The sequence below is a fragment of the Oryza glaberrima genome, chromosome 6, assembly GCF_000147395.1.
Source record: "Oryza glaberrima chromosome 6, OglaRS2, whole genome shotgun sequence".
In the NCBI taxonomy this organism is placed as follows: domain Eukaryota; kingdom Viridiplantae; phylum Streptophyta; class Magnoliopsida; order Poales; family Poaceae; genus Oryza; species Oryza glaberrima.
In genome coordinates, this window is record NC_068331.1 from 26913223 (window position 1) to 27048197 (window position 134975).

General features: G+C 43.8%; 21 protein-coding genes and 5 non-coding genes across 38 annotated transcripts; 15 read left to right on the plus strand and 11 right to left on the minus strand.

Moving 5' to 3' along the window:
- Positions 1–5604: 5604 nt before the first annotated feature.
- Positions 5605–11116, plus strand: LOC127777097 (glutamate receptor 3.4-like). Its single transcript, XM_052303605.1, has 6 exons — positions 5605–6320; positions 7793–9138; positions 9216–9493; positions 9762–9793; positions 9886–10292; positions 10429–11116. Exons 1-6 carry the CDS (start codon positions 6065–6067, stop codon positions 10912–10914), a joined length of 2805 nt encoding a protein of 934 aa, XP_052159565.1. The 5' UTR covers positions 5605–6064; the 3' UTR covers positions 10915–11116.
- A 4250-nt stretch (positions 11117–15366) lies between these two features.
- Positions 15367–18861, plus strand: LOC127777804 (cytochrome P450 77A3). The gene is made up of 2 exons (XM_052304425.1): positions 15367–16809; positions 18097–18861. Exons 1-2 carry the CDS (start codon positions 15508–15510, stop codon positions 18592–18594), a joined length of 1800 nt encoding a protein of 599 aa, XP_052160385.1. The 5' UTR covers positions 15367–15507; the 3' UTR covers positions 18595–18861.
- Positions 18862–24341: 5480 nt separating this feature from the next.
- Positions 24342–30791, minus strand: LOC127777867 (probable glycosyltransferase At5g20260). The gene is made up of 6 exons (XM_052304485.1): positions 30622–30791; positions 28908–29697; positions 28288–28701; positions 27915–28060; positions 26096–26462; positions 24342–25308 (listed from the first exon to the last, which is right to left on the minus strand). The coding sequence occupies exons 3-6, from the start codon at positions 28513–28515 to the stop codon at positions 24613–24615; spliced, it is 1437 nt and encodes a 478-aa protein (XP_052160445.1). The 5' UTR covers positions 28516–28701; positions 28908–29697; positions 30622–30791; the 3' UTR covers positions 24342–24612.
- Positions 30792–33747: 2956 nt separating this feature from the next.
- Positions 33748–40683, minus strand: LOC127777055 (uncharacterized). Its single transcript, XM_052303563.1, has 9 exons — positions 40518–40683; positions 40205–40302; positions 39987–40129; positions 36145–36215; positions 35619–35893; positions 35406–35535; positions 34962–35095; positions 33926–34006; positions 33748–33834 (listed from the first exon to the last, which is right to left on the minus strand). Exons 1-9 carry the CDS (start codon positions 40681–40683, stop codon positions 33748–33750), a joined length of 1185 nt encoding a protein of 394 aa, XP_052159523.1.
- A 2421-nt stretch (positions 40684–43104) lies between these two features.
- On the minus strand, positions 43105–46390 carry LOC127777498 (uncharacterized). Of its 2 annotated transcripts, none has more exons than XM_052304100.1 (5): positions 44605–46390; positions 44408–44515; positions 44146–44317; positions 43786–43813; positions 43105–43639 (listed from the first exon to the last, which is right to left on the minus strand). In XM_052304100.1, the coding sequence occupies exons 1-4, from the start codon at positions 46177–46179 to the stop codon at positions 43803–43805; spliced, it is 1866 nt and encodes a 621-aa protein (XP_052160060.1). In that variant the 5' UTR covers positions 46180–46390; the 3' UTR covers positions 43105–43639; positions 43786–43802. The 2 variants fall into 2 exon arrangements, with proteins under 2 accessions (XP_052160060.1, XP_052160059.1); XM_052304099.1 differs by having other exon boundaries at positions 43105–43692.
- A 1924-nt stretch (positions 46391–48314) lies between these two features.
- LOC127777431 (early nodulin-like protein 1) lies at positions 48315–49771 on the minus strand. The gene is made up of 2 exons (XM_052304023.1): positions 49489–49771; positions 48315–49402 (listed from the first exon to the last, which is right to left on the minus strand). The coding sequence occupies exons 1-2, from the start codon at positions 49667–49669 to the stop codon at positions 48741–48743; spliced, it is 843 nt and encodes a 280-aa protein (XP_052159983.1). The 5' UTR covers positions 49670–49771; the 3' UTR covers positions 48315–48740.
- A 739-nt stretch (positions 49772–50510) lies between these two features.
- Positions 50511–53535, minus strand: LOC127775646 (CRIB domain-containing protein RIC10-like). Its single transcript, XM_052301926.1, has 4 exons — positions 52331–53535; positions 52089–52186; positions 51891–51978; positions 50511–51035 (listed from the first exon to the last, which is right to left on the minus strand). Exons 1-4 carry the CDS (start codon positions 52386–52388, stop codon positions 50803–50805), a joined length of 477 nt encoding a protein of 158 aa, XP_052157886.1. The 5' UTR covers positions 52389–53535; the 3' UTR covers positions 50511–50802.
- An 8134-nt stretch (positions 53536–61669) lies between these two features.
- On the plus strand, positions 61670–64121 carry LOC127776416 (polyubiquitin). 2 transcript variants are annotated; one of them, XM_052302775.1, is made up of 3 exons: positions 61670–61750; positions 62528–63259; positions 63488–64121. In XM_052302775.1, the coding sequence occupies exons 2-3, from the start codon at positions 62528–62530 to the stop codon at positions 63899–63901; spliced, it is 1146 nt and encodes a 381-aa protein (XP_052158735.1). In that variant the 5' UTR covers positions 61670–61750; the 3' UTR covers positions 63902–64121. The 2 variants fall into 2 exon arrangements, with proteins under 2 accessions (XP_052158735.1, XP_052158734.1); XM_052302774.1 differs by having other exon boundaries at positions 62528–64121.
- Positions 64122–65736: 1615 nt separating this feature from the next.
- LOC127776419 (vegetative cell wall protein gp1-like) lies at positions 65737–67200 on the plus strand. The gene is made up of 3 exons (XM_052302777.1): positions 65737–66736; positions 66863–66935; positions 67036–67200. Exons 1-2 carry the CDS (start codon positions 65998–66000, stop codon positions 66925–66927), a joined length of 804 nt encoding a protein of 267 aa, XP_052158737.1. The 5' UTR covers positions 65737–65997; the 3' UTR covers positions 66928–66935; positions 67036–67200.
- A 6523-nt stretch (positions 67201–73723) lies between these two features.
- Positions 73724–78801, plus strand: LOC127776418 (peroxidase 3-like). The gene is made up of 4 exons (XM_052302776.1): positions 73724–74029; positions 74126–74317; positions 74399–74561; positions 78144–78801. The coding sequence occupies exons 1-4, from the start codon at positions 73805–73807 to the stop codon at positions 78575–78577; spliced, it is 1014 nt and encodes a 337-aa protein (XP_052158736.1). The 5' UTR covers positions 73724–73804; the 3' UTR covers positions 78578–78801.
- A 1492-nt stretch (positions 78802–80293) lies between these two features.
- On the plus strand, positions 80294–83699 carry LOC127778041 (uncharacterized vacuolar membrane protein YML018C). Its single transcript, XM_052304687.1, has 4 exons — positions 80294–80627; positions 81770–82347; positions 82438–82858; positions 83048–83699. Exons 2-4 carry the CDS (start codon positions 81775–81777, stop codon positions 83404–83406), a joined length of 1353 nt encoding a protein of 450 aa, XP_052160647.1. The 5' UTR covers positions 80294–80627; positions 81770–81774; the 3' UTR covers positions 83407–83699.
- Positions 83700–87212: 3513 nt separating this feature from the next.
- On the plus strand, positions 87213–87752 carry LOC127777056 (pentatricopeptide repeat-containing protein At5g48910-like). Its single transcript, XM_052303564.1, has one exon. The coding sequence runs from the start codon at positions 87213–87215 to the stop codon at positions 87750–87752; it is 540 nt and encodes a 179-aa protein (XP_052159524.1).
- An 11139-nt stretch (positions 87753–98891) lies between these two features.
- LOC127778189 (small nucleolar RNA Z157/R69/R10) lies at positions 98892–98985 on the plus strand. Its single transcript, XR_008018455.1, has one exon. It is a non-coding gene; the product is annotated as a small nucleolar RNA Z157/R69/R10 (small nucleolar RNA).
- A 78-nt stretch (positions 98986–99063) lies between these two features.
- On the plus strand, positions 99064–99162 carry LOC127778188 (small nucleolar RNA Z157/R69/R10). Its single transcript, XR_008018454.1, has one exon. It is a non-coding gene; the product is annotated as a small nucleolar RNA Z157/R69/R10 (small nucleolar RNA).
- A 90-nt stretch (positions 99163–99252) lies between these two features.
- On the plus strand, positions 99253–99388 carry LOC127778141 (small nucleolar RNA snoR80). The gene has a single exon (XR_008018414.1). It is a non-coding gene; the product is annotated as a small nucleolar RNA snoR80 (small nucleolar RNA).
- A 215-nt stretch (positions 99389–99603) lies between these two features.
- Positions 99604–99695, plus strand: LOC127778181 (small nucleolar RNA R38). Its single transcript, XR_008018448.1, has one exon. It is a non-coding gene; the product is annotated as a small nucleolar RNA R38 (small nucleolar RNA).
- Positions 99696–99787: 92 nt separating this feature from the next.
- LOC127778198 (small nucleolar RNA snoR20a) lies at positions 99788–99878 on the plus strand. Its single transcript, XR_008018464.1, has one exon. It is a non-coding gene; the product is annotated as a small nucleolar RNA snoR20a (small nucleolar RNA).
- Positions 99879–99952: 74 nt separating this feature from the next.
- Positions 99953–102365, minus strand: LOC127775497 (vegetative cell wall protein gp1-like). The gene is made up of 3 exons (XM_052301747.1): positions 101332–102365; positions 101001–101085; positions 99953–100900 (listed from the first exon to the last, which is right to left on the minus strand). Exons 1-2 carry the CDS (start codon positions 102068–102070, stop codon positions 101009–101011), a joined length of 816 nt encoding a protein of 271 aa, XP_052157707.1. The 5' UTR covers positions 102071–102365; the 3' UTR covers positions 99953–100900; positions 101001–101008.
- Positions 102366–103295: 930 nt separating this feature from the next.
- Positions 103296–106854, minus strand: LOC127775422 (uncharacterized). The gene is made up of 3 exons (XM_052301666.1): positions 105820–106854; positions 104763–105028; positions 103296–104189 (listed from the first exon to the last, which is right to left on the minus strand). Exons 1-3 carry the CDS (start codon positions 106740–106742, stop codon positions 103459–103461), a joined length of 1920 nt encoding a protein of 639 aa, XP_052157626.1. The 5' UTR covers positions 106743–106854; the 3' UTR covers positions 103296–103458.
- Positions 106855–108165: 1311 nt separating this feature from the next.
- Positions 108166–113656, minus strand: LOC127776822 (zinc finger CCCH domain-containing protein 13-like). 5 transcript variants are annotated; one of them, XM_052303374.1, is made up of 11 exons: positions 113349–113457; positions 111875–112423; positions 111636–111761; positions 111501–111534; positions 110748–110874; positions 110594–110650; positions 109986–110083; positions 109783–109854; positions 109472–109671; positions 109114–109310; positions 108166–108561 (listed from the first exon to the last, which is right to left on the minus strand). In XM_052303374.1, exons 2-11 carry the CDS (start codon positions 111888–111890, stop codon positions 108523–108525), a joined length of 966 nt encoding a protein of 321 aa, XP_052159334.1. In that variant the 5' UTR covers positions 111891–112423; positions 113349–113457; the 3' UTR covers positions 108166–108522. The 5 variants fall into 5 exon arrangements, with proteins under 5 accessions (XP_052159334.1, XP_052159333.1, XP_052159336.1 ...); XM_052303373.1 differs by having other exon boundaries at positions 111875–112500; positions 113349–113411; XM_052303376.1 differs by lacking the exon at positions 111875–112423 and having other exon boundaries at positions 113349–113656.
- A 258-nt stretch (positions 113657–113914) lies between these two features.
- LOC127775645 (protein HEAT-STRESS-ASSOCIATED 32) lies at positions 113915–116404 on the minus strand. The gene is made up of 5 exons (XM_052301925.1): positions 116152–116404; positions 115335–115526; positions 115012–115222; positions 114525–114748; positions 113915–114367 (listed from the first exon to the last, which is right to left on the minus strand). The coding sequence occupies exons 1-5, from the start codon at positions 116311–116313 to the stop codon at positions 114248–114250; spliced, it is 909 nt and encodes a 302-aa protein (XP_052157885.1). The 5' UTR covers positions 116314–116404; the 3' UTR covers positions 113915–114247.
- A 1662-nt stretch (positions 116405–118066) lies between these two features.
- LOC127775480 (uncharacterized) lies at positions 118067–120343 on the plus strand. Its single transcript, XM_052301729.1, has 3 exons — positions 118067–118396; positions 118549–119238; positions 119330–120343. Exons 1-3 carry the CDS (start codon positions 118336–118338, stop codon positions 119974–119976), a joined length of 1398 nt encoding a protein of 465 aa, XP_052157689.1. The 5' UTR covers positions 118067–118335; the 3' UTR covers positions 119977–120343.
- A 121-nt stretch (positions 120344–120464) lies between these two features.
- Positions 120465–122326, minus strand: LOC127775481 (putative anthocyanidin reductase). Of its 5 annotated transcripts, none has more exons than XM_052301730.1 (6): positions 122046–122320; positions 121765–121947; positions 121416–121642; positions 121131–121314; positions 120828–121041; positions 120465–120694 (listed from the first exon to the last, which is right to left on the minus strand). In XM_052301730.1, the coding sequence occupies exons 1-6, from the start codon at positions 122197–122199 to the stop codon at positions 120523–120525; spliced, it is 1134 nt and encodes a 377-aa protein (XP_052157690.1). In that variant the 5' UTR covers positions 122200–122320; the 3' UTR covers positions 120465–120522. The 5 variants fall into 5 exon arrangements, with proteins under 5 accessions (XP_052157690.1, XP_052157691.1, XP_052157692.1 ...); XM_052301731.1 differs by having other exon boundaries at positions 120465–120688; positions 122046–122315; XM_052301732.1 differs by having other exon boundaries at positions 121155–121314; positions 122046–122314.
- A 507-nt stretch (positions 122327–122833) lies between these two features.
- Positions 122834–125004, minus strand: LOC127775671 (50S ribosomal protein L24, chloroplastic). The gene is made up of 4 exons (XM_052301951.1): positions 124788–125004; positions 123640–123678; positions 123337–123564; positions 122834–123223 (listed from the first exon to the last, which is right to left on the minus strand). Exons 1-4 carry the CDS (start codon positions 124908–124910, stop codon positions 123041–123043), a joined length of 573 nt encoding a protein of 190 aa, XP_052157911.1. The 5' UTR covers positions 124911–125004; the 3' UTR covers positions 122834–123040.
- Positions 125005–125784: 780 nt separating this feature from the next.
- On the plus strand, positions 125785–131256 carry LOC127776809 (beta-glucosidase 25). 3 transcript variants are annotated; one of them, XM_052303359.1, is made up of 14 exons: positions 125785–127360; positions 127482–127563; positions 127650–127716; positions 127804–127862; positions 128556–128631; positions 128714–128785; positions 128889–128976; positions 129096–129351; positions 129449–129564; positions 129657–129880; positions 129962–129993; positions 130118–130220; positions 130312–130420; positions 130914–131256. In XM_052303359.1, exons 5-14 carry the CDS (start codon positions 128571–128573, stop codon positions 131098–131100), a joined length of 1248 nt encoding a protein of 415 aa, XP_052159319.1. In that variant the 5' UTR covers positions 125785–127360; positions 127482–127563; positions 127650–127716; positions 127804–127862; positions 128556–128570; the 3' UTR covers positions 131101–131256. The 3 variants fall into 3 exon arrangements, with proteins under 3 accessions (XP_052159319.1, XP_052159320.1, XP_052159318.1); XM_052303360.1 differs by having other exon boundaries at positions 128560–128631; XM_052303358.1 differs by lacking the exon at positions 125785–127360 and having other exon boundaries at positions 127398–127563.
- Positions 131257–133970: 2714 nt separating this feature from the next.
- Positions 133971–134675, plus strand: LOC127775927 (calcium-binding protein KRP1-like). The gene has a single exon (XM_052302238.1). The coding sequence runs from the start codon at positions 134084–134086 to the stop codon at positions 134459–134461; it is 378 nt and encodes a 125-aa protein (XP_052158198.1). The 5' UTR covers positions 133971–134083; the 3' UTR covers positions 134462–134675.
- The last annotated feature ends 300 nt before the right edge of the window (positions 134676–134975 follow it).

The window sequence follows — 134975 nt, forward strand, 5'->3', positions numbered from 1 at the left end:
TTTAATATGTAGTTTATAATCCTTATCCCTTATCCTCTCCTACACTTCACAGATCCGTTCCCCTTCCTCTTCACAGATCTAATTCCTCCTCCCCTCCTCACTTCCCATCCCATCCGGTGGCCGGCGGCCGTGGCGGGCAGCGGCGGTGCCGCGCGGGGCGGCGGCCGTGGTGGGCAACGGCGGGCTGGCGGGTGGCGGTGCCGCGCGGGGCGGTGGCCATGGCTGGTGGTGGCGGTGCCGCGCGGGGCGGCGGCCTCGGCGGGCGGCGGCGGGCCGGCGGGTGGCGGTGCCGCACGGGGCAGCGGCCATGGCGGGCGGTGGCGATGCCGTGCGGGGCGGCGGCCCGCCAGGCGGCGGTGAGCTGGCAGATGGCAGTGCCGCGCGCGGCGGCGGCTCGCGGGGCCACGCGGGGCGGCGGCCATGGCGGGCGGCGCCAGGCGGGCGGGCGGTTGGAGGTGCCGTGCGCGGCGGCGGCCGTGCCCTCCCGACTGCCAGCCGGCCGGCCTCTTTTTTTTTCTTTTTTTTATAATTTGTGATTGATTAAGATGTGTAATTTTGTGATTCATGCAAATTTCATGGTTATGAGATGTATAATCTGTGATGTATTTGATTTGTGTGTATTTTTTAGGATTTGTGATGTATTTGATTTGAGTGTTTTTTTTTAGGATTTGTGATGTATTTGATTTATGTTTATAAGTAACTTAAGCTTTGGGATGTTACTTTGAATTGGGGATTTGGGAATTGATTTAGGGATATACATGGCACTAGATTCGGGAGAAAATACAGAGATTAAATCTGGGCAAGAGAAAAAAAAAGCGCTACTCTCTCTTTAGTCCCGGTTGGTGTTATCAACCGGGACTAGAGATTCCTCTCTTTTTTCCCGGTTGGTAACATCAACCGGGACTAAAGATCGATCTTTAGTCCTGGATATTTGAACCGGGACTAAAGATCGCTATCTTTAGTCCCGGATTCGTACTCCCGGTTGGAAAACCGGAACTATAGGGGGTAACCAACCGGGAGTAAAAAGGCTTTCTCCACCAGTGTAAACTACTGTAACCCACCGATATTTGGGCCATTAAAAAATATTTAAAAAAACATAGTTACAAAAAAAAATCTTTGAGTGCGGGTTAAGGACCTAAGTACCAAGATGTCAAAATACCTTCCCTTTATCCCAAAAACCTCCGACCAAAATTTCGTCTGAGATTCGAATTTTGAAATTCAAATATCTCTCAAACCCTTCCTCTAAAGTCCTCGGCTCAAATTTCCTCCAGCCAACCCTAGCTAGAATCCTCATAAAAAATTGCCCAAATTTCCCTGAGTTCAAACATAAAGTTTGAATTCAAATCCAATTTCAAATCACCAATTTTCTCCTTTCAAGCTTGAAAATTGCCAAACTTCACTGCTCCAATGGGATGTCCCGCTTCCAGTTCGTTCATCTTTTGGAATCGTTGGAGCTCTCAGCAATTGTAATACTACCTTGAGCCAATCTGCCCGTGATGAAATCAAATATGCAAGGGCCAGGATCACTATGCCGTTGTCTCATCTAGCTGATACTTGTGCCTTCATATCTCCTAATGCGTCCCATGCCAAGCTAAAAGTTTATAGATTCGATTGGACTGGAGAACGAGAAGGATGATGAGAAGAAGAAGAACGAGTAATGAATCTTCCCGGCAACGAAAGGAAATGATCTCTTCTAACTTTAAAGCTTTAAGTTAAAGAGACATGGATCCCTCACAGATGGAACCCATCCTCATAGGTTTACATGTCAGCGGACACATGTTCCTCTAACTTAGAGGAGCCTCCCCCTAATGAAAGTGTAATATAGGATCAGAAGCAAGACTTGTGGATGAAATGTCGTGTAAATATAAGACGACTGCTAGTGACTGCCGAGCAGGGTTAACAAAACCAATCGATTTTCATGAAACTGACAGTGATCGGTTTTGTGGATGAAATGTTCACCAAAAGTCGTTGATTTTTACTGTTTTTTATCAGTTCCGGCCAGGAGCGGCTTTTTATTTAAAACGAAAAGGTGAACCCTGTTACCGAGTACTGAGTGACTGATTATAGCTAGGTAGGTAAATGGTTGGGGGTAAAGATGATCATGAGCACACAGGGGAGTGAAGAGAGCTGGATAATATTAGGTGTACAAAGTTAGGTGCAGAATATCATAGATGCATGAAGACAGAGAAGAGATTAAAATAGGAGAATCAGAGTTGTCTGAACTAATTATCTAAAAAGGGGCTAGGTAGTAACAATGTATACAAGAGGAGAGAGCAGAAGACCGGGAGTAAATTCAGTAAAAGGAAAAAGGAGATTGATAATAAAGAGACAAGTTTAGCTAGCTAGCAACACTGGACTGAATGCTGAAAACCGACATGTGCAGCTGACCATATTAATCTTTTATGAACACACAAATAGACAGTTTTTCACCTATAGAAGCAAATGTGCAACAAGTGCTTCAGAAGCCAACATTGAAAGAAACTAGATAGCTCACATCATATATCCAAATGGTAAACCAGGGTTTTCACTTTCATTTCAACCAAAATTTCTGAATTTCGGTGTCACCAGAATTTTCAGAAATTTCGGAATTTTTTTTCACAAAATTATTTCATAATTTAATCAATTTTAACTTACTTTGAATGAATTTTGACCAGAATAAAAAAATGACGGGCGAGATATTTACTTGCTACCAGTGAGGAGGGTTTTTTTCTTTTTCAAAATTATCGAAATTGCACCCCCTGCGGTAAGTGGGCTCTCATCAGCCATCTCTTCTCAATATGTAGTAAAACGTGCAAACTTGTACACCAACCAATAAACTTGCTTTGTAGAAAAAGATTTGCTCCGGTCCAAGAAAAAGTACCTTAAGACTAGGACCTCACAATATTAAATCGTTTCTAATCATTGAATCTAGCTGGGCAGGATGGGTATTGTTAGACCCAACGATCAGAAATGATTTGGTACCGTGAGGTACCGATACCTCGAGATACTTTTTGTTGGACCGGAGAAAATCATGCGGCTTTTGGAGAACTCACTGGCATCTATACTGCTTTGTCCAGAATGCCTCCATGCCATCGTCGCAGTTCCATCTCCGCACATCCCGATACTTCCCATGCCGAACCAGTTGTGACCAAGGCAAGAACAAGAACAAGGAGGTCATCAAACTTGATCAAATAAAGAAAACACACGCAAATCCTCAGGCAGCTCTTGGTGGGTTGGCTCACGAACATGGCAGTCTGTCCTAGTTGAGACGATGGCACCGCTATTCCCGTGCCAGCGACGCCACTGCCAACATCGTCGGTGGATGAAAAAGAGAGGAGAGAGGAAGACAGCGAGGGGAAGAGTGGAGAGTCGCTGACATGTAGGTCCCACATTTCACGTCAGCAAAAATCGCTTACCAAATCACTCAAGAAGTCTATTCACACTGGTTTTTGAAGATGGGGAACCCTTATACCCAGTTTTGCGGTTGAGGGAATTGAATCGACCAAAGGCAATAGTTGAGGGAGCTAAATAGACTTATTCCTAAAGTTGAGGGACGACACACGAACTTACTCGCAACCAAATAGCTAATGAAACCCACTAGCTGTGCAGCTGAGCTTTCTTGATGGGCCCTATGGGCCGTTCCATTTCGGGCCCATGAGCTGGATTAATGAAAAGGACACTGAATAAGAAGTATGTAAAGGGTGTTCAAGTGTGAACCATTAGGAATTTTTCATGGCCGAACTGTCCTCAACGGGGTTCACGTGTGAATGTGTGATTATACTAATCAAATTATTGAATTTTCATTACGTACATTTTCCAACGTAATCACATAAATCGAGGATATTGAGTGACAGTGCTAGCTGGGTTTAATTATAGTACTATCTCCACGAATACTACTCCATTCGTTTTTATTTTAAAATATAAGAATTCCTGCATACCTTGTTCAAAATGAGCAATTTTATGGTATTTGAGGAGTACCACTTTTTTTATTATAAATTTAGTATCTCTTGATATCTAGGTACTACTACTAAATTTTACACTAAATTTTTGCTATCTCATGGTACGTTGTCAAGAATTGTAAAATTGCTCTTTCAAAATACAATATGTAAAATTTCTACTATAGAAATCATCCTTATAATATTTTAGTACGAAGGAAGAACTTTGCAATCGAATAATTGATGTTGTTGCTGTATGACGACTTGCAAGGACGGACAAGGAGATGAAACCAAAGATGGCTTCCTGACAAGGAGCTCTCCTGGAAAGAGATGGCTGTTTTCTCCATGGTGCTGTTGCAATTAAGGTATAATTCTCTCTCGTAAATGCCAAAAGCATGGTCCAAAATTAGGTTATCCCGAGTAGTATGCAACAAGCTAACCTATCTTTCCTGCATCTCTGTTTTCAGAGAATGAGCAGCGTGAAGGACACAATAGAAAAAAAAAAGGTCTGCACTGATGCAATCCAATCCTATCTATGTCCAGCTCTCTTTATATTGGGGCCACGATGCTCTGCCGGTATTAGGCCTTTTCTTGTAGCAGACAAATGTGAACAGTAGCAGCTAAATGGAATAAAGGAAGAGATCGAATAAAGGGGTATTTCAATTTGGCACGTGATACCCTATTCTTTCTTTTATGCTTAACATGACACACTACTTTGTACTGCTCCTTATTGCTATATCCGTCTCAAAATATTAACTTTCGAGGTTAGACTAGGATATAAAAAAATTATGTGAAATTAAATAGACGAATGTTGTAATTGGCTGAAAAGACAATATATGTGATGAAATTGTTATATTTGAAGACGCATTTTAAATATTCAAAATTACTTATATTTTAAAACGGATGAAGTATTAAAGTTTGATAAATTTGTTTAGCATTCAAGAACTAAAAAAAAACTATCGTGTTATTTTGACATACCCACTGTAGGTTATTGTGTGAGTTCTTTTGGGCTGTGTTCTTGGGTGAGAACTAGGAACCTCAACTCCCACATGAAAAACATGGCGATGGATTAGTGCACGATAAATTAAGTATCAGCTAAAAATACTTAAAAAATAGGTTAGTATGATTTTTTAAAGCAGCTGTCCTATAGAATTTTTTTTTACAAAAATTACACCATTTAGCATTTTGAAAAGCGTGCACGCGGAAAACGAGAGAGTAGAGGATGGGAACAAGCAATGCCGAACACAGCCTTAAGATCCTAAATGGTACAGTTTCTCCGAAAAATTTTCTTCATCAGCATTTGTTAGAAAAGTTTTTAATATTTTTTCGTGAACACGTAAAAGGATTGCACGTTAATATATTATATGAAATAGAGTTTTAAAAGTTTCTAATATTTATAATGTATTCGTTTGTGTCATCGATGTCGCAAACTCAGTTGCATTGCATCCCTTATATCCATCAGCTCTTTACAACACCTTAATCCTACAAGTGTCAGGTTGGACGGCCAAGATGAGCCGTAGTGATCATCCGACGGTCGAGATCCTTTCCCTGCAACGGCTACGGCTCGGATCACCCCATCCACGAAAAATATCTCCCTTTTTTTTTTTTTGCGGTTTCGCCATGGCTCTCTCTCTCTCTCACCACGAACGCCATGGCCACGCAAAAAAATTCCTCCCTTGCTCCCGTCTCCATCGCACACTGCCCTGTCCCTCTCTCCTCCTCTCTCTCTCTCCATCGCTCTCACTTTCTCTCTCCTCATGTGTGTGACAATGGCGATGCACACATGCACACACGCGCGCGCTGCTGCTGCTGCTGCTGTCGCAGTACACTCCCTTGTCCTGGTTGCAGCTGAGAGACTTGCTGTAGCAGTAGGTGTACTTGTCAATTCGCCCCCAAGCATTCTGCTCCATCAGTGAGCGCGAGAGCTCGGCCTCCTCTTCCTCCTCCTCGCATGCCCACCTCAGAATCATCTCTGGTTGTGGTGAAACCGATGGTGATGATGATGGTACGAGCACTGTAGCTTCGATCCAGGTCTAGAATCGCATGTTCTTCCCCCACGCTTTCTTGGATTGCGGCCAAGAATCGATGCGAGCGGCGCCAAGATTTCGTTCTTGGAGCGGGTCACTCTAGTGCGGCGACGACCAGGGGCAATGGGCGGCGCGGCGGCGGTGTTGGTGGTGCTGTGGCTGGCGGTGGCGGCGGCGGGGGCTGGGGCGGGGGAGCGGCCGAGCGAGGTGTCAATCGGCGCGCTCTACACCTACGACTCGGTGATTGGGCGCGCGGCGGGGCTCGCCATCGAGCTCGCCGTCGGCGACGTCAACGCCGACCGGACCGTTCTGGCCGGGACCACGCTCAGCCTCATCTCCCAGGACACCAACTGCAGCGGGTTTCTTGGAACAATCGAAGGTCAGTTCATTGCTTCTTGATTATGCTAGCTGTGATGTGGAATTCTTTGAAAAAGTAATGGTTTTGATTGGACCCTTTTGATTTTCCATGGACTCGAATTTTGAGTGAGCTGATGAGTTCTCCTCCACTGACAGAGTGACAGTATTCTAATCTGATTGGATTGGTATTGGGCTTTATCCCAATTACCAACCAGCTAGGTACAGTTAGAAATTTGATGAAGAAAATAGTGTTAAGCTTAATTTAGTAGCTGAATTTGCAAAATGAGTGAAATGATGATGAGTGAGTGAGTTGCTGTGACCCAAGAAAACTAATTTGGGAAGAAGTTTCAATCTTGTTTCTGGACTGGTTCATCTATTTAGTCCCCTTTGCCCTTTAGCAACTTTAGCATAAGACTCACTGATAGTGGTGGAGATGAGGGAAGCACAATCTGACCACCATAGTCCATACTGTTCCTGGTATGGTGGTGGATGTAAATTATTGCAACTGCAATCAGCAAGCCCTTTTATAAAATCAAAAGTTAGTTGCTACTTGCTACTAAACGTCAGAACTTACACGTTGGAGTTGATTATTGGCATTGCCTAGTTGCTTTCGATAACATATTGTGCAGTACTTGGCCTTTGGTCACATGTATGAAGAAACTTGTTCCATTCGATTCGTTTTAAAGTAATCATATTGGTTATTTCATTTCACTTGTAGTAGATAATTTAGTTATGTTGTCAGTGTCTTTCCTTTTTATATATTCACTTCTGTTGTTGGGCACAACAAATTCAGAGGAACTAAATGTTGACTAGTGACTATGACAAAAAGAATTCAGCTGTGAAGCATTATTTGCACTTTGATGTCTTAGTATATAACTTGGTCAAGCTTCGTTTAACCTCTAATTTAATACAATAACTTGCTTGCACGCGTTTTGCATGATTCCTCAATAATGCTTTAGTTGGAAATATTTGAAACAACTGTTTTGTTGAACTTTTGATGGCGTTGTCCTTTCTTGAGAATTGCGCTAACCTGATTGTCCTGGCAATGAAAGGAGAACAGACAAAAAGCATACTGGTACAATGACATCTCAAGTGCCATAACTCATGAGATTGCTTATGTTCCTTATGATGCAAGAAACACATTAAAGAGCACCCAATTCTTTACTTTATTCTCATGCCACATTCTTTTTTCTTTTTGTGGCATGTGTCGGCAACAGCATAACTAAATTATTTGTGTGAGCATCATCAAAAACAGATATTCAAGACACCAATAGCCATATTTTGAACCATAACTGCTTTGCCTATTGCTTTTAGACAAAAAAAAAATATTTGCATAATACAAATCAATAGTAGTATCTTATACTATGTGAGCAGAATGAAACTGTTGCCGGTTCTTTCTTTACATACAAATTCAGCTTCAATTTGTCAATTATTATAGCCGGTAATCACTTGAATTGTCCATGAACTGATTCATAAAGCATTATTTTGTTACAGCATTGCAGTTAATGGAGAAAAACGTGGTTGCTGTCATTGGTCCACAATCCTCTGGAATAGGCCATGTTATTTCACATGTTGTTAATGAGCTACATGTTCCTCTTTTATCGTTCGCAGCAACTGATCCAACACTTTCTGCATCAGAGTATCCGTACTTTTTAAGGAGTACCATGAGTGACTACTTCCAAATGCATGCCGTTGCTAGCATCGTTGACTACTATCAATGGAAAGAGGTCACTGCTATTTTTGTTGATGATGATTATGGGAGAGGTGCGGTGGCAGCCCTTAGTGATGCGCTTGCATTAAGTCGGGCAAGAATTTCATACAAAGCAGCGATTCCTCCAAATTCAAATGCAGCTACAATCAATGATGTACTGTTTAGAGCAAACATGATGGAATCAAGAGTGTTTGTTGTGCACGTCAATCCTGACGCAGGGATGAGAATATTTTCTATAGCTAACAAGCTCCGGATGATGGACAGTGGCTATGTCTGGATAGTAACCGATTGGCTAGCTGCTGTCCTGGACTCCTCCATGTCTGGAGATCTTAAAACCATGAGCTATATGCAAGGATTAATTGTTCTTCGTCAGCACTTCCCTGATTCTGAAACCAAGAGGGAGTTCATATCTAAATGGAACAATGTAGCTCGTAATAGGAGCATTGCTTCTGGCTTGAACTCATATGGTTTTTATGCTTATGACTCGGTTTGGATTGTTGCCCGTGCTATCGATCAACTTCTCGATAATGGGGAGGAGATAAATTTCTCTGCAGATCCAAGGTTGCATGATTCAATGAACAGCACACTGCGTCTCTCAGCCCTCAAGTTATTTGATAGTGGTGAGCAGTTGCTACAGCAACTTCTCCTCACAAACTTTACAGGCCTAACAGGCCAGCTCCAGTTTGATTCAGACCGCAATTTGGTACGCCCAGCATATGATATCCTTAATATCGGTGGTTCTGTGCCCCATTTGATTGGCTATTGGTCTAATTATTCTGGACTTTCTGTTGCTGCTCCTGAAATTCTATATGAGAAGCAACCAAATACATCTACGAGTGCGCAGCGGCTTAAAAATGTGGTATGGCCGGGTCACTCTGCTTCTAAGCCTAAGGGCTGGGTTTTTCCAAACAATGGGCAGCCTCTGAGAGTTGGTGTTCCAAATAAACCAAGCTTTAAGGAGTTAGTGTCACGTGATACTGGCCCTGATAATGTGACTGGGTACTGCATTGAGATATTCAACGCAGCAATTAAACTTCTCCCGTATCCAGTTCCTTGCCAATTCATAGTAATTGGGGATGGTTTAAAGAATCCTATCTATGATGACATTATTAACATGGTTGCTGCCAATGTATGTCCTTGGTCTTTGTTCTTTCTTCTTCGAAAAGTTTGATTTTATTCCTCTGATTTGTATTTATTTTCTTGTAGTCCCTTGATGCTGCTGTAGGAGACTTTGCTATTGTGAGAAACAGGACAAAGATTGCAGAATTCTCACAGCCTTATATTGAGTCAGGGCTTGTGATAGTAGTGCCGGTGAAAGAAGCAAGTTCAAGTGCCTGGGCTTTCCTTAAACCCTTCACATTAGAAATGTGGTGTGTAACAGGTGTTCTTTTTATTTTTGTTGGAATAGTTGTTTGGATTCTTGAACATCGGACCAATGAGGAGTTTCGAGGCTCTCCAAGACGGCAGATGATAACAATATTTTGGTATGTTTCTGTTGCTCCTCTTAAGGATATGTCTATTTTTTGTTAAAAAGAAAAGAATGTGGTTATATCATAGGTCAGCATATCTTTCTGGAACCAGAACTCAGACTGGGAGCATTTGTGAAACCTTATTCAATGGAGGCAAAAAAAAACACCTTTATTACTTTTTTTTTATCCGTGAGCAACAAATAGTTTAATATTTTTATCTTGTTAATTTGTGTAAATATTAATAGTAAGAAAGTAACAGATTATTTTTTTTCTTCCTTTTCAGGTTTAGTTTCTCAACAATGTTTTTTGCACACAGTAAGTCCATTAGATGCATTTTATGACATCGTGTTAAACTATTCCATGTTTTCCCATTTCAATGGACTTATATATCATCCAACTCACTTCAGGACAGAACACTGTAAGTGCGCTTGGGCGGTTTGTGCTGATCATATGGCTGTTTGTCGTGCTGATCATCAATTCAAGTTATACTGCTAGTCTGACGTCGATTCTCACAGTCCAACAGCTTGCAACTGGAATAACTGGGCTTGACAGTTTGCTTTCAAGTGCTTTACCTATTGGATACCAGGCTGGAAAGTTTACTAGAAATTACCTGATTGAAGAGCTCAATGTTCCTGAATCTCACTTGGTACCGCTAAACACAATCGACGAGTACGCTGATGCCCTTAATCGTGGACCCAAAGATGGTGGTGTTGCTGCAATTGTTGATGAGATGCCATATATCGAGATCTTCCTGTCATACCATTGTAACTTCAGAATTGTAGGACAGGAATTCACAAAGGAAGGATGGGGATTCGTATGTTCACTATCCTTCATCCTTCACCTTTCCTGGGCACTCCTGCCCTTGCATCTAAATTCTGAACTAAGCATAATCCCCATGTCTTGTACTGTGGACGGAACAATTTAATCTGCTTTGATGTTTTCCTTTGCAGGCATTCCAGAGAGATTCTCCTCTTGCTGCAGACATGTCAACTGCAATCCTTCAACTTTCAGAGAGTGGCCAGCTACAAAGAATACATGACGAGTGGTTCTCGCGGTCGAGCTGCAGCTCTGATGACAGTGAAATGGGAGCAACCAGGCTCGGCCTCGGAAGTTTTTGGGGCCTCTTTCTTATGTGCGCTCTGATATGCGTATTCGCTCTCGTGATGTTCTTTGCAAGAGTCTGCTGGCAATATTCCAAGTACTCAGGTTCTGAAGAACCTGATGAGCCCAAAGACGATAGTGCTGGCACCGCCGAGATTGCAGCTGAAGCCGTTGCTGAAATGCAGCGGAGGAGGCCAAAGCGTCTTGGTAGCTTCAAAGAACTCATGCAGTTTGTTGATAAAAAGGAAGAAGAAGTCAGGAAATCGATGAAGCGGAGACCAAGTGAGAAAGATAATCAGGGTGTTGGTTCTTCAGATGCGCAGTCAGTGGCTTAACCGTAGAAGATTCTTTCAGGTTCAGTCCTTCCTTCGTTCTACACATCACAAAAATGAAAAACATACTAAAGTAGATAACAGCAGTATACTTGTAGAATCTAGAAATCCATTTTTTCTCAGGATTACTCGAATTATGTCTCATATATACTCTTAATATGTTCAGCAATTTTCCCATTTTTTTCCCATTTGGGAATGCCATGAACTGTGAAAAGTGTATCTGTTTAGGTGCTTCTCTGAAGCACATGTATGACTTCTCATTTGCTTTATTTTTTTTATCTTTGACACCATGAATTTGTGAATTACTGAATTGCCTCGCTGGCATTGGATATTTGTGATCAAAAGTAAGAACTACAAGCTCCATACTATCATGTGAAACATTACTTAGAAGACGAAAAGAAATAGACATCCAACTGTATTTTTTCTTCTGAATCTTTATTACCTGCAAAATAACCTGAATTATGAACTGAGTTTTCAGGAAGGGAAACAGGCTAGCTGAGTAGTCATCACTTAACCCAGATCTGGCCAGTCTTGCGTGGGCACAAGAACCATAATGATTCTCACTACCTTTCTGGTCCTGAATCAGATAACACGGCATACTAGTAGTCTAGTACTACTAGTACTTGTTAGCATAACTAACACCCCTACTCCTAAACAAACAAGTACTACCCTTTGTTTCATATTGCAAGTCATTTTAATTTTATCCTAAGTCAAACTTCTCTAACTTTAACCAATTTTATAAAGAGCAAATACACTAATATCTACAATAACATATAAATGTACCATCAAGACATATATTATGGTGAATTTAACAAAATTAGTTTGATGTTTAAACATTGGTGAATTTTTCCATATACTCGGTAAAAAACTTACTGAAGTTTAACTTAGAACTAAAAATGACTTTAATACAAAGAGAATAGAACCCTATAGAAGCGCTTCCTGGGATCAATGTTGGATTGGAGACAAAAACTTCATCTCTCCCAACCATGGTTTATAAAACTGCACGGTTACCACGTGCGGTAACCTTCTCAGTTTTTAAACCACGATATACCTCGCGATAAAACCACGATATACCTCGCGATAACCGTGCAGTTTTTAAACCACGATATACCTCGCGATAAAACCACGATATACCTCGCGATAACCGTGCAGTTTTCACGGTAACCACCAAATCATGGTGTGGCGGTAACCCCATAAAAACGGGTTGATAAATCCTACTCCCAACTGATTGAATTAAGTAATGCACTAGTCACACCAGCTACCAGTGATCATGAACAAGGCAAGGATCACCACTAGCACTTTGTGCATTTCTGCAGCTCGGTCGTCAAGCCTGCTGGATCCAAGGACAGGCAAGTTACTCCGGTTCCCCTTGCACTCAAGTGACTCAACTACCAGCAGCCGGACAGTTACAGTGGCAACCTGCTAGTACTCGTACCGTGCCTTGTCTACTAAAGCTGTTTCATATTCTGATATCTCCATTGCTGTTATTACCACTAACGAAACGAATTAGAGTTCTTTCCTGAATTGTCTTTGGAATTCAAGAACCCACATCTCCATCAAATCGCAACAGAAGGCTCTTGATTCATTCAGCCGATGGATCAGTCGATCGCCTTTATCGCCATGGACAGCGACGGCGAGAAGACGGCGTGTATGTGTGTATGTGTTCAGTAACCGATTTCGGCGCGCTCGCTGCCTCTAACGCCGAAATGTTGGGAAGTGGTTCCGCCTTTGTGTCAACTTTTAAAGAGACAGTGAGTGATAAAACACAGTGATCCGAACACACTAGCAATACCCTCACGATGCCTTTTTTTTAATATATAATTGATTTCACTATGCCTTTTTTTTATATATATGATTGATTTCTAAAACCCAGCATCTGCATCCAACCAGACATACACCGTCAAAACGATACAGAGTACTTAGACTCACATCAACACAAAAATCGTTCACCACAAAGCGCTTAGACTCGAGAAACATTAAAAAGGGTATCTTACAACCATAAGATAGCACACATTTAAGACACCAAGCTAAAGCTTCCAGTTATCTTCTCATGTTCCACCTATATTTTGGAACTCTTTGCTTCCAAGATCCTGCATCCATTTTGGAACGCATGAAAATTTCTCGATTTCAAATGTCATCGAAATAAAACATTGTCGTGTGAAATTTTTGCGTTCCAGCTGACGAGCCCGAAACAACTTAATTTGGGATCACTTTAATTTATAGGAAAAACAAAGGATAATTTTGAAAGATTTCAATACTATAGAAAAATTCCTATGAAAACCTTTACAATAAAGCATTGGACCATATCCTATCCTTTGGAATTCCTATGAAATGAATGATCCTATAGAGATTTTAGAGAAAATTTAGCAAGAGTTTTAACTTATTGAAAATCTTCCTTTGAGTCTATCACTCTCATTTGATTCATGCGTTTCTCCTGCGGTCTAATGAAAAGGACATTTATGTGTTTTACAATTATCTTTTTTTGCACTTGAATTCTTGTTAGAACATGTGTTTTTTCTATTCCTATGGTTTTCAGTTTCTACTATTCAAATGACTCTTAGGCTGTGTTTAGTTCACACCAAAATTGGAAGTTTGGTTGAAATTGGAATAATGTGATGGAAAAGTTGGAAGATTATGTGTGTAGGAAAGTTTTGATGTGATAGAAAAGTTGGAAGTTTGAAGAAAAACTTTGGAACTAAACAAGCGGGTCAAATGAGTAAAATGTATTGGCGGTTCTTAAACTTATAGGGTTGTGTCATATAAATCCCTAAACTCTCAAAATGCATATCCAAATCCCAGAACTTGTCAAAGTGTATCATCTAGGTCCCAAATTGACACATCCCCTCTAAGATCCTATGTGACACTGATGTGGCATGCCACATCGACGTGACGTGTCTTTTTATTTTTTTTTTCTTATTTTCTTTTTCGTTTTCTTCTCATTCTTCTTTTTTTTCCTTTCTTCTTCTCGGGTTACATAGAAAGGAGAAGAAAGGGAAAAAAGAGAAGGAAAAAAAAGAAAATATTTTAAATGGGTCGCATTTGTCAGTTAAAATGATGCCACGTCATGTCCGTGTGGCATGCCACATCAATACCACGTAGGATTCTAAAGGGGTTGTGGCGATTTGGGACCTAGATGACACACTATGACAAGTTCTGGGATTTGGATATGCATTTTGCGAGTTTAGAGACCAAGATGACACACTTCTACAAGTTTAAGGACCGCTCATACACTTTACTCAAATGAGTAAAATACATTAGAGCATCTCCAAGAGCCTAGCCAAATGGCTCTCCAAGTTAAAATTTGGCTAACTTGCACAAAAAATCTACTCCAACAGACTAGCTAAATACCTCTCCAAGCCATCTGGCTGGCTAAATTCCCCACCAGACTAGCCAAAGTTGGCCAGCCAAAACCGCCTAACCATATGTGGGACCCACGCCTGTTTCCCCCTCTCTCTCCACGCGGCACGCACCAGTGATGAGGGCGCCACCGCCCCGTCGTCGCGCAGCCAGCCCCCGCCGCCCCGTCGTCATGCGGCCGGCCACCGCCACCGCCGAGCTCCGCCTCGAGCTCCGCCGCCGCCCCCCTCTAGATCCGCCGTCGAGGTCGTCGCGAGCCGCCGCCGCCGAGCTCCGCCCCGAGCGGCGTCAAGGTCGTCGTCGCGAGTCGCCGGCGTCTCGCCTCCCGCCTCCCCACGTCGCCGCACCACTGCGCGCGGTCGCCCGCCTCCTCGCGTCGCCACACCACCGCCGGCGAAGAGAGCTCCCTCCCTGCCTGCCGCACGAATTTGCCGTCAGAGCGGCACCGGCGGTGCATAGGGACACAGCTCGAGCGGCGGTGGGGATGGGGATGGGGCGGCGGTGACGGATGGGAGTGGGAAGGGGGGTTTGGAGAGAAGGGGAGAAAGATGAGGGACAAGAAGGAGGTGTAGAGACTGACGTGTGGGCCCAATTGTCATATAGACTCAGAATAAAGAGGACGAATGGAGAGGCTGTTGGAGTAAAAGAGAGTTTAACTCGCTAAATTAAATGGAGAGTTGACCAAATAGATGGGCCTGTTCACATTGATGAAAAAAAAAAACCTTACCAAATTTTGGTATAGTTGCCAAAATTTTGGCAAGTTTTTTTATATAGTTATCAAAATTTGGTAGCAAACTAAATGTAGCTTTTTTTTGGCAACTTACCAAAATTTGATAAGGTTGAAAATGACATTAAAGTGAACAGGCTCAATATTTGGAGAGTCGAATTTGAAGAGATTGTTGGAGATGCTTTTACTGTGCATAAACGAAAAACCGTGTGCAGCCGCCAGTTTGCTACTTTGCAAACGCGTCAGTAGAGTACTACTCCGAGTGATGAGTGTGTGGGTCGTCTTCCCAACCGAACGCGGGAATTAAAGCGCGGGAAGCAAATGGCTAACGGCTGAAGAAAAAAAAAAAAACAGCAGCGGCCATGGCCATGGTGGACAGCCAGGCTAGCTCATCACGGGCCAAGCCGCTGGTTTTTCTTCCCATTTTCCACTACCACGGCTAGGGTTAGGGTTAGGGCAGAGAGCTGAGCTTTCACGAGCTCGCCATTAATGTCACACTGGAGCGAGCATTCATGTCTCCCTTTCAGATGGTAGATGGCTCCGCATTTACTCCCCCCACCCCACTGTGTAGATGCCTCCGCCGCTATATATCTCTCCCACCCACCCACTCTTCCTCCACTCCGGCGAGCTATACCAAGCTACGAGGTGAAGAAGCTGAGAGTGATCGATCGATCGAGTGTTCGACGGCGGCGGCGAGGTCGAAGATGGTGGACATGAACGACGTGCTGCTGGTGGTGTCGGCGGCGGTGCTGGCGGCGATGTGGTGGCGGCGGTGTTCCAGGACCGGCGGCGCCGACGGCCTCCCGCCGGGGCCGCCGGGGTGGCCGGTGGTCGGCAACCTGTTCCAGGTGATCCTCCAGCGGCGGCCCTTCATGTACGTGGTGCGCGACCTCCGCGAGAAGTACGGGCCCATCTTCACCATGCGGATGGGGCAGCGCACGCTCATCGTCGTCACCGACGCCGACCTCATCCACGACGCGCTCGTCAAGCAGGGCGCGGCGTTCGCCAGCCGCCCCGAGGACAGCCCGACGCGGCTGCTCTTCAGCGTCGGCAAGTGCACCGTCAACTCGGCGCCGTACGGCCCGCTCTGGCGCGCGCTCCGCCGCAACTTCGTCGCCGAGATCGTGTCGCCGCCGCGGGTGAAGGGGTTCTCGTGGATCCGCGAGTGGGCCGTCGGGAGCCACCTCCGGCGGCTCCGCGCCGAGTTCGCCGCCACCGGCGCCGTCAGGATGATGGCCAACTGCCGCCTCTCCATCTGCAGCATCCTCATCTGCATCTGCTTCGGCGCCAAGATCCCCGACGAGCTCATCCGCGAGATCGAGGAGGTGCTCAAGGACGTGATGATGATGACCATGCCCAAGCTCCCGGACTTCCTCCCGCTCCTCACGCCGCTCTTCACCAAGCAGCTCGCCGCGGCGCGCGAACTCCGGCGGCGCCAGCTCGGCTGCCTGGCGCCGCTGGTGCGCGCGCGCCGGGAGTTCATCAGGGGCGGCGGCGAGAGGAACGCCGACGGGAACACGGTGGTCGGCGGCGTGGAGATGGTGAGCGCGCCCGGCGAGGCGTACGTGGACTCGCTGTTCGACCTGGAGCCGCCGGGGCGGGGGAAGAGGCTCGGCGAGGACGAGCTGGTGACGCTCTGCTCCGAGGTGATGAGCGCCGGCACGGACACCAGCGCCACCGCGCTGGAGTGGGCCATGATGCACCTCGTCCTCGACGCCGGCGTCCAGGACAAGCTCTACGGCGAGGTCGTCTCCAAGGTCGGCACCACCGCGCGCATCACCGAGGCCGACGTCGAGGCCATGCCCTACTTGCAGGTAATATTTATTTATTTATTAACCAACCAAATTATTATTACTTCTACTCTTCTGGTTTAATTACTACTTAATCCACTACCTAATTGTAGCTGCATATATTAGTATCAAACTTGATCTGACAATTTTGACTGTTTTTTTCCTAAAAAAACTCAAATTTTGTGGCCATGTATTAGAATGCACTGTTCAAGGACAAAATGAAACATGTTTTCTTAAAAATTTGAATGAGTTGAGGTTTATAGAAATTTTATGGTAAAAAGGTTAGTGGGACTCACACTAGGAGTCAAATGGACAATTGTTCTTGTTGTCAATCATTGGCAGACCAATCAGCTACCAACCAAACTTTTGTCACAACTAAAAGGAGTGTCACTGTCAATCGATCAGTAGTAATTAAGTACCATGTTTAATTTCTTTTGTTCTTGAGCTGGATCCCGAGCTGCAAACCAAGATTGCGGCTACTAATTAAGTTCACCACAGAAATTAAGGCACTGATCTGGCACTAACAAAGCCGGCGCAGTCCAAATGGCATTTTCTACAAGCAAATGTCATGAAAAGGACATGTTACTTGTGTTCTGAGAAAACGAGCTTTCATTTGCTCCTCTGTTTAGCTGAAAATGATAAGCACTGCACTGTATTAATTTCATCAGCTATTGAGGTTGCCCTTTTAATTTACACCATGAATTTTTGCAAAAAACCCTGATAAGTCCCCATCATATTGTTCGTGCAAACAAGCATCCCCATGAGTTAAACAACATAAAAAATTCCCCATCTACCATTAAAATGTACTGGTATTAATTGTTATAGTAATTAACATTTCATAGTATAATCCGAAGAATAAAAAACATTTTTTTAAAAAAAATGACATGGGTGATGCGGATTGAGGAGCTCACCGAGATTGGATTGAGACAGTAAAAAAAACTCCCTATCCACCAATAACGTGTAGTATTAATTGTTGAGAACTAATCTCTTGGTATCTATATAAGTATTAACTATAATGTATCACATCATATATTAGTTTTGTTTTTTCATGAAGCAACGGGAGTAAAACCATTCTTAAAAAAAAAGTTGTATCGTAGTTTTGAATCTGGTTATACGCCTGTCCAAACTCATACCTATAATTTGTTTTTCTTGTGAGACAGAGAAACAGTTCGCTTCATTTCATTGTATAATAAAATGAAAAAAAAATGAAAAAAAAAGAAGATACGGGTGATGGGGAATTGGGGATATGCTGAATTGCTAACCGAAATGGATGGATTCGCGGCGCTCGATCGCCGGCGTGCGCATGTGCAGGCGGTGGTGAAGGAGACATTCCGGCGACACCCGCCGAGCCACTTCGTGCTGTCGCACGCGGCGACGAGGGACACGGAGCTCGGCGGGTACCGCGTGCCGGCGGACGCCAGCGTGGAGTTCTACACGGCGTGGGTGACGGAGAACCCGGCGACGTGGCCGGACCCGGAGGCGTGGCGCCCCGAGCGGTTCCTCGAGGGCGGCGAGGGCTTCGACACCGACATCACCGCCACCCGCGCCCTCCGCATGATGCCGTTCGGCGCCGGCCGCCGCATCTGCCCCGCCGCCACCCTCGGCGTCCTCCACATCCAGCTCATGCTCGCCAACATGGTCCGCGAGTTCCGCTGGGTCCCGCCCGCCGGCGAGGGCCCCCCCGACCCCACCGAGACCTTCGCCTTCACCGTCGTCATGAAGAACCCGCTCCGCGCCGCCCTCGTCGAGCGCCGCGTCGGCGGCGAGCTCGCCACCGGCGGCGGAGGCGGCGCCGCCGCGTCCGCCTAATTAAGTACTACGATATAAATACTTCGGTAGCTGCTGTCCGTTGGATGGCGGATGGACGGACGGATGGATGGATATGCAGATGATGTCTTAAATTTTTACTTAAATAGAGTGTTCTCTTGATATCTTCTTCTTCTTTGATTTTTTTTTGTTTTATTAGTGGATCTCTTTTTTCTTTTCTCTCTTGTTTTTATCCAGGATTAAGTGTACCTACTGCTGCTTGATCTGCTCATATATATATTGGTTTCCAAGTCGAGAAATACCTATGTTAATTAGTTTTTTTGCAAAACACGGCGCAAACACAAATACTCGTAAACATGTGTTCATTCATATGAACGCCCATAGCCTTTGTTGAGTTGTGATCCAAATTCATTTGCACTTAATAAAGGCCAGTTTCTGCCGTAGTGGAGCGAAGGCTGAAGCTGGCCCATTGGGCTGTGCGCCTGGGGACGCCCGGGGGTGCGGGGGCGGAGCCCCCGCGGTACGGATCATCATCCCTTTTTATGGTTCCACTATATATATATACCTCTTGTAAGCCGCCGTGCGGCGATGTAACCTCACCTCAGATATAGTGAAGATATTTTGCTGGCTGGCGCCCGTGGTTTTTTCTCTCCTATTGTTCTTTATCGTTTGTTCGCCTATCGTTTCCTAACAGCCTTTACCCTGCCTTATATGATTAATTTGCATCTTTGTTTTGGAAGGAATATACAGTTTAATTAAAGGATGATGTGGGATAGCCAAGGTTTATAAAACTGAACTATCAAAAGAACCGCTCCCGAATAGTTTCGAAACCATTCACTACTGGTGAAATTGGACCAAATTTTATTAAAAAAAAACTTAATTTAATTTTGGCAGATGTATCGAGTAGTATGCGATGATCTCCAGCTAGCACAAAACCTTCTATTTTTTTTTAAAAAAAAGCGATGATCTCCAGCTAGCATAAAACCTTCTATTTTTTTAAAAAATCAAACAGTTTCCAATAGTTTTTTATGACCCTTGGTGCTAGCCAAGTATGAGATCGCTTCCATTGTTTTCCCCCCTCAAAATGATGAATTATCCATGGTTGGTGTGATTTCTGATTTCCATCTGTGATTTTCTTTTTCTCATTTGAAAACCCTTCCATCTGCGATTGAAAAGAACACTAAATTTCAGCATAAAACCAACAATTTTAATACTATATTGAAGCACGACCCTTTTGCATGGTTGAGAGAGAGAGAAAAAAAAAGACCTTAAACTATTCCAATTGTTTTTCTTTCTTAAACAACATGCAAGGATTCATCAATGCGTCCTTGTAATCCCTCCGTCCCATAATAATATAAGAAGTTTTAGGGTTGGACACGATAATTAAGAAAGTATGTAAAAGTGAATGGTGAGGATTGTAATTGGATGAGTAGTGGAGATAGGTGAGAAAAGTGAATGGAAGAAGTTGTTATATTTTGGAACAAATTCTGAGGCTAAAAATTGTTACTACGTCAAAAAAAAAAATTTAAAGACGCACCACACGTTCTAGAAGCTCGACTTCCCTAAACGATTGGGAAGCAGCAACAGTGATAAAAAAAAAGTACGACTTAAATAATGGGTTTAGCAATTAAGGTTTTGGATTCCAATTGATTAGAGCTTTGACGGAGCCACAACGTTTGAATCGGTTGGTATGGAAATTAAAGCCCATATAATTTAAATTAAAAATATAAATATTTTTTTCATTCAAAATACCAGATCATGGTAATCATCCCGCTATTCTGCAATTCCAACGTTACCAATAGTTAACTATTAGATGTAAAAATTAAAACATCATTTATAATCAACCTAATATATAAATTCACTCACATATTAGTTAGCTATAAATATATATTTCATTATACCTAATTCTCCTGTCTATTTTGTATAGTTCATTAGTAGAGATTATTTTGCAGTTGGCTATAAATCTATAATTTTTTTTCTTTCTTCTCTTCTCTTTCATTCACGTAAGTATAAATGTGATGTATTAACTTGTATAATTCTCTTACATCATTTTATTGCACTCGCTCTAATGGATTGAGCTATGATTGAAAGACAAAAAATAACAAACAAACCAAGATTTTAGGATAAGATCTTTACATCTCTCTACTTAATTTTAGCATTTTGAAAGTATGTACGGAAACAGAAAACGATGAAAAAAAGAATTTAGATTTAACCTAAACTTAAGTTCCAAAATTTACATTCCTGTTGTAGCTTCTAAGCTGAAGGTCGCAGCCAAAAAGAAATGTTGCTATTCTCTCTTCTAGGTTTTACGACGCCGCTAGCTGCATGCGTCACTGTTTGTAAACTCATGTACCTAAACTCGAGAACGATCAAAACTTTAATTAATTTCACAAGCGCAGAAGCGAGTACCAATTTTTGTTTGATATAATTACTTTTGATCAACTTGGCACATATGGATAATTAGTGTAGTGTACTAAGAACGTACAGAGTTGGATGAACGTACATGGGCGACCGTGTTGATAGCTCGAGCACACTCATGTCGCGCCATATACAGAGCAACATGACATATATGATGATTGTACCATTTCATGTTACCATGTACTCGATCTAATTAAAAACATTAAAGTCGAGATTAATGGCATGATAGTTGAGGGGGGAGAGAAATAGATCGACTTATCCCAACCGAAAATGATTTTAGAATAAGATCTTTACATTATATACTCTTAGCAGTTTAAAAGGTAAAATAGAAAATACGATGAAGAAACATTTAAACTAATTTAAACTTATGTTTCAAAAATTACATTCTAGCTACAGCTAAGGACATGTATAATGGTTGTTAATACTGATCTCTTAGCATTGCTAATTATTAAGAATATTTGTTGACATGTAAGAGAGAGACGTCATTGCTATTAGTAAAGACAGCTCAGCAATAACTCTAGTATTTATAATATGGAAACATGTTTTGCATGAGAGACAATAATAAAAGTAATATTTTTTAAGCTAATGGTTAGAGCCTTTATCGTCTCAACTTTTATAAAAATATGTTCTTTAAATAATCTTAAGTCGTCTAGGAGATCGTATTTATCTCTACCATTGAATATGCCATTAACCGAAAATCATCACAGCAGCCAATAAGAAATGGTATCCATCTTGTGGGCCTTACTACGCCGCTGATACGTCGGTGTCTATAACCTGACGAAGAGGGTCAAAACTTTAACACAAAGCTTATATTAGTAGCAAGTACCATCTCCTGCTTGACATTATTACTTTTAAATCAACATGTACATACGGATCATTAGTGTAGCGTACTAGCTAGGAATGTACTCGAGCGCACCCATATCATGCCACACATAAAGCAGCATATGATATCATGCTACAAAGTAAATTTTACTCTAACAGTACAAATGCCGTGCTATACGGATCATCAAACCCTTAACTCATTAATTATTAAACAAAAAACTATTAAGATTTATTTGTGAAATAACATTAATAAATTTTTTAGTGACAGATAATTTTCCCGCAAAAAAGATAATATCCTATAGTAGTACGTAACTGTATCCATCTTCTTCTTTTTTTTAGAGAATGGTATTTTTTTTCTCTACATTCAATCAGTTGTATGCAACCTTTTAAATTAGGAACTTATCTTATCAAACAACCTAATCTGAAATTTTAAATTGGGAACTTAGTCCATCAAACAACCCAATCTAAAATTCGCTTGTACGAATATTTGAACTCAAAATCTTTAGAAGTTACTCAGGGTGTGTTTAGGTCACACCAAAATTAAAAGTTTAATTGAAATTGGTACGATGTGATGGAAACGTTAGAAGTTTATGTGTATGAAAGTTTTAATGTGATAGAAAAGTTAGAGGTTTAAAGAAAAAGTTGGGAACTAAACCAGGCCTCAGGTCACTGTAACCAACAGACTAAGGCCCTATTTAGTTCCCAGAAACTTTTTTCCAAAAACATCACATCGAATCTTTGGACATATGCATGGAGTATTAAATATAGATAAATTAAAAAACTAATTGCACAGTTAGGAGGGAAATCGTGATACGAATCTTTTGAGCCTAATTAGTCCATGATTAGCCATAAATGCTACAGTAGCGTACATTTGCTAATGACGGATTAATTAGGCTCAAAAGATTCGTCTCGCGGTTTCCAGGCAAGTTATGAAATTAGTTTTTTCATTCGTGTCCGAAAACCCCTTCCGATGTCTGATATGACACCTAAAAATTTTATTTTCTCGAACTAAACATCCCTAAAAATCAATCCATGTTTGACATTATTACTTTTTGAATCGACCTGTACACACGAAATTATTAGTGTAGCGTACACAGAGCTGGACGGGCAGGCACGTACATGGGCGATCGACTGTGTTGACAGCTCGAGTGCACCCATATTATCGTGCCACGCACAGAGCAGCATACAAAAGTGTACTCTACAGTCTACAGTTCAGACACCGTGCCATACGGATCATCAGCTAGCTGGACCACAATCGCACTGAGGTGTAATAAAACAAAAGAACATCTAGCTACTACTACCTCAGCTAATAATCAGGTTGCATTTCGCTGGACGGCTAGTCATGGCAACTATAACCAACCATATTAATTTTTACTGCAGAAGTGCAGAGATGAGGACAAGCTGAGTACTACTGCCTCCATTCAGAATATAAGTATTTTTAAAGCTGGATATAATTATTAAAAAATAGATAGAATTAAATAATAAAGCTTTTCTAAAAAATAATAATGAAGCTAGGGTTATGATTGGATGAGAAGTAGAGGTAGGTGGAAAATTTGAATGGTGGTGAGTTATGATTGGTTGAGCAGATAATGTTGGTGTAGAAGGTATTATATTTTAAGATAAATTCTAGAGACTAAAAACTCTTATATATTTTAGAACAGAGGGAGGATTAGTGTTGAAGAAGGATCGGTTTGGATGCCGGCCGGCCAAGCTGGCGCCGGCGAGGCTTGCCGGTGAGTTCACATGCCCACATTCAATAACCCTTGGTGCAGAAATAACTGCCATGAAACCACCAATAAATTCAGTCCATCCATCGACCCATCGATCTGGTCTGATCGATCTGATCTGATTTTGATCTCTGTGCGTGTATCTTTTCAGTTTCAAGATAGAGGCAGCATTCAATTGAAATCGCTCCCCTTTTCTTTCTTCTACTGCCATTGCCATTGCTGCTTGTTTGTTTGCATGTAGCAGTAGAACACGGAAGAAAAAATGGGGCAGATGGAGTATTGAAACTCGGCCTGGACCACCGGAGTTAAACTCCGGTGCTCCACCCCGCCGGCCGGCCGTGATCTATAGATCTGCAAAAGTACGTACGTCTGCAGCTAATCTTGACCACGTCTCATCTAACCTTACTGCACATTGCATTGCATTGGTACATTTATGTTACTGTGGAGGTAGCCAGGTAGGATTTCTTTACCTCGAGGGAATCACCTCATTTTATGCATGCCGCCATTATTCGTAATCAGTTCCTTTTATTTACGTATATATTTATATAGGATGAATTTAAATTTATATGTTTACAGAGTAATCTTAAATTTAAATTTATATGTTTGCAGACTTTATAATATTTTAAATGACGTGAGAACGAGAAACATTCCCTTGAATTAATTAGACTCTCTGCATTCCATACGTTACATGTATTATAGAAACTTCATCCTGCGCATTTGGAACGATTTATTAATACATGATTAATTAAATATTAACTAAAAATTTTAAAAAATAAATCAATATGATTTATAAATCACTTTGTATAGAAAAAAAGTGCAACATTTTAGCAAGTCTGCGTGTAGAAAACGAGGGGCGAGAAATTAGGAACTAACTCATTCGAACACAACCTATTGTCTATAAATGCAGAAATGCAATGTACAGTGTTCTACTGCACACTTTGGTTAGCTTAGCTAGCTTGGTCAGATCCATCACACACTGGCCGGTCTCGTTTCGAACATAGAACAGTTCAAATTTTGTAGGAACGTGAAATTTTCTCGCGTTCCAAACTGCAGGGACCTAATTAACTTTCTTTTTTGTTGTTCATTCTGTAATTCAGTAGGGGAGGCTGAGGTTGAGGCGGCGGAGCCAGATGGAGTGGATGACCATGTTGACCACGTCGAACCGCTTGGCCGGCGGCCGGTTCAGCCGGAAGTGGCGCCGGACGCGCAGCACGCGGCGGCGGAGCACGCCGTAGCGGCGGTCCGAGACGCCGCCGAGGATGTCCTTGATCTCGCCGACGCGTTCCGCGGGGACGGCGACGGAGAACCGTGCCCAGTCCAGCACGTCGCTGAACGGCGGCGAGTAGCTGCCGTCGTCGCCGGCAGCGGCGGCGACGAGCACCGGCACGCACCCGGCGGTGATCGCCTCCACGACGCGGCGGCTCGCCGCGGCCGCGCCCTCGCCGCCGCCGCACGGGCACAGGCAGAACCGCGCCCTGCGCATGAGCTCGCCGTGGTCCACCCCCGCCGGGAGGCGACCGTACACCACCACCCGGTCATCCCGCCCCTCCCACCGCGCCAGCAGCGCCTCCCTCACGGCCCCGCCGCCGCCACCGCCGGCTGCGAAGAACGCGAGCACCGTGCGTTCCGAAGCCACGCGGCCCTGCGGCGGCGTCGCGCGGGCGCCGGCGACCACCGGCGGCAGCGCGACGTCCGTGGCGGGGTCGAAGCCGTCCGACATGTCGGCGTCGCACATGACGCGGATGGCGTTGCCGCGTAGCTCCGCCTTGGCAGCGGACAGGATCGGGGCCTACACGCACGCACACATGTCGCAGCGATCGAGTCAATTAAGTTTGAATTTCTTTTGTTCCCTTACAAAAAAAAGATGCAATAATCAATTAAGCAGCATATATTTGATTCGTGTCACGATCAAATGGATACATGATGCTGTTCATGTGTCATCATGTCTCCCTATAACTATGGTCTCTCTGCATAGCTAAACATGATACGTTTCGTTACCTATTGTGGCATCACAGCTAGTACTAAAATGTTGCCGGTTTATTAATTATTATGCATTTAAACTCGTGAAAGCAACTGATCACCAAACTGCCTGGTTAACGAACTAACAAGCTAGACTGCTAGAGTGCTAGACTGTTTGTATTTGAATGCAAAGCTTGACTGGTACAATACAAGTGACCCCATTTGAGACGCGGAATTAATTCATTCATTCATTAACTTATCCATAATTTCGTAGAATTAATTAATTTCAACGCGTTTACTGAAATTACATATACTCTCTCTCCTAAAATATAAGTATTTTTAAACTTCGATACAGTTTTCGAGATATTACTTTGACTAATAATATCTATAAAAGTAATATGTTTTAAAAAATTTGTATTTTATGATAGTTTGTTTAATGATAAATCTAGTAATATCAATTTTACATAATTAAGTTTTTTTATTTTTTTACTATTAATAGTCAAAATTAAAAATGTTTGACTTTGACACCATGCTAAAAATATTTATATTTTTGACCAGAGGGAGTATTTCTCAATTCCCGCGAAAAATAGCGCAGGAGAGTGTGGAGTGTAATTTACCCATTGGTGGCAGGAGACGAGGAAGTGATCGGCGCCGCGGCTGCGATTCCAGAAGGGGTACATGGCGGCGAGGCCGTCGACGTAGCCGGCGACGAGCCGGAGCTGGGGGTCCCAGAAGTCGATCATGTCGCGGCGGTAGACGTAGCCGGCGATGCTGGCGACGCTGATGGGGAGGAAGAAGGCGTGCGCCTCGCCGGGGTGGCGCGCCCGGTGCCGGCCGCCGCCGCCGCTGCTGTCCAGCTCGGCGATGAGGTGGCCCTCTATGCCGTCGTTGCCGGCGAAGGCGGCGCCGCCCTTTTGCACGACCGGCGGCTCGCCCTCTCTGTACGTCCACACCTTGAACCTCTTCTCCATCTCAATGTAACTCCTGATGATAGTATTATCAATGATCAAATGATGTAGTAACAGTTAATTATTGGCTGTTAATTAATCATGGCCACAATTAAAATTAACCTCCCCTTGTTTTACGATAGTATTGCTTCCTCCGTACGGCGTCCTTTGATGTTGATAATTCATTTTATTTAAAAACTTTGATGAATATCAAAATTTTTATGATCAAATAACTCATAATAAAATAAATGATAATTACATATTTTTTTAAATAAAACAAATGATCAAATATGTATTAAAAAATCAGCAGCATCGTTTATTAAAAATAAATGTAGTACAGTACAATGCTCTAGTAGCAAAATTTTACTGTACTGGGTACGTAAGTAGAGTGAAATTCAATTGCATGCAATTTATAAAAATCGTCTACCATTACATGACAACTTACATATACTCCGTATATAGTACCTCTAGTATACTACAGGTGCATTTTGTCAAAGTAGTGAAGTACTACGTGTACTACGTAGGTTATAATTAGGTAGGTCCACACGTTATATCTATAAATTGAGCACAAATAATTAAGAGTACTCTAATTACAAAATCATCTAGAAGCCGGCTGATGATGATGATGAATTGTGATGACCTCTAATAATGGAGCAGTGTGGCCTCTGCCTGTAAGATTAGCTAGGCGTTGCCGTCACAAAGCATGCATGTCTCACCAAACAAAGAGCAGAGCCAAAGCGATGCACCCATCAACCAACAACCGATCGATCATCGAGTCATCGCACGAGCCCGTACGAAGAATTCATATATCCGTGTAGTGTAGAGTTTAGTGATGGCTGCATTTGGTCAGGCCGTTTGCTGTCCAAATCGGCGAGGAAGGCGTGTTAATGCCCTCGATCGGGTGTCGACGAATCACGAATGCTTATCCTAGCTTAGCCGGCAGCAGCTAGCCGCGGCCAACTTAATTACACATATATAGCTCTTGGTTACTAGCCCCTTTGTTTTATAATATACTATAATTCGTTTGATTTTTTTTTCAATTTTTTTAGGTTTAACTAAATTCATAAAAAAAATTGCCTACATCTACAACATCAAATTAGTTTAATTAGATGTAACATTAATATATTTTAATAACATGTTTGTTATGCGTTGAAAATGTTACTATATTTTCCTATAAACTTTATCAAACTTTAAAAAAATTAATTAAAAAATTAAAGCATCTAATAATATAAAACATAAAACGGAGTGAGTAATTGGGTATGCATGGCCAGATGTGGAATGGCAAAGGAGACAACTGTATAAATGTGACATTTTCAATAAGAATTTAGTGAGGTTACGGATTGGCAAAGGAGACAACTGTGTGAATGTGATGTTTTTCAATAAGAATTTAGTGAGGTTACCGATTTATCGTTTTGCCTCCGTCTCTTGAGCCCTTATGTGTATTTGTGTGTTTTTGGGAACGAAAATACGGAGTGGTGAATTTACTAACTGGTGGAAGGCGTAGGCGTCGCGGTACACGGCGCCCCTGGGGATGAACCCGCCGCCGTCGTCCGGCGTGCAGTTGCGCGTGCGGCTGGCTCGCCGGATGGACGCCCGCGCCTGGACCAGCCCGGCCTCCATCCTCCCGACCTGAACCTGACACACGCATGCACAAACAAGAATATTTGTCAAATATACGTGTCAAAAATATTTATCAAAAACATGTCACAGCAACATCGCTGACTTTTTTTTTTTTGTGCATTGACACTTCCTGCATCTGAAACTGCACTGCTGCAATTCTGCATCCATTGCCCATTACGGATCACATCATCACTGCACAAACACCGTTGAGTCTGAGTGTGGCATGAGCATGGCGTACGTACTCGGCGGTTCACGAGTTCCCTGGCATGATGAGCATGGCGTGATGACGGTGATGGCACCCAAGCCGGTGAGAGTGAATGGTGATGGCCGGCGCCGGCGCCGGCAGGAGACCAGACGCGGCCGACGGCGACGTACGCGGCGAGGACGGAGACGGCGGCGGCGACGAGGAGGAGGCACGAGGCCAGGGTGACGACGACGCCGTGGCAGGCGCAGCTGTTCTTGGACGCCATTGATGGTCAGGTGATCAGGTCAGTTCAGTTTCAGGCTTTCAGGTGAGCTGATCCACTCATGCATTGGTGCATTCCGGGCTATATGTAGCAGAAGATGGTGTAGTCTCTACGTTACAAGAATCAAGATCACCATGGTAAGCTTAGCTCAGTAGCTCAGTCCCAGGTCGATCGATGCGTGATTGGGATCTGCAACACAAACGGTTTTCGAGTTCAGGATCATATCTGCATCCGTGTCAGATAATTGCAGCTTTGGATCTGCAACCAACCTAGGAGTTGGATCAGTCACTTGCAACAGTTGCAAAATTTTGCAATGCAGAGGTTGGGTGCATATGAAGGCACTGGTGTTATTGTGCATTGAGGCGATAGAATAATAACAGAGAAGACTGACTCACCGTGGACGGCACGGTCTCTCGCTTTGATGCCTCCCTGGCCCATCACCATGTGCAGCAGTAGTAGCAGTAGCAGTAACAATATCTGTAGATCAACCAAGTGCTGGCTCTTGAAGAATATCTGTAGAGCAACCAACATGTACAGTACAGCCTTGTGTAAATACTCATGCAAGCAAGAAAGAACAAAAGGAAATAATCAGAGGCTGATTAGGGAGTGTCAGATTTAGATTATCATTATGGACCTGTACCAAAGTACCGTCTCATTCATTAAGACTCATGCACTGACAAATACAGTAAACAATCCCACAACTGATCTACACACAGTAGCGCATTCATAATGCTACATTGCTACTCTTATACGTACAGTACAGAGCTCAGACACCATAATAAGTGAACCTGTTTCAGAAGCCATTTCACTCTTTTTCGTGGGGTCAAAAAAATAGTAAGATGAGCAGGGCCTTTTACTCTTTTGGCCCTGAGTAACTCATCTTGAAAGTGCAGGTATCATTCTATCGGGAGGGAATTCTTACATCAGCAACAGCAATTTCAAACATGCAAACATAAGGCATTACTCTGGATCAGGATTGTCAAATTTTTATTCTTGAATATGCAAACATAAGGCATTGTGCACAACATGGTCCCTAGGAGATAAAGGCGTTGTTTTGAAGGCAAACCACTATGAAATAAACTAAACACTCTTGTGGACGACTTAGGTGCTGTTTACTCTAGCTTGACTTCCGCTCTCTTGGGAGGATCCAGCTGCAGGTAAGTATACGGCTCCGTTGGCTCCTCCCTGTAAATAACAGGTTGTTACATGAAAACTTCAGATACAAACGTAAGAGAAATATTCAGGGTTACGATGCTCATTACAATCTAACTACTACTAGTCACACACAAGTACATTTGTCATAACAACATTTCTCACAGCTTCACATTTTAGTGGACTCAAGTAAATAGCGTTTTGTCTACAACAGTTTTCTGAAGTACAGAAGCTTCTTGGGGAAAGAATGTCGATCGAAAGGGTTGCCTCGATTTCTACCCAAGGTATGGTAGCAACTAGCAACAATACTTCTTTTTCTCACTTGAGTGGCTATTGGTCAGTTCAGTGGTTCTAGCATTAGCCTGTTTGAAGCAGTTGCTCCCAGCCAGACAGTGTCAGTGCTCCTAACTTGACCAAACTGAACCAGCCAAATTGAGATAGACCATATTTTCCCTTCCCTTTCCCAGGTTTGACAACAACAAATTTCATTTGAAAAGAAACCCTACCCGCCATTGGAAGTGAAGAAAGCAACCAAACCACCATCCTAGAAGGTGATACATGACACATGTAACCAAGCAACGTATAACTACATGGCAAAACAGGCCAAGAAGCATACATAAAATTTTATTGGATTTGTATTTAATTGAGAATAGCCCTATATAACTTCTCAAATACAAAGTTGCCTTACAATCTAATTCACACAACTCTCAGAGATTACAAGTTCAGTTGGTCAGAAAACAAAGCTCATGCTAATCCATGTGGTGAAAGGAATCACAACACTAGAGCCTTTTACACTGCAAAGATTAGTCATCATGAGCATTTTCTGCAGCCACTAGGTATATTCACATGGCACATATTTCTTTAGGCTGCTGAAGGACCTATGGTGGAAGAGCAACCGGCAAGAAGGAGCATAAAGAGAAGAACATATCAAACAATAGGCACAATATAATGGTCCACCTTATCATGAGCATCCTGTGACCACTCCTTAAAACCCCTCAATCAGATGATTCCGATGTCCTTTATCAATCATGTTAGTTCTTAATGTGCTAGACCTATTGAAATGTATGTTGCCTCATATTACTGGGAATATATGTGTGAACAAAAGCATGAAACATACAAATTGTAAGAAGTTGTACATACCCAGGTTTCGAACGCATGCATTGCCAAAAGAGCTTGAATGGACCTGGAACTGTCTTGAAAGGATTCCCCTCAAAGCAAGCCTGCAACAGAAATTAGAAAACCAGTTCAACATAGAAATGGACAAAATTTTCAGAATTAACAATTGCATCATTTTCCCTAATATGATCAACATAATGAGGCATAGAGCAAAATTCTTCAGCATTCTTGGGAAACATTCATTACGTAGCAGACGCTGATAACCAATGAAAACTCTTTACTGAATATCCTAGACAGGATGAGTTCAACATAAAGATGGCCAAGAATTTCAGAATTAACAATATCATCATTTGCTATAATATAATCAACACATTGAGGCACAGAGCAAAATTCTTCAGCATTCTTGGGAAACATTCATTACATAGCAGACGCTGATAACTGATGAAAACTCTTTACTGAAAATCCCAGACAGGATGAAGATTTTGGACCCTGGCAGGTTCAGTGTGAGTGGAACCAGCATGCTAGTTGAAATTAGGGGCAATTCCATACTGAAAATTCGTCCATTTCTACTTGTGATTAAATGGGTTCATGGCCTCCCCGAGGTTTCTTATTCACCTAGTAGTGTATGTTGTTATAATTTTCCTATTAGTTCCCACTTTTCTTATTCACCTAGTAGTGTATGTTGTTATAATTTGCCTATTAGTTCCCACTTTTCTTATTCACCTAGGAGTATAGACCAGTAATATGGCCAATAAGTGCAAATGAACCAATTTGAGTTTATTTCTGTACTTGATCAATACTGAGGATCTAATGTTCAGACATTTGGCCCCCTCACTATTTCGATGAAGCTCCGCCATTGGTTTTTGGGTTAATTACTGAGGCTTATTTCATCCTGGGTAAGCATAAGAATCTGATTGCCATCTAGGCCGTTCCTAAACATGGTTTTGGGATCAAACATGGAAATACCACCTGCAGCCTGAAAGCAACAACAATCGCAGCAATGGCGCAATGCACATGCAGGATCATGGTGGCTGGTGGGCAGAGAACATCATGCAATCTTGTTATGTAACACGAAGAGAAGACATTCAGTTAGGTAAACACTGAAATAATTGTAAGTAAGAAAGGCTAGTAATGCCAAAACAACTATGTTTAACGATGCAATTACAGCCAATTTCACTATCAAGCGCCTTCAAGATCCAAATTTAGTACTAGCAATCAGGCATAGCGACAGGAGGTTCTCCACAAAACTATCATCCGGGTAGCTCTGAGCTCCGCAATTTCCATTACACATTCATCACCACTCATTCATCGGTAGGAAGATAATAAGAGATCAATCAGGTCGTGAGCTGTGGTTGGATTAGGGTTGAGAGGGGGTGGAACCTGGACGACGTCCTCGGCGCGGTCGTTGCAGCGGTGCGCCTTGGGCTCCCGCTTGTCCCCCTCCGGCAAGCCCCATGGGCTCTCCCTCCTCGGCACCGGCCTCCCCTCGCTCATCCTCCTCCAACCACCTCCCTCCTCACTGCAAAGAAGATCGAAATGGCTCAAATTCGCAAAGCAAGAGGCATTCCCATGAAACCCCAGATCATCGCGACGCGTCCGAGGGAGAGATCGGAGGAGGCTGACTCACCTAGCAACCACCCTACCTCTTCCGCGCCGCGTGCGATCCCAAGACGAGACGGCGGCCGGCGGCGGCGGCTGGTTGCCCTCCACTGGTCGGAGTCCAAGCGGAAGCGACGGGTAGACGAAGAGGCCGAGGGGAGAAAATCCGGCCCAACTTTTTTTGTTCGGTGCCGCCTCAGATGCCCAATAAGGCCCAAAATTTTCGGCCCATAACGAGTTGGGCTTGGAATTACCAGTCCAACCTTACAATGACTGGGGCCCACCTGCAGCGAAGAGCGAGCGTTTAAGCATGCGCCAAACAGAGCTAAATCGAGCATCTCCCAAGACTCTGTCAAACAACATGAAAGAACTGCTACTAGTCTACTCCCTCCGTCAACCAAAAAAAAAAAACAAACTCTGATTTTCGTGTCTAACGTTTGACTGTCCGTCTTATATGAAAATTTTTAATAATTAGTATTTTTATTGTTGTTAGATGATAAAACATGATTAATACTTTATGCGTGACTTGTCTTTTTAATTTTTTTCATAATTTTTTTAAATAAGACGAACGGTCAAACGTTGAATACGGAAACCCAGAGTTTGTCTTTTTCTGGGACGGAGGGAGTACTAGTTATATAAGCAATCCTTAATGAAGAAAACTTCATTTACTAAATATTGTCTGGGTATCTAGCATTGTGTACACTGATTAGACGTGCAAACAAAAATACGGAGTACAAAACTAGTTGTAGTTAGACATGAACTGATCCTCTGCATTTGGCAAATCTGAAATAGCACAGTTAATTGTGTCATAGTCTATTGGTGAAAAAAACAAGTGGTTGTAATCTGTTAATTGTGTCATCAGTATTAACTCGAGCCGGAACAGTCATAATCTGGCACCAGAAAGAAACAAGTCGTACTCTTAAATGTCCTTTTTGTGAATGTTTTCTGACTGAAATTTGAGTTCATTAAGTTCCATAATCAAGAACCCCTCAATGTTGACAGATTATAAACATGCATGCACACAGCTACTGCAGCTGGAACAAATTGACAAGTTTGTTTTTGCTCGTTATTTGCAGCCTTGCTGCTTAACCAAAAAGAGTATATTTTTCCTCTTTATTTTTTCAATCACAAAGAGGTAACTTTCCTTGACACCACTGGAAACTGGAAAGAGAAGGAATGGAACAAATACAGGCTGTTCAATGATCAAGAACATTCCAAAACTGGAAAGAAATGGTAGTTTTACAAGGAGATATATCAAAACTGTTAGCATCAAGATAATGACAAGCAAGTTGCTTGCAAAAATGTCAAAATTAACTTGAAGCTATGAATACAATATTATGACAGGGTTCTTCCAGGCAATCCATCTATCTAATTGATGATCTCGAAGAAAAGAACTTCAGGTTGGAGCCTGCAGTCTCTGAAGCGTTCAAGCAACTGCTCCCATGAATCTTCTGCCTGTACACAATTAACAGCTCAGAATCAGAGAGCAGATCAGAATCAAGAAGCCTACATGGCTGCTGCAGAGGCCATGAGCAATGTTATCTACCTCAATAGTCTCAGCATCAGAGATGAGCCACTTATCCTGGTCGCGAGCAAAGCAGAAGTACCGCCCATTGGCATAGGAGATCTGCAGAGTTTTGGATAATATGGAATAAATAACCTCGGCGTATGAAAAGGTAATATATTTGCTAGGCACGGTTATGTTGAAGTTAGCAGGCAGGTTAAGGAGCATCGAACAAACCATGCGAAAAAAAAAACTGAAGTAAAACTCAATAGAGCAAGGGAATAAACTTTAAGGGTAGTCTGATGTAAGTTTTGCACCACTGCATAAGATTTCTAGTGGTGATATTTTAGAATAAAGCAAATGAAAAATATATCAAGACAACTGGAGAGTAACAGAGATCAAAAGAAGTCCAATAAAGATTACCCGGCCATGGTGCTTCATTTTAATGCTCAATCGATGAAACATGGTGATAAAAAGTTCACAGAGATACTCAGGATCCTCTCTATTATTCACCAGTATTGCTTACACAGACTAGGTACTCAAATTATTGCTCCAATACTTGTCTTGAAACTTTCAATCTTCGAGATCAGTATGGTTTGAGGACAAATAATTTCACTGACAGGACCATTGGTAACTTGCAAATATTCCCCAAAATACTATACGACCAACTCAGATATGAATATTATGAATCATAGCTTGAACCCATTATCCACTGTAGCCTAACCGATTTCAATCTGGTAAAGGCCAATATAAGCTTGGTCCTTTTAATTCTAGTAAAACCTCTTGTCATGCTAACACCATCTCTTTCTTAAGACAAGTAGTACATGTAATGTCCCTGTGACCTCTTTCACCTCATGAGTATAATCCATATATTTTGTGATATTAAGACACAATACCAATCCAGGAACACAATGACACATAGAACTCTCAGGACAATGCATATCAACCAACACCGTATCGCTCATTGTTTTCCCCTCCTTTTCGGATTTCCTTATCATGGCAATCAAGGATAACATTACTTTTCTGTTATATCAACAATTTAATTCATGAAAAAGTCAAAGGTTTTCTTTGCACATACCATTGAGGCCAGAGAATATTTTGCCGAGGAGTGAACACCCTTGCAGAGAAGTTTGATATCAATGGGATGTGCAATGCCAACTAGAACTTCAGATAGCTGAACCTGGTTTTCACAATCACCAAACCAGTATAAACCTGCAGCATAATGGCAAAAAGGGAACACCAAACAAACATTTTGATGTTAACTTTAGGAAACCAAAAGGATAAAAGAACATAGCAAAAAGCCTCCTTCCTAACCAGCATAATAACAAACCGTATCAAACTTAATAGAAGTCAACCTTAAAGTTTCAGGATATGTTTGAGTTACAACAAGTGGTTGTCATGTATATCTCCAATAACATGTTTTTTTAGGAACAACCAATATCATGTTCTGTAATTCTGTTTAGGCAGGAAAAAGAGAGCAAATATTAAATTGCAGTTTACTATTGTAGACAAGGACCTTTACCTATTGTAAAGATATGTGGTGTGTTTGAAGGAGAAACATCAACGTTCTTCGGACTTCCACAATGCTTGCAATTGTCCCCAAAGCACAACTGTTCATCATAGAGAACCGGAAGCTCTGCAGAGGATTCGATCTGCAAAAAGTTATCAATAACTATTTGCTACTCTTGCATATAATATAAAATTTTAGCTACACAGGAAATCTGATGTGACACACCTTTGTTGTTTGAGGTGAACTGGCATCAAGTCTACAGAAAATCGTAGTATGTTCTTTCTCACCAAAACACTTCCCACACCTGCAGCTCATTTGCACATGGAACTTAATCCTGAACAGATCGTGTGTTCGGCATATGCAATCTCCGTAGCTGACAGGACTTACTTCACGTTCCTCAATCTCACTGTTGAAATCAAAATGCAGAGGAGTTTCTGACATATGCAGTGCTTGAAGAATCGTTGCCACAACCTCAGAAGCAATTCTTTTCCAGCCTGCAACTGAAATTGATTCACCAGGTTTAACCTTGTGAAGGCAGAAAAATATACATGAAGGATAAAGTTCTGAAGCAGAATAAAGATCATGGTAGCCTCCGACCGATTAGTTCGGCACTTTACATGTTAATCAGGAAAAACAGCAAAGAATTGATTAACAGAGCTTGCCAACTAAAGAACATTGCACTCGTATATCTAAGTTTGTTCATTCCAGTGCATATGGAAGTGTGGAACAATGACAATGCAAAGAAACCCACATACCTTCTGAAACATGTTATCATTTGCAATTTTACAGAGATTAACCTTCAGAGAGGTCAGTTGTAGCGCCCGTTCCGTCGTGGCGCCTAGCGGGAAAACTAGCTCTTTAAAATCCTAATTGCGAAATCCGTTTCTTTTCTTGTTGTCTAGTGTCCGTGCCATCTCAGATCTCAAATCCCCGATCTATCACCAGTTCAATCCCAAAACCAAAATCCTTCCCAAATCAAATCCCTCCGCAAAAGTCTAATTCGCCTCCCTAGGGTTCGATGGGCCGAATCCCTCTCGGCCCATCTTCCCCCTCCCTCCCCGGCTCTCTCTCTCTCTCTCTCTCTCTCTCTCTCTCTCTCTCCCTCTCCCCCGCTCTGCCCGAGCGCTGCACGCGCGTGCACGCGAGCCGCGCCGAGCCGAGCCCTCCCTCCCGCTTCCCGCTGCCGTTCCCGCCGACGCCGCCAAATCATCGCCGCGCGCCGTTGCTTCCCGCGCGCGCGTGCCATGGTGGCCGACCGACCAGTCGCCGCCGCCATCAGCCTCTGCCGCGCCTGCCGCCCGTGTCGCCGCTCCGCTCCAAGCCGCCTCCGCCGTCATCGCCGTCATCATCGACTCGGCCCCGCCACTCCCCGCGCGTGCCTCCAAGGGACGGAGGCAGAGCCCTCCCCCCCCCCTCTGCCGCGTTGCCTTCTCTCCCTCCTCCTTTTCCCGAAGCGGCAAGGAGGCAAGCCCCCTTTTCCCTCCTCCTTTTTCCCCTTTTCTCTTCACCGCCGGCGTCATCCTCCTCTGTCGCCGTTTTGGCCGCGAGCGCCGAGCGCCAGCTCGCGCCTTGACCGCCCAAGGTCGGTTTCCAAACCGACATCGCCGCCCTATAAACCCAGGCGCCCTCCCTTCCTTTTTCCTCTCCCAAATCTTCCCCGTTTTCGCCCGCGCTATTGCCGTCCCTCCATCTCTCTCGCCGACCACCGCCGTCGCGTGTGCTGGAGGAGCCGATGCGCGCTAGGACGCGGAAGGGGACTCCGGGCGCTCGTCTTCTTCCTCTTCCCCGGCCCGAGGCCGGAGAGATCGCTCCCGCGCCGTCGGTTCTCGTCACTGCGCCCCCTTCCCCGCACGGTAGTGTCTTCCTTCGTTCTCCCTTCTCATTCCATCTCCTCCTCTTAGACTCGGATAGTAGCACGAGTAGCCTCCCCGTAGCTAGCTGGCGCCGCCCCGACCGTTGCCGCCGCCCGCTGTGTGCTCACCGCCGTCGCCGCCCGTGCTCCGTAGCACCCGCTCGTCGCCGGCCTCGCTCGGCGTAGCTCCGCCCAATCCGACGCTAGCAACGGATTCCCGTAGCCGCGTAGATGCTCTCACCACCGGGAATCGACCCCTCGTGACTTCGTCGCCGTTTCCCCCTTCCCTCGCCGCCGGTTGCCGCCGCCGCAATCCGCCGCCGTCGAGCATTCCCCGGCGAATCCGAGCCGTTGGCTCGTCTCCTCTCGTCCCGTGCAACCTCCCGGAGTGCTCGCTTTCGCCTGTATCGCCGTGGTTCGCTCCGCCGCTCGCCGCCGTCGTCCGCCGTCCGTTTCGGCCGACGTCGTCGTCTACCTCCCGCCGGCCCACGTGGCAGCCACGTAGGCGCCACGTCGGCACTAGCTCGGCCAAGACCGGGTCAAGCCGACCCCGGTCAGCCGCTCCCTCCGGCCCCGCTCGCGCGCGCGGTCCACCGTGAGCCGTGAGGCTGCGCGTGGGCCCGCCGCATCCGCGTCCGCCGCGAACCACGCGCGTGCACCGCGTCTCTCTCCCCGACCCCTAGCACGCGCCGCGTGCACCTCGCTCACGGTGAGCCGAGTCGCTGACAAGCGGGCCCCACTCGGGACCACGCGGAATGGACCCGGCCCACCGGCTCTCTCTCTCCCTTCCCCGCCCGCGCGCGCCATGGGCCGCCTTCTTGGGCCGGCCGGCCCATTAAGCTTGGCCGAGCCGCCCCTTTCTCTCGGGCCGCGCCCTAGCCGCCCGAGGAAAGTCTAATTCCCCCCCCCCTCCTTTTCTTTTCTTTTCTTTTCTTTTTCAAAAAAAGGGTTTAAATAAATCCTTTTCCTTTAGATCAAAAATCCAATAATCTTAGAAATTCAATATCTTCCCAACCGTAAGTCCGATTGACTCCGTTCAACTTCCAAAATTCCTCAAATCTCGAGATCTATCTAATGGCACGCTTAGAGGTCAATAATAGGGCTTTATTTTCGCCGTTTGTTGAGTTGTCCCGTTTCGCGTGTAGTTTCGGAGCCCGAAGACCCGCATTGCGAGGATTTCGAGGATCAGGCTCAAGATCTCGAGCAAGGCAAGTCACCTTTGATCATCTTGCACCTATAATTTAAATCTAAGTATTTCTTTCCGCAAATTTTGCATGAATAGGATTTACACAAGTAATTCGGCCGCGGCTCGCGAGATAGCCTGCCGGCCCCCCCCCTAACCCTAATTGCTGCAATTACCCTCCTTGAATTATTGAACACTTAAACCTCCTTTGTCAACTGTTGTGCTTCGATGCATGGGCCTTCGGGCACGGGCATCGGAACACCTCCCCTCAAATTTAAAATATCCAATGATGGGTAAAACTTGGGTTTTACAAAAGACTTGAAAAACCCGACACCTGGGTCGGTGCTTGCGAACTAAATGAATTTCCAAAATCGCGGACCGGGGAACGTATCGGGTGTACGGTTTCCCGCTCTTGCACTTAAGGACCGTTTCCTTGGAATTTCATCCGAACATAAGACAAGTACGACCACATGGGTGGAATGGGACACCCCTGGCTGAGTAATTAGCTAATCAGGGGAGCCTTGATGCCAAGAGACATGTGGATTCGCCGGGGTGGTGTCGGGGAGGACCCCTGGGCTTCCTGGCACAGTATGGTCTGGGACCTAATCTGGTGTTGGTCTGGGACCCCTCTCGTTGGCATATGGTGAACCTGTGTCGGCTTTCGAAATGCCTTGTCATGAAAGCCTTAAGGTCTCTAGTCATGGCCGTTCTGCACGGGCTGGACGATCCGGGTTAGTAATGTCGTGTGGGTAAAGTGTACCCCCTCTGCAGAGGTTATTAAACTGTTCGAACAGCCGTGCCCACGGTCATGGGCGGATGAGAGGTGATTCCTAGCGTAGTTTTGTTTGACTACTGCCTTGTGAAATTTGCTGTTGAGGAATGGGTTTGATGTTTGGAAAATCTGCGGCTGATGGGATCAGCCAGGCCCGGGTGGCCGTTTGAAAGCTGTTGGCCGGGTGCCAAACTTGATCAATTCTAAAGACTGATATATTGCACATACTCCGACCGGACGAGACGCACTGTCTCATCCGTGTCGTTAGAGAAGCACTCACTTAGTTGTTTCAGAAAAGAGTTCAAATAAAATCAATTGCAAAAAAAAAAAAACAACAGCCTCTCCTTGAAGCCTGCATTAAACACTTATTTCCCATGGCTTGCTGAGTACTCCCGTACTCACCCTTGCCTTATATAAATAATCCCCCCCCCAGTTGCTGAAGAAGATGAAGCGGATTCCGCTGATAAGGAGTTCTTCCAGGAGCAAGCCGGATACGATGAGTTTTAGGGTTTCGGCCTAGTTCCCAAGTCGCGCCTATGATGTTTGGTCCAATTCTTGGCTTCCGCTTCCCTTTTGAAATGCAGTTGTGAGCTCGGGATCTGTCCGCAGCCCAACATGGCTGTACTCCTACTCTATAATAAAGAGACCTCTGTTGCTGTGATATTCTGTCTTCCTGTGATACCAGCACTGTTTCCTGGGACTGGTATCGATTAACAGGTTAATTTGGAGCGTCACGGGCTAGTTCCGCTCGAGATTAGTTCGGGGCGTGACATCAGTAAAACATCCACTCCGTTGTGTTCATTATTCTCCCAAGCAAAGAAGATTCCATAGAATAGGTCAGCGATGCAGAAGTTTTCTTTGATATGTAGGATTGTTGCAGGTGGTGCCCTTAAAATCTCATCTCTGAAGCACCTCAAATTCCACAGTGACTGCGCATGTTCATAGTTAATCAGAACTCAGAAGTTAGCACATGACAAAACATACTGCATGCAACTTTGTACTACCTGTATGATCACATGCAAGATAAACATGTCTTTGTCCTTGTTTTCTTTGTTGGGAACATCAATACTTGGCATTTCCTCAGCAGATTGGCCAGGAGTTACTGGATGATAAGAACACACAATCACCATGGATAGATCGGTTGGAGCTCTGCTTTCGTTGGTTTCCTTGTTCCCAGCGGGAGGCCTAGGTAGACGATGGGGAAGTCTTCAACTCGGCAAGAGAGGTTGGATTCAACCAGAACTCGTTGTTCATTGCTGCACTGAATCGGTGTAATAGCGCTCTTGCAGAAGTTGGTTTTGAGTCCCGTTGCCTCACCAAAAAGAGTCAGCAATCTCTTGATAGTGTTGGCTTCAGTGGTTGTTGGCTTGAAGAACAGCACCACGTCATCGGCATACACCGAGAGCAAATCTCTTCTTGCATTTAGAGGCGAAAGCAAACCAGCCAGCTTTGCCCGAGAAACCAAAGCTTGCAGAGCATCCATGACTAAGATAAAAAGCAACGGCGATAGAGGGTCGCCTTGTCTCAGTCCTCGAGCCGGTTTAATTGGATCTGACAGCACCCCGTTAATCAAAATGCTTGTTTCTTCAGTTAGGAGAACAGCCGAGATCCATCTTCGCCAATTCGGGCCAAATCCCCTAAACTCCATCATTGACAGCAGAAAACCCCAAGAGACAGTGTCAAACGCTTTGGAAATGTCAAGCTTCAACATCATCGTTGCCTTCTTCTGCCGGTGGAATTGTTGCACCAGGCCCTTGACAAAAACAAAATTCTCGTGAATGCAGCGGCCCTTAATGAAGGCAGTTTGCGAGCAAGGGATTAGTGCTTCTAGCTTCGGCGCCAGTCGTTGTGCCATAATCTTTGCAGCCAACTTAGAGAAACTGTGCACCAAACTAATCGGCCTGTAATCCTTGAGCAGGATAGGCGATTCTTTCTTGGGTAAGAGCGTAACTATTGCTGAATTCAACATTTCCAAATTTTGGCTATTGCCGGTACAGAATTTAGCAAGCGCGTTGAGGAGTTCTGGCTTGATAATCTCCCAACATCTCTGGTAGAACAGACCAGTATACCCATCAGGACCGGGGGATTTTTCATTCGGCATGCAACGGATGGCTGCCCACACTTCATCTTCCGTGAAAGGGGCATCAAGATCAGTTAGGTCAGCTGTGGCCATTCCAATCTGATCGAAAAGCAGATTTCTTGTGTCACTTTCCTCCGCACTCAAAACTGATTCAAAGTATTCTCTTGCTAAGTTCTGCATGTCCTGCTGTGTCGAGGCTAGTCTACCATCGTGTTCCAGCCGTGGGATAAGTAACTTCCTTCTCCTCGCTTTTATCTTCATGTGGAAAAAAGCTGTGCCGGCATCCCCTTCCCGCAAATTTCTGATTTTGGCTCTCTGTCTCAATCTGATTCTCTCCAGCGATGCCAAATTCTCTAAAAAAGTAGCAGGATGGAAACCGAAGATGTTATCCATTGATGGCAGACTTTGCTTGATCAAGTCGGTGCTCATGGCCCTCCCGGTTCACTACTTGTCGGTTTTACAATTGCCAAAGTGGGCGATCAAGGATATTGAAAGAAAATGTCGGGGCTTCCTTTGGAAGGGTCAGGAGGAGGTAAGTGGAGGACATTGTCTGGTCTCGTGGCGAAAGGTGTGCTCCCCGGTTGAAAAAGGCGGCCTAGGTGTGAAGGATCTGAATTTCTTTGGTCAGGCTCTCCGGTTGCAATGGCCTGCGAGGTCGCTGGAGCAGAGGGAGAGGCCCTGGACCTTGGCTGCCTTTAAGCCAGGGAACGATGTGAATCTCATGTTCAGATCAGTGGCGAAGTACATTGTCGGAAATGGCAAAAACACTGATTTTTGGACAGCAAACTGGACTGGGCACGGCTGCTTTGCTTGGCGATGGCCAACGCTGTTTTCTTATGTGGGGCGTGCTAGACTTTCAGTTGCTAAAGCCTTGTGCAACAACAAATGGGTCCGTGGTCTGCAGGGTGCACTGTCCAATGAAGCAATGGGCGAATTTTTTCAGTTATGGGATGAGGTCCACGATTTCTCCCTGCTCCCATCGCCTGACGAGATCAGATGGAAGCTGACGGGCTACGGGAAATTCTCGGCGGCGTCGGCTTATGATGTTTTCTTCATAGCTGCTGAGGACTGCCCCTATGGCGAGCTACTGTGGCGATCCAGGGCCCCCTCGCGTGTGCGTTTCTTCATGTGGCTTGCGTTGAAGGATCGATGTCTCACCGCCGACAATCTTGCGAAGCGAAATTGGCCGCACGACCCCTCTGCTCGCTGTGTCAGAGAGAAGACGAGGATTGCCACCACTTGTTTGTAACCTGTCCTTTTACGGCGGAGGTATGGCGAAAGATCAGAAGATGGTGCAATGCAAACTTTGCAATCCCGGCAGACGGTGACAGCAGACTTGCTGACTGGTGGCTTGCAACGCGACGCCGTTTTCGGACGAGCTACAAAGTGGACTTCGACAACGCCTTCATGTTAATTTGCTGGCTTATTTGGAAGGAACGAAATGCTAGAATTTTTCAGCATGTGTCGATGACCACAGAGCAAGTAGCCGAGAATATAAAAGAAGAAATCGCGGTGTGGAGGGTAGCTGGGATCTTCTCCCAATTCGGCGAGTAATCGTTGTTGTATTGTCTCTTTCTCTTTCGCTTGTTCACGCTGTGTCTGGGATCTCTCCCGGACTAGCGCGACATTGTAATGTCGCTGTAACATTCCTTTGTTTTTCTCCCCAATCTTAAGAAATTGGTCGGCCAACCTTTGGCCGACCCGGCAAAAAAAACCATGGATAGATCATGTAATTACAAAGAGATTACTATGTTCACATTAACAAAGAAATCACAGATACAACTGATAATTGTGAAATTTATATTTTTGACAGAAACGACGGTGGGCTTACGCCAGCCTGAACCTTTATATTAATATATTCGTAAGCAATATTACAATGTGATTGAAAAAGAGTTACAGGGGGACAGGAGGAGGAAACGGAATTAGGAACTGGAAAAAGCTAAGAACCTACGGCCCTATTCAACCAAGGCTTGATGGACCATCGTTTTGCAGCTCCAGTCCAGTGCAGCACATCATCCACGCAGCACCAGGCGGTTTGACTGGTTTGTTCGTCGACATTGTTTAAGACCTTGTTGTTGCGACATTTCCAAATGTTCCAAGGGATGCACACCAAAATCGTTCAAGGGATCGAAGGAGGGCTGGCAGGGAGTGCAGGAAGGATTGTCGTTCAGAGATGCTCCAAGGCAGGGAGGTAGGCAAGAGACACATCAAAGCCAAGAAAGGACCATAGCGCTCTGACTTTAGAGCATCGAAGAAACAGGTGTTCTACACTTCCACGCTCTCCGGTACAGGGCAGAAAAGGGTATCGAGGATAGGCGACGGTCCCTCTTTTGTGTCATCATTCATTGGTGTAGTGCCGCTGACGTTTGGTAGGAGCAGAATTCACCCAGACAGCAGGCGCCAAATAAATTACTATGTTCACATTGACAAATAAATCAGAGGTACAACTAGTAATTGAAAGAGGTTTAACCGTTTTCAGGGATGATTAGACCATCTGATAATTACCTTTTGGATAGGGAATGTTAAAGTTGTCCTGAAACAAAGCAACTATGTAATGTTAATACTACCAAATAACTGGAATGGTTTTCTTAATAAAAATTTTAATGTGATGATTCGTTGCAGGTTATTAGAAAGAGTTAAAATGTGACATTCGCACAAACGTAGATACTGCATTTCTCACATTATGAAATTAAACTGAAGTAACTATTGGGTTTCTTTATTTGAATAAAAGTCATGTGGGTTGCTTTTTGGGGGGTAGCTATAAGGTTTCTGCCAATATATAATTTGAGAGATGCATGAACATAACAAGATATGTATCAAAGCAAGACAGGTTGCATTGAAAAAGGATCCGAAATTCTGAATAACCTGATGTTGATGTATCAGCATCATTGCCGTCAGGGGCATCATCAACGTTAGGAAATATTGCATCAATATCAGGACAGACATCAACAAAAGGAAATACTGCATTAATAGCAGCAACATCAATACTATTACTGGCAGCCTCTTTATCTTCAGTCATGCATGTTAGTAACTGGTCCTGTTAAGATTATAGTATAGACTCAGTACTCAGTAAAGGGAGATCAGATGTATAACTATACATAAACAAGAATCTCTAGACTTAACATACCGATATGAAACACATTGCGAGCGGTGAGATGGCTACACGATAATCCATAAGAGAGATTTCAAGAAAATAACGCCACAGGTCTCGGATTTCAGCACAAGCCTCATTGAACTGCAACATAACAAAGATGGCTGTCAGTATGAGTGAATTTAACAAAACAATGTTGAAACAAGGCCATGCAAAACAGAAGATTCTCAAACCTCAGAGCTTGAAATATCTGTGGGGACATTATTCAGCTTTAGCTTAATCTTCTCAAGGATAAAAACTCCTTTTCTGCATTTTTCCTCTCGTATTTGAGAAAATGGCTTTTCTTCAATATTATCAACTGCTCGAAGAAACAAGTACTTGAAAATATCATCCATCCTTTTGAAATGTAAGACATAATTCTCCTCTGAATCTTGACAGATTGTTGCATTGTCCGAGAAATGATCACCCTGATATGTATCAGAGATCGATTCTGGATCAAAAACTTGCGGCAGGTTCGTCCAGAAACTCCCTTCGGGATGCTTGCTGCGCATGTGTTGCAAGAGCGAATCAATGTCTGGGATCTTCTTGCCAACACAATAGGGACAAATCCAGAACCTCCATGACTTGTTTTTCTTGACAAAGTTGAGTGCATCAGATATGGTCTTTGCAGCTTCATGGTCATCTTGATAGAAAGTAACAAAGTGTAGGTGCAAATACTTGAGTCCCACCAATCGAAAGCTGTCCTGCTTCTCGCTTGCCAGTGAGCACCAGTAATCTCTACACACCAAGACAAGCTTCTGAAGCAAACGTTTGAGCTCTGTGCGGATATAAGATTTCCTATCCTCAGGCTTCTCTCCGGGGATAGATCCAGGAGGCACGTCCTCCTCCCTGGGATCAGTAGGCTCCTCCATACGGATTGCCCGGTCACACTCCACTTCCACAGAACAATACTTCCCCATGACAAACCAGAGCTTCGCGCGGAACATGGCAATCTCAAGCGAATTGCTGAACTCTTCAACCAAATTGTTCAATGCGTCGAGGATGCTATTCAGAAACGGCTTCTTGTCAATGTTTGGGTCGAGGCCGCGCGCGAAATCCAAGCTGATCTTTGCGTGGGTCAAGTGCGCGCGCGCCGAGTAGCCGAATCGCTCGACGAGCGCCTTCTTCGCTTGCTTCTTCGCCGTGGCCGCGCCCTCGCGCTTGGAGATGTCGAGCATGTCGACGACGACCGCGGGAATGATCTTGGCGGACATGTGGGACATGATATGGTGAGAGTGGAAGAGCGCGGCCTCCCTCGCTTTCGCCAACCTGTACATGGTGGTGCTCAGGGTGCGGTCGAGGTCGAACGCGACGTTGTTCTCCGCCGGGTCGGTGGGGGAGGAGATGGCTAGGGCACGCATGATCTCGCGATCCGGCTCGTAGTCCTTGGCGCTGGCGACCTTCGCCATGGCGAAGCCGGTGGCGATCTGGACGCAGTTGGGGGCGAGACGCTTGGCCTGCACGTAGAGGTCGCGCGCGTAGACGAGGTGCATCACCGAAGCCTGGCCGTCGGAGCCGTCGCGGGCGGAGCGGGTGGAGGCGTTCTGGTGGAGGCCGGCGGCGAGGTGGAGCACGACGGCGGACTCCGGGTGCTTGGCCGCGAGCTCGTCCGCGCGCGCGATCGCCTCGTCGTGGCGGCCCTCACGATCCAGCCGCATCGCCTCCACGGCCTCCTTGCGCAGGGGGCTCGCCTCGAGGAGGCGCCGCCGCTCCTCCTCCTCGCGCGCCGCCTCGGCCTCCTTCCGCTGTTTCCCTCTGCCCCTGCCCATCTCCCCCCCGGTGCGAGATCAAGCGACGCGACGCGAGCGAGCGAGGTGTTGGTGTGAGACGCCGCGGCGACGCAGGAGATGGAGGCGGCGACGCGCGCGCGCGCGAGGTGTTCGTCGGAATGCCGCAACTGCGACGGGGACTCGAAGGGTTTGGTGGTGGAAAAGGCGGCGCGGGTGAAAGCTGAGGGGTGAGGGGCTCTTCCGATTTAAAGAGTTCGAATGCTGCGGGAGCGAATAGCTAGGGCCAGTTTGTTGAGGTTTCTATCTGGACTGGACGAGGTGATAAGCACGGAGAAGTTGTTATACAGTAGCCTCTTTCATCTTTATCTCTGCTACTTAAATTCCATCGTCCATAAAAAAAACGGATGAAAAAAACTAAATTTATCCAATAAAAATACCGGGCGAAAAAAAGTACGAAAAAACCAAATTTGTCCGATCCAGAAAAAAGAGGCGAAAAAAAAACGAAAATTATCCGATCCAAAAAAAAAATAGGGCGTTGCTTCCCTCAAAATGCTTCCTTGCTCTGTGTACTTTGTTCAACAGGATCAAGGGAAACAACTCTCCACTTATTTTTCCAGTGTCCTTTTAGCACTCAATGTTGGGCGTAATTTGGTGTGGTTTGGAATCTTTCTTTAAGCTTTGGTGAAATGTTGGTCATGGCCAGAAATTCATATAACTCTACCCATTTTGTTGAGAAGGTGCTTTATGCTGCTTGGAACATTTGGAAGCAGAGGAATAGTTTAATTTTTGAAAACATTGTTCCCTCTTGGAGAGTTCTCTTTAGGAATAATCTCTCCCTTTTAGTTCATAGAGTCAAAAATTCTGAGAGAAATACATTGTTACAGTGGTTAAATTTGTTGTAATTTTTTCCCCTTTATTAATATAAAATCTTAACGGTGGGGGCTTCCCCTACCGTGGTTCTTTCAAAAAAAAAACAGGGCGAAAGAGAACGTGCGAAAAAAAAGAAAAACCAAATCTGCAAATCTGTCCTATCTAGAAAAAAGGGGCGAAAAAAGACCGGGCCAAAAAACCAAAATAGTCCGATCCAAAAAAAACGGGCAAAAGAAAACGTGCGAAAAAAGAAAAGAAAAACCAAATCTGATGCGGTAAAAGAAAAATCAGGGGAAAAATGAATTTGTCTGATTCCCCAAAAATAATTGTCCGGTCAAAAAAACCGGGCGAAAGAAAAAAAAAAGCGAAAAAAATTTAAAAAAAGTCCGACTCCTATCCGATTCCCTCTCATAAACGAAAAAAAAAGTTCAACTATAGATCTGATTCCCCCTTAAAAAGAAAAATAAAAGGCACCACTCCTTTTGAGTCCGATATACCAGCCACCACTCCTCTCAGTTTTAATCTATACCATGATATCTCACACATCTTAGTGAAACAAAATGATGTGCTGGATTGAAGATCTGTTTAAAAACCACTTCAATTGAAGACATGGGGGGTAATTTGAATGGTTTTGAAAGTTAAGGGGGTTAGATATCTGGTTTTGAAGTTAAGGGGTGTATTTTAGACGAACGCAATAGTTCAGGGGGTCAAATGGACTTATCCCTTTAGAATTTATATATATGAGTTAAAAAAAACAAATCTTCATTATTAGAAAACACGAAGGAGAAATACAAGGTGTAATGAGGGCCCCGAATTTAATCCTTATCATTTTATTATTTTCATATCGACATTTTAGTGATAGATCACACTTCAGCTCCAAGCGAACTACAGTTCTTATAATTCAACGACAGGAACTTTGCTTTCTTTTTGTTTCTTTTTTCTTCTCTTTTCTTTTTGCCGGATTAGCCAAAGAAAGATTGACCAAATTTTATTAAGAGTGGAGGTATGTACAAAACTTTGCTTTCTTATAACTTACCAAGAATATATGAGGACAACTTATAAAGTAAGGATCAATAACCAATCAAGCAAATAGTCAAAGAAGCAATAGCATTTTATTATAATTCTTCAACAATCCAAAAAGTTAGTAAAATAATACTTCAAAGCAATAGTTGGCTAGTTGCAAGAATTCTAACCTATTTACATTTCATTACGTTGGTAGCTAAACTCTTCTATGCTTTAAAAATGTGGGATGATAAAAAAGAACTTAGCACCTGTTATTAATAGAGAGGGAAAATGGTGAGAGAACCCACGCAAAGACATGACTTGAACAAAGACTGGTCTAAACCCTGATAGCGTTCTTACCACTAAGCTACCGGTTTGGACTGGCCTACGTTCGAGTCATGTCTCATACGTGAGTTTTTTTTAGACTTACACCGTGAGTTTTTTTTAGACTTACACCATTTTCCTATGCTAAGTTCCTTTGTATCATCCCACATTTTTTCATTTGAAAGAAAAAAAATTCTTCAATGCTTCCAACGCAAACATGCAGACTCAATGACTCAAGTACTCAACCACATTTTTATTTCACTATCATTATTCCACCAATGCAAAAACAAATCCAGAGATAATCCTCTCTAGTCTATACGGTATCTGTAACAATATACCACTCGATTTCATTTAACTTTACACTGCACAAATAAAAGAACACGTCACTGCAGAAGCAGAAAGCTTCAGATAGCTAGCATGGCGTAGCCGATGTATGCTCCCAGCGACGTGACGACGACGCCGGCCACCACCGGAGCAGCGGCGGCGGCGCCACTCCGGTCGTTGGCTGCGGGCGCCGCCGGCGTCGTCGCGTTCGCCCCATCGGTCCCCGGCGGCGGCGGCGGCTGGGCCACGCCTCCAGGGGTAGTTGACGGCGACGGTGCCATGGCCGCTGGCGCCGGTGGCGAGCTCGGTGTTGACGTCGTCGGAGCAGGCGCCGGCGCCATAGGTGAAACCGACGGCGATGGGCTCGGCGTCGTAGCTACCGGAGACGGCGCCAAGCTCGGGGTGGCGGCGGCTGGCGCAGGCGACGGTGGCGACGACGCCGGGCTCGGCATCGGCACCGGCGCGACGGGAGGAGGCACAGCCGGCGGCGACGGCGGAGGCGCGTGGCGGCCGCCGCGGTCTGCCATGACGACGACGACGAGCTTCTCGCCGGCGCGGCAGTTGGCCTCGTTGCCGCTGATGAAGAAGAAGGGCCCCGACCTGTCGAACGTGAACACCGTGTTGCCGTCGTCGAACCTTCCGCCGCCACCGCCGCCGGCCACCGGCGACGACGTGTTGCACGCGTCGTACGCCCCCTGATCCACCACCACCACCGCGTCCGTCTCCTTCGGGTACACGAACACTACAAAAAAAAAAAGCCGTGAGATCATCATCACGCGTGCACGGCCGGCGAAATCCTCGCCGGCGATCATCTCGGCGGCGACTTACGCAGCTGGTCGCCGATCTGGAACCTCATCCTGCCGGCCCACGAGTTGTACGGCTCGGCGTTGGCGTCGGGGACGCTCCAGCCTCTGCCTCCTCCGACTCTGAACTGCGTCGCGCTCGCCGCTGCGGCCATGAGACCCAACCACGCGAGCCCCACACTGACAGTTGCCACTGCTCCCGCCATTTTTTCTTGCACACTTGATAGTTGATACCACCACGACTAGTGATCGATTTCACTGCAGTGCTGTGCCTGATCTGATCGATCAGACAAAGCTGGGTTGCTGGGTATTTGTAGTGGTGATACAGAAATTCAGAATTAATGAATTGGAGACTTGGTAATAATAAGCCTAGTCAGAGGCTTTGTCTGAATGCAATGGACGTGTCACTTTACAAGGAGTTAGCACTTGCCACAGGTTGTCACTTTGATTATTACTAATTGGGTATTTCATTGGCATAATATGTGTTGTACAGGTGATGGTCTGACAGAGTGACAAGTGCTCATGAAAATTCAGAGTTTAATGCTTCGATTTGGATACGTATCCAACGTCATTTTCAGATGAGTGATGACTCGAGAAGTCGAGATGTTAACCCACACACATGGCGAGGCTTGAGGCGACGACACCATGCGTTGGTCGGCAGTAGTAGAAGGATTCAGAAAAGAATTCTCTGCATAGGCGGCGAGCAGCTAATCTTATCTATGCACAGAGAGAGATTCAGAGAAGAATTTGAGTTCGTCTTGTAGTTCAGAAAGGACAATCATTCATGTCATAGAAAAATTTCAGAAGCCTCCTGGATCGAATATAGTAGGTGTGTTGGAACATTGTGAGAGGAATCTCTGAACAAACAGCAGTAGTAACATTCAGTAAAAAAAAAAAAATCTGAGAATTTGATTTGGTAGGGGCTCTTGCGTCCTCCTAGAATGCTCAAAGATGCTGTAAAAAGTTTCAGGATTGGTCAAGAAGGCAGGGAGCATGGAGCCACCAAATATGACAATTTTTTTCAGGAATAGACAAAAGACTTGCGCATCCACAAAATCTGACAATGTCTTCAGAGAATAATTGTTCAGACTAGGTGGAACATTTTTGTTTATTCACCATTTTCAGGTCCGGTCAACTTTTCAAACTTCAGAAATAGCCAAAACTCAAACAAAGCAGTACAATGCATAGTTTGTTCAGTCATGGACACATTACACATGTCCCTAATCTAGACGCTTAGCATCCATCACAACGCTCATACGATTATTTCAGGCGATTTTATTCTCCTGATCGAACAGCACGAAGAAAACACACCAGAAAACTATATGAACTGTCATTCAAACTAGGCGACTCGGAGGCCGCCACGCAACTCGCTGAAATCACCGCACGCTGTCACAAACGAGGAGGACCTTGACCTCGACAAGAAGGAGCTCGCGGATGATGCTCTTGCTGCCTTCTTCCTCCTCGGGTTCTTGGGGCCTCTCGGGATGTCATGGCAGCAGGCGGCGGCCTCCTGGCCGGATTTGTCTGTGCAGATTTCTGTTGGGAGCGTGGCTCTTGGTGGTTTGTCAAAATCTGCAGCAATTCAAAGACAAAACATAATGAAATGAGAGGAGGTAAGGTGACATGATTTGTTAAAGAATGGTATGATTCACCAGAAAGACTGTTAGGCCTTCTCGGGGATATGGGAATTCTACATGAATTTTATGAAAATCAGTTCAATTCTGTCGAGAATCGCAAAGAGAACTCCTGAGGACTTAACCTTTCTCATGACTTCTGAAATTCTGTTTGCTAAACGGGTTGGGCAAAAGCAGATTGTGCAGGGTTTACATCATAACCCACTAAAATCATGATGAGAACTCTTTCAAGAGAAAAAAAAAGCATGAATTCAGTCATCCAACTCAGTCAAGAGATCGGAGCTGCATCAGTGGACGAACTGTAGAGAGGCACGCCACCTCACTCACCGACGTTTGGTCCCCTGACAACACAAGATTTCCCACGAAAGATCCGACATATCACTCCTCCAGAGTTAGTCAGCAAGGGGCGACGCTGCAAGTCTGAACATCGCATTCCACCAGGATGGGGACAGACAATGGCAAAAAAGGGTGCAAGTGCTGATATGACAATCAAGTCTACCTTGACACCAAACTAGGCTGAAGTTTCCAAAACCAGAATTAATGGAGAAGAGCAGACGGAGCAAATGGTATGGTATGCCACTACTGTAGAACAGAAGGTTCAAGCTTGTACTGGAGTATGTAGATTCTGAATCAACTAGCTAGACACAAGTACGTGACTAGTTATGCTTTCTTGCATGAGCAAAGGTTTCAGACATCATTAGCGTCCCGTCCCGACTGAAAACTTCATGAAGAGCAAACACTGAAAAAGGAGCGCATAAGTGGACAGAAGGAAGAGATCGAGGGAGATACTTGCCTTGAGATGCCCAGGATGTCTTCCTTGACTGCGCAAAGGAGCCCATGGAGCCTGCTGACAACTCTTCCAATCCACTGAATTCACTCATCTAGTAAAATTGCCATAAAAAATCACAACCAGAGAGTAGGAAAATGTATAGATCATTGCAAAGAAGATTACTTGGAGAAACCTTCCAGCTATGAGATATGAGATCCTTACCCAGCTTGGGCATGAATCACTAGTGCCCACGCCTATGTGAGACACATGCCTGACGTCTGTAGGGCACCCGATTTCCATCTCATGTTGCTTCTGCAGTGCTGGATAACCGAAAGGGAGCAATGGTCATACTGGTATATAACCAATGGTATAGAAACTGTGCATTGCTATTGTGGTTCAGCTAATTCATCAAAAACTGAAAATAGAGGTAGATGCAGCAAAGATAAACAATCTGCTTCGCTTACCGAATATTTGAGAGATTATCTTCAAACCTTTGAATATCCCCTTCATCTTTATCTCCATTGGTGAGGTGCCTCAGTACTCCAAACAAAGAAAGAACAGAAGTGTCCTGAAGGAAATACTCACGAACTAGTGTATTACTTTGCCATGCACATATCTAAGCATCAGTTAATCTTCAGAATGTGGGGTAGCAGAGTTCATGCATGGAGACCAAGATCATACACTGCATGAATTTGTGTATGACTGCTGATCAGAATAGGGAGTCACTTCCAAGGTGAATGGCTTTATTGACTGTGAACTAGAACTTGTCAGCAGGCAGCCATTTTTGCCCCTACACTGGTCTGCAGTTTTCTCCTATCGCAGAAGCAACCAGCCCTGCTTCCTAATTATTGGACACACTACACACCAGAAAGAGGGATGAGAAGGAACAGAATGGGCTGAGAGAGTGTGAGAATAAGAGTAAGCTCAAGACTACTTAAATAAAGGTGACAACTAACAAGTTAGCTGGCTTTTCCTATTCCAAAAGTCTGCTGTCATCTCATTTGGGCCATTTCATAAGACAGGTGTATATTTGATAACATGTGATGTTTTAGCTGTTCTTGATCTTAATGTTCAAGGATTACTTTATCGTGAGCTTAAATATGCCATTTCTCCCTAAACATTTTCTTGCTAGCGCTTAATTTCTGCATGATCTGCTCCAGATAGTTGCATATTACCAATGCAAAAGATTTGTTGCATAGTCACTCTCACATGCTGCTGTCTTTGACAAGTTACCATAAGTATTCTGGGCCAGTCTCCACCAAATAGAATGGAACGAAATGTTGGATCTATGTGATACACATTTTACATGCACAATAGCTTGATCTACCTGAATTCCTTTGTGCCCTCCAGTAACATCCTAAATTTACTCAAAATCATCCAAGCAAGCTACTTACATGAGTATGGACTGAAGAAGAAAATGAAGTGCCGGAGCAAGTGCACCTGCCTAGTTTTCACTTGGCATGAAAAGAGAAATACAGCCTTGCTTGAGGTAGATTAGATCCTTAAAAGCTGAGTTTTGCTCAAATCTGTCCTCTATTAATGCATGGGGTCTGATGGTCCTATTTCCTTTTAATCATCAAACAACCAAATGTTTGGTTATAAAGTATGGTCTTGACCTTGAACTGTAAAAATTAAGGTAATAACCTCTATGTACTTGGCCGTGCCTAATTATTTTGGGTAGAATACATTGGAATAGAGAATGTTATAGACTCATAATATTGAAGATAAAGCTTGTAGAAAAATGAATGGCAATCATTAACAGTTAGATGAAAAATACCACTACCTCGTCCCAAAACGGACCACATTAAATTTGGACCAAAGATATTATCTGAAGCGTACACTTAGATATAGGAAAACCATATAAGCATTTTTCTTAACTAAAAATATTTCCATGCTGCTATCATACTTTATCTTTTTATCAACTTAAATTAAATTCAGTGGTCCCGTAGCAACCTATGTTTGATACCTAAGTGTAGTTGTGAGCAGACTTAATTCTTATTTCTGTGGATCATAGGTTTTGCTTACCTAGTCTGGTTCTTACTTTCAGTTCAACATCAGCAACAAATTTTTTGGGTGCTAGTACTTCTCTGGGCTTTGCCTATTAAATCTGTACTCTTTGAGATATTAAAGGCGTAACAGATAGGAAACCTGCAAACACTAAGAGTTAAGCTGGAATCGTCCCCAGTGACACCATGCCTGTACTCTTGTTGCTTACTAAAAAAGCAGGGTGTAAAGCCTTTTCTCTAAACAAGATACTAACTAAGAAAATAGAACATAAAACAATATAGAACTTCACTGTTGTTATATAAGGACTTCATGGAACTGCTTGTCTTCATTAGTACCTTGCCAGGATTTCAGGCTTCATAAGCTGCAGGTACCTTGCAAATATAGAAGTTGCATATCCAAAACAGATTTCAGAACATCATTGTTCCTCATTTGCATAGTGATTTGGTCTACGTCCCTTAATATAATTTCAAATCGACCAAAAGGGACACCTGTTATCATAAAACAAAATGGTCCGTTTTATCATGAATATGGAATAGTCAGTATATAACATATTGTATTGATGAAAGATACTTTTTTTTTCTCAAAAACGCAAGAGCCATGCGTTTCATTTCATTAAGGAGAAGAAAAGGTATGTACAGCAGAGCGCTTCACAAAGGAACACTCTGAAAAAAGAAGAGAAAAACACAAAAACATCGCCGAGGCGATGCGCAACAACTCCCGCAGGAGCTAAGCTCCTAGGTGGAGAGCGACCGGGCCAAGAGTTCATGAAGAGCTCTTGCCCCAGCAGTACACAATAATAAACTCTCCCTTGCCAAAGCATCCAATACGGCAGCAGTACTAGGTGTGGCATTGTTGAAGATGCAGTCATTCCGGTGTTTCCAAATTTCCCAGGCCACTAAGATAATCACAGAGTTCAGCTCTTTCTTAGCTTCCTTAGAGACACCTCTGACCACATGGGACCACCAACTAGAGAAGATTAGTCATCACAGCAAAGCTCTTATTCTGCAATATATTTTTATATTTTCAAAGTTTCAGAAGAGATATGCAGTCTCTTGCAGGCTACATCAGAGTCGTTGGGATATGGAAGATGCTCCATTTTTATTTGTGCTGAAAGATACACATTGTTAATACAGGATATTAACTTGTAGGCTAGTCAACAGCTATGCTCTTTTTGTGGAACTTTATGCAAACAATTGAAAGATGCAGTTTCTTGCAGGCTACAAACAAACAAACATAGCTACCAAGTTGAAGATGATGGCATCCAAAAGCAAAACAAACATCTCATCTTTTGTTTTCTTTTTTTTTCCTGAAGACGAGATCTAATCTGAACGATCATGCCTTGCACCTACTATACCCAACCACTGGCATTGTTTGCAATTTAGGATGTGGGCAACATACTTAGACCTATGATGGATTCCTGGACCAAATCCTTGCAGATATGGTCCATGACAGTCACACCACATCTAGCTATCTACATACATAGTAACAACCACTTTACTGATGTAGAAACTAGAAAGTTAAAATACTTGTCATTAATCACCACACTGTGATTGACAACTTGTCAAGTGTACTCGTAGTGGTTGGTATATTAAGATGCTGCTTAGGTGAGCACTATAATGAAGGCTGAAGCAACAGAGTAAATGAGTAATCTCGCATTAGAATATGATACTCTTCACCAACTTCTCTTCGCTGTCTTTCTGATACCGTATAACTGAATATTGGTAAGAAAACCGAAGTGTGGTAAGCTTGGAGGATTCAGAATGTACCTGAAGCTCGGCTGTCTCCTCTCAATTCCTCGCATAGTATCTGAACTCTGAAGAGGGGAAATAAATTGTAAATTAACCAAAAAAAACTGCAATTCAAGACAATAGAATAGGTGAATTGTGATTAATATGACATAGTTAGTAGTACTCCTACTAACTAATAGAGTATCGCTGACACTGGGTTAAATCGGTTGCCAAGGGCATGTTCAGACTTCAGAGAATTAGCGCACACTTGGAGCACTGTATCACTATCTGCAGGTGGTGGGATAAGGGATATCGAGGCCTCTTCGGCTGATTACAGCTTGAGCCCGCCGCACCGCCGCGCCCCGGAGGTGGCCGGCAGCACGCGGGGGCACGGCGGCGACCGTGGGGGCGGGACGGCTAGCCGGAGCACGGAGGCCATGCATGGAAGGAATACCTAGGTAGACGTAGGCCATACGCCGGCGATCCGATACGGCGAGGCCGCGGGAGGGGAAACCCCGACGTGCTCCAGGCTCGCCGGAGCTCCGCCGCCTCGCCGCCGAGGGGAGGGATAGGAGGGGGAGGAAGGCAACAAGGGTAATAATAAAATTAGAAATAGTGCGAGGGTTTTCGCAGAAAATGCAGATCTCTTCCGCGACTCAATCCGGACCGTGCATGATTAATCCAACGTCCGGATCTATTGTACTCCGTATTTAATGTTGATAATGTTTTGCACGTAGGTCCCTTTTAGGTGGCGATGAAGCGATCCTAAAGTTTTACAAATAAGTGGTCTTATCTTCTCACCTATACTTATGCTTATCAGCCAAAATTTAAATTTTTGAGTTGATTTTGAAGTTTTCTCATCGAAGTTTATTTTTCAGCCTTTGCTTTTAGATCGTTAAGAACACGTATATAAAAGTTTTATTCACAAATTATTTTTCGTTTGCAAATATGCTGTGAACTCGGGACCACATATTTGGATCTAAAATTTCCTAAAATTTTAGGATTCTTTTACATAATTGATAGAAATCCCGTCTTTATATTTACAGTTGGATATTAATAGCCAAATGTTACAAAAGCTTCGAAACAGCTAAATAAATAAGAGAACTAGAAGATTATAAAAAGAAAAGTTTATAGATACTAAGCTTCAAACTTCTTTGAAGTCCTATAGCTTTATACTCCTACATGCTCTTTCTTATGTAGCAACAACCCTTTATATCACAATTTACACAAGAACTTTTGATATTGAAATCAAACTATGGTCAATAGTCATATGCTGCTTGTTCACTCCTATCGCACTAAATCGGTAGCGAAAATTGTGGCGCTACTATTCCTAGTGACCTTATGATTTTGCAGGAAAGTTTTGATTTGTCTCGCTACCATTGGCGGTAATCATAATTATTTTTAGAAAAAATTCAGTCGCTACTAATTATATCGATCATAATAATAATGTACAAATTGATCCATTTTTAATTGCTTCACAACCATCTACATCGGTGTCCAACAAATTCGTAGAACCACCCTCATATGCATCTGGCTCTCTCCTCCCTCGCCATGGCTACTTTAGTTTCCTATCTGTCGAGGTCTAATATTGTTGCCGACGAGTGACGACAAGCTTATCATTACTACGGCCCTCTCACCTTGAGACAACGATCCAAGGGTAACCTCAAGAAACCAGCTATCTATAGGTGGCAAAACGGATGACCCCGCCCGAGCATGACGCGTGCCCCGATGGCGGCATGGTTAATAGGCCGTGTCGTACTGGGCCACGTGGCCTTGGTCGAGAAGGCTACGGGTCATTATGTGCAAACCGCTAGAGGTGCATGGGCCGTTGCCAGCCCATCCATATATTTAACCATATAATTTGAAATATTAGGCTAGGAAAAAAGATAAAAGCAGGAAAAAGTTAGGAAAAATATAGCGAAATTAGGAGAAATGAGGGGAAATAGGAGAAAATATGGACGAGATTCGCTAAAAACGAAAAAGAAAGGGGCCATGCCATGCCGGCCCAAGCACGGCACGGCTAGATGGGCCGCTCCGTACCTGGGCCTGCACGGGAAGGCCCGGCCCATATGGCCATCTATACAGCGGTCCAAAGTGTCTTCATCCGATCGGCCTCTCTTCCCTCGCTGTGCCTGCTTCGGTGCTTCCTCTCCCCGTCCACCGGCTGCCGGAGCCAATGCAGACGGCCGGCTCGCCGTCGCCATGGCCCTCACACCTGACATAGCTGCTAGGAGGCAAACCAAGAGGATTAATTTTCTTACCAATGGACCAGCGCAACTGAGAGTCTGAAACAAAAACAAGATGCCTGTCCAATCTCTTGTTTTTGAGCAATTTTTCTATGCAAAAGTAAATGATTTGAGAATGAGTTTATGTAAATATCGCACTTATCTGAATGATCTACAATAGTAGAGTACAGGGTCAGGAAGCAGTACACTTCCAAAGAATTAAGAGATGTTGAACTAGATTTCAATAGCTATCTTCCAAAGCAATAGCACGAGACATCCTGTATTCAGATGTAGCACGACAATCAGACAAGCAGCTGTGTTCGAGAAACCAAATTCAGAAAATTACTGAAGCATTGTTCTTCCTTTTCCTCTGAGTCACTTGCTCGCTACCTGAAGACTGAAGAGGAGGCAAAAGAAGTGAAGTGGGATAAGCGCATAACTCTGATGAAACAAAAAGACCTGTGACTTTGTGACATTGTTAGTAGGACATTATGTCATTACCTTACTGAAGTTACAGGGAAGCTTGTTGCAGTATAGTAAGACTGGAGAGTTCATTGCGTTATATATATATATATATATCCTTGAATTCATTATGCTTTTTGTCTGAACAAGAGAAATGGCCGTGAATAAGAGCAAATATGAATGGGATTGTTAGTTTTCGGCTGAAAGCTCAGAGTGTGTAATTCGTTCAAAACAAAAAAAAAAGAAGCTCAGAGTGTGTCTCTAGACTGTAGTTCTCTACTTATTTCCACAACCAAAAGAGCTGGCTACAAGAAGCAATATTGTCGAAGAAATTTTTCATGTCATGTATAAACATTGTGTCAAAGAATCTGAATGGACAGACTTCTAAATATATACTCTCTGATCATGACTACTAGATCTTGGTATTGAAACAAAATAGGTCTACTAGATCAAGATATTGTTTCCGACAATAATGATTTGTGGCAAAGATCAAAAGAATTTTGTCCAAAAAAATATGTCAAAAGAAGAACGATTTGTGCGGTGTGCCATTTCAATACTCACAGTAATTCCAATCGCTGGAGAGTCTTGCCATTGTCTCTGAACCCAAATAAGTTATGAGAGTAACATATTCTCAAAATACAAATAATTTGCGCAATGAGCTTAAGAAAAAATAAAAGACATTGGAGGAACTCGATGGATACGCATAGGTACGGGAACTGAATTCAATGTTAGGAAGGAACTAATTCTAGAATTTTCATGGAACGCTCGTTCTAGTCTTCTAGATTATCCTAGAACATTCAATTCATAAGAAAGACTTCTGAAATCGAAAGCAGAAACATCCACATAATTCCAGCTTGGAGGCTCATAATAGTCTTGTTCAATATGTATGCACCCCGCAACTAATGGTTCAATTCAACCGAGCCTAACGAATGCTGCCACCTGCCTAGTCATCCAATGCACATATTGTTCTTATCTTGCTCATCGTTAAGCATAGTTTTAATCGCCATTTGGCCAAACATTAACTACTATTAGTCCTGGAATTAGCTTCAACTTGCAGTACAAAGAAGAGATTAGTTCCAACTAAAACACGTCACGAGTGGTTTGGCATTAGTTGCAGGGTCGTTTTCAATTGTATGGCCCTATTAAATTACGACGGAGTCGTCGGTTGATCCTACAAGTCAATGATGAATTGCGTGTTTGTTTACCTGCAAGTGTCATTTAAGCAATTGGTTGCTGACTTAAGAGCCACCGTAAAACATGCTGTCCTGATCAGCTTGGGAAACAAAAAAATAATTCTCAGCAAACAGCTCCTTTCACCTTACGCACGTAGCACAATTTTACTAACAAAATCTAGTAGCATTAGCAGGATTAGATGACAAACGACAGCAACCTGCATCCTCATCAGTTACCCACATTCCCTAATAAACCATAATACTCCGTAGAATACAAATTGATTTACAGGTAAAACTTTTGTATATGTGTTTTTAATGAGCTATTACTCCGTCCCAAGAAAAAAAACAAACCCTAGCTATGAACCTATGTCCAGATTTGTAGCTGGGATTAGGTTTTTTTTTGGGACGGAGGAGGTAAAAGACAATGTTTAAAAAAACTACATTGAAAATATTTTAAAATTAACTTCAAAATTAAATTTAAAAATTCAAATTTTAGCTTTGACTTTGGTTTATTAAATCAACCGATGGAGCCCTTGAGCAAATCCAGGTTGTCAGGTTGACATTCTGATTAAAATCATGTATTGTTTCTCCATTTTCGTTCATGCCATTGATTAAAATCATGTAGTGTTCAGTTACTAGTTTTTTGTTCATGCTATTCATCTGATTATCTGAAGATACCTTGCCTAGACACTACTGAACTGAACTGAACACGGCACGCCAAGTTTCAGACTTTCAGTACCAGTACATGAGTACAGAACTAGAAATCCTTTACTTGCAACGAGAAAAACTAACACTACAAGAAACCATCTGATTAAAAATTTTGATGCAGTTCAGCTGCAAATACTGCAAAGAATCTCTACAAACAAACAGTCATCTGAAGATGAGAGATAGGAATCTCTCTCTTCTCTGCAATGCCTGTCTATTGCAAAGTCACTGTGATTCTCAAACGAGGAAGACGACGACGAGGGAAAACCAAAAACCAGCGGATAAGAAGGAAAACCGCCTTTGCGAAAACCACAGCCTCTCTCCCTCAGGCTCAGCCTCAGCCTCTCGATTTTTCTTTGATTTTTTTATTAAAGCAAGAATGGTCCTTGGCTCTTGCTGGTACTACCAGCGTGTGGCCAAATCATGCAGCTTTGATGATGGAAAAAAGGAAAGAAAATTCAGGAGAGAGAGAAAGAGACGTGGGGTGTGGTTGGACCGCAAGGCACGGCGCCGTAGCCGTTGGCAGATGCGCGTCTCCCTCCGTCTCCGTTATCACGTCGGCACGCCGACGTCGCTGCGCCTGCGCGTGGGAGGCCAGGGCAGATGCTTACGTGCCATCAGGAATGTCGACCTGATGATTATTTTGTTGATCATGATTTTGTTTTGGCTATTTGATTTTTTTAAAGATATTTTTTTCCCTGGGAAGACACCTATGGGACGAAGATATTATGTTTCTTTTATCTTAACTGGGAAGCCTTTATATATATATATATATATATATATATATATATATATATATATATATATATATATATATATATATCACATCAGTCTCTGCACAAAGTGCATCCTGGGCTGCTTCAATTATAAAGCCCCATTCACCACATTTGCTAGATAGTCGAAAAGCACCATCAATATTGAGCTTCAGGTATTTTTGGTTGTGTTGTGGTTGGATTGATTCTAATATATACCAAATCAATATAATTCACTACCAAAATATACCATAGCCATCACAACTTTATTAATTTTGGTAGCTTAAGATGGTATGTATAATAACCAATTAACAACTGATTCTAATTTTACTACGGCCCAGTATCTACCAATACAAAACAACGAGTATGTTTTCTTCCATCGTAATCGTACACAGTACAAAAAAACCTGGCCAGCCTTTCTTGGGCTGGGGCTCTCTTTCGAAAGGTCACAAAACGTACACGGCAGTAACGCCGCTTCGCTGCGTGTTAACGGCCACCAACCCCGCCGTGAGCAAACGGCATCAGCTTTCCACCTCCTCGATATCTCCGCGGCGCCGTCTGGACCCGCCCCCTTTCCGTTCCTTTCTTTCCTTCTCGCGTTTGCGTGGTGGGGACGGACTCCCCAAACCGCCTCTCCCTCTCTCCTTTCTTTATTTGTCTATATTCTCACTGGGCCCCACCCACCGCACCCCTGGGCCCACTCACGAGTCCCCCCCTCCCCACCTATAAATACCCCACCCCCTCCTCGCCTCTTCCTCCATCAATCGAATCCCCAAAATCGCAGAGAAAAAAAAAATCTCCCCTCGAAGCGAAGCGTCGAATCGCCTTCTCAAGGTATGCGATTTTCTGATCCTCTCCGTTCCTCGCGTTTGATTTGATTTCCCGGCCTGTTCGTGATTGTGAGATGTTGTGGTTAGTCTCCGTTTTGCGATCTGTGGTAGATTTGAACAGGTTTAGATGGGGTTCGCGTGGTATGCTGGATCTGTGATTATGAGCGATGCTGTTCGTGGTCCAAGTATTGATTGGTTCGGATCTAGAAGTAGAACTGTGCTAGGGTTGTGATTTGTTCCGATCTGTTCAATCAGTAGGATTTAGTCTCTGTTTTTCTCGTTGATCCAAGTAGCAGCTTCAGGTATATTTTGCTTAGGTTGTTTTTGATTCAGTCCCTCTAGTTGCATAGATTCTACTCTGTTCATGTTTAATCTAAGGGCTGCGTCTTGTTGATTAGTGATTACATAGCATAGCTTTCAGGATATTTTACTTGCTTATGCCTATCTTATCAACTGTTGCACCTGTAAATTCTAGCCTATGTTAATTAACCTGCCTTATGTGCTCTCGGGATAGTGCTAGTAGTTATTGAATCAGTTTGCCGATGGAATTCTAGTAGTTCATAGACCTGCAGATTATTTTTGTGAACTCGAGCACGGTGCGTCTCTCTATTTTGTTAGGTCACTGTTGGTGTTGATAGGTACACTGATGTTATTGTGGTTTAGGTCAGTGTATCTAACATATTAGAATAATTTGATTGACTGATTTCTGCTGTACTTGCTTGGTATTGTTATAATTTCATGTTCATAGTTGCTGACCATGCTTCGGTAATTGTGTGTGCAGATGCAGATCTTTGTGAAGACCCTCACCGGCAAGACCATCACCCTCGAGGTTGAGTCCTCGGACACCATTGACAATGTCAAGGCCAAGATCCAGGACAAGGAGGGCATCCCCCCGGACCAGCAGCGTCTCATCTTCGCTGGCAAGCAGCTTGAGGATGGCCGCACCCTGGCCGACTACAACATCCAGAAGGAGTCCACCCTCCACCTTGTGCTCAGGCTCAGGGGAGGCATGCAGATCTTCGTCAAGACCTTGACAGGCAAGACCATCACCCTTGAGGTCGAGTCGTCTGACACCATTGACAATGTCAAGGCCAAGATCCAGGACAAGGAGGGCATCCCCCCAGACCAGCAGCGTCTCATCTTCGCCGGCAAGCAGCTGGAGGATGGCCGCACCCTTGCTGACTACAACATCCAGAAGGAGTCCACCCTCCACCTTGTGCTCAGGCTCAGGGGAGGTATGCAGATCTTCGTCAAGACCCTGACCGGCAAGACCATCACCCTCGAGGTTGAGTCCTCGGACACGATCGACAACGTGAAGGCCAAGATCCAGGACAAGGAGGGCATCCCCCCGGACCAGCAGCGTCTCATCTTCGCCGGCAAGCAGCTGGAGGACGGCCGCACCCTTGCCGACTACAACATCCAGAAGGAATCCACCCTCCACCTTGTGCTTAGGCTCAGGGGAGGTATGCAGATCTTCGTCAAGACCCTGACTGGCAAGACCATCACACTTGAGGTCGAGTCCTCGGACACGATCGACAATGTGAAGGCCAAGATCCAGGACAAGGAGGGCATCCCCCCGGACCAGCAGCGTCTCATCTTCGCTGGCAAGCAGCTGGAGGACGGCCGCACCCTTGCCGACTACAACATCCAGAAGGAGTCCACCCTCCACCTTGTGCTCAGGCTCAGGGGTGGTATGCAGATCTTCGTCAAGACCCTGACCGGCAAGACCATCACGCTTGAGGTCGAGTCCTCGGACACGATCGACAACGTGAAGGCCAAGATCCAGGACAAGGAGGGTATCCCCCCGGACCAGCAGCGTCTCATCTTCGCCGGCAAGCAGCTGGAGGATGGCCGCACCTTGGCTGACTACAACATCCAGAAGGAGTCCACCCTTCACCTGGTTCTCAGGCTCAGGGGTGGGATGCAGATCTTCGTGAAGACCCTGACTGGCAAGACCATTACCCTTGAGGTTGAGTCGTCCGACACTATTGACAACGTGAAGGCGAAGATCCAGGACAAGGAGGGCATCCCCCCGGACCAGCAGCGTCTGATCTTTGCTGGTAAGCAGCTTGAGGATGGCCGCACCCTTGCGGATTACAACATCCAGAAGGAGTCCACACTCCACCTGGTGCTCCGCCTCCGTGGTGGCCAGTAAGTCCTCAGCCATGGAGCTGCTGCTGTTCTAGGGTTCACAAGTCTGCCTATTGTCTTCCCCAATGGAGCTATGGTTGTCTGGTCTGGTCCTTAGTCGTGTCCCGTTTCATTGTGTACTATTTACCTGTAATGCGTATCCGTAAGTCTGGTTTGATGGTGTCTGAAACGTTTTGCTGTGGTAGAGCAGCATGGAAGAACTATAATGAATAAGTGATCCCTAATCATTGTATCCAAATTTTGCTTCTGCTATACCCTTTTGTGCTGTTTCTTATGTTTTGCTTAAAAATTTGATCTGACAAACAAATTTGTCTAAATTATGCTCTTGTTCTGACTGTGTACTGTACACATTTGTATTGCTACCGGTTTGGCACATAGTTTTCTCTTTGATTGCAGATCAAACCCTTCTGATTGCAGATTGCTTGGCTATGGCTGATGTGCTCACTGTTCTTCTTTAGCTTGCATATTGCTGATGGTGGCTTGGCTACGGCTGAAAAAGTTGCTGCTGCGCCGACTTGGCAACTGTTGCTCCAGTAATGCTTTGTTCTCTCTTCCTAGCCGCCGACTTGGCACTTGGCAGCTGTTGCTCCTGTAATGCGTTGTTATCTCTTATCTCTTGAGATGTACTATGATTTTGAGGCTGTTTGACTTGTGCCAGATTGCCAGTGCTGATGCTATATTATCTCAGGTTTTTATGCTAGTATATGTTTTACTGTGTGCTGCCTGTGTCGAGTTACGTAATCTATTGAACCGCTATGCGTGTTGATGCCCTGTTGTTGCTTGCCAGATTGATGCCCCTGTTGCTTGCAGCTTGCAAGCTGTAGTGAAATCCTAAAATTCGAAGCCAAATCTATTCTGAACTTTTGAAGATCTGTGATGTCCGGAAGAAAAGATTCAAACAGATAAACGGGACTCTCCAGAATCTATAAAATAAATGATCGACAAACGCTTTGCTTTGGTAGGCTTCTCATTAACCCAAACATTCTGGAAGACCAATGCTGGAGGAAAACATAGAAAAAAAACTCTGTTCCCATAAAAGAAATAGTACTCCGGTTTATCTAAAAATATGAAGAATTCTGTGTTTTCAATATCAATCTAAATTCAGAATAGCTAGAAGCTGTGTGATCTGGAAGACAAGCGAACCCAGAGATAGAACTTCACACTGATTGGACTCATCAAAATTCTTGTGTTTGGTTTAAATCTCTGGTTTATTACAAACAGAAGTATCAGCTCCAGACTTCATCACGCAATTGCCGTAACTATGCATATATGATATATCCAAATGACGAGACGGCATTTATTTGTTCAGGACTGCAGAGTCCCGTATCTTCAGTATAGTTCTGATAATTACAAATTGAAGTTTTAACTCTGGACAACGACATACTTTTCTTTTTTGAGGTAAAACAAAGGAATACTCTGCGGTTTATCTGAAAAAAAAGAGTTATATGTCCTCAATATCACCAGAAATTAAGAATTATTACTACTACGAGCTTATATTATCTCTTCGAGGCAATCATAACAAAAGACACAGCTTCACACTGGTTGGACTCGCAAAAATTGTTCAGCCAGCGTAATCCAGAATTCAGATAAGTATCAGGACGAAGTATTAGCTTCAGACTCCATGTGCCCTAACAATGGCGTTCTCCTCTCCTCCTGTGTGTATGAAAACAACTGCAAACTTACAAATTCTGTCAACTTATATCTGAAAATTTGAAAAATTTCACCCATGTAGTTTGAGATCGTCAGGATTGCAGGCTGTATCATGATGTTCTCTATTGCATCCTTAACGTTAAACGAAAGCACAGATGAGAAAACATCATACACTTTGCACCCGTAATAAGTTCATTAGATATCTCTTAATCACGTACGAAAATCAGTCGAGAGTTCAATCTCGTTACATGAACGTTCAAACTAAAATCTGCTTTTACGTACAAGAAATTAATCCAGAGTCCAATCTTATTACACGAACATTCAAACTCCAAATCTCTACATTTTAACGCTATAAATTGCGAGCGATCCCACTTTGCTCTGCACAACAATCAGCCAAAGCCGCAACACCAATCTCACCACCCACCACCGATCTCTCGCCGACGAGACAGAATGGCGCCGTCGTCCAAGCTCGCCGCCCTCTTCTTCGCCTTCGCCGTCGTGGCGGCGGCGGCGCTGGCGCCGGCCGCAGAAGCGAGGGTCCAAGGGTTCAACCATGAAGCGGCGTCCGAGCCTGCCATTGCCGCCGCCGGGGAGTCCAAAGCTGCCACCGGAGGAGGAGCGCCGACATTGCTGGGATTACCCGGCTTGCCGTTCCCGCTCTTCCCGTTCCTCACGCTCCCGTTCCCGCTGATCCCCATCGGCGGCTCGCCGGGCGGCGGCGGCGCTCCGCCGTCGGCTGGCTCTGGCTTCCGGTTCCCGTTCCCGCTCCCGCTGCCGTTCCCTGCGCCCGCCTCGCCGGGCGGCGCTCCGCCGTCGTCTGGGCCCGGCTTCCCGGCGTTCCCGTTCCCGTTCCCCAGCTCGCCGGTCTCGCCACCGTCTCAAGCATCACCCGCCTCGCCGGCGGCACCGGCGCCGCCATCGCCGCCGCAGCCAAAGGAGTGCTTGACGCCGCTGTTGTCGATGATGTCGTGCGCGGACTACCTGACGAACAGCAGCGCGCAGACGCCGCCGGCGACCTGCTGCGAGGGGTTCAAGTCGCTGGTGAGCACGGCGCCCATCTGCCTGTGCCACGGCATCAATGGCGACCTGAGCAAGTTCCTCCCGCTCCCCGTCGACATGATGAAGATGATGACGCTCCCCAACACCTGCGGCGCCACGGTCCCACTTCAGACGTTCTCCATGTGCAACAGTAAGTTCTTGCTAATCAAATTACACCCTAATTAAACCCTATCGTAAAGCATGTTTATTATTTCTAATGCATTGTTTGTTTGAAGAGATTAATCTGATTAATCTGGTGACGTGTTTGATTTGACAGCGCCATCAGTGCCGCCATTGATGCCTTCCGCTGCTCCAGCGCCTGCTAGTCCCCCATCTTCATAGATCTTCAGGTAAATTCATATTTGAATTTGAAACTCTCTGAATTTTGTGCGATCTGTTAAAAAATTGAGATGTTATACTAAAATGTCCTTTTGATTTTATTCTTGGCAGGTGTGTCACCTTAGTCCGTCACCACTCACCGCATGTGCCGGTTGTCGTCGTCTTAAGTTTAGTCTAAGGAGTTTTCGATAAATATAGTACTCAGAGTTTAGGGTTTTGAGATGTGATTAAGTCATGATAGATATTTGTGCAGAGTCTATGTAATTTTTTGTCCATGGAATAAATAATAATTTAGTGAATTTTGTCCTTGTGATTAGTTGATTTGACAATATTACTGCACTGCAATGGTCTCATCTAGTCAGTTATTCTACCTCGAAAATAATTCATTGGGCTATATTTGGGCCTACAGGCTACAAGCTGGAATGCAAACTGAACTGAGAGCCAAGACTAAGTTGGCCTTTTTTCATGCTTGGCCCATATCCTCCTCGTGGCTCTCAAATACTCCCTCCGTTTCTAAATATTTAACACCGTAGATTTTTTTAGCACATGTTTGACCGTTCGTCTTATTCAAAAACTTTTGTGAAATATATAAAACTATATGTATACATATAAGTATATTTAACAATGAATCAAATAATAGAAAAAAATAATAATTACTTAAATTTTTTAATAAGACAAATGATCAAACATATTTAAAATAGTCAACGGCGTTAAATATTTAAAACGGAGGGAGTATAATACAGAAAATACGGGAAAAGGTCTACAACTGAGTATAATATCATGTACCACTCCACCAAATTTTAAATTAAATCCACATATTCACTATAAAGGGAGTTAAAGTAAAAATTGCATGCCATCTCGTAGAAAAAGAAATTACGCGTGTCGAATGCATGAAAAAGGTAGACTTCACCTCTAAACAATTCACGCTAAAATTGATTATAGAAAACGATCTCCTCGGACGGCAACGTCGCAACCAATAATAAAACCAAATTAACCTTCTAGAACAAATTCCAAATGGTCTCTTCTTTCTCCTACACCTACTTATGTGTACTACGTCTAGTGCATAACCAAATCCACTTACATTGGTACTCTCCTGTATACTCCCTCCGTATAAAAAAAAACTCAATATAGAAGAAGATATGATCCCTCCTAATATAATCTAGATAAAGAGTAGTCCAAATTTATTGTTTTAAGAGGGTCACATCATTTTTTAAATTGAGTTTTTTCTTAAACGTTGGGAGTATATTTGTACTAGTACTGTCACAGTTCAACAAACAGCATCATTCAGCCCAACATATATATACTCTACTCCTAGCTGTCAGCCACACACTCACGGGTGTATACCAACTACTAAGCTCATCAGCTCGTGAGATGGTATCATTGACACCTTGAACAATTAATGGATTATCACTTGTTTTTTTTTATTTATACATCTCCCTTTTTGTTCGTTTCTTGATCAGAAAAGTGTGTCTTTGTTAGTGCTGTTCTTTTAACTGTTGGGTGGATCATGCTTGGATGGGGTCTCTTCAGCATTCATCTTAACCCTTTTGAACGTCTTTTCCACTTTGTTGTGCTCTCCTACTCGTAAGCGTGACCTTGCATTCTTGAGATTCCCCCCCCCCCCCCCCCCCCCCCTTTACAGTTGTATCCATCAAAAAAAACAAATGGTAAAAGATTGGAATGGCTATAAGTGGTGTAAAGAATCGTTAGGTTCACTACTTAAATTACAGCTACTAAATGATTAGCACAAATCTCTGACAGTGGAATATATTTTTGTTAACTGTTATCATCTATCAAACTATATTTTAGGGGATCCAATATAAAGCTGAAAGTGAGAGGTGTAATTGACAACCAACCTCTGAAAGAGATGTAGTAAAGATGAAGGTCGTTTCCAAGGATTCCCCCATGCACACAAAAGGGCTTGCCGTTGCCATGCAAAGTAACACAAATTGCTGATTTTTTTGCAGGAAATGTCAATCTGAAGCTGTGCTTGTCCCTGCATCTTTTCTCTTGCTTGCTTGCCCGGCCTTGCAAGTGATCCCCGCAGGTATCTTGTACTAGTCAGAAAAGGGACATGGTCTACACTCTACTGAATATGATATCTGAATATGATATGGAGTGATATTGTTCCAAAAATCTACCTAAGTGAGCCTTCAATGATGGGAGCAGATAAGCAGAAGGACCAGGTTCAGAAATTAGCCTGTCTACAACTTGTTAATTGTTAATTGGATCTTGTTAATTACTCAAGTATACATCCTCCGTTCAGACTCATAGTTAATTTAGTTCTGAGCACAGCTGCAATTTGCAATGATCTTTACCTCTAAGCAAAATATTTGACCCGGGCAGGTTATAGGCCATCTCAGTCCATCAGTTGTCACGTCTATGAGCTGGGAAGTTGTGATGAACACGAGCTGAATTAGAGCAGGTATAATAGCAGGCTATTAGCCAGCTATAAATATATTTTAATAAGATAAAAGATGAGAGAGAAGATGAGCGGGCTATAGATATGTAGCCAGCTGTAGCACGGACTCCAAGACGCAGTGTGTGTATGACAGGTGGGACTATATATTAATAGTATGGTAAACAACTATTGTATGAATTGTCTATTAGATTGGCTATAGATAAATTGGAGCTAATAGTGGGCTATACTATTATACTTGGTCTTAGGTGAATAAGACACATTTACATTTCCTATTCGCCAGGCCGTATCCATAATTTCATACGTGAAGACGAGTGAACTTGTACAGTGTACAATCTGTACAATGTGTGGTTTCCGAGGCAGACTGGTTTCCAGTTTTTTGATGGCTGGTCTTGAAAAGCAATACCTCCGCATTTGGTGGTTACTGGTTCGCCGTTCAAGAGCTGTTGTCCTCCACAGCCAACAAGACCTTCCTCAGTTCCTCTCCATTGTGATCTTCGTGTTACGATCCATTTGGTGTTTGTGAAATGGTGAATTTTCAGAAATAAAACAACTGTGCTGAAGCTACTGGTGTGAACAAGATCAAAGCATAGGTGCAGTTTTGGTGGGAGTTTGTTTAGGGCTTAGTTACTCTATGAGCCAAAAATTCCGAGAAGCAGCTGATGAGTAATCATTTTGTTAGATTTTTTTTAAAAAAAAACTGGTTTACTCATCTTCTGACTTCTAGTTTATTTTCTAGATTTTGTAACTAATTAGTCTTAGAATCTTTGTACTAATCTGAACTGTTTAGACTTTGGAAGTGTTGGAAATTCTGAGAGAAGCTAGGCTTAATAGAAGCTCTCCAACAAGGTCTTATCCAGTGTTCGGCAACTTCTCCTCTCAAATTTTACTCCATCGTTTTCCGTGTACACGTATCCTGAACAACAAAACAATGTGTTTTTTTAAATAATTGTAAAAGAGTTGCTTTAAAAATTATATTAATCTGTTTTTAAATTTTGTTAAAGTAATAATTAATTAACCGTATGCTAGTAAGTCTAGTTACCCTCCTTTTCCGTGCATGAGACATGAGTTACCCTCCTTTTATGTTTCATTCCATTATCTTAAAAAAAAAAAAGACACGAGTTAGGAACATACAGATTCAAACGCAGCCAGTGCCATTCCCTTCTTGAGTTTAGTGGTTGGAAGATGGTGTTTTCTTTTTATGATTTGATGTAATTCAGTCCTTTTCTTTTTCCTCTCTTCCAATGGAGAAATATGCATTTTTCCTGTGTATTTTCAAAATACAATGCCATAAAACTAATATTCTTTTACATTTAAAATGCTGTGTCAAGCAGATCCAAACTAAACTTCCACTTGACCTCCCTGATTGAATTCTGCATCTGGACCAGAGGGATATGATTGAACTCTTGGTGTGCACCCCACCAAATACACTGTACTATGAGTGTAGACTATGCAAGGAGGATGTACTGAATGTATTAAATGAAGTATGATGTCTTCATGTGAGTTAGGAAATGATCTTCATGTGAGTAAGGAAGCCAGTCTACTGTTCTTCACCCAACATTTCAAATTATCTCATTTCATATAGCACCAACACGAGTACAAGAGGGCAGGATTGAATTGTACCCCAAGAATTGACAGAAGAAAAGAAAAGCCTAATTATTGGAGGTTTCTTAGCCATGAGTTCATAATTTAAAGGAAAAATTGGTTATATAGGATCGAAAGTTCACGTTTTTGGTTTTATAGTACCGAAAGATACCGGTTCACTTTAATATCGCTCAAAGTTTACCCTGTTCCCATTTTTAGCACTTCCGTCAATTCTCGATCATTTTCCGTCCGTCTTGATCCAGCCATACACACGATATGACGTTTCTACCCCTCACAAGTACAAGTAGAATGCATGTCAATGAGGGTAGAAACGTCATATCATGTGCGTAGCTGGGTCAATAACGATCAAGACGGACGGAAAAATTGATGGAAGTGCTAAAAATAGGAACAGGGTAAACTTTGGGTGCTATTAAAGTGAACCGGTATCTTTAGGTGCTATAAAACCAAAAACGTGAACTTTCGATGCTATATAACCAATTTTGCCTAATTTAAATATATCTAAATAATTGTTCCTTCACAACAGTAGGCTGCCAACTTGTATCAAGATTGATAACAATGAGAGACTTGGAGCAAAATATTTCTTGGCCTGAATTATGCCTTCCTTAATGACAAGCCAGCCGGTATTATGGCTGTATCATCATTCATCAATGTAATCAGCTTAAAGCTTTCACTACATTGAGCATGCACATTGCTTTATCATGGTCCATATGGAGTAATATACTGATAAGATATCTTGCTGATTCTGTTCTCTCTTGAGAAGAAAGATGAACATGTAGATTCTAGAGTGGTCCTGAACTGGATCGAAATAACTGAAACTAACTGAACCTACTAGTTTGTTCATCAGAGAAAAGTAGGAGCACACCATACATGTTGGCATTGCGTGTAATACATAGTTATCTCGGCACTGTAATTTTTGCTGGTGACAAGTTATTCCAAAAGTTGTTTCAATTCTCTGAACTTGGAAGAGATTCGTAGCTAGGCTGCAGTATAGGTAGCCAACAAAAGATGTGAAGGCTATAGGAAGTTGCTTTTGATGTGTTCACTTTCTTTTCCCTCTGTAAAGCCTTGTTTACCAACCTTATCTCTCACAGGAGATAGATATCATGCCCGTGAAGACAATAATGTGATGCCAAAATGTCGGCTAAAAAAAGCGAAATCTCGGTTGCTTTTAATCTTAGCATTTATTCATTCAATTATCAGCAATAACATACATGAAAACTTTAAAAATGTGATGCTAACCCAACCCCTCTGGTTACAGTAGGAATCTGAATTGTCAGGACTCAGGACAACCGGTAGCAATCAGACTTGGCTGTCGGTGCTCGACAAGAATCATCAACCAAGAGCCCAAGAACATAGCAATGTGGTAAGCAATGACATGGCCTTTAACCTAACCTGAATTTTTTCATGGGCACACTGATAGATTAGGTACAGACACTGCCATTGTAACAGAAGAGACCGGAGCAGGAAACTTCTTGAGCTGGGACAGTTTCACCAATTAGAGCTGGAGTTGAGTTTCGTCCATCCTTGCAACCCAATCAGATAGATAGATATTCAGATTCCAACTAGGCCTCGCATGCATGCCCTACCCATTATGAATTGTGATAGATACAATGTGAGCCATGCATCGTCTACTGTTATACTAGCTTTGTGTCCTTGTTGCTACTGCTATTCAGTTTTAAATTGTAACAGGTAGAATATCCTACTGATCACCAAATCTGCTGCGATTTGCTGCTTCCTCTCCAATACTGAATGTTTGGAGTGGTATACTGAATGTGAGACAATTTGTTCAGTACAAAATGTACAGCTGTACATGATGCTGCAATCTGAACTTCTGAAGTACTGGAGGGTGTAGCAACTACTAAGTACTAGTACTAGCAAGTGCCAAAGGAAAGTGCAGAGATGGACATGTTCATCACAGTTGTTCATGCATTGCACATTGGGTGGCCATTTAATGTGCGTTCATGTGGACCATCCATTCTTCTCCCCTTTTCTTCACATTGGAGTACTGAATACGGATTATGGATGGAGCTGGATCATATGCTAGATACAGACAGAGAGGAGAGCTAGGAAGTGTTGTAAAGAAGCTTGCAGGTTGTGATAAGGCCTATCTTGGCATGTATTGCCATCTTGACCAATGTTACAGGCTTACAGCACCAGATTGTTGTGAATATGAAATTCTGAATGTACTGTCATTTTTTCAGATAATATCTGAAACTGAGTACCCCATCGTTTAGCCTCGAGCTTATAAGTATAAGCGCAAATTTGAATTTTAAAACTTAATTTTAGAGTAGTTTATTTTCCATCATTCGTATTTTAATCGCTAAGAACATACATGATGCATATAAAAGTTTTATTCATAAATTATTTTTTAATCATTAATAAGACGTTTCGCTTATAATTAATAATATGTATAAGAGGGACGATGGATACACAATACATTCATCGTTTCGCTTATAAAAGTTAGAACATACTAGTTCAGAGTGTAATTTTTTTTCAGATGAATCAGTACATGGTCTATTTTTCAGAGTGTAATTCTTTGATTGGCAGTATCGTCTCAGATGCCATTGGTGACTTGATCACCTACTAGATGCTAACGAAGCTGTCCATTACCAAACTTGTGTGTGTATATAGTATTAGTACGTTCTCCTCTACCTACCAAACTCGTCTGATTATTTTCAGTTGCGTAACTCCCCTAATTATAATGGCGCCTAAACCAAACCCCAAGTAAATACAAATACAAACACCAAAACTGAACAACACACTGAACATCACTGTATTTCTCACTGTCTCTCTCTATATATAGCCGAGTGCACTGCCACTCAGAGATTGTCAGAGAAAGCAGCTTTGAGCTTAGCTATGGCAATGGCCGCGCCGCTGACGTTGGTGGTGGTGGCGGCGGCGGTGGCCGTCGTCTTCGTCGGCGGCGGCGTGGAGGGGTGGGTGCTCAAGGAGGGGTTCTACGAGCAGAGCTGCCCGCGCGCGGAGGCGCTGGTGAAGCACTACGTGGAGCAGCACGTCCCCCTCGCCCCCTCCGTCGCCGCCACCCTCATCCGCACCCACTTCCACGACTGCTTCGTCAGGGTAAGCGCGTATAGCTCGTCGATCGATCGGCGTGGCGCGGCGGCGGAATTCTGACGGCGGCGACGGCGGCCATGGCGTGGTGGTTTTGAATTGTAGGGGTGCGACGCGTCGGTGTTGCTGAACGGGACGGACGGGGCGGAGGCGGAGAAGGACGCGGCGCCGAACCTGACGCTGCGGGGGTTCGCCTTCATCGACCGCATCAAGAGCGTGGTCGAGCGCGAGTGCCCCGGCGTCGTCTCCTGCGCCGACATCCTCGCGCTCGCCACCCGCGACGCCATCTCCGTCATCGTAAGCTAGCACCTCGCTCCTCCTCCTCCTCCTCTCCCGCATTTGCGATGGCCGGCGAGCTGGCTGACGGCGAGCGAGCAGGGCGGGCCGTTCTGGCGGGTGGCGACGGGGCGGCGCGACGGGAGGGTGTCGATCAAGCAGGAGGCGCTGGACCAGATCCCGGCGCCGACCATGAACTTCACCGACCTCCTCTCCTCCTTCCAGAGCAAGGGCCTCGACCTCGCCGACCTCATCTGGTTGTCAGGTAAACTAACTATTCACTCTTCCGTATATTAATTTCAGTATTAATTTCACCATCCATTTCAGAGTTCAGACTTCACCATCAATAGTAGGAGTATTTCCTTCGTTCTTCGAGATGGTATTTTGATCAACAATATCTATAAAAGTGAGATGTTTTAAATAAAAAAAAGTTACATATTATGATAGTTTGTTAATGATAAATCTAGTAACATCAATTTTACATGATTGATTTTTTTTATTTTTTTTACTATTAATAGTTAAAATTAAAAATGTTTGACTTGACACTATTCTAAAATTGCTTATATTTTGAAACAGAAGAGTAATTAGTTGCGGTCGATCAAAAGCCCAGTTTCAGCTTATGACAGCATCGTTTCTGAAAAGAAAAGTAAAACCATTCACCTAAGCTAATGATTGGTTAACTTGACACAAACGGCAGCCAAAGATCGATTTTCACGTTATATCCTAATTAAGTCGATTGACTACTAGTCTTCAGGATACACAACTCGATCAGGTTTGGTGTTTTATCTAGCTTGATGTAGCTAGCTACGTGGTGTTTGCAAATGCGTAGTACAAGCCACCGACAAATAGTGAATTGGTGATGTGAGATCGTGCTGCAAAATCTGCAATATGCAGAGAACGATAGTTAACTTTTGCAAATTCTTTATGTGTTGAGTCGGCAACTAGGACACGCTCTCACTCTCACTCACATCACACCAGTAATGCTGTCCCCAAAGATTCAGAAGATGAAAGATATATAGCCTCAATCACACCGATTTCCATGTAGTAACAATACTAACAAACAACGATCCTAATAGGAACACTACAGATGCCGAATTTCTATCCATTATCTAAAAAACTCTCGTGCCACGACAATCCAGAATTGAACAGACAGCTACGTCCAACAGGGAGGGTTGGATCTACTTAATTCATAGAAGGCCAAAGCTTAGCTGAATCTTGTTCACGGGTATCGCATCAAATCAAAGTTAAAAACAGTTTAGTAGGTATAGCGATCTAACCAACAGATAACGAGGCTTTTAGTTGACGGCTGGCAAGTCTGTTCCGTGCAATAAAATGCAATTCATAACACTGCACTACAACAAATATATCTTATAGAGACATTTTTCTAATACTATAGAGGCATTTTTAAAATGCCTTTACAATGTTATAGAGACATTTTGAAGAGTGTCTCATAAGTGCCTTTTGGTGAATTGTCTCTGCGAACTAAGAGGACATTTTGAAGAGTGTCTCATAAGTGCCTTTTGGTGAATTGTCTCTACGAACTAAGAGGACATTTTGAAGAGTGTCTCATAAGTGAGAGACATTTTGAAGAGTGTCTCATAAGTGCCTTTTGATGAATTGTCTCTACGAACTAAGAGGACATTTTGAAGAGTGTCTCATAAGTGCCTTTTGGTGAATTGTCTCTACGAACTAAGAGGACATTTTGAAGAGTGTCTCATAAGTGCCTTTTGGTGAATTGTCTCTACGAACTAAGAGGACATTTTAAAGAGTGTCTCATAAGTGCCTTTTGGTGAATTGTCTCTATGAACTAAGAGGCATTTTATAAGATGTCTCTATGCAAATAGAGGCACTTTGTAGAGGCATTAATATGTTACGGCAACTATAGCAAATCAACATGAAAAAAAAGAAATATTATCCCTTACTAATCCTTGAACTCATGACCTCTTGAGTTGAGTTGACCATTTTTATCTTCAACGCACTAACCATTTCAACCTCATATAATTATATGTAAGTATGTGATTTGTGTTACTTATATCTAGTTACTTGATATATATTAATATTTGGAAAAATGCCTTTACATCGTTTTAAATGCCTTAAGAAAATGCATTTACATATGAGGCAAATTTTAAAGTGCCGAAAATGTGTAACTTAACAAAGTATACTAAAAATGTCTCTAGAGTAAAAATATTTTAGACGATTTTGAAAGTGCCTCTAAAAAGTGTCTCTAGACTATAGAGCTTCAAAACTTAGAGGCATTTAAAAATTGTCTCTACAAAAGAGCCTTTATATAAGGTTTTGATGTAGTGCTGTTTTATTTAGAGAGTGTAGCACAGATATTGACACGCTAACCGACCAAGATTTTTATTAACGTTAGTGGTTAAAGGTGTGCAAAAAATGCCAAGACAAACATTCAGCTCTTGTACTGTCCTGTATCTGGACTTGTGAGTTAGTAGCAAATTAGTAGTTAGCTAGATTCTATAAAAGGGGGAAGTGATGCAGCTTATATAAGGGAGAAACGTGATGTAACTGGCCTCCTACTTCTCTGAGAGAGTGACTATTTACTAATCCTTAATTTGAAAGATCAAGAAATGATTTACATTGTATTTATTCAATGTGTAAAAGCTGAAATAATATATACATACACATCAAGTGCAGAGGGCATGCATATGCCTACTAGCTAGTAGTTTGCGTCATTGATTCTCAAAATTTTCATAGAAATATACCCCCTCCGCCCCACATCGATCCCTTCAAAATCCTTATATTATGGGACGGATGGAGTAGATAGATACTATGTAGTACCAGTGAGCAATGATCAGGTGTGATGTAGACATGCATCTGCATGCCACAGCTAATTACACCCTCGTGTTGATGTAGTCACGTAGATGTCAGCGTTAAATGGATGTTTTGATGTTTTCTGAAGTTGTAGTATAGTACTCCGTAGTAGGTCTAACGTTGCATTCTTAATTAACATTGCATACATATCACTTAAGATATTCCTAGCTTAGCTACCGTCCACATACTTGAGGTTCCTAGCTAGATGACAATACTACGTGCAAGCCATTGCAGGAGCTGAATATCTTGTAGTACTTGCGCATAGTTGCATGGTCCAGAAAAACAGATATCCAGTACATCTCTCGTTTTCTCCCATTAATTGCAGAGTACTGGGTATCTGATCAGTTAATGAAATCCGCAAACTGCTGAACAACCATCTACCTGTAGATTTCAATTGAGGATTTGGACTAAGATAATATACAAATGGTTTTTAGGTACAAACTTCAGAGAAACTGCACTTGCACTGGTTTTCTATGAAATTCAACCACTCAGTTTTGTCACCGAACCATTTGAAATGGGTTATTCATTGGATTATTGTCATATAAGGATAAACTAAATACTTTTAGAAATAAACTTACTTAACAAAATAACAAATACTATGCTGAGTGAAGAAGTATAGTGCTGTAGAATAAGTAGTTTAGAAGCAATATCATAGAAAAAAAAGTTTTTCGAGGAAACATTTCTTTTTAGACGTGGAGTAAATAATCTAATATAGTAATTGAAAAGCACTCTTTTCGTTTTTTTAACGAATAACACTGTTCACTTTTAAACATATATTTTATCATTTATTTATTAAAAAAAATTATGTAAATGTATAAGATATAAATCATGCTTAAAATACTTTAAGTGATAAAACAACTAACAACAAAATAAATTATAATTACGTAAATTTTTAAAAAGATGAATAGTTAAACATGTGATAAAAAGTTAACGGTATCATTTATTAAAAAACGAACGAAGGCAGTAGATGCTTTTTATTTACTTCTGAACTCACTAATTGAATTGATGGGTGCAGGGGCGCACACGATCGGCATCGCGCACTGCAACTCGTTCAGCAAGCGGCTGTACAACTTCACCGGGAAGGGCGGCCCCGGCGACGCGGACCCGTCGCTGGACGCGGAGTACGCTGCGAACCTGCGGCGGAGCAAGTGCGCGGCACCGTCGGACAACACGACGATCGTGGAGATGGACCCGGGCAGCTTCCTCACCTTCGACCTGGGCTACTACCGCGGCCTCCTCAGGCGCCGCGGCCTCTTCCAGTCCGACGCCGCCCTCGTCACCGACGCCGCCGCGGAGGCCAACATCGCCAGCGTGGTGTCCAGCCCGCCGGAGGTGTTCTTCCAGGTGTTCGCGAGGTCCATGGCGAAGCTGGGCATGGTCGGCGTCAAGACCGGCTCCGAGGGCGAGATCAGGAAGCACTGCGCCCTCGTCAACGACATCCACTACTAGTATTATCACTAGCTCATCGATCTTCAGCTCCTCGGTGCTTGATAAAATTTCAGTAGAAATATATATACATGTAACTTAATTCGATCGTCATCCTGTTTATTCTCTCTCTCTCTCTGTAATTTTGTTTCCAAATTGTAACTGTTTTATTTTGGAGCAACTGTAACTATTTCTGTATGTGCCCATGAATATATTTCAATTATAGAAAATAATTCACTTTTTAGTCATAGATATTTAATGTTTAGGATAATATTCAGATTAATTATCATTAATATTATATAAAATAAATTTTAAAATGTTTTGATATATTTACGATTTTACTTTTCTACTAGACAAATTTATGTATATTGATTTTTTAAACTAGAATTTGAGATCCTACTACTAGTTAAAGTTTAAAAAATTAACTAAGTTTTATTATTCTAAAGTTAAATTGCCCCCTCTTTCTCTCTCTTAATATCTGACACCATTACATTTTCAACGTACTAATCATTCATCTTACTTAAAATAATATAATAAATTGTCTTATTAAAATTATATAATTATTAATTATCTTGTTATGAATTGTACGTTTAAACATTGAAGATAATCTTAGCATAACTTATATATTCTTGTATTTATTTTACATAATTTAAATAATAAAAAGTAAAACGTATATTTAAAATTCGACGCCATACAATACTGAAAATCAAAGGAGTATTTATGACCATATAATCGTATTTGCACGTGGTCCTCCTTGTCGGCGGCTCGGTGGCTGTCGCCGTCCACGCGCTGCCTTCTCGACAAGGCGGTACTCCACCCGGTAGGTAGGCACCCGTACGGAGCTCGGCTAATCCAGCTGACCATTCAATAATTTTAGATATTTAAATATAAACTTTTGTAGTGAGGCTGTGATCAGTTGTTTTGGGAAAAAAAATATGTATACGGACATATATTTAAAGTATTAAACGTAAACTAATAATAAAATAAATTACAGATTCCGCCTGTAAACTGCGAGACAAATATATTAAGCATAATTAATATGTTATTACTAAATGTTTACTGTAGCATCACATTATCAAATTATGGTGTAATAGGGCTTAAAAGATTTGTCTCGCAATTTACATGCAAACTGTGCAATTGGTTTTTTTCGTCCACATTTAATGTTACATACATGTGTCCAAACATTTGATGTGATGGAAAAGTTGGAAGTTTGAAGGGAACTAAACACAGCCTGATTCGAAACTAATAACAGCTTTCAAATGGTCTCCTAAATTCAACTTTAACCATTACTTCTAAAACCAACTAAAAATATAATATTGTGCAATTATTTTGTAAGAAAAAATTGTGGCTTTCATGCATCCAATCTAAGCAATTTACTATATTATGGTAGCTAACGTTTAAAGTTTTTATCAGATAAACAAAACACCATATTTCACTTTGGGCCACATTTTATCACCTATATTTCGCTTTGGATCACATTTCAACTAATGTTTTATTTTTGATCAAGTAAATTTTACCTCCATGATGTTTGGACCACCTGATAACTTTTTTATCCAACTATATCCAATTTATTATATAAAAATAGATTAAAGGATGATCCAAAGCACATATCAATAGTAAAATGTGAAGCAAAGTGAAATTTACTCAAAACGAAAGTTCACTCTGTGAAGTGTCAAATTATCAAATCCCTCCTCCTATTCGTTGTGTTGTAAGACCAGTTTAAAACAATTGATGAAGTGGAGAATTACCAAATTCCCCCTAATCTCTGTCTCCCCCTCCCTCACGGCCTCACTTCTTCTCCCTCCAAATTCTCCATCCCCGGATCCCCCTCTCCTCCTCCTCCTCCGCCGCTCGTCGGAGCCGGAGGCGCGGCGGCCTTCTCCCGCGCCCTTCGTCTCCTCACACCCGCGGCGGCCGGCGAGAAGGCCCAGAGGCAAAGGCGTGAAGCGGCCTCCTCCCCCGGCGCGGCACCCTCGGACGCACGGCGGCCGGTGAGCAGGAGCAGGTTCGGAGGGGGCGACGCGGCCGGGCTCCTTCCACCGGCCAGCATCCCGGCTCGAGTCGAATTTTGAAGGTATTGATTACTCTCGTAGCCTCCCTCCCTCCACCTCTCCGCGATTTCATGAGCCAGTGTAGATTGGGGTTGCAGATCCCCTGGAGTTTGACCTCCAAATCCACCGGGGTGGATTTCAGCTGATGATTTCTATGGATGGCGGATTAAGCAAGTCACTTTGTTCCCCATCTACTCGGGGTGGCCACATCATTTCAATCCTATACTGCTTCGCGACATGTCAATCTGTATCTTATTAGCTTTCCTGGGCTATCAGTAGTTGACAACCAGAACTTGATTGGAGAAGAAACATCTTGTGTGAAATACATATCACACTGGGAGCATCATCATATGATAGTTATGTATTACTTACTTTTCAGAAACTTGGGACACCAGTATTTACCGCAATTGATTGAATACTAGTACTCCCGAAGCAAATATAAGGAAAGGGTGGGAGTATATTATTAGCAGATCAACAGCGAAAATTATAAAATACGGCACAAGCATTATGCCATAACTTAAATTATTCATTGTCTTGTCAGTTATGAATGTATAGCTCATTGCCTCACCGATAGCAAATAGTTAACGCCGTGCTAGATGAATCGCATGAAAGAAAATTTTAATTCTGGTGCTTCTATGCAACACCATATAGAGGGGGAGGTGTTCAGTTATCATGTGTGGGATTAGGGAAGAAGAGGGTGACATGGGCAAATGGCTACATCTAACGCCTAAAAAAGAAGTAATGGTCCAGATTTGCGTAGGTGGATTTGGAACCAACTCTAGGGGATCTGCGCCTGTAGATTGGAGATCCATCCGGACTTTGCTGGAGAAAATTTTAGAGTTGAGCACCCTTTAGGTCTGCACCTGTTTCTAGATGTTCAATTCATTGGAAATTGATGACCCAACTGATGGGCAAACACATTTGTGAATTGAAAAAAAGATTGCATATGAGTACTGATTAGGAGCTATGTTAAAACTCAGCAATACAGTCTGAATTAAGGTTGTTTGTGTGATCATTCGGACACAAATGATGTGCATGATGCCATGACAACCTGTTCCTTCTGCAATCTAATTTCCTTTTAGGACTAGATAACTAAAGCCATAGTTTCCATGTGAAACTGTTATTTATTGTATAATGCTAAATGGTAAAATTTTCGTATTGATAGGAAGCATGAAGGTTGATGATGGTCCTGGCGTCAATGGCAGTAGGTGGGCCAAAATGATGAGCACAGATTCGTGGAGGTGGTGTTTAGGATTGATTTACATTGTTGCTGTTGCGAGTATATGGATTGCTGCAAGCTACATTGTTCAGTCTGTTGTGGATGAGGGTGTTTCTCCATTCTTGATTACCTACATATGCAATTCTCTATTTGTTATTTACATCCCAATAGTTGAGGCTGCACGATACTTTGAGGATTCTATCAACAACTTTTGGACAAAGTTGAAAGGCAAGGATGTTGCGGACCTGGAGCAGTCTGCTGATCTGGAGAGCATAAATCTTCTCCATGGAAGTGAACAAGAGGGCAATACAGCCTCACCAACAAGGTTGCCTGAAGACATATTGGCTTCAGAAGCAGTCTTCCCTGTCCAGGCCGAGCTGAATGTAGCAGATGGCAGCAAAGCGTTGGATGCAAAAGGGCGCTGGACACGTGCTCGTGTGGCTAGAGTCAGCATGGTAGTCTGCCCTTTCTGGTTTCTCGCTCAGCTTACATTCAACCTGTCTCTAAGATACACCACTGTTACAGTAAGTGTTACTAAGGCCTGCATTTCCATGCCATTATTTAACCTCGCTCCTGTCCATCGGTAACATGTCCTTGTTTCTTTGTACCTGCAGTCAAATACGATATTGAGCAGCACGTCTAGCCTCTTCACTTTCTTGGTTGCACTAGTATTTCTTGGAGAAACATTCACGTGGTTGAAACTAATCAGTGTACTTCTCTGCATGGGAGGAACGATAATTGTTAGCCTGGCTGATTCAGGTAGTACAGCGAATACCATTGCCACAAATCCTCTACTTGGAGATGTCCTTTCTATTGTTTCAGCTGGATTGTATGCTGTGTATATCACCTTGATACGGAAAAAGCTGCCTGATGAGAAAGAAGGTCAAGGCGAAGTGAGCATGGCTCAGTTTCTTGGATTCCTTGGACTGTTTAACATGTTATTTTTCTTTCCTGTTGCATTGTTCTTGAATTTCACCAAGCTGGAGCCATTCCACAGGCTGACATGGGAGCAAGTTGGTCTTATTGTTGGAAAAGGTAGGTTTGCAGTTTACGCATGACCATAATGTGAGCTATAATAATGCATTGTGTTTGTGTGTGTAAACCTTTGCGTTGTTTTAAATATAACATTGTAGGAAGTCATAACGGAATAACTTCGTAAAAGATCATAAAAGCTCAAACTATCCATGGACTAGCACTAACATCAAGCTGTTGTGTTCTTTACAGGTTTGTTAGATAATGTTTTGAGTGACTACTTGTGGGCAAAAGCAATCCTTCTCACAACAACAACAGTAGCCACGGCTGGTCTCACGATCCAAGTTCCAATTGCTGCCATTGTGGATACACTAACAGGTCATGCTCCTCATCTATTGGACTACATCGGAGCTGCTGCTGTGTTGGTCGGTTTTGCTGGCATCAACATACCTGTAGGCACTCCACAGGGTTCTCAGCAAGAGCAGGAAACTCCTATCGTCAGTATGGTTGATGATCCAGTCCATTTACCAAGTGATAGAAATGCTACTAGCATGGTTGATGATCCAGTCTATTTACCAAGTGATAGAAATGCTACTGGTGCTGTTCAATAAGGACCGGCTTGGCTTTGGAGTTTGTCACAATGTATATTTTTTTCGAGGAAAATTTTCATAATGTATATTATCAAGTAATGTATAAGGATGCGAGATCAGTACAGTTACTGTAATTGTTCCCCCTTGCCATGAAAATCATAGAGAAGGGGATAGACAGGGATTGGAATTAGATTAACATGCTTTCCTTGCTCATAATTTTGAGCAACTAGCCAGTTGTGTTCGTTTTTGAGTTAAGCATGATTATGAAAACATTCAAGAGATTGAATAGAACATGTGTGTACTAAACATTCAAACCACTCGTGTTCTTTTTTCTTTTTTTTGTCGGGAGCTTAGATCACACTCACTTTCAAGAGATTGAATAAAACATGTACCTTTTGAGTCGGGTTCTATCTAAAAATTGAGTCGTTCCGCCCATAGGGTGGTGTCGTAGATGCACCTTGGTAAATGCGATCATATCTTCTAGCAATGAGCCAATGAGAAGTTGAGAACGCTAACCAAGAAGCCACTTGAATTAGGAGGCAATGCTAATAATCCTGATGGTGAGGAGTGATGCTTTAGGAAAACAAGGGAAACAAAGCAACAAGCATTATGCTTGTCTTTTTCGCAATCCCTCTCGCTGATACTCCCTTCCAAATATCCCTCGCTGACTGGTGATTCTTTTTAGGGAAACACGGGCATTGTGCTAGTTCTAGATTAAAAAAAAAAGGTTAGAATAACTTTCGCTGGCTGTCGTCCGCTGCCGCGCCATCGTCCCCCCCCCCCCCCCCCCCCCTCCCCCATCTCGTGCAGCCGTCCGCCGCCTTGAAGCCACCGGCGTCGCCTCGTCGGCGCGCTACATGATCGAGCACGCCTCGGCGTCGGAGGCTGCGCCGAAGCTTCCGTTGCCGCCGCCGCCGTAGAGGCCGCCGTTGCCGCCGCTGTCGCCGCCATTGGTCCCGATGCTGCTGCTGCCGTCGAGTCCGCCGCCGCCATTGGCGCTGTGCCCGCCACCGCCGTTGGCGCCATAGTGATGGTGATGATGGTGTACGGTGACGTCGGGTCGACCGTCTCCAGCCGGCGGCGGTGGCTTCTTCTTCTTCTTCAAGCTCTTCCAGCACTGGCTCCGGTAGATGTAGGCGCCACCGCACGCCGAGAAGAGAGACGCGATCATCGTAACGAACACTTGAACCCATGACCATGACTTACAGTTGCAGACGAACACGCGACGCTCATCCCCGCCGGAATGGCCGTCGCCGCCAGAACCATCATTGCCGCCGCCGCCAGTGCATGCAGGGAAGCCAGCATAGCAGGGGAGCGCGGGTGGAGAGAAGTACGAAACGTCTGGTGGAGAGTAGAAAATGGGTGGAGGTGGCGGCGGCGGTGAGAGAGGTGGTGGGCAGAAGATCGCAGGGGGAGGGGGAGCACCGGAGATGATATAATCCATCTGAGCTACGCGGTGGAGAGGATGAAGCTAGGGCGACAGAGTCGCGGAGAGAGAGAGACAGAGCGCACGCCGGCGAAGAAGATGGGAGGGTTTTGTAGTTGGAGGCTGGAGACCAGTCTTCCTCCCTCTGCTCACGGTGGGCCAGAAAAAACCCAGCAAAACAGGGTTTCCTTCCCAGAATGTGTAGGTTCCTCCCTCTGCTCATGATGGGTCAAAAAAAACCAGGTTTTCCTCTTCTCATAGTGGGTCAAAAACCTAGCAAAACAGGTTTTCCTTCCCAGAATGAGTAGGTTCCTCCCTCTGCTCATGGTGTCTTTGGTGTGTCCAAAACCCAGCAAAACAGGTTTTCCTTCCCAGATTAGAATGGGTAGGTTGGGCTAAAATTGACCCACCTAGCTCTGCTGCCTCTGCATCCCCAGGCCAGCCTCTCCAGGCTCCACTATTCTCTTGTTTTGGGCCTGTTCTTTCGTTTCTTTTTTTTCAAATGCAGAATTAGGCCACTGGCTTCCATACTAGTGCTATATATGGAGGGGGGAGGGAGGTATATATGGATGGTTGAATGTGACACCTCTTGGAGCATCTCAACTGTTTATTCCGATCATCGAGCCAAAAGGCCAGTACAGGCCAAGGTTTAGATCAGCTGAAAGAGACGCTTCAGATCCGTTGAAAGAGACAGGGTCTTTCTGATAGAAAAATATATGATGACGTGCCATGAGCCTCTTAATATCTTGTACTAGTGGCTAATCAAATATGGTTAGATTTGGAAATGGCCTGCATGGTAGTGGCACACCGGGCTCTCCTAGTACTTCTCTCGGCAAGAGTGACATTGACGCTGGCACTACAAACTCATCCGCTGACTGCTGGATCATCATATGTTGACCATCACCATTATTTCTATATAGCAAATCTTTTCGCAATACCATTATATAATTTTTTTTCGACATGGAACTATATTACATCTTCACATGATGAATGCTGTATAGTAATACATACGTTATTCATTATAAAAGGTTTTCTTATTATTATCTAAAAAAAGGTTTTCTTATTGAAACATAAGCTTATTGCTAACAATACAGTAATAGCATTAGAAGTACTACTAGCGCGTTTGAACAAAATATCAAATTACTCCTCTAAACTATTGTGACAATTTACCAACTTAACGGTTACACCAGGCTACCCAAACTCGTTAATCCAAATAAATTACCCTTTGAACACTCTTTTAGGCGGTTTTGGCATGAGATGGCACACATGGTGCAACCAGCACTCTTATCAGTATAATAATAATAATAATAATAATAATAATAATAATAATAATAATAATAATAATGTCCATAGAACCCACATGTCAGATCTCTCCGCCTTCTCTATTTCTCTATTTCTACTCAACAACAGGAGAGACGAGGGAACTCAGCAACGGTTGAAGGTAGATTGGAGCTCAGGCAATGCGATCAACGGTGACAACGGTCTTTGAAGCAAATCCCTTCTAAAGCACTCACCTCAATGCTGACCAAGTGACCGTCCCCCGCTGGCTGACGAATCTCGCGAAGAGCCTCCTCTCCACCCCGTTGTCACCTTCTCCCTCGCAGCAAAACTAGATGCCAGGACCGACGAGGAGGCCCGCATCCTACTACCTCCCATCTCTGGCTTGGCCTCCTCCTCTGCTAAGGTCACAGCAGTGCTCGACGCCATCTTTGGGGGATGGCACCATGAGGGAGAGAGAATAGTAACGGTATTATTTATAAAAGCGATCCAATAACAACGAAACAATATAGTTTTCACTATGTTAGGATTCAACATGCTTTAATGTATGATATGACTTGATTGCTTATAAAGTCTTCTGGATCAGCAGCGAAGAACAACCAATCTTCCGAAACAATGACGTCTACACAGCAAACGCAAAATTAAAATAGGCAAAATTTGCTACAGGACACTTAAAAAACGTGTAATTGGTCCGCAAAAACGAGACACGGCTAATGGACACTACAAAAAATGTGTAATTGGCTATAAGACACCAAAGACAATATTTTATAATATCCAGGTCAAAAGAGGTGAGAAATTTTCGAAATAGCAAGATTGCCCCTGGCTCCATCTTCCTCCACCTGAAATCACACACAAAAAAATTAGCAGGGAGCAGCCGCCGGCGAGGTTGTCCACGGCAAGAGAGCAAGTAGCGGCGACCGCGCACCAGGAGCGGCCGACGGCGTGGAGGCGGACGCGGTCGGGGAGGGAGCGCGAGGGCGGCGGTGACGGCGGCGCGGAGCGCGAGCAGGAGGTGGCCGTGCGCGAGGAGGCTGTTGAACGCTGGCCGATATGAGGCTTGCTGTGGCCGCCGGTTGCTGGGTCTCGTCGGTACACCTACACATCCATGATCTTGGGTCTCGCAATGCACGGCCGCGGTGAGGACGCCATGTCTCTATTCGCCGGCATGCAACGAGCCGGTGTGACGCCGAACGAGGTGACCCTCCTCGGTGTCCTCACGGCGTGCTGTCATGCCGGACTCATCGAGGAGGGGCTCCACCAACTCGACGCCACGCCAGAACCTCGCATCGAGCACTTCGGCTGCGTCGTCAACATGCTCGACCGCGCCGGGAGACTAGACGAGGCAGAGGAGCTCGTCGCGGCAATGCCAGCACACCCCGACGCGCTCATCTGGGGCTCGCTGCTCGCCGCATGCCGCGCACACGACGACATCGAGCGCGCCGAGCGGGTGATGCGGCGGCGCACCACCGACGCTGACGCGGACGCCGGCGACTACGTGCTGCTATCGAACACGTACGCGTCGAATGGCCACCACGGCGAGGCGGTGAAGGTGAGGAGGCAGATGAGGAGGAACGAGATCGACAAGGTCCCCGACTGCAGCCTCATCGAGATCGACGGCGTCGTGCACGAATTCAAAGCAATCCCAGCAAATTCCATCCGATAAAAACACAACAAGATTCATCAAAGAACAGGTTATCCGATTGATCGATTGATCACTGTAGATAACAAGATTCATAGAACCAAGGATGCAAGATTTCCACTTGAATTTTCTACTTCTAGCTGTACATGAGATTTCAGAAGGCATTATTTGGCTTTATTGGTTATTGCTGCAAGAAGTTGATGCTCATTTGGGCTTGTGATTGGCAGCGGCCATGTCGACGGCCGGCCTCTCGACGTCCTCCATGTCCTCCTCGCGGACGAACACAGCCTGGTCAAGCACCGACGGCGAGCCGCCGGCCGCCGCCGCTCTGCAGTGGTCGTGGTTTTTGGTGCCGGAGACAGCAGCCTCGTCGGCCAGACTCGTGGTCGGGCACCCATGCGTCCTCCGGGCCGCCCTCCACCGTCTCGTCCTCCGGGAGCGCCTCCACGTTCTTGCGGTTCAGCGCCGCCTCCACCTGCGCTCCGGCGACGCCGCCTGCCGCCGTGGACGCCCTCCTGCTCCTCCGGCTGAGCCTAGGCGTTAATCAAACGTACGCGTCAAATGGTTTTCGGTGCTGATGTCGAACACGTACGCATCGAATGGCCATCGCCGGCCTCGCGCGTAGCCGCCTCCTGCTAGCGCTCCACACCGCCGCCCTCGTGCTCCCTCCCCGGCCTGACCGCGTCCGCCTCCGCGCCGTCGGCCGCTCCTGGCGCGCGGTTGCCACTACCCGCTCCACAGGACAAACTCGCCGGCGGCTGCTCCTTGCTCACAGGTGGAGGAAGATGGAGCCAGGGGCAATCTTGCTATTTCGAAAAATTTCTCACCTCTTTAGACCCGGATATTATAAAATATTGTTTCGGTGTGCTATACCTAATTACATAATTTTTTATAGTGTCCATCAGCTGTGTCTCGTTTTTGCGGTGACTCTCAGCCAATTACAAGTTTTTTTGAGTGTCCTGTAGTAAATTTTGCCATTAAAATATATTCCCTCCGTTTCAGGTTATAAGTCGTTTTGATGCTCTAAGTTTAATCAAGTTTGTAGAAAAAATAGTAATATTTTTAATCCAAGACAAATATTTTTAATGAAACTAATTTGATGTTGTAAATATTACTAAATTTGTCTATAAATTTAGTCAAATTTTAAGCGTTGTAACGTGAAACGGAGGGGTACTAGGTTAAGAAAAACTATACAAGCAGCAAAGCTCATAATAGGTTATTTTCATTGTTAGGAAAAATCAGACACTTAAATGGGTTAATTCGGAATTCAAACGGCAAAGATATTACCAGTTGAATTTTTATGGTTGTTAAAATGGATGTTCCAAATTTCTTAAATTATTTTTATATATATTACAAAACAATGTTTATTGCGTCATGTCGGCCCCACGCGGTGCCAAGCAGGTAAGGCTGGAGACCGGCACCGGCGTCCGGCGGCATGGGAGCCAGGGCTCGCCGGCGTTTTGTGCCACAACGGATGATGGAGAGCTCATAGGGAAGGAGAGGAGAGGATGGCGGGCTCACTGATGAGGACTCTACGGCGAGGAGAAGACGGAGGTGGCCGGCGACGGCAAACCCGATGGCAAACTGCAACCTGAGAAGCTTCGGCGCCGGTACGGTTCGCCGCCGATTTAATGCGATTAAGGGCCCGATCGGGTGGGATTATTATGGTTCAAATGATGAGATGGGAGTGGGGAATCGATTTTCGCATTCAAATGGGAGAGGAAACGATCGGGGAGGCCGATGGATGCATGCGGTGGCGGCTTTTAGGGCTCGTCGGTCGCCGGGGAGAAGAACGAGACTCGGCTGGAGGAGGAAGACGCCTTCGACAGGTGGGCCCCACCTGTCGGTGCGGGAGGGGCTGCCCTGGGCTAGCTGGGCGAGGCGGCCCAAGGCGGAGGTGGGCCGGAGAGAGAGGAAGGAAGATGGGCTAGTGCAGGAGGCGTGGCCCACGAGGGGGAAAGAAAGAGAGCCGTGGGACAGCGAGGAGGGAGAGAGAGAGACTTTAAGCCGAACGGGAAAGGGATATTATTTTTTCGATTTTGCTATATCTCACCTAAAACATTTTTTCTAGGATCTCATGGTGGAGATCATGCAACCATTACCAAATGAGACATGTATCAATTTTGTTTTGATATGCACCCAAACATGTAATTACAATGTAAATATGATGTAACTATTATAATTGACCGTAATTATATTCATATGATTTTTATAAAAACATCTTTTGAGTGATTTATAGCTAGTCCCTTATTTTTTATTTTTTATTTATCTTTATCTTTACTAGCAAAAGTGTCCGTGCGTTGCACCGGGTGATTACGGAGTATGTGTATTGATCAAAAGTGTTATTTGGTTTAGCAAAAGTGCCCATGCGTTGGAACGGAAAGAAAAGACAAGAGAATTAAATTAAAACATATTAAATTCTAATTTAATGAAATTTAAATTTTCTACAATATTAATTATACACTTTGAAATTTTAGCAAAAGTGCCCGTACGTTGCAACGGAATGAAAAGAAATATTAAATTAAATTAAAACATATTAAATTCTAATTAAATGAAATACACATTTTCTGGAATATTAGGGTATTTTTATGTTGGTAGGTATATAATTAAATTAATGTTCAAGTAAAGTAAGTGTGAGAAATAAAATATTACATTTGGATTTAATTTTTATTAAATTTTCTATATTAATTACACTCTTTGAAATTTTCTTGGAATTTTACATAGCTTAATTGGTAATTTTGATAATACAAATATCATTTCAGCATTTATTTAAATAAAAGTCAAAATAAAAATCATTTTTCTCTATGGGCCCTTTTCAGCCCATTTTATTCTTTAGCCTGCAAGCGCAAAAGTCTACTTAATACCCCCATACTCCTCCTCTCACTTGCTAGTCCACCGGCCGGCGTGCGGCCCAAGTGGTGCGGCCCAAACCCTTGATCGATCTGAGCCGTTCATTTTGATGGACGGCTCAGATCAGTTCCAAATTGATGACCCTAACCCTCCCCCTCCTCCTCCCCCCCAGCCGGCCACCACCCTGCGCCCAACGCCTCCTCTCCCCCTCCCCCTCTCCTCACCGGCGCCGCTTCCTCTCCCCTCCCCTTCGGCGGTGCCGCTCCCTCTCCCCATCTCCCGCTTCTCCCCCTACCCCAAGCTGGCCGCCTCCCCCGCCATCGGCGCCGTCTCTCCCACCACCGGTGTTGCTTCCCTTCCCTTCTCCCTCCCTTCTCGCCGGCATGGCGCGGCAATGACGGGGTGCGGCGGAGACGGCGCCCTCCCAACGGCGGCAACGACGGCGTCGGCGCCCGCGCTCCGTCTCCCGCTCTCCTTCCCGTCTCACCGGCACGGCGCAGCGACGGCGGGGTGCAACGGAGATGGCAGCGACGGCCGTCCCTCCCCCTCTCCCTCTCCTCGTCGGCCTTGACGGCGATGACGCCCTCTCAACGACGGCATTGACGGCGATGACGGCGTCGGCTTCATCCGTGGGTGGATCCGTCGGCGGTGGCGGCCACCGCGGGTGGATCCGGCAGCGGCGGCTCCCTCTGCTGCCTCTCTTTTCCCTCCAGCGGCGGTGATGGCGTCGGCGGCCACCGATTTTTTTTTGCAATTTTTTTCCATGGCTATTGCTAACCGAATCGGATTGCATACGAACGGGACGAAAATTAGATGTAATGAAAGGAAAAATACGAATATTTATATTAGTTATAGATTCGTAAAAAAATATATTGTCAAATATATAATACTACAGTATCTGCTTATTTCCAATTCACAATTATAAATGATGTGGTGGCACCATGGCAGATTGGCAGCAGTGATGCGTGCCTGCTGCAAGAGACGAATCGTGCCGGCAGCAGTGATGAGTACAAGAAAAATCAACTATACGAAGCTCGGAAAAGAAAAAACCGGAGGCCATCTAGTGGCCCACGGTCTTTATTCTTTAATCCCTAATCCCCGTCCGCTCCCCAGTCCCCACTCCTCACCGACCCAAGCCGCCACCAAACCCACTTCTCCTCATCCCAATCTCGAATCCTCTGACTCCGAGCAAGGAGGCAAGCAGTAGCGTCCGGTTCGCTACCTCTGCCTCTCCTTTCCTCCACCTCTCATCCTCCGCCTCGAGCATTCCCTCTCATTCTCCCGCCCCGAGCGTCCGGTTCGCAACGACCACGGCGAAGAGGACAAGAAGGCGGCAGCAGACCAGCAGTGGCCATGGTGATGGTGGATCTAGCAAGGCGGAGGCTGGCGTTGGGGTGGACCGGTGGAGGGCAGCGTGAAGGCTGGCAACGACCTCAACTTCTCCGGATCTGGTGGTTGTAAGTGGCAATGGAGGAAGGTGCAAGCGCAGGCGGCAACGGTGTGACCACAACATCAAGTGGTCCAGCGCTGTTCATCTTCTATCCAGGCTAGTCGCCATCGATCTAGTGCCGGACCTGAAGAAGCTGAAGAAGGAGGTCAAGATGGATATGTAAGAAGGGATTTGTCAATTGCTTTAGGTTGCAATGCTAATTTTGTTGGGGTGGATTGGAGTTCTCCCATGGATCCCTTTGTTGATTTTATTTGGGTGAATCTTTGGTTATTGTGTTTGCCTTATGGTGTTGTGCATCCGATTTGGATTTGGTTGTGTCGAACTAGGAAAGTCTGATTTTGGGAAGTGGTTCTATGAGATTAGATTATTGTTAGGATTATCGGTCGGTGTAGTTGTAATACTTACAATGATTGTTCGATTGGTTTGTTAATCGATCTTTGATTTTTTTTATCTGTCCGGCATACACGAGTAGGCTTTGGCCATCGTACGGATGTAATTGCGCGTGTGTATGGAGGGTGCCGCTTTTCTGATTGACGGACCCAAAATTACTGTGACGAAAGGAAAAATATGAATCTTTATATTAGTTATAGATTATAGATATAGATATATACCTTGTTAAACATTAGTAGTGTTTCTACTATCCATCGTTCGCTTACGTAAGCATGATGTTGCCCCTGCTTTAGGTTGGAGTCCGATTTTGCTTCATAAGGGTTATGAATGATTTTTTGTCCATTATCGCTCTATATACCAGCCGCGTACGATGGAAAAATCATAAAATTAAATATCGATAATAAGAAATTCAATCGGGCAAAACTCAATACAAAATCCAATCATGCAGGACTAAACGGACCGAGAACACCACCATAAAAATCAATCAGCTCTGCTCGTAGCCCACGCCCTCACCTCGTGCCACTGGACATTGGCCCGCTTCGCGGGACAGCGGGGAGGCGGAGGTGACCATTGGCGGCTCAGACACAAACTAGTGCCCCGCAACACCCACCGTGTGCCGCCAGGTTTTGACAGGCACGACGGGGCAACGTGGAGGAGAGGCTGCTGATTTTTTTTTTCATAAACTTGGTCAAATTTAAAGAAGTTTGACTAAGAAAAAAAATCATATAACTATAATATAAAACAGAGGAAATATTTAAATATACATAGTGATTTTTTTTCAATAGGCATAATCTAAATTAGTTTTCAACCTATGCCAAAGGTAGCTATGAGAAAAGATAATAAAAAAACAACACTAGTAGAAGAGGGTAAACGACATTAGCGCGCAACATGGTTCCGAGCTTGTGAGCTGGAAGGGGCCCCTGTAGAAAAACTGATCGCCAACAATAGGAGTAAAGGTGTAGACATCCTTCTTGGTGGAGAAGCCAACTAAACCATTTCCTGCTGACCAGGCTCACCCTTGTTCATCGATGAGTTGAATGTTCTTCATGGACGCTGCCATGTTACCGTTGTCAGCTGGCATGTAACCGCTGCCCATCGGAAGCGGAGGAGGAGTCGGTTGAAATGTAGCATTTGTAGCCACCATGCCTCCAAACCAGATGTTAGTTGCTGAGTTAGATAGTGTACTGAAGTACGACATGGGAATGCGACTAATGAGATCAGGATCCCTGTTAAACCCATAATGCACCATCCAATTCGCTTAAGTTATATCCTGTACATCATTATCAAAAAGAGAAAAATAGATTAAACCTTTTTTGTTCTCACATAGGAGTATTATCCATTGATATACGATATTGATTTTTTGGGATTAGTGAAAAAACAAAACCTTGGTTATTTTGAGTGTGATGTATTCCTTGGTTCTATTTGGTTGGGAAATACCAGGGATAGGATCGTTAGGACGTACGTATGCGCCGATCCTGGGTTGAAAACCAGGGCAGGTTTTGTCCACGTAAGAGGGATCTGTTAACGGAAAGCTAGGACCCGATGTCTTTTTTGAAGAGATGAATGATATTTTTTTTATGGCTGCAAGAGTATTAGTAAACAGAATATGAAATGCTGCATGTGTAGAAAAATCACTCACATTGCAATAGAGGTCGAAAACAGGGCGTTTATCACCTGGCTCGACCTGTGAGGATATTAAGACGATTAACTAGAAACTAATGCTTTCCTAGTTAAGAAAAAAATATAGGACATAAACCAAAAAATCTACCCTCCAACCGATCTGAATGACTTCTAAATTCGATACTGGATCATCAACATTATCAGTTATGATCCAAGCTGAACCATAACTGACAATTTGGCCCAGGCTAAGAGGGAAGCCGTAAACGTCCATGGTTGCTATAAATCCATAGTGTGCCTCATATGTTTTTGTTATATACCCAGCTGACTGAAAGAAAAAACAACAGATTAGGTACATAAATACAAGTAAAAATGATGAGAACAATCTTTTTCGCCTATGAATAATAAAGCCTATCTTTTTTTTGTTGTTGACTTTTATCATCTCCCTTATATGCCCTTGAGTTTTTGGTGTTAGATTTTCTGAAATGACTATATTACTCTCTCTTTCTATATGGGAATGCTTGTTATAAAAAGAGTAAAGTCCATCACCGGTCCCTAAACTTGTACCGCTGTGTCATCCCGGTCCCTAAACTCGCAAATCGACCATTCATGTCCTTAAACTTGTTCGACTGTATCATCCCGGTCCCTAAACTTGCAGATCACTCGTTTAGGTCCTCCAACTTGTTCAGTTGTGTCACCCCGGTCCCTAAACAGTACGGTCTAAAAACTTTATACCAAAAAATAATTCATAACTTTTTCATGTGAACTCTAATAAAGACAAACTTTATATCAAAATTGTAGCCCTCGACGCGACCTACAACTTTGTAGTTGAAAATTTTTTTGAATTAAAACTGTTTAGGGTCCCAAAATATTGTTGCATGTTTATAGATTTTGTAATTTTAATTTTAAAATTACATTTTGGGACAAAAAATGACTTAAAATAAAAAAAATATCAACTACAAAGTTGTAGATCGCGTCGAGGGCTACAAGTTTGGTATAAAGTTTGTCTTCATTAGAGTTCACATGAAAAAGTTATGAATTATTTTTAAATATAAAGTCTTTAGACCGTCCTATTTGACCCAGATGATATTCAAATCCAAGTTTAGGGACTGGGGTGACACAACTAAACAAATTGAAGGACCTATACGAATGATCTACAAGTTTAGGGACCGGGATAACACAGTCGAACAAGTTTGAGGAACTGAACGGTCGATTTGCGAGTTTAGGGACCGGGATGACACAACGATACAAGTTTAGGGACCAGTGATGGACTTTACTCTTATAAAAATATAACTACGAAGGCAAAAGATTCGATTACAATTAATTGAATGGATAGAATTGTTTGACAAATCAAACTTTAAACTTTTCTAAAAGAATTACAATCAAATTTAATAAAATTTAAATTAGGAAAATTGCATAAAAAAATCATTTGGTTTTCCTATTTCTCCTCTACCTGGAAACCAAAAGGATATTTTTTTAAAGAACTTCAACCAAATTGGAAGACATGTGTCCATGGAGAGAGAAGGTCAAATACCATTAAAATTTTCATCAAATTTAATTAAAATTCATTTTAAAATTTAAAGTTGGGGTAATATATTTATCTCCTTGATTTGTTTTTAATCTAAAATTGTTCTTGCACTTATGCTTTTCAAATTAGCTTTTTATGTACGAGGAAGAGGTAGTATGGTCATTGGAAAAAATCTAACGGCCAGCTAATAGAATAGACATAAAGTAGATCAAAACACATAAGAGAGATGACAAACTCAGGGGTATGAAAAAGATATGAGCATAGGGCAAAGATTTAGAGGCACAAAAAAAAATTCCCAAAAATATTACAGTACGCCAAACAACATTAGTACGGAGTTCTTATGTCAATCTATTCATTATTATATACTGTATTACATTATTAATTAAAGAGAATACCAAAGCAAAAAAAAAATCACATTAACATAAAAAAATAAATAGAGATAGATTATACGTACGTGGGATCATGTTATAACGTTCTGATCAATGTGATTGTATCTAAACAACAACTGCATGCAAACTTACGCGGGTTCGTTACAATAAAAGAACTCACCTGAAAGATACTGCCGTCTTCAATAATGTATCCGTCAACGATCTCTTTGCAGCGCGCTGTTCCTCCAATTGCACCACATTTTCTCTGATGAACCAATCCCAAGAGTACATATATATGATTTTGTAGATTGAAATTAATTTGAGAATAGATCGACCGATACTTCATGCAACCATACCAAATTAAAAGCAATTCAATCAGCAATGTGTAGTGTAACATACCGCTTGGTTCATCGAAAAGATCGGCCTGATCGTTCCATTGCCAGATGCAGAGGAAATAAGCACGAAGCAGCAGCTCATCAGGAGAACGCCGACGAAAAGGATTGTGGCCATCTCGACAATGAACAATTAATAGTTGGTCGTCGTATGATTCGAGTCTTTAGATCTGCATATATATAATATATATATATATATATATATATAGGTGGAACAGCACCGCTATGTTTTTCTATATGGAAGGTATGTTTTAAGAAAGAATATATGTTTCCTTTGATGCTGATCGAAGCTCACATATATGAATTATATTTTGAAATATACATTATTTTTCGTAGTTTTACACATATATACATGTTTCTAAGGTTGTTGTGAAAATATACTTTTCCCGCTGAACGGGAACGCGCCACCGCACCGGCGGCGCAGCTTGAAGACGCGGGACCGTGTCAGTCTAGCGGTGCCGCGATACAGTTGTGCGGAACCGACGCAGTTCCGCGGATTGGTTGCGCGGGATTAGTGGCATGCATGCATTAGCAGTAAATTAGATTACGTGCGTAGTGTAGCATCCTGTGAGCCGGCATTCCATTGGCTGGCTCGTACAAAGCATATGCACGTAAGCATGCATGTATTGGAGGAGCATGCGCCATCCCGCATCACCAATCTGCGGGGACGCGACGGTCCCGCAGGACACAGCCGCGGCACCGCCTCGCCACCACGACGTGCCGTGGTCTGGGAGAGCGGGAACGCAGTGGTGCCGCTCGTTCAACATGCGTGAACAACCCGGCTGGCGGTTACGTAGCGCTCCCGCATTCCCATCGTACGGTACCGGTATATTTGTGCTAATTCTTCTTATGCAGATATATAAATGCAAATCATTCCAAAGGAAGGTATATTATCAATTTTTTTCCACATATATAGCATTTTTATACGGAAAAAATAGCACGCAAACTGGCCTTAATTCCTTATTAATCGTCTAATATTGCTGGAGTAACTATATATCACAAAGCTAAAAAAATTAATTGTTGTTTTCTGTGTGTATATACGTATACTATGGTATGGAAAATTATAAACTTCCGGCAGTTGTTACTCCCTTCCTATCCCTTTTGGCGGCTCTAACAGGCCTTTAGATCAAGTTTAATAGTAGAGTCAGGCCATGTTTAGTTCTCAAAACAAAAATTTGGACACATGCATTGAATATTAAATGTAGGAAAAAAAACCAATTGCACCGATTGCGTGTAAATTGTGAGACGAATCTTTTAAGCCTAATTACGCCATGATCTGACAATGTGGTGTTATAATAAACATTTGCTAATGATGGATTAATTAGCCTTAATAAATTTGTCTCGTTGTTTTCTGGCGGAATCTGTAATTTGTTTTGTTATTAGACTATATTTAATACTTCAAATGTGTGTCCGTATATCCGATGTGACAACCAAACAAAAAAATTCCCCAACTAACAAGGTCTCAACTGTGAGCTTATGTTAAACATGTACCAGTAGAAGAGTTACATGGTTATTAACTACTAGTATAATTTTCTTCTCTTCTCTCTATCTCTCACTTCCTTCGGTTCCATTATTCTTAATGTTGTGGACAAAGTTAATGTCAAACTTCGTAACTTTAATTATCAATAACTATAAAAATATTTAATTTAAAGTAACTAAAACAACATATATAGATTTATCTTTCAAAGTACAATAAGAAAAGTAAACATGCATTTGTTTATTATATATATTATAATAGAAAAATAAAGTCAAGGTTATATTTTAGAGACCATGTCATTATCCAAAACGTCAAAAAGCTATGGTACCGGAGGAAGTATGCATTTAGGTTGTGTTTAGATCCAAAGTCTAAATCCAAACTTCAGTCCTTTTCCATCACAGCAACCTGTCATACACACATAACTTTTTAGTCACATCATCTTCAATTCAACCAAAATTTAAACTTTGTGCTGAACTAAACACAGCTTTAATGTGTTCTTGAAGTACTCCTTCCTCCCATACTCCCTCCGGTACTGTATATACCTCATGTTGATGCATGTTGAGGAAGCGAGCATGGGAGTACTTCACATGAGGTGAGTACTTCCTATACTTTATATTGAATGTATTCTTGACGTTTTGGATAATGGCACGTCACATGAGCTTGGATCAGATGAAATTAGCGAGTACTTCATGTTGAGGAGTATGCGTTATATCTTGGTACTGTGGTACGAATATGTGAGGAATATAAAATGAACTTTAGGTGCAACCTGTCAAATTAAACCTTGCACGCAGAAAGGCCACGATCCGGCACGGAAGCTAGTGGGCCGGGCTGCAAATTCCATCCTATTTTATGTGGGCCTAAACGGGCCCATCTACTAGCCGCACGGGAGAAGAAACCCTAGAAACGCTTACCTCCTCTATAAATCCCTGCGAGAGCCGCCAAGCCGTCGACGCATAGCGCACATCTCCTCTCCGCCCGTCGCCTGTTTCCTCCGTAATCTCTTCCCGTTTTGATCTCGTTTTCGTCTGATTGCTCTCGAATTTGGTTTGATTTCTATTGTATTTTCGTTTCGCTGGTAGACAAATAGATGTTGGAGCGGTGATGAGCAATTTTTTGTGGACTAGAGTTTCTGATACTACTTTTGTAGTATTTGAAGACCAAACCCTTGGCTGTCTGAGCTCTTCATTCTATCCATCGCTACGACCATTCTGAATTAGATTTAGATTGTTTTATATTTCTATTTGCGGCAGCTGATTTGAGATCTTGGTAGTGGTGATGAGCAATTTTTATTTGGACTAGAGTTTCTGATACTGCTACTTTGTGGTAGTTGAAGACCAAACCCTTGGCTGTCTGAGCTTCCAGATCTCACAAAACATACTGTTGCTTTTAGATTATTAGGCTGTTGTTTATCCTTCGATTAGGTTTTAGATCTCTTGATTAGATGCGTCCATTACCAATTCCGGAGGATTATTCAGTTCTTCACGGTATAATGGCTCGGACGCCAGATGATATTCTTCTGATGTGTGGTCATATCCTGATTGTTGGCGTTCTTGGTGCCAGTCTAATCCTGGAAACGCCACATATATTCACATAGTATTTTTTTTCGTTTATGTGAATTTTTTGTCTTTTGGGGATCTAAATGATGCGAAACTCTGAAAGGAAACCGTCCAATCTGCGGATTGTGGCGTTCCATGACATTTCTTTCATATTGAATAGGAAGATCTGATAGATTCCTCAATTGATATGATTTTGTTTAAGGTTATTTGCTTTGTGATTTTTGTTAAATTCTTTGTGCTTTTTTTCAGATGTGGATGATGAAATCACAAGTGAAAATACAGTTATCCCTGTCTGATTCCTTCATAAGGGTGCTGAGAATACTTTAATCTGACACAGTTTTGATGAACCTATATCTCCTTTTAAATTCTATGGCTGTTCGTGCAGATTTATCTTTTGTGAGTTGAATGCGAATTGTTGGATTGGATCTGATGCCTTTGATGACATGATGGTTTCAGAACTGGCACACATCGTTGTTGCCAGAGCTATGTTGATATTGCTCATGAACTAGGACGGTCTGAGGCCTTTCCAATCCGATACTATAGAAAAATAAGAGTTCAAAAGTTTATTTTCTGAGTATGTTTTATTGCTTGCTTGCTTTGATATTGTTTCTGAGTATATTTTGCCGTCCCAACTGTGCATGGTCAGAAGTGAAGAATCGGCAGGGATTTCATATTGGAGCATTCTGCAATCAGAGCAAATGGACCACGGAGAATGGAATATGTTTTGTCAATAAGTAAAATTGTACTAAAGTAAATTGTGACAAATCTGTATGTTGATTTATACTATGTACTTGTATCTTGCTCTAAAACATTGTTAAAGTTTTACCAGCATCTTTGCCCAAATTGAATTCGTCAATTCTTCTCTGGCGTCTTAGACGGAATTTGGACTATAAACAACAATTTGCTCTGCTGGTTAAATTTCGTACTTCGTAGCCTAAGAAGGATGCTTAGTTCGGGGGCCTGCTTAACAATATAGGTGGTGTTATTAAGAGTTCCACGCATTATCACAAATTTGAAAAATAGATTAATCTTATATTTATAACTAACTTTCATATAGAAGGTTTTCTACACGAAACTACAGTTTGCCACTTTTATCCTAAAAAACATGCTCAATACTCTCTCCGATCCAAATATATAAGCACGAAGTAGTATTATGAATACTGTACTGTATTGGTTCCACTAAGAAGCGAAGGAATTTCTTTTAAATTGCAAATGTCATACCGATATTATTCATTGAACTAAAAATGTGGATTTGTACATGTTCCAATTAAAAATCATGTGCAGGGCCCAGTATGAAAATGGACCGATGGGAGGCTGGGAGCCCACCTGGCTAGCCACCAATCATGGAGGGACAACTTCAAATAAACAGTAAACTTTATTTATTTCACGGACAAAAAAAAATACATGTACGCTACTTAATAGCGCTAAATATCTACTAGTATGACTTAATCACATCCTAATACCCTAAACCTTGTGTATATCTTAAAACTCCTGAGACTAAAGAAGACTACGGCTGAAGCAGACGACAGGCTACGGTGACACACCTGCCAGAAACAAATAGACAAAATCAGAAGATGTTAGATGAGAAAAAGAATCATAAATTTTAACAGATTAAATTTCAGAGGGTTTCAAATACGAATTTACCTGAATATTTACGACGATGGGGGACTACCAGGCGGTGGAGCAGCAGCAGATGGGCTCTGAGGCATCAATGGAGGCACCGAGGGCGCTGTCAAATCAAACAAACCACCAGATTAGATTAATTAATCTCTTCATCAAACAAGCAATGCATGAAAAAATAAACATGTTTCATGATGGTTTATACTAATCTCTTCAATCAAAGAAACAATGCATAAAAACAAAACATGTTTTTACGATGGATTATGTTATCTTCAAACAAACAATGCATTAGAAATAATAAACATGCTTTACGATAGGGTTTAATTAGGGTGTAATTTGATTAGCAAGAACTTACTGTTGCACATGGAGAACGTCTGAAGTGGGACCGTGGCGCCGCAGGTGTTGGGGAGCGTCATCATCTTCATCATGTCGACGGGGAGCGGGAGGAACTTGCTCAGGTCGCCATTGATGCCGTGGCACAGGCAGATGGGCGCCGTGCTCACCAGCGACTTGAACCCCTCGCAGCAGGTCGCCGGCGGCGTCTGCGCGCTGCTGTTCGTCAGGTAGTCCGCGCACGACATCATCGACAACAGCGGCGTCAAGCACTCCTTTGGCTGCGGCGGCGATGGCGGCGCCGGTGCCGCCGGCGAGGCGGGTGATGCTTGAGACGGTGGCGAGACCGGCGAGCTGGGGAACGGGAACGGGAACGCCGGGAAGCCGGACCCAGACGACGGCGGAGCGCCGCCCGGCGAGGCGGGCGCAGGGAACGGCAGCGGGAGCGGGAACGGGAACCGGAAGCCAGAGCCAGCCGACGGCGGAGCGCCGCCGCCGCCCGGCGAGCCGCCGATGGGGATCAGCGGGAACGGGAGCGTGAGGAACGGGAAGAGCGGGAACGGCAAGCCGGGTAATCCCGGCATTGTCGGCGCTCCTCCTCCGGTGGCAGCTTTGGACTCCCCGGCGGCGGCAATGGCAGGCTCGGACGCCGCTTCATGGTTGAATCCCTGGACCCTCGCTTCTGCGGCCGGCGCCAGCGTAGCCGCCGTCACGACGGCGAAGGCGAAGAAGAGGGCGGCGAGCTTGGACGACGGCGCCATTCTGTCTCGTCGGCGAGAGATCGGTGGTGGCTGGTGAGATTGGTGTTGCGGCTTGGCTGATAGGTGTGCAGAGCAACGTGGGATCGCTCGCAATTTATAGCGTTAAAATGTAGAGATTTGGACTCTGGATGAATTTCTCGTACGTAAAGCAGATTTTAGTTTGAATTTTCATGTAACCAGATTGAACTTTGGACCGATTTTCGTACGTGATTAAGCAGGTAAGCATATGTCAAACGAACTTATTACTCTTCTACTAATTAGGCAGGTAGCATATATCCAACTTTGGATAATTGGATTGATGTTTTCTTATCTGTGTTTTCATTTGGCGATTGTAAATACAGTCTGCAATCCTGACGATCTCAAATTACATACGTGGAAAGAGAGCCATCGTTACGGCACATGAAGTCTGAAGCTTCAACCAGTATGAAGTCTTATCTCTGTTTTAATACTTCTGTTCGTAATAATAATTTGAATTCAGGATTAGGCTGAACAATTTTAGCGAGTCCAACCAGTATGAAGCTCTATCTCGAGTAGTAATTATGAATTTCTCAAACAGATAATATAACTCGAGTAGTAATTATGAATTTCTGAGAACAAGGTAATCCTTTTTTTCAGATAAACCGCAGAGTTCACCTAAAAAAGGAGAAGTATGTCGTTGTCCAGAGGTAATAATTCAGCCTGTAATTATCATAACTGTACTGAAGATATGGGACTCTGCAGTCCTGAACAATAAATTCAAATGGGTTCTCATTTGAATATATGCGTTGCTACGACACATGCATGGTGAAGTCTGGAGCTGATACATCTGTTCGCAATAGATCAGAATTCTGAAAATCTGAACTACGCTGAAGAGTTTCGCTTATCTCCAAGAGATAATAATACAGCTCCTGATATTCGCATGAGCATACACCTGTACGTGCAATGTCTGAACATGGGTGCCACAAAAAAAAGTACAGATTGACTTGGGATGTTCAGCTTTGACAACTGATATGTATTTGAATGTGCGCGTGGAAATTAATAAGTACGGTATGAAAATATCTTTTGGTGAAAAATCTAATGATGTTAATTTCACATGACTAAACTCACAAGGATACAAGTTTTGTACATGAGAAAACATATTTTTACTGAGCAGCAATCCTGTCCCAGTGACTGAAGCCACATTTTAGGACTGGAAGCTTGGAAAGAATATCAACTCCAAATCTGAACTAAAAACGCCAACAAAATCAGCTCGATCAAAACCCCTCTTACAAGAAGATACTGGAAGAAACATCATTTGCTACTGGTGACAATACATAGTTGCATCGTACAATCATTTGATAAGCCAATTCTGTTCATTTAAGTACAGTCCTACACAGATGAGGAAAGGGTTCATATGATGCTTCTGCCGTTCACTTTGGTGCTAATGAGCGAGCACTGATGGAAGAGTGGTATGTACTGCTCCTCTGTTTGCGATATGAAGAGTAGACATCATCATACTGGCCGATCTCATTTGGATCGGCAGACGCTCCAAGGCCCAATCGGCCAGTTGACCCCGGTTTACTATCAACCGAACCATCTGCACGCATCCCTGTCTCAAGGTTTACAAGCAAGTTGGGTGGGGGAGGAATACATGCACCACCCTTGCGAGCAGGAATGTCCCTCTCATAGTTATCATAATCATCGGGCTCGCTTTGCTTCATTGGCCCTTCTGATGGGTTTACCTCTCCAATCTCCTTAAAGAACTTCGATACACGCTCAAGGATCTCGGACTCTGGAATAGTGGATGGTGGAATGATTGTGGGGATGTCAAGTGGACTCAGGGGAGAGTATGGCACTCCACTCCCGATCTGCATCTTTCGCACCATTCCTGGAATCAGACCAGGGGGGAATAGTGGATAAGGAGGTGGATTTGGATCATTTGTGATAGCTGGTGTAGCAGCGGTTTGAGGCAGCACAGTGGGGGTTTGCACTGCCAAAGATCCTGGAAAAGCAGTTTGACCTACAGGAGGGTAAACACCAGCTGGAAGTTGATTTAATGGAAATTGTGCAGAAGGCACAGGTTGGGGTGGAACAGAAAGAGGATGGGTTGCCATTTCCTCTTGTGGATCTGAGGACCATTTTGAGGGCTGATGCACTGATCCTGAAATAACATCCAACCGCGTATTTAGGTTTACCTCCAAAAAGCAAAAGGTCCATTGTATACATATAAAAGTTAGTAGTATTGCAAAGAAATGATGCCACAACAAATCTATTTCTACAATAATTAAATTAAGAAAATAAAAAGACTCAATCTGTACAATGGTTTAATTAGGAAATAACAAACAGACAAGAAGCTAATAGTTGATTTTTCTAGTTATATGAACATATTAATAAGAGTGAACTTCAAAGGTATTTAAGTAGAGATAACTGTTGCATGGTGAAATTTAGCGAACTGCTGACATACTTCAAACATACCAACTTACAAAGTTATTTTTTAGGCATTAACATATAAACATAACAATCATGAGAGTTATCTGATCAGTATTCGAGAAAAAAAAAAGTTATCCAATCAAAAGAAGTAAGGACAATAGCACAAAACTACAAACAAAATCCTTATGCCAAAACTAACACCTTAAAACTTTATGAACTCACATGAGAAAAATGTGCTGGTCAATGTAGACAACATGTACAGACATAAAATAATAGGAAAGATGGAAAAAGAGAGAGGACACACCTGAAAATGTAGAGGGATCCGGTGAGACATGCCGTGGTGGCAAAGGATATGCTACCCCACCTTTCATGTCTCTTTCAAGGTTAGCAATGGTTTCCTGGTCATAAACTTCCTTTGAACCCCAGAACTGCAGGATTTTCTCGAGGCGAATCTGGTTATCATCTTTGCTCTGTGGATTGTTATATATCCTTGCAAGCATTGATCCCAGCACAAATTTAAAAGCCAAAGCCTCATTGTCAAGGTCCCGAGAATTAGTTCGTCTTTGTAAGCTGCAGCAGATCGAACATGGTCAGCAAAGGACCAGGAATATGTAAAAACAAACAATTAAAGGTCATGTAGTCGTGACATATTAATTTAATTAATAAAGATTTCATGCCACAATCAGCTTCTCCAGATCAAATGCACAAAAGGTATCAATAAAACAGTACAATGAGTGATACAAACCAAAGCGATCTACTGATCCATATGACCTATCATCAAACATTGACAACATATAGCAGAAATATCATCATCAAGCATTCATGCTATTATTGATAAAACATGCATTGCATTTGAATTTTATCCTCAGATGCTAGCTTCAACATTGTTGTCTGCAATGAGCTGATTTTGCTATTGCTAACATCTTGATGAATCAAATTATTCTAATGTTAATTTACATTATGTAGAAGCTAAGATCTGATTATGGACCCTCCTGACAAATGGATATAAGCACAAGCTAAAACAGAATTGACTTTCAGGAAAAGAACATATGACATAACAGATCTACTAGGAATAAACCTCAGTTCATCGCAAAGTTTTTGAAGGACCAACAAACACCTAAAGACATTCATCTCCATGTTGAACAAAGGATTAAACAAGTAGTCCTAAGTCCTAACTAGTACCATGAAAGGAGTTGCTAAATATTAGGCAAATAGATATCTTTGCAGCAGGAATGTTTTCTTGCTTTCTTCATCGTATCATGTGATTTATTCAGTCAATCAGATCAGACAGCGTGCCTTCATTTCACATAGCAGAGGATAGCAATTCTATACCAAAAGCAGATGTCCGATCGAAGCTATACCTTTCGAAAAGAATATCGTTAACCAGGAAGATAATGTGGAGCTGCCTCTCCGAATCCTCTAAAGCAAACACTCTATCCTTCAGAGCTTCAGCCAAAGCCGGCGCGAACGGCGACCTTTGCATGAACCATGTCTTGGCACCCTTGATCGACTCCTTGGTGCCATTGAGATTGGTAAGCACGTCGTGCAGCTCAGCTGCGACATCCACCGGAAGCGGCCCGGAGAGGCCCTTGAAGGATTGCTGCGGCGCGGCATCATACTCCCCATGGCCGTGAGCACCGAAATGCTGGTGCTGGTCGTAGAACGGTGGGTAACCCGGCTGGTGCATCGGCGGCCCACGCATCATCGGACCCAGCGGCGGCGGCATCATGTGCATCGACCCGGGAGGGTACGGCGCCACCGGCGGCCGCGGCGAGACCCAGAGCTTGTACCTGTAGTAGGCGTGGCCCTCACCGCCGAAGATGAAGGCGTAGTCCGGGTTGTCGTGCTGCTTGTCGCGGATCACGACCTCGAACTCGGGCCCGTTCTTCGCGATGTACTCGACGACCTTGTCGATGCGCTTCTGGAGCTCCGGGTCGGAGGGGGGCGGGGCCGCGGCGGGGGGTGGCGCGGAGTCGAACGGCGGCGGGTGCATGTAGGCGGGGTGGGGCGGCGGCGGGGAGGGCGACGGCATGGCGTGCGCGGCGAAGTGGGGAGGCTGCTGGTGCGGCGGGAGGTGCGAGTAGAGCTGCTGGGCCTGCGGGGGCGGCATGCCGCGCGCGTAGGGCGCGTACTGAGGGAGCGGCGCGGCGTAGGGCGGCGGGTGGTGCGGGTACTGCGGCGGCGGCGGCGGCGCCTGAGGGTGGAAGCCGTACTGCGGTTGCTGCTGCTGCGCCTGCGCGTACGCCATGGCCGCGGCCGCGTAGTCCTGGGCTTGCCGGTCCATGAGACAGCCGGGTTGGGAGGGGAGGGGAGGGGAGGGAGGTAGGGCTCGGAGCGCCGGTGATGGCGGCGGCGGAGGGGAGAGGATTCCCGAGACTCCGAGAGAGAGCGAGAGCTTGTACCCTCTTCTTTGTGTGAAATTACAGAAACATCCCTCGTAAATAGCTGATTTTCGAAAAGAGGCCCTGTTCTTTTCTCGAACAAAAGTTGGATGAAAATTTGAATATTTGTGCTTTTTAAACTACTAAACGGTGTGTTTCGTGTGAAAACTTTCTATATAAAAGTTGCTCTAAAATATCAAATAAATATATTTTTCAAGTTTGTAATAATTAAAACTCAATTAATCATACGTAATACCATCTCATTTTACGTAAAAACACTTAATCTTTATATTCATCTTTCAAACACCACATTGACTTGATAGCAACTGTTGGTTTGTAGCCGAACTCAACCAAATCAGAATTTAGAAATATCTTAATATTAGCCATATGTCTGGTCAATAACAAAAAAAATGGCATTACCAAATTACAACCGATGCGAAGAACAACATTATTAAGGGGTTGAAGAAATAGAATTCCTACAAAAAGCCTCTAAAATACTGTATGCACAAAGGCTCACGGGGGATTGAAACATTCTAATTTAAGCGCCTATCGTTTCCTCTATACAACATCAACTGCTGTCATATGGTGCATTTAGCCAAACTAGGGATGAAAACGGTCGGAAACGATCGGAAAACAGCCTCAACCATTTCCGTAATCATATTCTTCTCAGAAACAAAATCGAAAACGGTGAAGTCGGAAACAAAAATGGTATCGGAAATATCGGAAAACCGGAAACAGAATAATACGGACGGAAACATGTCGGTACAGATCGGAAACCAGTAACAAATACGGAAACATTAAACTATAAAAACATATATTTAACTTTACATAAATTAGGGTTGTACTATATAAATTATAAATTAACTATATTTTAGCCATGCACTCAAGTTAGGGATTTGATTGAAGAGTCAATCAATCTCTAACATGTGGGTCAAGTAGATACATGCCCTATAAATATCGACATATTTAGAAATACGGTAATTACCATATTATAAGAAACAGTAATTTCCGCAAGAATACGGTAAATACGAAAATTATCGGTACAATAGCAAAACCATTTCCGTTTCTGTTTCCATATTTTTTACCATTTCCATATTTTTTAGTCGATTACCATTTCCATATAGCTCGGCCGGTTAAAAGTCGAAAACGAACGCCAGTCGGCCGGGAATTACCGTTACCATTTTCACCTCTAAGCCAAACGATGGTGGCCTTAGCATCCACAGTTCAACTTCCAACTCAAAGAAAAAAGAAAAAGGATTGAAGCTTCATGCCGAGTGAAACCATGGGATGCTGTAGTAACACAGACGCTAAAGATCGCAGCATTACAAATTTACAACACAATGATGAATCCATGAATACCAAACCTAACTCGAATAGGCTGCCAGATACATTATCCATACAGGCTACTTGAAATCCATGGTAATAACGACGCACAGTTTGCCCAAATGTGAGAATAACCTGTTTGAGAACAATGCAACTCGTCTTCACCACAGAAGTTATCGAGATGCTTAATTCCAAATGCCCGGTGTATTAAATGATACATTAAGATAAATAACAGGCTGGCAGCCTTAGTTTCAGGTTAGTCTGTGAAAACGCAACTGGCATGGCAATGAACGCATGTTCCATACTTCACCCTACTCCTTACTGCTGAAATCTTTGTCAATCTCCATCTGCATGAATTTACTAGTCCACAAGAACATCATCATCATCACCGCCCTCATACTGTAAGCAAAATAGGGCACAAATTGTCAGGATGATGCTCTGAGAAAAATACCAAGGCAATGTTTGGAAACGGAAGCATAATACTAGTGGGAGGGAATTATGTGGAGGACGTATATTAGAAAAAAAATTAAAACATGGAAAGAGATCAAGAAATAAAAGAAAATCATGCAATTACCAAATGCTGTCAGAGTTGTTTTAGATATCAAATTTGGATCATAAAGAACACATATACATATAAATCATGCAATTACCATATGGTGTCACGAAGTTATTCTAGTTATCAAACTTGGATCACAGAACACAAATGATTCATTTAGAACCAATCAGCAAAACCTTGAAACTGATGGATTATAGTATTCTGGTTATTAGCTGCTAATGAACAAACATTAGATTATCGGATTTGATTCTAGCCAAACGAGCTACCAGATTTGATAATAAACAAAAAGGAAATCAACTTTGAATCATAACATTAGCTAATTTTTACTGAGAAATAGCGACGAGCAACTAGCAACCACAGAGAATATAAAGAGAATAAGCAAGAAAGCATCTCACCCTATCTGTAAAAACATTTGCAGAAGAAACAACATTTCCTTTCTCATTGTTGTCACCATCCCCCAAATTCTTCTTCACAGATAATAGTTCTTTTGCCTCAGTTCCCTTGCTGCTCTGAAAAGGTTCTAGAGCATCTTCTGGTCTATATTTCTCTGACATAGGATCCCTGTTGTCATAACTCTCTCTCCTTTTCTTCCCTGAAGAAGCCACAGGTGAGAGTAACAGGATGTCAATCATTTGTTTATTTACCACAGAGGAAAATCATGGATGTGTCTAATATCTAGTTGGCAGCGTTAATACGGACAAACCATTCGACTATTAAATAGATATCTCCAAACATGTCATCTAGTTAGCTTACCATTCCTTCCTTCTTCGCTAGTTGAGAGGGCAACGGATCTTTTTCTAGTTGTTTCATGATTCTGCCGTTGATCACTTGGACTCATTTCATAAGCATTATATGGATCTTCCTTAGCAGCACTAGAACCCTGATCCTTGCTACACGGCTTCAAGGTATCTGAAGCAAGCAAGTCAGCGAACCTCTCAAAACGAGCTTGCGACCTGCACCCCCTTTAATGTGTTAATAGATGTAAAGACTAAAAAAAGGGTTGTCTTCTCATATAGACAAAATAGAAGTATGCAGATCAGATAGGTGACAAACAGGAAACCTGCCTCTTTAAATCATCCTGAGCTTTCACATAGCGTGCATGTGCTTTGATGAGTTTCTTTGTTTTTGAGGCCATCCTAAGTGACAGAGCAGTATTATGAATAGTCAGACGACATGGGGATATTTTTAATCAGCTGAAGAATCCACAAACTGATGTTTTTGTCAAAAAGAGAGAAGATTATGCTCATGTGTTGTAGAAATAAAAAACCTTTCGCAAGCTTCTTTTTCATCGTTCAATTGTGATTCAAGATCAGCTATTCTGCTAGAAAGTTTGGATGCTTCATTGATCTTGCCATTCAGTATCACCTATAATACAAGGAAGAAGGATGCATCAATAGGGTACAATATCAACATACAGGCAAGAATGAACAATAAGAAGAATTTGAAACACCTCAAGAGTACAATAAGTGCAACAGGCGCAACTAAAAGAGATTCAAGAAGTGTATCATTTGTCACTTAAAAAGGTAAACTAGCCATCAATTTGTTCAATTGTAGCATCAGTTAACGTCAATATTGACACATCATATCTGGAGCCATCTGATTATATCTGAATGGATTGAACATCTTATGAACTTTACTCAACACAAAAGTTCCCACAGATAATCATTATAGTTAAGGCAGGAAAACAAAACAGAAAAATTGGAGCAGTCCAAAATTTATATAAACTAAACATAAATTGCAGCCAAGTGGTAGAATGCTCAACACAATCCATGTAGTGCAGGTATCAGCTTTTCAAATGTGCATGCATATAATAATAAAGCAGAAGTAACTAATGGTTGTGCTGGATATGTAACATATGTATGAAGAACATTATACCTCCAGTGAAGATTTCTCCTCATGTAATGCTTCCATATCCAGTTGAATGCGTTGCAGCTGCATAACATAAGCAAATATATAAAAGAGATTCAGTAGCATTGGGACGACTATAACTGTTTGCTAGCGAGATGGATTGCATAGATCATAATCAAACCTGTGCTTCATTATCATGTTTATCATCAGCTTTGTTGAATCTATCATCCTTTTTTCTATCTTCGTTATCAGAGGAGTTCAAACTTTCTGATGAATTAGTTTTTCCACCCTCAAGCTTCTTTCTATGCCTTCCCTCAATGAAAGATCCATGGAATACATAAATACAATTGCACCAAACGACCAAATTGCAAGACAAAAACATGCAGCGGTTACATGGCAACATAGTAGAACTATCTTTCGTGAAAACAACAAACCCAAAGGGTTCCCTCATTAAACAGAGCAAGATAAGATAGTATTATACTCTACAGTAGGTTGCTGTATAAACACTGCATTAAATGGTGCAACAAATAATAATTTTCTTGAAAATTTTGAAAAAAGAATCATTTGTATGAGAGGATTAATATACACATTTCTCAGCTTGCATATTTAACAAAATGGTCCTGTGAACATAATTACTTGCATGGAAGCCTAAGAGCAACATGTTTATATTTGTCTGATACTCTGATGTGTATGTAGTTGTGTAGTTTGTAATTTATAAGTATATCAACAAGCACAAGTGCCTTTAACATAAGCATGCCCCAGGCTACCTGCTAACCCTTGGGTGCATCACAAGCAAAGGGCATTAACAATTAGCAGGAACCAAGTCATTCGGTCACATGAAGGTAGACTATATGCCCAATAAAATAGATAAAAACAGGCATAACCACATGTAAGGACTCCATTACAAAGATGTATGTATACCCTAGCCCCATACCTCTTCCTGATGGGAGATCTTGAATGACTAGAGCCTGCAGGGAAGATTTCAACATACAAAAGTTCAGAGATTATATAGAAGTTTAAAAATAGAATAGACTAGTTACAACGAAGAATTTTATTGGTAGCATATTACCTCTATCTCGAGAGCGCGGTCTGTGATCACGGAACAAATGATCCCTGGCATCTCTTTCAGGGGAATTCCTCCTATGGGGTCTCAGATGCCTGCCTCTAAAGTCATCAGGTCTATGGTCTCGTCTCCCTACAATTCAGTATGGTAGTTTTTACATACATATATGTACAAAGAAGCAATATGCCACAAAAGATAGAGGAGCTATACACATATGAGGCAGCACACAAACCCATTAAGCTTACCACAACCTTGAGCCATATGATTATTCAATTATCAGTAAGTAGCAGAGGCACCAACATAACCCCAGGGGGGCATAAAAGAGCAGATCCAATGAGACTAATGCATGAGGGAGACCAATATATGATCACATATCACGTGTATGATGCACCACTTAAAAAATAAATCCAGCACCTTGTAACGTGTCAGTCATGAGAAGTGAATAATGGATGGAATATCCAATTTTTGACATCATACTGAGATTATCACGAAGAAAGATATTCCAAATTCCAATATTGTCGAACAAACCTAATTCCACTTGTCCAGATATTATTGGTATTGACTTCAAATTTTATATTTCTGTGATCATACTTGGAATGGCAGGCAAGAATAAAGCCCAAGAGGAGACCTTGCCGCTGTGTATTCAGCAAATTTGTTACAATTAGTTGCAAAAGCTGCTAGGTGCTTTAGCACATTAAGATAACATGCATCTGACTGAAACCACATGATATCCCTCAAGAAATCTCCTGTAGCAAGATAAGCATTCCAGCGACCATAAAATGTCTGATTACCAACTGAAAAGGTGTGCAATGAAAATAGGATGCATCATCCTCTGCAAGTAGTCGGTTGGAGAAAATCTCTCTGGGAACAGCTAATTTGTACAGTAGCAAAAATATGATTAGCAAAGATGTCACATTGTTCATGAAACTTTGGCAGCCAAAGTACTATAAGAAAAGGATAATATATGGGCGATAAAACAGTACAACAAAATGATATCACACAAACTGATGGAATTATTACGCTCTAGTTTTGTATATAAATGACTCTAGTGCTGATATCACATGACCAGGTGCAGGCTGTAGAGTATATTTCTTCCAACAAGTAGCCAGAGATAGAAACCAGGTCATCAGTGTTTATCTTACAGGCCAGCTCTTGTCAGATGTTACCATGGTTGGTATTCTTCTAATCATTTTCTCTTACTACTAGCTCAGTTCCACAACATTTCCAAAAGTTTCTGCAGAAAGCACACAGCGCAGATGGAATCGATATCTCTTTCACTTCGCTGTACAACCAGCATCCCGCACTGTCTGTCATATTCCCCACATATGCAGCCCATCCTCTCAGGATTTATAAACGAAATCCAACATAAACAGATGGAACGATGTATACTCCTATTTTAAAAAGAATGCTCTTTCTTGGGGCCATGGTAGGACACCATGAATCTTCTCAAAATATGAATATCCCCCAAACTTTTCAAACTGATAGCAGATCACACTCAACCCAGTTTCACTCCGTCTGAATAATTTCCTAGAAAACAATCGGCACAATCTGTCCACAATAGAACATCGGCGGAGACAGTAATTCCATTGCAGAAGAACAGATTTAGAGCCACCTAGCTGCGGATCGAGAGCACACGGCAACCGCCGAGAAGCAGAAAAGCAGATGGGAAGGGGAGAGCGAGACGGGGAAGGGGAGGAGGGAGAGGGGGTGCGCGCATACCAGGTCCACCGCGAGGCGGGAACGGGGAACGAGGCGGCGGGCCACGGAGCTCGGCGTCGCCGTGGGCGAAGCTGCAGGAGGCGCGGTTGCACTCGCCTTGCCTCCACAGCGCGCACAGCTTCGTCTTGTACGCCGGGCCGCGGCGGGGAGGACCCATCATCTCCCTCATCTCTCTTTCACCAACCCAACCCTTCTCCCGCGGCGGCGGCGGCGGCGGCGACGAGGAGGAGGAGGAGACGAGACGTGGCGGCGGCCAGTGGGGAGACGAGAAGAGCAAAGCACGAGTGCCGCACGGCGAGTTCGGGAGACGGGAGGACGACGACGACGACGACGAAATGGGCCTTATAGCAAAGTCCGGCCCATGTGGCCCGGCAAATCAGGCCCATGTTCTCTGCGCACCATTAGCGGCCCAACCAAACAAGCCCAAACCAATGATAATATTCCTTCCGTACCAAATTATAAGAGGTCTTTTTTTTTTTACACAATCTTCAATTGCATACTTGAACCATTAATTTATTCTATGCTATATTCCCGATGAATGCTTCAAAATATGAATCTAGTAAGATAACGTGTATAATATTTAGCACTGTTAATACGACGATTAGGGGCAATTGTTATTAGTCAAACATTTACCGAGTTGTTTTTTTCTTGTAAAAGAACACCCTATAAACTGTGACAGGGAGTAATAAGTTTCCGGGCAGGAGTAGAGAATGAAGAGTACATACGATACATGAGCTGATACTGCTAGCAGACAGGAGTACATTTTTTTCATACTACACATCATCCAGATCCAGTTATTGCAGGAAGGCATCTCAACACCACGAACACAGCATTCCATGCGAGATAGGACTGGCACGATTCAGGAAGGTCGTATACATCAGGAGGATTCAGGGAGGTCGTCACATCAGGAAGAAGGGCGAGCCGATTCCGAATAAGGGAGAGTTGCAGACTCCACGCATGTTGAAGCCTCGGAGACGCTCCAGGTTCATCACGTCGGAGTGATCCACGAACAGATTCACCTACATTCACAACGCAACACGTTAGATACACCTGGAAATGCCTCATGAACGAGTCTAAGCTTCTTGCTTGCAAAATGGTCTGTCAGCATAGCATTGTAATAAGCATAGCATTGTGCACAGCTTCAGGGTCTCAGGGAAGAATTGAAGATTCGTTTACCCGTGGCCCGTATCTTCTGACGAACCACTCGGAGGTGTTGGGGTTGGAAGCCTCGAACATGGTCTTCTCGAGCCCGAGCCGGCCTACGATCTTGGCGACGATGTCTGCCCGTAGAGAGTCAGCGCGCTGGCAAATGTCGTCGGCATCGATCATGATCATGTCTGCCCCTGCTTCCAAGCACCTCTCGGCCCTCCTTATCAACAGGTCAACATCCTCGACTCTTTCTGCACCACATCAAAGTGAGGAAGGCATCATAGGAAAATGTAGACAGTACAATCACAGAGCCAACAGCATAGCCAAATAAACATACGGTGATAGTAGTAAATTGCTTTGTAACTAAATTCCCCAAGGAAAAACTGATGTTGACAAATGTATGTTGAGCAACTTTTCCCTTAATGCTGTTTTCTTGCGTTTGTACTTACATTGCTTAGTACGCAGAGAAGTAGCTAAACAAGGGCATTAGAAAGCGATTGCTTATTATAGTTACCTGAATTCTGCTTCACTGGAACTATGTATGCCCCAAATGCCCTATCTCCAGATGGAGGAATTTCAGAACTGTCAAACTTCACTGAAAACAGGGGCTTTGCTTGCAAACCACTAGTCTTGATGAGGCGGACTAATCTCAGGAGAGCTTCTTCCGGGAGCTTGAGAGATCCAGCATTCAGCTCGATGGTGTCAAATCCTAATGCCTTGCACTCCTGAAACGGAACATCTAATGTCATGCATGTGGTTTCAGAATTTTCAGAGACAAGTGTGTATCACAGTGTACCACTACCAATGTACCTCAAAACAAACAAAATGCCTGCATACCTCGACATATTGCTTGAAAAAAGAAGGTCCTTGACGCAGAAGATGCTCTGCCCAATCTCCTGTACTCACATATATGTCATGCTTGTGTGCTAAATCAGTAATCTCTCTAACCAGTTCTTTTCCCATCAAACTATGAGATCCACCAGTAAACTTCAAACCATCAACAAAAGGACCTAGAGAATCCAATATTTCCTGAAATAGAACAGGAAATGACAGCCTTGAGAACGAGCTATTTTATTCCTTGAAATCCCTAACCAGGAGGTTCATTCTGTTTTCAAGTGATGTACTCCTATCTAGATTCTAGAATTTTCTTCATTTGAAAGGAAACAGTAATATAAAATCTTCCTAGTCACAGCTTCAATGCAGCAATAAAGTAGCCAGAAAGTTCATTTGCATTGCAAGTAAGCATCCTCAATTCTCAAATTCTCAAATGGCATTAAGCACTTCATATAATCACGGGACCATGCTATGTCGACATAAGAGGGAACAGCTTGGTTAAGAATCTAACTGATAAAACTAGCTGTAGCTGCTACGCATTCTGACATCCACAAATGTACCACTTGATCTACAAACTGACACTGATCGTTGATCGCACAGACTGAAGTTTCCAATATGGTGGCCCTGTTTAGGAATTAACAAATAAACAATCAAGTCACGAAGAATTATGCAGCAGATAGGGCTTCATTTCAAACACGATTCGGTGGGAATCAGAACGCGATTAAAAGTTAAAACTACACCAAATTCCACAACCCAGCAGCGATTCGTAGAAGCATGAAACAAAAATGGGGATGGATTAGGCGGGGGGCTCTCCGAGAACCTGGAGCGCGTGGTGGGCGGGGCGGAAGGCGTAGAAGGGGCTCCTCATCTCCGTCACCCCGTACCGCCGCGGCTTCTCCGGCCGGTCGTCGTCCCCGTCGCCGAATCCGCACCCGCGAAGCGTCAGCGCCACCGCATCCTCTCTCCACCGCCGCATCGCCATCTTCTCCGGCGAACTTAGCTCTCGCTCTCCCTCTCGTTGTCGCTGCCACCTGATCGAACGATAAAAAGCCAAGGGGAAGAAGGAGATGGAAACTTGCCGCTGCTTCTGGAAGCGGATCGGCAATGATGACGTGTCAGGATCTGACGGGTGGGACCCTTGTCTGCACCCTATCCAGTGTTATGATGTTTGGGCTGGGCCGTTTAATCACGGGTGATGTACAGTTTGGGCCTAAATGGGCTACATTTTATGGGCCTTTGTTCGTGAAAAGCCCAATCAGATTGCGAGGCCTATTAGTGAGTTCGTTTGACAGTGCTCCGGCCGTTTTTTTTTCTTGAAAAGTCCCAACTGTTTTTTTTTTAACAACCGTGCAAAGTTCCATTGATAGAGAAAAAAATTACAAGATTACAACCCTAAAAGGTCATAATCAGAAAAAAGGAAAAAAAATATACCACCACCAAATCTCAACTATTGATGAATTGGGTTTTGACAGTTTTCTAACTTGTTCATGTATTGGCTGGCTATAATTTGACACCACCTTCGAATGATGGTAAAATAGTCCTTGTTTGATACGCCTTTTTTTCCAGAGATTTTATTTTGTCAAATTTAATACTTCGGTGATCATCTGGTCAACATGCATGCCTTAAGGATTCATTTGACAAATGGGACATTATTCAAAGGACATTATTGTATCTTAGCTATTTATTATTCACACCTCATTTAATCCTAGACATTCATTCATTTTCCTTTTCCAATCACACATCTTATAACCCATTTGTCGCACATAGCCTAAATTTAAGAGTAAAGTGTATTGTTTCGGTCCCTAAAGTTGTTTGCTTGTGTCATTCAAGTACTTGAACTCTCAAAACATATTTTCATGTCTCCAAACTTATCAAAGTGCCTAAATCGCCACGACTCCTCTGGGATCCTACGTGACGCTCACGTGGCATGTCGGTATTGACTCATTTTCTTTCTCTTTTCTTTCTCTTTTTCTTTTCTCGTCTTCCTTCCCATTCATGTGGGGAAAAAATGACAGAAGGGAAACGAAGAAGGGAAGGAAAAAGAAGAAGAAGAAGAAAAAGACTAGAATATCTATCTGACATGTCACTTTAGTATTCATGTGGCATGCCAGATAATCACCACGTAGAATCCAATAGGCAAGTGTCAATTTAGGACCAAAATGATAAACTTTGATAAATTAGAGACTTGAAAATGTATTTTGAAAGTTTGGGAATTTAGAGAACACAAGTGGACTAGAGACCTGCAAGCACTTCACTCTAAAATTAATTTGTTTCACACTGTTTAGCTCATTGAGTTTTGGTAGATTTTCAAGGTTTCTTTTGCATTTATTACTATATGTTTAAGCAGGACATGTAATTTCTTTTGACTATGAATCCTGGAGCCAAAATGGTCAATCTGATCAGCTCATGCCGTGCCAACTGAGCACCCACGTTGCATCACCGCTTACTGAACGGTATCCTAGGACTTGCTAACGGCCATGCGTGGTTGGATCATGCCATTATGCGGTGACAAATGAACAAAACCCTGCCGCATTTCAGTGCCGGTTGTCGATCAATCAGGCCATAGCTTAGCCCATTGGCACGAACTGAACTGTTACCGATCAGCTCAAACTTTTTTTAATCCCCATAGCCCAGTATTATTACTGTATTTTGTTCAAAGATTAGACCAGAGTGTGCATTGTACGCAGTGCCAAAGATTCTCCTAAGCCGCAGACCCATTTACGATCCGTTCGTCCGTTTCTGGTCCCCTTGGAAGTAGCAAAACGTCTCAAGACTGAAGAGTGAGCCCATGTCACTGGCATAGTCCATGCATAAGACCAAAGAGCAATTTCAGAGGCCAGCCAGTCCCAATTGTTTTTACCTACCAGTTTACTCCAAGATAATGCCGGCCTCTAGCTAGCTGCATGTGCCAATGAGACCCGTTCAGTTTGAACTTTGCATCCATGGAGACAGTAATACTCTCTGGCCAGCTGAAGGTAGAAGAAGAAGAAGGCAATGATGAGGAATGAATGACATTAGCAGTTACAGACTTACAGTTAGCAGTGCACAGTCATTGCAGTATTCAGGTTCTTCCCCCTGTTCATCTTGTAGATAATCTCTTTCTTGAATATACAGTGATTAGTACTATCTGCTTTAGTTTTGGATCCTTTTTCTCTAGATGGAATCATGGAATGTGTGTTGCGTGTCTTGTTAAAAATGGAGTGGTTTTGATTGGCAGCAATCGGATTGTCCGGCGAGGAAGGGGAGTCGCCGGAGAAGGGGGAGATGCCGACGGTGTGGGCGGCGCTCAAGAAGTCGCTCAACTGCAAATCGGGGGATTCTTGCGGCGTGATCGAGCGGGAGGAATCTCAGGGCGGCGTCACAGCCGGCAAGAAGTCGTCGTCGACGTCGGCGGCGGCGCTACGCAGGTCGGGGTGCTCGCGGTCCATCGCCAACCTGAGGGACGTGTTCCACAGCCAGTACGGTGGCAGCCGGAGGCAGGAGGCCGCCGTCGCCGCCGCCGCCGCCGGCGAAGGCGATGGGGGATGCGGTAGCCCGAGGTCGATAGGGAGCAACGACGTGCTGAACCCGGTGACCCACGACGTGCTGCTCGCCGCCAGGCCGGACGCGAAGGGCGAGCTCCGGATCAGCACCCCCGGCCGCGGCGCGTGGGCCGGCGCCGGCGGCGGGGTGCCGTTCCCGCACAGCCCGCTCCTGCTGCGGTGCAGCACCACCCCTGTCTCGACGAGGAAGTCCCCGTCCGCCATGTCGCCGCTCCGCCGCGCCGATGACGACGACGACAACGCCGAGGCGCCGTCGCCCGCTCCCGCCAGGGCCTCCTGCGAGGTCGGCGTCCGGTGCCACCGCTGCGGCGACCGCTTCGCCAACCACGACGCCCTGGAGTCGCACCACCACTCTAGACACGCCGGTAAGCGGAGCACCAAACACCATGGACGAACTCTCAAGGCAAGCTTTGCTCTGCCTCGCTGTTTCATCATCCATGGCGCGCGTTCTTGCAGTGACCGAGCTGGTGGAAGGCGACTCGTCGAGGAAGGTGGTGGAGATCATCTGCAAGGCCGGGTGGGCGAAGACGGAGAACGCGCTGGGCCGCATCGAGCGGGTGGTGAAGGTGCACAACGCGGAGAGGTCGGTGGCGCGGTTCGAGGAGTTCAGGGAGGCGGTGAAGGGGAAGGCGGCGAGGCTGTCCAAGAAGCACCCGCGCTGCCTCGCCGACGGCAACGAGCTCCTCCGGTTCCACGCCACGACGCTCGCCTGCTCCCTCGGCGCTGGCGACTCCTCCACCCTCTGCACGTCGGGCAGCTGCAGCGTCTGCCGCATCATCCGCCACGGCTTCTCGGCGACCAGAGAGATCAAGGACGGCGTCGGCGTGTTCACCACCTCCACCAGCAAGCGCGCGCTGGAATGCATCGCCGGAGACGGAGACGGCGACGAGGCGGCGAACGCGGGCGTGAGGAAGGCGCTGCTGGTGTGCAGGGTGGTCGCCGGGAGGATCCACCGGCCGCTGGAGAATCTCCAGGAGGTGGCGGCGCAGCCGGGGTTCGACTCCGTCGCCGGCAAGGTGGGCGCCTACGCCAGCATCGAGGAGCTCTACCTGCTCAACCCGAGAGCTCTCCTCCCTTGCTTCGTCGTCATCTGTAAACCTTGATGATTCCTTCTGCAAAACTGCTTTTAAGAATTGAGGAATCGAATCATTATTTAGACTAAGATTCGGCTTAATCCTCGGGAATCATTTTGAGTGGTGATCTGATCCCAGGTATTGTTCTGTTCTGTTAGATGCTGGCGATTTGTTAGTATGTACATTTTGCTGTTGTTTCTTCTTCAGAAAAAAAAAAGCACATGATTTTAGCAGTTTTTTTTTTTAGATTTGCAAATGCATGTGTTTATCAGTGGATGTTTGCATGATGTTGTGGTGCTTAGGAATATGGCATCAATTCGAGATAGTGGTGAATGTTGAGCTGCATGGATAATACTGAAAATGTGTGTGTGTGTGTGTGTGTGTGTGTGTGTGTGTGTGTGTTTGGTTCAGAAACTGATTTCATACCGCCTTGATCTCTTGTCAATACAATACATTACTGAATTACAAGTACTAACTACTAGTAGTACAAGAAAGAAAGCCTTTCAGGCCCAACCAGACAGCAACTTGGCTCAGTCACTGTCTCACTGAGCGTCACTACTCACTACTCTACTACCACTAACAGTTGGAACTGTCGGGATCCTGCAGGAATCCATGATCAACGCACTGTACGACGCTGTTCTTGATGATTTCCTCAACATCATACTCGAACCTGAACCCCAAATCCCTCAGCCGCTTGGACGATACCACCGACGGGTTTGAGCCATGGAAATCTTTGCTTAACCTGCAGCTTCATGCCAAAACACACCAGATCAACGTAGTCCTAATCAAACACCAGAAAAGCACAAGATCAACTTGACCCTAAAAAAATACTACTACTATGATCTGAAAGACATGGATGTGGCTGGTTGACGGCTGCTTGCCTTTCTGCAGGTTTGAAAGGAGGGTAGTGCAAGGACAGAATCTGAGCAATCTGGGCCATCGGATAGCTCCCTCCGGCGCACAGATACCGTCCATCCGCTTGCTCCGTCTCCATCAAGAACACGTGAGCGTCGCACACGTCCTGGATGTGTGCCAATGGCACACACCCGAACCTGGAGTGCACAGATGCCAGCAGAGAATACAGCTTCGGATCACCTGCATATGGAGATGAACACACAAATTGATTTTCAGAACAATGCTGTTGATCATTGCAAGATTAGTACAATCTATACATGATTATGTACTTGTGTGATGGAGAATTTGTTTGCCTGTAATTGGTGAGAGGAGGAGCTGGATGCTGGTAGGCACATTCGGCGTCAAGAACGGGCCGGCCACCGTCGGCAGCACGAGCGACGCCAGATTGATGCCATTCTCCCTCGCGAACCCGAATGCCGCCTCCTCCGTCATCAGCTTCGACAGGATGTAAACCTGCAAAATGTTCATTGATCCATGGAACACTAAGTTTTTCAGAGGATTCATGGAGTGTAGCAGATGTGTGTGTGTGTGCGCGCGCGCCTATGTATACGCACCCAGCCGATGGGCTTGGTGTTCCAGACGTCGGCGGCGGCGCGGAGGCAGGACTCGTCGACGACGGCCTTGCGCCGCCCGGTCGCCGCCGTCGTCGTCGCCGCCGTCATCGTGCTGATGGACGACGTGAAGACGACCCTGCGCACTGTCCCCGCGCGGACGCAGGATTGAAGCACGTTGATGGTTCCCCTCGTCGCCGGCTCCAGCACCCGCGTCCTCACGTGCTCCTCTTCAAGAATCCATCAAGAACACGAAAACTAATTAATTACGGTCTAATCCAAATGTGCATGCGGTTAGTAGCGATTGATGGAAGTAATCTTGATTTGGCGGAGATTAAACTTCGTAAATTACCGATGTTGTTGTCGTTGCCATTCTGGGGTGGGACGTGGATGTCCATGGAGGCGGCGACATGGAAGAACGCCACGCAGCCGGTCGCGGCGGCGTCGAAGCTCCCCTCGCCGGCCATGTCCGCCCGGAACACCCGCAGCTGGTCCTTGCCCTCCTCCACCGCGGAGAACACCCGCCACGCCTTGTCTGCCACCAAACCCCGGCCGCCGGCCGCCATGATCGTCAGTTTCACCACGCCACGAGCTTCATCGATGCTAGCGAGCGAGCTCGCGCGTACGGCGTACCTGGGTCGCGGGCGGTGGCGTGGACGCGGTAGCCGCGGCGGAGCAGGGCGCGGACGAGCCACGAGCCGACGTAGCCGGTCGACCCCGTCACGCACACCGGCCCACCGGCCGCCGCGCGCTCCTCCGGCGAGCCGCCGCCGCCGATGCTGCCCATCTGTACTACCAGCTAGATCTGGCTCGCGCGCTGCGCACGTGCTGTCAAAGGCTGTGTGCACTGTGCAGCACAGGTTGCCGACTTCCCGTTGTTTTCGTGACCTTGATGGGTTGCATCTTCGTCTCATGGGATCTGGACAGGTGTCAGGTTTCCCTCGCGGAGCAAAACGCAAGCAGAAAACTGTGGTTTGCTTACGATCACCTGGATTTGATATTTGCGTGCCATATCTGCTATGTTGATTCTCAGCCGTCAGCACGAGCTCTTGAGCTTTCATGTTATCAATGGCAAATCAGATTTGTTTTTTCCTTTTTCTGACTATAATCTTTTAGCACTATATATTTGTATTTTTTTTCCTACTATATCAATAATAGAAACATCGCTATCTTTTAGCACTATATATTTGTATTTTTTTTCCTACTATATCAATAGAAACATCGCTGCGGGTTGTTTTAAAAAAAAAAATTGCTAAGCTTGTTTCTTTTATGATACTCCTATCTTACTACTCCTTAAAAAAAAGAACTTATCAATCATTCATGGGTTTTATATGTACATCTCATCTATATTTCTATATGGAAATGGACCAAATTAGTCTATGGTTGCGAATAATAGCTCAGGACAGGGGACAGCAACATCATTACAAAATCATTTGTATGAGCGAATGTAGCTGAAACCATTCTAGTAGCTGGTTAACAAGCCAAGCATGTCATTGGATACAAAAAAATGTTGGCAACTGTATAGAAATTTACAAGACTCTGAAATCTGAATCTAGAAAAGCATCAACTTATTTGGGCATACAAGAAGTGCAGTTCAGAAAATGTGCAGGACTCCCATGCTACCATGATCACTCCGAACCTCCTTCCTTGAACACCTTGACCCAATTCTCAGCACTGTCAATTATTTCACCAGTCTTGACCAGGTACCGAACCTTCGTTCCATCCTCAAGGAATTTGTGTCCAACCCTACTCGCCACATTCTTTTCCTTTGAGTAGAGCATCACATTTGAGCTGTGAATGGGGCCTTCAATCTGATCAAAGAAAACACCAACAACCATAGGTTAACGATCAGGCATCTGAAACTATATATACGACACTAGCTAGAAGCAGCACAGAAAGAAGTTTCAAGAGAAACAATGCTGACCATGACGATTTCACCCGGTTCATCTTCTGTTCCTTTCTTGTGCTTGGACTTCAAGTTCAAGTCCTTCACTATTACAGTGCTGTTGTGCTTAAAAAGCCGCGTAACTTCCCCAACTTTACCTTTCTCACGGCCTGCAATGACTTGTACTGTATCACCAATCCTAACATGCATCTTGTGCAGGACAGGAAGACTGTTTGGTTTACACTTCTTCCTCTCCCATCGCTTAAGCTGCATTGGAAAAAGGGAAATTTCAGACATTTGAGTAAATAGCAAGCTGCAGACCAAAAAAGAATTGAAACTTACCCTCATTTGAATTGGGCATGTCTTGATCATAAATTTAACCTGCATATAAAAATTTATGCATATCTTGTCAGAGTTTCTTATGAAAATGACATAAAATGTAATAATCAGCTGCTTTTGAGATATGACATGAATCATGCTCACGATGTTTCTTAGGCAAGAATATCTAGGATAATCATATGATCTTTTAGTATGAGTTTCTTCATATAAGTGCAGATTTTAGTACAGTTCATCATATAAGTGCCATATATAGCTCAGTCACTCCATTCAAGAGCAATTATTCGGCCTTATTTTCTCTCATCACCATTTTCCAGGTAAGTAATTAGTCGTGAGTGAGTCTCATTCTGAGGACGAAGTGCAGTAGACTATCTAGAAGAGCTAAGGAACGCCAAAAAGAATATACAAAAGATAGAACAAGTTCAATCTGATAAGTATACCGAGTGTGCCAATCATTTGCTACAGGCTATCCCCGAGTGAAATGAGTTTCCATCATTTTCCCATGGAAGTCTTCTGTGAAATTTCTACTGTTGAGTAATTTAAAGTTCAAAGGCAAAATTGTTTCTAGCCAGCGAAATGTGATCTATACAGCAGGTTAGAACAAGAAATGGTCTGTCTCACTAGAGGGCACATCTTTCAGAAAAATAATCCTCTGCTTGAAAGGCTGAATATTGGGTATCCATCGCTTATACCACCATAGGAAAAAAATAATATTCAAGTTTAAACTAATACATAACAGGCCACATCCCATGGTAGACAACACAATTTCTAACTTCTGAATTCACTCAGTTGATATACTCAAACTTGAGATTTCAAGCATTCATTAATTCATATAAACCCTCCTTATACTAGCCAACTAGGTTCAACTATACCACAAAATCCTTGAGACCTTTTCTCTAAAAAAAATATACCACAAAATTTTGACACAACGTTGGTTGTTGGCTAGTTGAGGTCCTGAGCCTGAACTCCAGAAGGCAACAACAGTACAGTGAGGCGATGCAGACATCACCATTGCAATGCCACGCTGTTGGTGAGCTCTAAAATCCTAAATCTCAGTGCAAGCTGGCATTTCTACTTTTCCAGCGAATCATAAGAGCAGAGAAAACATAAAGGAATGCGAAAAATGAGAATCAGGGTTGGGAGGCGGCACAAACCCCAGCCGGCGCGGCGGCGAAGGTGGAGAGCGGGTGGCCCCAGAAGCTGCTGGTGCTCGCCGCCCCCGGCGCCGAGATGGAGAGGGACGCCATCGCGCCCTGCAACGCCGCCACCCCGGCCATCTTCGTCTCCTCCCCTCCTCTTCCTCCCTCGCTCGCTCAAACCGCAGAGAAGCAGCAGAGGATAACGAACGCCTTCGTGTGCTCGCGGACAGGATAATGGCGAGCGCTTTTCTACATGACAAATGGGCCTCTAGGCCGAATGGATTGGCCCACTTGTAAGACTCATAAAGGCCTAATGAAAGGCCTATCGTGTTCCAGCCCAACTACAACGGACCTTACGGCCCAAGTCAGCCGCGATCCCGTTCAGGCTCAAATATAGCGGGCCTCACGTAAGCCGCAATCCCGTCTCGACCCAACAAGAACAGGTCGCACCTACACAGATAAAATCTATTGTACATTTCTCATCTCTGCTCCTGATTGAATTACCTCCCTCAACCACAAAATGGAGCAAAGTCGGTCTTATTGTTTGGTTATGCTTATATTTATGAGCCAAAATTTGAATTTGAGAACTTAGTTTTGAATTTGCTTTTTTGTTTTTTTAAAATGCTTATATTTTACAACATTTGCTTTAAGTTATTATGGACATATATAAACATTTTACTCATAAATAAATTTTTATTTGCTAATAAGCGATTCGAATAAGCGAAAACCGTAGCAGATCAACCCTTAGATGGTTTGTAGGGTGGTTCTTGTTGACGTGGCAGGCTGACTCGCAGAGAACATGAGGGAGGCAAAATAGACTTACTGTCACGCACGTCAGCAATCCGGTTAAGGCCCAAATATCGTGGGCCGCTCGTCGTCCGCAATCCCGTTTGTGGTCAAGTAACGTGGGCCGAACGTCCTGGGTTGATATGGGCCGACACCCGTTTTCGGATAAGGCCCAGCCCAGCATACGCTCGTCGTCTTCCTCGTTGCGTTGCGTGGCTTCGTCTCCACACGCATCATCACCACGCCACGCGCCGCGAGATGCTGCTTCGGCGGGGGCGCCCAGGCGTGGCGCCTCCCGGATTCCGGCGGCTTCGACGTCGCCGGCGACGCGCGCAAGCCAAGCGACAGTTGCGGAGGCAAGCAACCCCCCAAGTTCCGTCCCTTTTGCGCTTTTCTGGGACCCATTTCCTCTCTCTTTTGGGGGGCGCTTTCGCGGTGACGACGCTGCCGATGCGCGTACGCCTGAGGAGTTCTTCCCCATCACGCCGCGTGGGGGATCGGGACGTCGCCATTTCCGCTGCCGTTTTCTTCTCTTTGGGGGGTTGCAATCTCGCGTTTCATTTGATAGGGTTGGGCGTGGGCGGTGGGGAATGGGGATGGGTAGGTAGATGGCACCGATGTGAATCGGACGACTTCGAATCGAAGCCTTCCGATCCATGTGAGGAGGTTGAGAAACCAACCTAATTTCGAATCGAAGAACTCTTGGTTTCTCTACCTAAAACCAAATAGCATAGTGACAGTGGTCGTTATACTATGAATTCCAAGCTTTTTGACCGAAGATTTCGAATCATCGAGCATCTTTGGCCAAGCTATTCTAACACGGTTGACTCAGAAGTCTACGTTTCTATGCATTGTGTATTTGAGTGTTAGTTACTATATTTCGTGATAAACAAAACTGTTGACTCAAAAGTCTACGTTTATATGCATTGTGTATTTGTGTGTTACTGTATTTAGTGATAAACCTTAGGTGTACATGTGAGGGATTTCATGGATAACACGTGCACTACATTCTTGCCTGTTCCACTGGTCACCATCAGCAAATCGCTCCTGTCCCTTTCGTGTGGCTATCACTGGAGCTATTCAATTCTTGAAAGGCTCTGCCGTGCAAGCAAACCGTTTTCTTTCCAATGGGATAAGTGTGTGACTGTGCTATAATCTCAGGATAAATTCATCACTAAATCGTTGCTATCAGTTTTGGTTTATCCACTCATTAAATCAATGCAACAAATGTGGTGATCAATAATTAGTAGTACTTGTTTGTTGGTATGCCGTGCTGCCAAACTAGTTGGATAACAAAGATTCCTATTATATTGGGGTTAACCACTGTATTTTCCTAATCATAATTTTTTAGGCTCCTTATTGTCATTATCACTTAGCATCATTGCATAAGAGAAAAAAAAAGGGGGGTCAATACTGCAGGATGGTATTTTAGGAAGGAAATGTGTTATCGTGATATTAACACAGCCTTTCTTCCATGTTGCTTGCACTCCTCTCAAACTGGTGTAGCTTCCTAAAGACTGGCTCAGTTACACAATTTTTATTCTTAAATGCTGGAATCCTGGGAAATCCTTAATGCGCCTGGAATTGTTGCACTCAAGTAAAGCTTTAGTTTGCTACACCCGTGACACTTTCAGAGTTGGATATGTCAAAGTTTCCTTCCCTTTTTGATAAAATGTCCAGTGTGATAGAGATATTGCAACCTGTCACCTCCACAAGAGCTACTTAGCAGAGACGCGCGTTGGATTCCAAGACAAGTGATGATCAGCCTTCAGTTGCTTCCCACACCCCACCAACTCAACAAGGTTTATATATATCTTACAATCCTGTCTGCTACTTATCTATAGACTGTGGACATTAGTAGTTAGTGCTACCTACTGAAGGGAAGGCCATGAGTCTCTTAACACTTGTTCATATCCTTGTCAGCTTTTCTGCCTGTGTTGAAGCTATAAGCAGAGCAGACTTCCCTCCCGGTTTTATCTTTGGCACAGCTTCTTCAGCTTACCAGGTCTAGTGTTACCAAAAGATCTCTAATTTCACTTGAGTTCTTTTAGATGGATGTCTGATGGATATTTCTGGTCAATATATTACCAGTATGAAGGTGCCGTGAATGAGGGCCAACGTGGACCTACCATATGGGATACTCTCACGAAAAGACCAGGTTCAGTAATGGGGATTTATTTGTAGAAGTACTCTAATCTGAGGTGCAAACTATGACTGCAATATGAGCAATGTAATCTTTCTTCAGGTCGGGTGATTGATTTCAGCAATGCAGATGTTGCTGTTGATCACTACCATCGCTACAAGGTGAGTTATCCATAATTCATGAATTCCTGTACCTCCTTTATGTTATTTACTTCATTTGTTCCTGATATGTAATCTGGGACATGAAGTTTACCTTTTGGCTAATTATGTTGGGATTAAAAATGTGAACTTTGCCTTGACCAATTACGTTGTTCTTTTAAATTTGAATTGTAGTTTTACGGATGATCTGATGGAACCTGAATTGATTATTTTTCAAAGAAATCTGAACTGGTCATTTAACCAGGAATGTGCAAATCCAGGCATCCTGGAAGTTAGGTCAAATGTTTGCCAACCTTTGCTTCAACAATTTCTAGTAATTTATGAAAACTAATTGCTTGCGCACTTTTGTATCTCCAAGCATCAATGTCTGACGTATTATATTGTTAGGAAATTATCCCAGTGCAAGTTTTGTCTGGGCCATTTACAGTTTAAATGTGTAGAGACTGTAGGCATGCTAAACTGCTAATTTACGAATTACTAGTATACTAATTGTGCAAATCCACTTCTCTAGCATGCTGCTTCCAAAACTAAGATAACAGGAAGACCATTTCTGATGTTTTTCCAAATACAAGATGCCATTTTGGAGCATCAAGAAGGCTTTCTGGATAGAGCATGTCTTATTTGTTCAGTCGATACTATTTCTTTGATTGAGCTTGTAATGAAATAAGGACATCAACTAAATGGATAAACTGGCAGGAAGATGTGGAGTTAATGAATGACATCGGCATGGATGCATACCGCTTCTCTATCTCATGGTCACGGATCTTTCCAAGTATGAATTATGTAAATTATGTGCAAAATCTATCTTTTTTTTTTTTGTTATTGTTCACTAATACCACCATGCATCTTGCCAGATGGAACAGGTGAACCTAATGAAGAAGGATTGAGTTACTATAACAGCCTCATAGATGCCCTGTTAGATAAAGGTCTAGTGTATTCTATTGTTTGGTGTCTGCATAATGCAAACTGTTTCCAACAGCCATTAATATGAACTTTTTTTCTTTGGTGTTCTCTATATTTGTGGATCAGGCATAGAACCATATGTAACTCTCTTCCACTGGGACCTTCCCCAAGCACTCGAAGACAGATACGGAGGCTGGTTGAACTCAGAAATCATGTATGGAAGACTATCACATCATCTTCCTTTAGCTGAGATAATCAGTTAAACGGTTAGGTAGCATCAAAATTTCTCTTTCTATTCTTTTTTGTAGTGATTATGACATCTTAATTGTGCAGCGAGGCTTTTGTTCAGTACGCGTTTACTTGCTTCAAGGAATTTGGAGATAGAGTGAAGCACTGGATCACTTTTAATGAGCCTTACAACTTTGCGATTGACGGCTATGACCTTGGCATCCAAGCACCTGGGAGATGTTCTATTCTGTCACATGTGTTCTGTAGAGAGGGTAAATCATCAACTGAACCATATATTGTAGCTCACAACATACTTTTAGCTCATGCTGGTGCTTTTCGTGCTTATGAACAACATTTCAAGGTGATCCATGTGACTAAATTTTCTAGTAATGTTTTTTTTCTTAAAAATAGAAGCAATTAAGACAATAGTATGCATGCATTTTTTGTATGAATTGCAGAATGAACAAGGAGGCCTCATTGGGATTGCGCTTAATTCTAGATGGTATGAACCGTTCTCAAATGCCGATGAAGACACAGAAGCAGCAGCGCGAGCAATGGACTTTGAGCTTGGATGGTGATACATCAATTAATTTAAATTCCTATATAATTACACTAAATAGCAACTGGACGTATATTAATTATGACATTTTTCTAGTGTGAATACAGGTTCTTGGATCCCTTAATGTTCGGCCACTATCCTCCTTCTATGCAGAAACTTGCAGGTGATAGGCTGCCTCAGTTTTCAACTCACGCATCAAAGTTGGTATCTGGATCACTAGATTTTGTTGGCATAAACCACTACACTACACTATATGCTAGAAACGATAGATTGCGGATCAGGAAACTTGTAATGGATGATGCTTCAACCGATTCTGCTGTCATACCAACTGGTCAGTCTTGATAAATAAAGAGATTCTAAATTTCCTGGTCTGTTTTCAGTATTACTGACTTCTCTGCATGCACTATGGCAGCTTATAGACATGGGAAGAAAATAGGAGAAACGGTACAATTTGCAAAGCCATTCTTGCTGTTGCTAAGACTTGTTATACTTATACCTATCCTTTCATTTATGCTATTTCTAGTCAAATGATTGGTTGAAACTAAAATTTGTATTGATCAACTTTCAGGCAGCATCAAGTTGGCTGCACATAGTTCCATGGGGTATGTTCAAGCTGATGAAACATGTGAAAGAAAAGTATGGAAACCCGCCCGTAGTCATTACTGAAAATGGTATGTTGGCTGGAGATTATTGACAGTAGATAAGAATTCTTTCCTTAAAAAGCATATAATAATAGTTAACAAAGGGAGCTGTTTATGGCAGGTATGGATGATGCCAACCACCCATTTTCTAGATTAGAAGACGTCCTACAAGATGATAAAAGGATACAGTACCACAATGATTATATGTCTAATCTCCTGGATGCTATAAGGTGAAGTTTCACTTCTGTGTACATACATTGGAACATATAAAATCATCAGCAGTTCTCTTCTTTCGAGAGGGGAAGCCAAAAGCTTACTTTCCATCATAGGGGAGCTATAATTGGCACATAGATACAGCGTAAGGGAACGAAGGCAGTAGGTTCACAACTCTTGTTGTTCTTGAGTGCAAGCTAGCTTATCGCACCAATGGGCATCCATATGTGCAAAGCAGATACAATAAATCTGGTAAAACATACACATAGCTCTCTAGTTCCTGAGATAACCGCAGGAACGGCACTGTCCACATAATCTGCATCTGCCTTCTACCAAAGCTTCACCGAATTGTTGCATTCAGACCCCCAGAATGACACGGGAGAAGCTAGTTACACACCATCATGATTGCATACATAGCTACAGTTAGCATGACTGCATCAATCTTCTGTTGACAGTTATGACCATATGTTTCACGGCTACTTAAGAACTCTCCGACTTGAATTACTGCAGGAAAGAAGGTTGCAACGTCCATGGTTACTTTGTATGGTCCCTGCTCGATAACTGGGAATGGAACTCAGGCTACACGGTGCGATTCGGTCTCTACTACATTGACTACAAGAACAACCTGACGAGGATACCCAAAGCATCAGTCCAATGGTTCAGTCAGGTTTTAGCCCAGAAAACAGCTATCATATAGGTAGAGCACAATGGTTCAGGATTCAGGAATGACCATGAAGTGTACATTATTACCACCCTTTGCATAAAGCTACATACATTAGGAGTTGAAGTAAAAATGTAAACATAAGATTATCTGATATGACCGTCAACGACGCCGTTGACTGCCGTTGGTGTACGTTCTTGTCACAGAATTCAACAGGAAAGTTGAGCCCATGTTGTCACAAACTCTCATCTTTGATCTTTCCTCGGTGTTGAAACGAAGATGCTCTGACTAGGCAAGAGCCTACTGGCAAGTGGCAACTTCGACTGAACTTTAGTTGCTGCGCATGATGGGCAGCAGCTCAGGTGAGACAGATCCTTAAAAGGCGCTGTTTTCAGGACAGGTAACTTGGGTAGTAGCCTTTGGGCTCTTCCCAGCAGGTTCAGTTTCAGGTCAGAATGGTCCCCCTTCCCCCTGAAATTTCCAGCTCCAGACTTTGTGCCTGCAAGTAAAATGCTGAGGTGCCTCATGATGTTGCCCTGTGTGACTCTGTCCATCCATCTCCAAGTGCAATTTCACCTTCAGATTTGATTATCCTGCCTAACTTCTTTTGTGTAGTTTGTTGTATCTTCATGTTTCCTTTAGAAAGTTGCTCACTAAAGTAGTCACCAACATGGCCCATTGGCCCTTGAGCTGAGAGCTTCAGTGTGAAAGTGACAGCATCATCAGCAGAAATAAAGTGATATTAGTAGTCAGAGAGGAAAAGCACATGGAAAATATGGAGATTGGAGTCGAGAATTCGAGATGTGAAAGGCAGACAACGAAGTGAGATAGGCCCGGCTGCTGGTACGAGTAAAATACTAGTCCTACTCTGCCCACGCAAAAAGTTTCACCGTATCTTATCGAATGTTTATCGAATGTTTGATATATACATAAAGTATTAAACATAGATAAAAAAAATTAATTACACAGATTACGTGTAAATTGTGAGACGAATCTTTTAAGCCTAATTACTCCATGATTTGATAACGTGGTGCTATAAATATTTGCTAATGGCAAATTAATTAGACTTAATAAATTTGTCTCGTAGTTTACTGACGAAATCTATAATTTTTTTTTGTTATTAGTCTATGTTTAATAGCTCAAATATGCGATGTGACACAACAAAACTTTTCACCGCCCGAAAACAGGGCCTTAGCAAACCCAAGGAAAGGCGTCCTAAGCAAAAGCAATTTGTGGAAAGGAAGAGAACCGTACGAGATCCCCAAGTAGGAACAGCCTCTGGCCCTGCTCTACTCGCGACTTGGACTCGAGAAAGCGATGTGGAGTATGGATCCTTCCTTGGTGTCAAAATTTTTTTGGGGTTTCTGACCGAAGCTTCCATGGAAACTTTGGGTAAAGGATGGGTGACACTTCGTCCTGTTACGGCTAAACGTGCCCAGCATGGGCGACCAAAAAACGGGACACGAAACTTCTCGATCGTGACCCTAAATCAGACCTAAGCAAGTCGAGTCGACGCAGCAGAGGAGGTCCAACGTCAGGAACCCCTGAATTTCACGAGATAAACTCAAATCACTCTCCTGAGTCTTGACCAAATCAAAGTTTTTGAGTTCGTGATGAATTTCGTAGAAATCATGTTTGATCGGAGCCATTCAATCAAAAATACTACGACACAATGCTCACATTCATAGCTTCTTTCAGTGATAGGTTATGTACACATCAACAGCGAGATATCTGCAGTCTCAATATATGCCGACTTAATCTTTCAAAAATATTCATAAAGATAAGGTGTGCATATATGTTCATATATGTGAGTATGCGTGTGCCGTAAGCATGCAATGTTAGTGTTATGTTTAGAAATAGGGGGATGCTACTAGACGGTATCCCGTTCGATCCGGATAATATCTTATAGGTATCACCTGATACCTGGGTATCAGCCGATACCTACCACTACCAGGTATCAGGCGATACCTCAAAGATATTATTCCATCCGAACGGGGTATCAGTCGATGCCTATCAGGTATCAGATAACAATAGCTCAGAAGTATCATTCTGTTCGAACTAGATTCCGTCCTATAGCATTTTTCTCGACTGTGTTTAGATATAGGGGCGTAAAGTTTTGGTGTGTTATATCGGATATACGGACACTCAATTGAAGTATTAAACGTAGACTAATAATAACACAAATTATAGATTCCGTTTGTAAACTGCGAGACGAATTTATTAAGCTTAATTAATTTATTATTAGTAAATGTTTACTGTAGCACAACATTATCAGATCAAGGAGCAATTAGGCTTAAAAGACTCGTCACATAATTTACACGCAATCTGTATAATTAGTTATTTTTTTATTTTTAATACTTTATACACGTGTCAAATATTCAATGTGATATCTCAATGTGATATGATGAAAAATTTTGTCTGGTGATTTATACATGGGCGAAGAAATATGATCCCTGGTCTCGTATCGGCATGGTCCCACGATTCCTCCGACACCGTCCGTCCGTCTGTCCACCACCCCGAAGCGTGACGTGACACGCACCATCCACCCGCCGCCCCGCCCACGTCACCGCGTCGGCGTTGCTACGACCCGAAACCTGCCCAGCCACACGCACCCACAGCACACCCACGCGGCCGCAGCCACGCGCTCGCGCCGACCCGACCCAACCCGACCCGACCCGACGCGACGTCCAAGCCGAAGCGCGCAGGAAGCCGCGGTTTTCCTCCCTCCAGCCCACGCCCAACTCATCCCATCCTCCCCCCTACGCGCGCGCGTCCAACCTGTCCCCGCGCGTCCAGGAATCCAATCCAAACAATCCACCACGCACCCACACGTGAGACCCCCCCACATCCACCGTCCTCTCTCGCAACTTCTCTGAAGCCCACCACCTCCTCCCCTATTTATTCCCGCCTCCTCCCCACCACATCAAATCATCCCTCTCCTCTCCTCCTCCTCTCAAAGATCGCAAGAAGCAAACAAGAACACAACAAATCGATCGATCAGTCAACCTCACTCATTCTCATGGCGGCGGAGCAGAGACAGCAGCAGCAGATGATGCAGGAGGGGTTCGAGGACTACCTGCCGGTGATGGCGGAGAGGCTGGGGGAGGAAGGGCTGATGCAGGAGCTCGCAAGCGGGTTCCGCCTGCTCATGGACCCGGCCTCCGGGCTCATCACCTTCGACAGCCTCCGCCGCAACGCGCCGCTGCTCGGCCTCGGCGGGATGTCCGACGACGACCTCCGGGGGATGCTCGCCGAGGGCGACTTCGACGGCGACGGCGCCCTCAGCGAGATGGAGTTCTGCGTCCTCATGGTCAGGCTCAGCCCCGACCTCATGGACGAGCCTCGCCGGTGGCTCGACGACGCCGTCGCCCAGGCCTCACAGTTCCTCTTTCATTAGAAAGTTCGACATGGATAGGATTCTTCTTCTTTTTTCTTTCTTTCTTCTTTCTTCTCGTTGTTCATAGCATCAGGATTCATCAAGGGCACTGCTCATTGGTTCGCGGATTCCAATCGCATTTGTACTCTCATGTACTACACTCTGCTTGTTTCTTCGTTCCAAGTGGAAACTGGAATCTGAATTAATTGATCAGCAAGCTTCTTCGTCTCACAAACTGTCCGTGCATCCATACATTGCCTCTTCCTCTCTGAAAAGGAAACGAGCAGCCTCCCAAATTCTGCAATTTTCATACATAATCAGTCGATCGATTAAGGAATTGAAGTTCGCTTGAACAATTTGACAAACGGGCGCAGACGTCATCGCCCTCCAAAGACTTACTGTATCAGCTAATACTTGTTCTATTCATTTGTCTTCTTGATTGATGACTATGATTAGTCAAGAATTAGCAGCCTCCTTGCCTGCTCCGAGTGGTGGCGAGGTCAAAACACACGGAGCCACCCCGACGTGCGTGCCG

What these genes read in the sequence shown, in the direction of transcription:
- LOC127777431 (XM_052304023.1), bottom strand. Translation starts at nt 49,669, where the DNA reads ATGGCGGGAGCAGTGGCAACTGTCAGTGTGGGGCTCGCGTGGTTGGGT. An exon ending in CCAGATCGGCGACCAGCTGC is followed by an intron (nt 49,403 to 49,488) that starts GTAAGTCGCCGC and finishes TTTTTTTTGTAG; the next exon opens with TGTTCGTGTACCCGAAGGAG.
- LOC127775480 (XM_052301729.1), top strand. Translation starts at nt 118,336, where the DNA reads ATGAATGACATTAGCAGTTACAGACTTACAGTTAGCAGTGCACAGTCA. An exon ending in ACAGTCATTGCAGTATTCAG is followed by an intron (nt 118,397 to 118,548) that starts GTTCTTCCCCCT and finishes TTTGATTGGCAG; the next exon opens with CAATCGGATTGTCCGGCGAG. An exon ending in CCACCACTCTAGACACGCCG is followed by an intron (nt 119,239 to 119,329) that starts GTAAGCGGAGCA and finishes GCGTTCTTGCAG; the next exon opens with TGACCGAGCTGGTGGAAGGC.
- LOC127777804 (XM_052304425.1), top strand. Translation starts at nt 15,508, where the DNA reads ATGTCTCCCTTTCAGATGGTAGATGGCTCCGCATTTACTCCCCCCACC. An exon ending in AGGCCATGCCCTACTTGCAG is followed by an intron (nt 16,810 to 18,096) that starts GTAATATTTATT and finishes GCGCATGTGCAG; the next exon opens with GCGGTGGTGAAGGAGACATT.
- LOC127775422 (XM_052301666.1), bottom strand. Translation starts at nt 106,742, where the DNA reads ATGGACCGGCAAGCCCAGGACTACGCGGCCGCGGCCATGGCGTACGCG. An exon ending in AACGATATTCTTTTCGAAAG is followed by an intron (nt 105,029 to 105,819) that starts GTATAGCTTCGA and finishes GATCTGCTGCAG; the next exon opens with CTTACAAAGACGAACTAATT. An exon ending in GGATCCCTCTACATTTTCAG is followed by an intron (nt 104,190 to 104,762) that starts GTGTGTCCTCTC and finishes ATGTTATTTCAG; the next exon opens with GATCAGTGCATCAGCCCTCA.
- LOC127777097 (XM_052303605.1), top strand. Translation starts at nt 6,065, where the DNA reads ATGGGCGGCGCGGCGGCGGTGTTGGTGGTGCTGTGGCTGGCGGTGGCG. An exon ending in GTTTCTTGGAACAATCGAAG is followed by an intron (nt 6,321 to 7,792) that starts GTCAGTTCATTG and finishes ATTTTGTTACAG; the next exon opens with CATTGCAGTTAATGGAGAAA. An exon ending in CAGATGATAACAATATTTTG is followed by an intron (nt 9,494 to 9,761) that starts GTATGTTTCTGT and finishes CTTCCTTTTCAG; the next exon opens with GTTTAGTTTCTCAACAATGT.
- LOC127776822 (XM_052303376.1), bottom strand. Translation starts at nt 113,517, where the DNA reads ATGAGGGAGATGATGGGTCCTCCCCGCCGCGGCCCGGCGTACAAGACG. An exon ending in ACCGCGCTCTCGAGATAGAG is followed by an intron (nt 111,535 to 111,635) that starts GTAATATGCTAC and finishes TCTTCCCTGCAG; the next exon opens with GCTCTAGTCATTCAAGATCT. An exon ending in TAGCGAAGAAGGAAGGAATG is followed by an intron (nt 109,311 to 109,471) that starts GTAAGCTAACTA and finishes TGGCTTCTTCAG; the next exon opens with GGAAGAAAAGGAGAGAGAGT.
- LOC127776809 (XM_052303358.1), top strand. Translation starts at nt 127,447, where the DNA reads ATGAGTCTCTTAACACTTGTTCATATCCTTGTCAGCTTTTCTGCCTGT. An exon ending in ATCACTACCATCGCTACAAG is followed by an intron (nt 127,863 to 128,555) that starts GTGAGTTATCCA and finishes ATAAACTGGCAG; the next exon opens with GAAGATGTGGAGTTAATGAA. An exon ending in TGGTTGAACTCAGAAATCAT is followed by an intron (nt 128,977 to 129,095) that starts GTATGGAAGACT and finishes TTAATTGTGCAG; the next exon opens with CGAGGCTTTTGTTCAGTACG.
- LOC127776418 (XM_052302776.1), top strand. Translation starts at nt 73,805, where the DNA reads ATGGCAATGGCCGCGCCGCTGACGTTGGTGGTGGTGGCGGCGGCGGTG. An exon ending in TCCACGACTGCTTCGTCAGG is followed by an intron (nt 74,030 to 74,125) that starts GTAAGCGCGTAT and finishes TTTGAATTGTAG; the next exon opens with GGGTGCGACGCGTCGGTGTT. An exon ending in GCGACGCCATCTCCGTCATC is followed by an intron (nt 74,318 to 74,398) that starts GTAAGCTAGCAC and finishes GCGAGCGAGCAG; the next exon opens with GGCGGGCCGTTCTGGCGGGT.
- LOC127775481 (XM_052301730.1), bottom strand. Translation starts at nt 122,199, where the DNA reads ATGGGCAGCATCGGCGGCGGCGGCTCGCCGGAGGAGCGCGCGGCGGCC. An exon ending in TGGCAACGACAACAACATCG is followed by an intron (nt 121,643 to 121,764) that starts GTAATTTACGAA and finishes GGATTCTTGAAG; the next exon opens with AGGAGCACGTGAGGACGCGG. An exon ending in ACACCAAGCCCATCGGCTGG is followed by an intron (nt 121,315 to 121,415) that starts GTGCGTATACAT and finishes AACATTTTGCAG; the next exon opens with GTTTACATCCTGTCGAAGCT.
- LOC127777498 (XM_052304100.1), bottom strand. Translation starts at nt 46,179, where the DNA reads ATGGGCAGGGGCAGAGGGAAACAGCGGAAGGAGGCCGAGGCGGCGCGC. An exon ending in CAGATATTTCAAGCTCTGAG is followed by an intron (nt 44,516 to 44,604) that starts GTTTGAGAATCT and finishes GTTATGTTGCAG; the next exon opens with TTCAATGAGGCTTGTGCTGA. An exon ending in TCGCAATGTGTTTCATATCG is followed by an intron (nt 44,318 to 44,407) that starts GTATGTTAAGTC and finishes TAATCTTAACAG; the next exon opens with GACCAGTTACTAACATGCAT.
- LOC127776419 (XM_052302777.1), top strand. Translation starts at nt 65,998, where the DNA reads ATGGCGCCGTCGTCCAAGCTCGCCGCCCTCTTCTTCGCCTTCGCCGTC. An exon ending in GACGTTCTCCATGTGCAACA is followed by an intron (nt 66,737 to 66,862) that starts GTAAGTTCTTGC and finishes TTGATTTGACAG; the next exon opens with CGCCATCAGTGCCGCCATTG.
- LOC127777055 (XM_052303563.1), bottom strand. Translation starts at nt 40,683, where the DNA reads ATGGATGCTCTGCAAGCTTTGGTTTCTCGGGCAAAGCTGGCTGGTTTG. An exon ending in TCTTGCATGTGATCATACAG is followed by an intron (nt 40,130 to 40,204) that starts GTAGTACAAAGT and finishes GAACATGCGCAG; the next exon opens with TCACTGTGGAATTTGAGGTG. An exon ending in TAACATGTTTCAGAAGGTAT is followed by an intron (nt 35,894 to 36,144) that starts GTGGGTTTCTTT and finishes AATCAATTTCAG; the next exon opens with TTGCAGGCTGGAAAAGAATT.
- LOC127775497 (XM_052301747.1), bottom strand. Translation starts at nt 102,070, where the DNA reads ATGGCGCCGTCGTCCAAGCTCGCCGCCCTCTTCTTCGCCTTCGCCGTC. An exon ending in GACGTTCTCCATGTGCAACA is followed by an intron (nt 101,086 to 101,331) that starts GTAAGTTCTTGC and finishes TTGATTTGACAG; the next exon opens with CGCCCTCGGTGCCTCCATTG.
- LOC127775646 (XM_052301926.1), bottom strand. Translation starts at nt 52,388, where the DNA reads ATGGAGATAAAGATGAAGGGGATATTCAAAGGTTTGAAGATAATCTCT. An exon ending in GTGATTCATGCCCAAGCTGG is followed by an intron (nt 51,979 to 52,088) that starts GTAAGGATCTCA and finishes CAATTTTACTAG; the next exon opens with ATGAGTGAATTCAGTGGATT. An exon ending in GACATCCTGGGCATCTCAAG is followed by an intron (nt 51,036 to 51,890) that starts GCAAGTATCTCC and finishes GAATTGCTGCAG; the next exon opens with ATTTTGACAAACCACCAAGA.
- LOC127777056 (XM_052303564.1), top strand. Translation starts at nt 87,213, where the DNA reads ATGCACGGCCGCGGTGAGGACGCCATGTCTCTATTCGCCGGCATGCAA.
- LOC127777867 (XM_052304485.1), bottom strand. Translation starts at nt 28,515, where the DNA reads ATGGCGTCCAAGAACAGCTGCGCCTGCCACGGCGTCGTCGTCACCCTG. An exon ending in GACGCCTACGCCTTCCACCA is followed by an intron (nt 26,463 to 27,914) that starts GTTAGTAAATTC and finishes TACTATCATCAG; the next exon opens with GAGTTACATTGAGATGGAGA. An exon ending in TCGTCTCCTGCCACCAATGG is followed by an intron (nt 25,309 to 26,095) that starts GTAAATTACACT and finishes GCGTGCGTGTAG; the next exon opens with GCCCCGATCCTGTCCGCTGC.
- LOC127775671 (XM_052301951.1), bottom strand. Translation starts at nt 124,910, where the DNA reads ATGGCCGGGGTGGCGGCGTTGCAGGGCGCGATGGCGTCCCTCTCCATC. An exon ending in TCGCCGCCGCGCCGGCTGGG is followed by an intron (nt 123,679 to 124,787) that starts GTTTGTGCCGCC and finishes TTTTATATGCAG; the next exon opens with GTTAAATTTATGATCAAGAC. An exon ending in CATGCCCAATTCAAATGAGG is followed by an intron (nt 123,565 to 123,639) that starts GTAAGTTTCAAT and finishes TTTCCAATGCAG; the next exon opens with CTTAAGCGATGGGAGAGGAA.
- LOC127778041 (XM_052304687.1), top strand. Translation starts at nt 81,775, where the DNA reads ATGAAGGTTGATGATGGTCCTGGCGTCAATGGCAGTAGGTGGGCCAAA. An exon ending in TAAGATACACCACTGTTACA is followed by an intron (nt 82,348 to 82,437) that starts GTAAGTGTTACT and finishes TTGTACCTGCAG; the next exon opens with TCAAATACGATATTGAGCAG. An exon ending in TGGTCTTATTGTTGGAAAAG is followed by an intron (nt 82,859 to 83,047) that starts GTAGGTTTGCAG and finishes TGTTCTTTACAG; the next exon opens with GTTTGTTAGATAATGTTTTG.
- LOC127776416 (XM_052302774.1), top strand. Translation starts at nt 62,528, where the DNA reads ATGCAGATCTTTGTGAAGACCCTCACCGGCAAGACCATCACCCTCGAG.
- LOC127775927 (XM_052302238.1), top strand. Translation starts at nt 134,084, where the DNA reads ATGGCGGCGGAGCAGAGACAGCAGCAGCAGATGATGCAGGAGGGGTTC.
- LOC127775645 (XM_052301925.1), bottom strand. Translation starts at nt 116,313, where the DNA reads ATGGCGATGCGGCGGTGGAGAGAGGATGCGGTGGCGCTGACGCTTCGC. An exon ending in CCGCCCACCACGCGCTCCAG is followed by an intron (nt 115,527 to 116,151) that starts GTTCTCGGAGAG and finishes GTTCTATTTCAG; the next exon opens with GAAATATTGGATTCTCTAGG. An exon ending in TTTTCAAGCAATATGTCGAG is followed by an intron (nt 115,223 to 115,334) that starts GTATGCAGGCAT and finishes GTTCCGTTTCAG; the next exon opens with GAGTGCAAGGCATTAGGATT.